The sequence below is a fragment of the Prinia subflava genome, chromosome 18 (assembly GCF_021018805.1).
Source record: "Prinia subflava isolate CZ2003 ecotype Zambia chromosome 18, Cam_Psub_1.2, whole genome shotgun sequence".
Taxonomy (NCBI): domain Eukaryota; kingdom Metazoa; phylum Chordata; class Aves; order Passeriformes; family Cisticolidae; genus Prinia; species Prinia subflava.
The window spans coordinates 3300037-3440543 of record NC_086264.1 but is presented as its reverse complement, the minus strand read 5'-3'; the positions used below and the strand labels follow the sequence as shown (position 1 = coordinate 3440543).

The 140507-nt window shown below is 42.8% G+C and overlaps 8 protein-coding genes across 20 annotated transcripts; 7 read left to right on the top strand and 1 right to left on the bottom strand.

Annotated features, from left to right (window-relative positions):
- Positions 1–1071: 1071 nt before the first annotated feature.
- Positions 1072–16950, bottom strand: RASSF6 (Ras association domain family member 6). Of its 3 annotated transcripts, XM_063415190.1 has the most exons (12): positions 16740–16894; positions 13389–13459; positions 12254–12343; positions 8143–8221; positions 7633–7784; positions 5756–5847; positions 5125–5309; positions 4920–5021; positions 3637–3688; positions 2988–3106; positions 2804–2901; positions 1072–2111 (listed from the first exon to the last, which is right to left on the bottom strand). In XM_063415190.1, exons 3-12 carry the CDS (start codon positions 12322–12324, stop codon positions 2036–2038), a joined length of 1026 nt encoding a protein of 341 aa, XP_063271260.1. In that variant the 5' UTR covers positions 12325–12343; positions 13389–13459; positions 16740–16894; the 3' UTR covers positions 1072–2035. The 3 variants fall into 3 exon arrangements, with proteins under 3 accessions (XP_063271260.1, XP_063271259.1, XP_063271258.1); XM_063415189.1 differs by lacking the exon at positions 13389–13459 and having other exon boundaries at positions 16740–16901; XM_063415188.1 differs by lacking the exons at positions 12254–12343; positions 13389–13459 and having other exon boundaries at positions 16740–16950.
- Positions 16951–34413: 17463 nt separating this feature from the next.
- Positions 34414–42403, top strand: LOC134559942 (interleukin-8-like). 2 transcript variants are annotated; one of them, XM_063415300.1, is made up of 5 exons: positions 34414–34547; positions 39876–40136; positions 40311–40446; positions 41214–41297; positions 41899–42403. In XM_063415300.1, exons 1-5 carry the CDS (start codon positions 34496–34498, stop codon positions 41927–41929), a joined length of 564 nt encoding a protein of 187 aa, XP_063271370.1. In that variant the 5' UTR covers positions 34414–34495; the 3' UTR covers positions 41930–42403. The 2 variants fall into 2 exon arrangements, with proteins under 2 accessions (XP_063271370.1, XP_063271369.1); XM_063415299.1 differs by lacking the exon at positions 34414–34547 and having other exon boundaries at positions 38210–40136.
- A 2726-nt stretch (positions 42404–45129) lies between these two features.
- On the top strand, positions 45130–48434 carry LOC134559944 (interleukin-8-like). Its single transcript, XM_063415301.1, has 4 exons — positions 45130–45235; positions 45870–46008; positions 46982–47065; positions 47785–48434. The coding sequence occupies exons 1-4, from the start codon at positions 45172–45174 to the stop codon at positions 47858–47860; spliced, it is 363 nt and encodes a 120-aa protein (XP_063271371.1). The 5' UTR covers positions 45130–45171; the 3' UTR covers positions 47861–48434.
- A 5339-nt stretch (positions 48435–53773) lies between these two features.
- On the top strand, positions 53774–57102 carry LOC134559831 (interleukin-8). Its single transcript, XM_063415060.1, has 4 exons — positions 53774–53967; positions 54757–54892; positions 55638–55721; positions 56282–57102. The coding sequence occupies exons 1-4, from the start codon at positions 53907–53909 to the stop codon at positions 56310–56312; spliced, it is 312 nt and encodes a 103-aa protein (XP_063271130.1). The 5' UTR covers positions 53774–53906; the 3' UTR covers positions 56313–57102.
- Positions 57103–68054: 10952 nt separating this feature from the next.
- Positions 68055–69952, top strand: LOC134559852 (growth-regulated alpha protein-like). The gene is made up of 4 exons (XM_063415122.1): positions 68055–68192; positions 68316–68442; positions 68514–68597; positions 68959–69952. Exons 1-4 carry the CDS (start codon positions 68138–68140, stop codon positions 68975–68977), a joined length of 285 nt encoding a protein of 94 aa, XP_063271192.1. The 5' UTR covers positions 68055–68137; the 3' UTR covers positions 68978–69952.
- Positions 69953–76363: 6411 nt separating this feature from the next.
- On the top strand, positions 76364–102202 carry MTHFD2L (methylenetetrahydrofolate dehydrogenase (NADP+ dependent) 2 like). 4 transcript variants are annotated; one of them, XM_063415446.1, is made up of 8 exons: positions 76364–76651; positions 78517–78701; positions 79031–79153; positions 84429–84581; positions 85301–85408; positions 89081–89173; positions 93172–93297; positions 97621–100498. In XM_063415446.1, exons 1-8 carry the CDS (start codon positions 76512–76514, stop codon positions 97701–97703), a joined length of 1011 nt encoding a protein of 336 aa, XP_063271516.1. In that variant the 5' UTR covers positions 76364–76511; the 3' UTR covers positions 97704–100498. The 4 variants fall into 4 exon arrangements, 3 of the variants coding, with proteins under 3 accessions (XP_063271516.1, XP_063271515.1, XP_063271517.1); XR_010082660.1 differs by lacking the exon at positions 97621–100498 and adding an exon at positions 100516–100538 and having other exon boundaries at positions 76369–76651; positions 89948–93297; XM_063415445.1 differs by lacking the exon at positions 97621–100498 and adding an exon at positions 100516–102202 and having other exon boundaries at positions 76369–76651.
- Positions 102203–102327: 125 nt separating this feature from the next.
- EPGN (epithelial mitogen) lies at positions 102328–128981 on the top strand. 7 transcript variants are annotated; one of them, XM_063415452.1, is made up of 9 exons: positions 102328–104418; positions 104902–105015; positions 110175–110295; positions 110969–111121; positions 111414–114119; positions 114156–122053; positions 123969–127107; positions 127352–127438; positions 128115–128981. In XM_063415452.1, exons 1-5 carry the CDS (start codon positions 104382–104384, stop codon positions 111466–111468), a joined length of 480 nt encoding a protein of 159 aa, XP_063271522.1. In that variant the 5' UTR covers positions 102328–104381; the 3' UTR covers positions 111469–114119; positions 114156–122053; positions 123969–127107; positions 127352–127438; positions 128115–128981. The 7 variants fall into 7 exon arrangements, with proteins under 7 accessions (XP_063271522.1, XP_063271521.1, XP_063271523.1 ...); XM_063415451.1 differs by having other exon boundaries at positions 114152–122053; XM_063415453.1 differs by having other exon boundaries at positions 110178–110295; positions 111414–122053.
- Positions 128982–131235: 2254 nt separating this feature from the next.
- Positions 131236–139684, top strand: EREG (epiregulin). Its single transcript, XM_063415328.1, has 5 exons — positions 131236–131989; positions 137384–137467; positions 137614–137737; positions 138303–138449; positions 139295–139684. The coding sequence occupies exons 1-5, from the start codon at positions 131341–131343 to the stop codon at positions 139353–139355; spliced, it is 1065 nt and encodes a 354-aa protein (XP_063271398.1). The 5' UTR covers positions 131236–131340; the 3' UTR covers positions 139356–139684.
- Positions 139685–140507: the final 823 nt, after the last annotated feature.

Here is a 140507-nt window from a genome sequence, read left to right as displayed (position 1 = left end):
CTGCCCAGCAAAACCAAATGTGCATCCACAGTGATGAATGTGTCTGTGCTCGGCAGTGTTGCATACACCTTGCCAAGGTCAAAGGTGTAAAGGTCTCAGTGAGGGCAGTGTCGGCGACAAAGTATCTCTATAAGCAAAGCAACTGTAGTAGCACCTGGTTTAATTGTGAGGGCCCTGCTTGTAGCTGCTAGGCACAGCTAAAGCAGGTCAGGAGAGCAGGAAACGAGGGGGGAAAGAGAGGGAAAGGAGAAGAGAGGGAAAAGAGCAGGGAAAGAGAGGGAGGTTCTGAATACTGTACAATAAATATCTTTCCAAGTTGAATAGTCTGTGTTGGACCAACCAATCTAATACAAGATAACAACATTTACATACAGCAAATAGAACTGTCCCATTACCTAAGGCAAGCAGAAGGGAATTGTTTAATCAAGGGAGTTGGCCCTCAGCACATCGTTGTTCACAAGCTGATGGCTCTGTACTCCACACCCTAAATCTCAAAGCATGCTTTCATTTCTATCTCGCTTGTTGAACTCAGACTCCCAGAATCTAAACCACCATATTTGCAAGGTCTTTCTAATTCATCCTTCTCAACAGGAGAACCTGCTTGGAAACACCTCTTCTCCATATGAACTTCAAGAAATTATTTAATATTCCAATATTTCCACTTGGAGGCACACCCTGCTGCTTCAAGGAATTTCATTTGCACCTGGAAGGCAACTGTCATTTAATTCCTACCTCTTAACTGTGAACTACTTTTATTTCTGCCCTCTGTACTCCCTTGTTCCGGACCATTTTCCTAGGCAGGATTATAAACTGTACCTTGAAATAACACACTTGCTCCAACCCGAGGAGCTTCAATCAGCACCTTGAACTTTACTTTCTGAATTCACATCCCAGTAACGTGATTTTGGGCAGTGTAAAGTTTTACAATTTGATTTATTCTGTACAATTTCTAGGCAACATGTTCTGCACATTCCTTTCCTCCCTTTGCCTTGGTACCAGCATAAGGCAAAGGCAGTTGAAGTAAGCCACAAATACCAGGTAAAAACAAGCAACTACTGCAGGAGGACAATCAACTGTGCACAGATTTATTTTATTCACGTCTTTATAATCTGAGCTCTAACATTCAACACAACTCAGCCAGAAAGGATCCGACAGTTGGCTGCTGTGCCCTGTGTGGGGCTGGGTTGGACCCAAACTGCATCCCTGGGAGGCCTTGAGCCCAACCCTCTGCAGCTGTAACTTGCAGCCTCTCACTGAGCACTTCTCAATTCCCTTTCAAACAGAAATACAGGAAGGAACACAATCATTTATTCCAACTACAAAAACCACCAAGATGCTTTTCAGGACCCTAGAGTGTTTAGTCAGTTCTTACTTTGTAGTCCACGAGGTATTTCAGTGACAAATTCCCTGTCATTGCTAAGAGCTGTGCAGTTCCTAAGTGGGAGGGTTCCCAGTTATGTTTTTCTAACAGTAGATCAAAGCTTAAGCAGTTTCAGCATCCACCAGCCTGAAGTCACTGGATTTCAGGTGTCTTGCATGGATATTTTATAACTTACATGAAAATTCTACCTGCAATTTTAAATACACAAATATCTTCTGCCACTTGGCTCTACTGAAAAGCTTTCTGCTAATGTATTAATGCTAATATTTCTCAAAGAGAGGGACAACCATATTCCTAATCTGCATATTTTCTATCAGCACATTGGTTATTGCAGTATTTTTCTATGCCAGCCTCTTGGACCAGGTCATACATCAGCAGGATTTAAAGCCTTGGGCTTTTCAGGGGATATTTGGCTAAGTTCCAAGTCAGATTCAGCATCTGTTGTTTGGGCGATGTAGTGCAGCTCCTTAGGTGGTTCCAGCCTGCATCCCAGTGCTGCAGGAGTGGGGGCAATCACAGTTGTTTAACGGTGAAGAGCACTTTGTGCTCTCCAAGGCTGATGCACTCCTCAGTCCTAGTCCAGCAAGGGCTGCCCTTCAGCAGCCCAGGCGTTCAGGAGGGGCCATTCCTGGGTGTTCCTAAGGGGCCATCCCATCATACTGTAGTCTCTGTTTTTTTAACACTTCGACTGTGAAGGTGTTGCTGTATCAGGCTCTTCTCTCTTACGTACCTGAGAGGGAGAATGCATTTAAATAATCTCTGCGAACTTTCAACCCAAATTCCAATGAGCTGGTCAAATGGCAACAAAAACTTTCCCAATGCAGGCAAGATTGGTATTTTCTAAACATTTTCTGGACACTTCAATTCAACATGATTATCAGCCCACCATGCAGTAAAAGATCTATGGCTGCTGTAGCTTCTTGGTGCTCATGAACTCAGGACTTACAAATATGGGAGCCCCTCTGGTTTGTACCTGTGGGGCATTTTGAGCTACTGCCAGGGGGATTGCTGTCATTCACCTGAAGTTTTAAAGGGACATCTGGCACTGACATGGCTTAAATACTACAGAACAAAAATATTCTGTGTGTACTGCATTTATTCTTTCCAAGGGAAGAATACACAACAGCAAGTACAAACTGAGGAACCAGTCAGAGGCTCAGAAAGCAAACAGCAAACAAAATAAAGAGAAGTTACCCTGAGGTCCAAATTTTCTGAAGACCCACCCTGTGTGTAGTCAGTAATTCTGAAATCTTTAAGAGCAACAGGATAGGGAAAGGATTATAAACCCTCCCACTCCCTTCAGACTTCCCATCACAGTGTTCTGCCTGCACTCTATTACATCTGTATGTTCTCCTCATGAGCCAGGCCACAACTGTACAGATTGCCCTGGACTCTGTGACACCTCATTTTATGTCTGTTTACCTTGCAATTGTCTGTTGAATCTCCTGCTCCTCTTCTTCATTTATTCTGTGCAGAATCGATTTCAAAAAGGGAAGATGAAATGAAATGTACTGAGCCACCTAACAAGGAGAAGACAACAAAGGCACTACTAACTATGGTTATTGAGAAAAATTCCATGAACTATAAGAAGTGAGGATATACGTACATCACTGCTAATCTCTTCCACATCCCTGTCCATGAGAAAGAACTTGGCAATCTTCTCAGAGGGCCCCTGCAGCAGCCTGTGAAGCAAGGGAACATCTCCACTCCTCAACTGCTTCTTTTCTGGAATTTATAAGCAATGTCATAAAACATGGGACATTCCACAGGGGCTCTATCTATCACCTGCAGTCATGTGCCTTTTTTCCTGACAGGATCCTGTACTGACTCAAGTGCAATTACCAGATACCTAACAGCTCCCTAATATTGTGCCTTCTATAGTACCTTCTCCCTCAGTTCTCTCCTATTCTCTCTGGTGTTCCCATTAATACAGATCAAATCTCCCTTTTCCTGAAAAAGTAAGAGTAAACTGCTATGGAAGTAAACCTTTCCCACTGAACAATGAGTATTTTGAACCCAGCATATGCATTCCAAGGCTGACAGCTGAAAGGGCCCACAATACAATTATTCAGCTTTTCCTCTCCAGAGGAGATATCTCTGAAAGGTCCCTCAGAAGGCAAAATACCACAGCACACACACAGTGCACAAACATGGACAGAGGCCTGGAAGGAGTCCCATTACTCCAAAGGACACAATCCGCACACACACAGAGAATGATTAGAGATTAAGTGATCCAGCAGCAGTGGCTGGCTTACCTCCAGACGCATGGATAACATAAAGTGCAAATTCATGGGGGCTGTTTTCTATCTGCGAAAAAAAAAAAGAAAATCCATTCAGACTCACAGATCTTCCCAGCACTTCCCTCTCAGCATATTTTCCCTGTGCATATCAGCTGAGAGATTAGATTTGGATCAAAGTCTGAGACAGGTATCCAGTCTGCAGTAGAGTTAAAAGATACTGGACCTGGATAAGACAGAAAGCTGTGCTGCCATGCTCACTGTCCCTGTGCTAGCCCTAACCCTTGTGCTCTCATGCTGCCCAAGTCAGTAATACACTGGAACCCCAGATCTTTCTTGCCTGGTCTCCTTGCAGCATCCTTAACTACTTCATATCGCTTACCTCTCCCATCACATGTAGATCTGCTATTTGTGTTGCCATCAAGGTAAACCCCTGTGACCTACCCTCGTGCCTGACAGCCACATTAAGAAAACAACAGAGTTTTTGAACCCTTACTTTGCCATTTATTCCCTGCAACTTTCCACCCTGCTCTGTAATTCCCCTCCTTATTACTCCTAGAAGTTAAGTTTTCCTTCCAAGACACTCCCAAGTCTTACTAACTACATGAAGTAATGCTGCAATAGTGAAGTCTCTAGACAAGTTAAATGGGAAGCTTAAGACCATTAAAGTATAAATTAAACACTAAGCAGCCATGCAAAATCAAGATATTTTGAGAAATACACAGCAGTAAGGGCAAAGCTACTTCTGACCACATACAATGTTGTTGGTGGGAGATGGTTCCAAGGAAATTCCAAGGGGAAAAAAAAAAAAAAAAAAAGTCGTTTCAGACAGTATGGCACTGACCTTGAGCAGCACATTTAACTGTAACTTTCCGCATCTTTCCATATGCCTGGCTCTAAGGGACAGCACGTCCCAGGCACTCAAGCTAACTCGCAGTTGTTTCCCGCAAGCCGCAGCTCCCGGGGCTGCCCGCGGGACGGCAGCACCGCCACGGACAACGCGCAGCCCTTGCCTGCCCTGGGAATGGCGGGAGCGCGGAGCTGAGAGAAGCGGTTCTGCAGTTCTCCGATCGCCGCACACCATGCACCCAGTGTAACTTTTCTGGCCTCTGAGGGCCATGATAACACTAATAAAACAAACCCAACCCACGCATTTAAAATTACCCATGTGGGTGTTTTTTTACAGTCTACTCCATGCACTACCCTGCCTGGTTATTCCCATCTTTACTGCAGTGCTGGAGTGCACACTGGAAGGAACATTTCCAGAACACAGCCATGCCTCCTTCTGCCAGCAGACTTACCTTAAACTTACGAAGCAACTGTTCTATCACTTGTCTGGTTCTCATCTGGCTGTTGATTCTTATTTTCGTTTCTGACCCAAAAGCCGGAGTGAAAACTGACGTCTGGCAACAAGAACAGCCGCACCACGGCATGAGCATAAGGCAAAACTCACTGGACAGGGTTTCCTGTCCCTCAGGTGACAAAATCAAGCCCAAAATTTCCTACCTCGTGGTCGTAGAAGTGGCCGTTGATTGAGAACCTGTGAGTTTCTACTTCTGTCCTGGTTATTGTAGGGAGTTTGGTCCTCTTGCGCACGGCCGTGGCATCACTGCTGGTCCGGGGCAGGGTGGCACAGTCGAGCTCCTGCTCCCTCCTGGACTTCAGCGTGTGACTTTCGTAACATGGATAACCTGGACAGAATAAAACCACACATCATGTGCAGCTGCTCACCCCTCCCTGCCAGCACCCACAGTGAAAGGAGGCTCTTGGTGAAGGGCTTTATTTACTATTTATCATTTTGGGGGTCGAGGGGGAGGGTGGAGCAGGAAAGGAACAAGGCATAGGCATACAATGAAGAATAGGCTGATTGCAGTGGTTGTAGTTTGCTGTTTTGCTCCGTTGGGAATGATTTCTTTGATAAATGCACAGCTCATTCCCACTGGCTGTTCACCAAGTCACCTGCACAGCACTGTTGGCCCTAACCCACCCTAGGTCGGTGTTTCCCCAGCATGCAGTACATGTTACACAGAGCAAAGAGACTTCCCTTTGCTGGTAGGGAAGGCCTGATGTGTGAGATTCCTTTTGCACTGTCACAGAACACAGAATTTTCTGTTAACATGAGAGCACCAACACTAACTTTGCTCAAGGTCTGGCTGTTCCTCAGTAGACTTCAGTGTATCCCCACTAATGTGATGGAGGTCATCAAATTCTCCCCAGCGAGTCATTCCCCTGAAAGACCAAACATGTAGTTATCATTGACAGCTCCTCATTAACTCAGTGATTTCAGTTTATCCTGTGGCCAGGGTTGTTCATGTAATACATTCTTATCCCTGCTCAACTTACAGACTTCAGCATGGTAATTTTAGTTCGAGTCATAATAAAATCAGGTATTAAAATATGGTATAACCATATTTTGGTATCACCCAAATGTAACCCATCCACTTCAGAACCTGCTGAACATCAACCAGGACTTAACTTAAACAACTTACAGTAATTCCTGATCTGTTTTATGGCAACACCCTGGATTAATCTCACTCAGACTACCAGGCAGGCACATAAAACACATATATTGTTGTTTAATAGTTATAGAACACAGGTCTGTTACACAGGTTAGATTACACACAGGCCCTTGTGCTGTCCAAACCAGTTGTGTACGAGAGCAGGAAGTTCCATCCAGCCTTTCAGAAAAGCTATATTCATGTCAGTATTTCCATAAATCATTGCCTAAACTCTTCAGCATAAGGTCTTTAGCCAGTTACTGTTCTGACTGAGAATAAACTAATCTGTAGCCCAATATTAAAAATTAATTCTGTGTGTGTGTACATATATATATATATATGTAATTCCCAACAATATTCAGCTATCCCCAATTTACATGCCAATCAAGATCTTGGTTGTATTCCACACATTTACCAAGTTCATTTAAGATCAGACAGCCAAGCTGCTCTGCATACCTTAAAGCATGTCAGGGCAGCCCCATGTTTCTGGGATAATGAGTTAATGTTTACTTTAGGATACAGATTTCCACCAGTCAGAAGTTTTTTAACAACTGCCCTGCAGGCCACGTGCACCCCACACCAGCAGACCTGGTCAATGTAAACCAAGACCCAGATTTGCCTAAAGTTCAGGTTCTTTCCTAGTTACTCCTGTCAAAATTCATTTCAACAGCCAGAGACAGGGAGGAAGACTACTGGAACTCCACAGCTGCAAAGGTGGCAAATTAAATCCCCATTTCCAACATGTTCCACATGCAATCTAAGACAATAAGTAATTAGAAAAAGAAACTCTCCAATACATAATTTATCAGGGAGTCATTAGGGTGAACATTGATTCTGCCTCTGTATTACAAGATTCAGCTCATCAAATTCAACAACCAAGGCAGGGGAAACAGTGCTCAAAACAAAGAAAAAGTACACTGAGTACTTATATCAGCTGAGCACAACACACTGGAATTTAGAATGTCATTGGCAGCAGCTGGAACAGCTGGTCCGTGGGCATTTTAAGGGTTTTTTACACTATATTTTGCACAAAGTCAATATTCATTCCCTAACTTGAACTCCACTTGAGCAGCAATGGTTCTACACCTCACATAACTGGAAATTTAAGCTGGGACAGACAATCCCTCACACAATTAACTAGCAGATTTTGGCTTCATGCTCTAGTGTGTGCACCAACATGAGGCCTTTCAGGGGCTACCAGCATCAGGTGTACATGGAAACATGCAGGGTTTGTTTGGGTCTTTTTACGTACATCAATTTTCCAGTCCTTGTATAGGAATAGCCAGTTCCCATGAAAAAGAGCAGCCTCCTCCAGCTCCTTAGTCTGAGGGTCAAACACAGATACTACAAACACACACCTTTCTGTGCAGCAGAAGGGGCTGAAAGGCTCTGCTGTCCAGCAACCACCAAGGCCTGTGGGGAATCTGGGATATCCAGTGCAGCCAGCCATATCCATTGAAGCTACAACATGAGCTATCTTGAAGTGCTAGCCTCCTTTGGGAAGTTCATACATTACCTTTTACTAGGGAAAAAACCTGCATTCTCCGTTGACTTCAGGGTTACAAAAGAGGGTATCTGCTTCTCATCCTGAATTTTTAATCGGATAGGATGTTGCACTCCCCAGAATATTGAGAGGATTCCTTCAATGAATGGTGTGCTTCCTTCTTGCTGGAGAAAAACCATGAAATAGATTATTATTACTTGATGATTTTTACTCTGTTATTATCTAGCACTAACTATCTCCCCTCAAAGTAACAGGAATACAGTGAAATCACTGAGGCTGACACAGCCGTGGAACAGATTACTTGGAGAATGTGTAACCTCAGTTTTAAGCAATTTCCAAAACAGCCAAAGCTGCAGGCTGATCTGATCAGTTCAAGAAACCAGTTCTGGTTTATTATATTAGATGGAGTATGTCATGCAATAAAAACACCACAGCAAGTGCTGGAGTCCAGAGCTGTGAGGAAAAGAGAGTATTAATTTGTGATGTCCAGATTAGTGGAGTTTCTCACCCCTAAATCCTTACCTGATTATATCTCAGCTGCAGATTCTCTTGATCTGAATAGTAAGAGTTATAATTCTTCAGAAGAGAACTGAGCTGCTCTCTAAAATACAGATCACAATGAAAAAAAATTTTTAACATGTCTGTAAAATGCAAGTGGTATGTGGCAGGGTAACACCCCATAACTGTGCTACCCATATCATCCTTGTATAGGTTTATTTATGATTCATACACCATTTTCTGAGAGTAAAGTTTTGTCAAATTACGGGGTTGCTCATAAGTTGCTTCTTTAAATACCCAGAGGAAATTAATTAGTCAGTCCCACATGACCTTAATAACACTGCCTCAGAATAGCTCGTAGTTTGCACCTCTGTAGCAGTCATGAGGAGGAAGCAAACAGAACAACATCCCCATGCACCAATGTTGCAGATTATTTTAACTAAGCTGCACTTGGTTTTCCCTGCATGATGGCTTCCATTCAGTTTTAATACTGCTGCAGATACCTTTCTTATCTCCAAACACCTACAGGATGTCTAACATTTCTATTTCTCTGTTTGACACAGAACAGACTTGCACTACATCTTTGCTGAGAGGAGGAAGGAAGGAAGATAAAGAGAACCTCTACAAACAAGGAGTCATGGAGACAAAAAGCCAGCTGCAGCTCAGGCTATGGAGGGCTGAACAATGACAGAATTAACTGAAATGTATTTCAAGGCCATTGAGAATGAAACACTCTTCCCCACACCATTTAAAGGTGACTAAGACTGTAATTCAAACAAGCAATTCCCACCAGCAGAGGTGGTTAACCATGGGGAACAACTGCATGGAAGTGTACAAATTCTTCCTTATGGACTAATGACTACAGTGGTTTCATGTCCTGCCTCACAGTGATGTGTGAAGACACCAGGTTTGTTTCCAAATAATGCCTGTTATTTCTACATTTGTGTGAGCTGTTGGAACAGCAGGCCCACAGTTTGAACACACAGCACCTGCAAACTCTGCACCACATGTTCCTCAGAGAGCTGCTGAAGCTATTCAGAACTCATGTACCATCAGAAACACTATTACAACTCCTCCACCAATTTTAAATACAGAAGTGCCCCAGAGGAACTGACAGCCTAACATGGGATACGACCCAGGAATGTGGCCTTCCCCAGAGCCCAGCGGCCCAAACACCAGGGAAGAACCAGGGACAGCCAGGAGGGCAGGTAACACCTCCATGATGTGCTTGGGGCAGAAGGCCATACAAAGCATGAACATGGAAAGCTTTCCTTGGTATACCTATCCCTCCCCTCTCCACCTAATAAACAGGACACTGTGTCCTGTTGCTTTAGAGAGACTTTTCCCATGGTGAGAAGGGAAAAGATCAACAGGGCTTTTACCTAGCAGGTAACAGGAGGACAAGGGCTGCAATACTAAACTCAAGGTTCATTGTATTCCCTGCTAATTCTGTGGATGTAAATTATTTACTTTACATTCCTGCAATTTCACACACGAAAATATTTTTAACTAGCTTTATCAACTGGACTCTAAACAAGGATTTTCAACATTTACATCAACTTACTTTGGTCTTGAATCCTCAGAATACTGAGAATACCCAATGCAAAACCCCTTCTTTGCACTGGGTTGAAATGGATCATTACAGGTTCTTTGTGTCTTGTGAGCTGTGAGGGACCACATTCAGGTCATCCCACCAAAAGGGAATGCAAATAGATTTGGATAAGAATCAGACACAAGCCCAGTTCTGATCATGCTGGCTACAGGTAAGTAAGATTAAGCACATCTTGGCCTTGTACACAGGCAAGCTCCAGATGCAATTCATGATTATCAGGCAAGTAGGAGATAGGCAGTTCTGTCTGACAGATATTGTGACAGACCTGCTGATCCTGCTCAAGAGGTGCTTCAAACTCAAGTCCCTTTTATTTCAGAGCATTTGGCAATCATTTTATTGACAGCTGTTATTTCACAAGTTTTTTTCCAAGCAGGAAGTTGGGAATTTGAGCTCCCTGAAGATGGATTAGAAATACATAAGCGACTTGGGTCACACTCTGAGGCCCACCTATTACTCTTAGTCCATGTTGACTGCAAAGGCAAATAAAATCATAGACTAACAGCAGTAAGTGGTCTGGTAAGGGTCATCTCTGAAGCAGATTCTGTTTTTCAGAGCATGCTCTCAAGATTTTCACAGTTTCTTGCCTTGTCTAGAAAAACTTGCCATTACCTTCCTCAGAAGTTTGTGTAAGTAAATCTTTCAGGTTTCAGCCTTGCATTAGTGCAACCAACAGTGACAAACCACACAAGCAATTAGAAAAGCCCTGAAGGAGAGATTAACAGCAGCTCACTCTGACTTATTTGTCCTTATGTAGTAGAAACATAAGAGCAAAAACCAATTTCCCTTCTTTTTGCCCCAGAGGGAATATGTCCACCAGCCGAGTTTAAGAAGTAGTCTTACTGTAACACATATTCCTACTGCCCTAACCTAGAGAGAGATGCCATCTCTGCTGAGTTTGGTGTCTGGAAAATCAGCAGCTGTTGTATTGCAAGCAGCTTTGTGACAACAGCCAAACACAGCCATTGATAGAAACCAAAGCCAGGTAACTGGCAGAACAACTCACCCCAAAAACGTAATATGCACTGCAGATTCACCACTTTCTTCAGTAGCAAAAGTACAAAGAAGCTGCAAGATCAGGTGCCCCAGTGGTAAACCACAACAGAGCTCAGACTGTTCTCTGGAAACATTAACCCAGGACAGCTCATCTGTGCCCTCTCCTGCCCAGCTCTACACACAGTCTGTGAATATTTATGGCAGTTATGCTGGAGACGCAGCAGTTCAGGCAGCCAAATCATCCCACAAGCTTTGGTCAGCCTTTTGATCCAGCCATTGTGCAACTTCCAAACAGCAAGCTTGCCCCATCAGCAAGATTCGCAGGATAGAACTGGAAAAGAAGTAGTATAACAGCAGATTCAAAGTGTAGATGAGGGATGACAGTATGGAAATTGCATTGGAAGCAAGCCTGAGGGCATATGGAATGTCAGTGGTTCTTGAAACACTTATTTCCCTTTTTGCAAGGCAAAGGAAGTTTAAACCATGGCTGTCATGCAGAAAGGTCTCAACTGGGATACACATTTCATCACATGAACAGGCAAGTATTTAGCAGAATAAAGCCCCAGAGACACTAGTTCAATTGGTACATTTCGAAACACCTTTGCATGCCAAGTTCACACACATAAATTACCTCTGACACAAAAGCAGTGCATCCCAAATTAGCAGCAGTATAAAGGGAACGACTCTGGAAGAGAAAGGGAGTGATGCATCTGCTGCCTGTGTGCTCTGGGCAAAGCCCTGACACCCTTCCTTGAAATGGGAGAAAACAGCATTGCTTAGGCCACATAGGAAAGTATCAGGCTTCAGGAACAAATCCCTACTGCAGCACAATAAATTCCATTGCAGACCCTATCCCAGGCTGAGTCCACAGGTAGTTTCTTTCCCACAGGAAGACCAAGAGCGAAGGGAAGAGAGGCCCTTCTTCCAGCTCCTGTGCTCTTGTCAACAGGAGAAAAACAATCCCGTAAGAAAGGGGGTGAAGCTAAATGCCAGGTGCCTCGGAGTTTGGGGCAGCAGTAGGAAAATTTCCTCCCAGGGGGACCGAACTGTGAAAAAGCATCCCACAAATGACAGACTGCAATTCCAAACTTTTTTTTACAGGTAGGTCACTTCCTCTGACCACAGCAGAGAGCTAGCAGCCCCAAAAGTCTTTCTGCACAGATACCCTGCAATCTGGGGCTGCCAAACTCCAAGCTGCACACAAGCAGAGCTCAACCCTGGAACTCATGGTCAATTCCAGATTTCCAAGACAGGAAGGTTTTCTTCCCTAACTTGTAATTTTATTTCAGAATCCTGTAGAAGGGCTGTTCTCCTTACAGAACAAAACCACAGACCCAAAGGTTTAAATGCTCTGTTCTTTTAATTCCATGTAAAGGCCAACTCTGTTCTGTAGACAGGTTAAACTAAGTGGTATGGATTGCTGTTGCCACAGACTTAGCTCCCTACAGGATCCCCTGTCAATTAATAAATGTGGAATAACTTGAAAGAAATCAGCAAAGTCATTAAATGTTCAGGGTTTTAATAATTTACCTGGTTACAAACTTCTCTTCATTGATGAAAACAGAAGGCAGATGCTGTGCCTTCATAGTCACTTTCTTCATTTACTCAGAAGAGATGAATCTAAGCAAGAGGTCAAAAAAAAGTAAATACATTTACTACTGCTACTACAGAAGATGGAATAGTAATCAAGCACAAAGCTTTAACTGGCCAAGTGAAACAGGCTGGGACGCTCAAGCTGAGGCCTCACCGTACCATATTTTGACTACTTTATACTTTGCCTTAGTACGTAAGTATTTCCCACTCCTAATAAAAAAGCCATAAGCCATTCCCATCAAGTATATAACAGTACTTTAAATCACAAGTACTAAATCTACCAGGACTTTCTCAAGCAGTTTTAAAACCACTTCAACTCCAGGATTACGTTTGAGTTGTTAGCAGTCTGAGACAGCAGCCCTTGTACTGGTCAGAATCCATGTGTCCACTATGGACAGAGGATTACCCAGGGTCACCGAAACACACCATGACTCAGCAAACCACCCTCATCCAGACTCCTAAAACTAGGCAAGGGAAGGAGTGTTGATGATTAGCAGTGTCCTGCAGCACACCAAGAAAGCAAATGAAATAGCAAAGAGAGAACAAGATGGTAATTTCAGGGAGGCAGCAATACAATTTACAGATTTCCCATTGGGATTTGAGCATATTATGCAGGCAATGAGCCAGACCCACGAGACTTCAACAATGCATTCCTCAATAAGCTTAATTATGGAGTCTAGGCCCTTTCCTTTACCCTCAGGTACCAGAATAAAAGGAAGACTGAGGAGTTAACTGAACAAGTGGCATCACACATGGCAGGGAAAAACCCTCAAAGAATCCCATGAAAAGCAGTAACATCTCCAAGGACTGCACTGGAAGTTGATCATTCCACTTCCATTTCTCTCATTTCGGCATGACAGACAAGGGCATTTGGCTCACAGCACTCAATGTCCATTGTCCCTTATGCCAGGAGTTGACTTGAATCTGATTTCAGACTGCATTGGACAGGGCCTAGTCAAAGATATCTGCAAAAATTGTCTATAGTCCCAATGACAAGTAGCCTTTCAAAAACTGATTTAGGGAACATTTAACCTTGAACAGATCATGGCTGGACAAAGAGTAAACATCTCACCTCTGTGTACTTCACTATTGAGTGGCTTTTTTAGATGTGAGCAATTTTCCACAATCATAGATAAATATCTTCTAAAAAACAACATATGTGGACAAATAAGAAGTTTTGCATATCAAAACCATGATCTTCACCCTACCAAATATACAGGAAGTTATTTCATAACCCCTAAAACCAGAGTGCACTACCAAAATGAGCTTTACCTGAACAGCTGGTGTTTTTAGCAGTGCTCTATCAGGAGCTCACTGAAAGGAGCAGAACTCCCTTTGTCCTTTGGGTGACATCCATCAAGACAAAAACATACTTGAAAGTCAAACAAGCCCAGGGACTTCTGCACAGACATGAGTTTGTATGTGAGGAATACACTGCTATATACCACCCCTCTGAAATGACTTCAGTAACCACTGGCCACACCCTGAAATCTGATTTTATGCAATTTACTTAAGACCTCTAAGTGAAGCAGCTGCCTTTGTCAGTGTAATTTCAAGCCATTTTTACAAGATGCAGAGGAGTTTATGTACTTTGGCACCTGAATAACTGAACATACACTTCAGCTTCCTCCCACCTGTCAGGAAACAACTAAGAGCAGTGGATAGCCAAGTTACCTCTATTAATTATAGAGCAGTGACACTGGAAAGCTCCAGCACCGCTTCACTGCTTACAGTTGCACTCTTTTCTACAGTATTTGGCCTTAAAATGATTCATCTGAAAGAAAAAGCTGATCTCTGCACATGGAGAGAAGTGACCTTTGCACACACAAAAAAAGAGATGAACACTGTGTTTCGCTATGCAGTGGATGGCTCCTAGTAAATTATTTGCCTTAAACACCTTGAACAGATTTTAATCAGCCAGGTGCCATTAAAATGCTGAAAAAAACCTAACTGGAAGAGTGGGTGGTGATGGGGATAATTCTTCACCAATGCCTTTCTCTCCCTCACAGCCCAAACATCCAGGACAAAGCCTTCTTTCCTATGACTGGTGGAGAAGCACAACTCCCACTATGTTTCCCTCATTTATGTGACCAGCTGTGCTTATCAGCCTTGTATCAAACACTTCCACACCGCCAGCTCACTCCAGAGATGAACTCTTCTCCCTGGACCCTTCCCATGGGCACATTCTGGCTGCACACCTCTTACAGTGTTTATTTCTAACCAAGCCCTAAACCTGTGGGTTGCCACCACACAGTGGCTTCCCTAACACCAGTACCTGACACAACAGATGTCAGGATATTTGCACTGGCACTCCCTAAATCCACAAAGTTGTTAGATTTTCCATCACCTCCTGCCATCTTGCTGCTTTCCATGTAACTTCCCTGTAGTCCTTTTGAGGAAGAAAACAGAAGTGAAATACCTTTTCCATTGCTCCCTTTGATTTGAACTAACTAAACCATGCTAATTCTCCAGCCACTCCAACCATATCTGCCTGTGTCATTTACTCAAAGCCATCTTCTGACTTACTTGGTGTCTTTACCATTATGTTAAACTGGACTAGAAGGGCAGAATTTCCTCAGATAGGTTACACCTAGAAAGTGGGATCTTGGCTGGACTAAATTGCTGGCCTGAGACTTAACCAAGTAGAAACCTAATGCTTGCAGAAGATTGAGAGAAGCATGAAATATACAGTGAAGGAAAGAAGGGAAAGCAAAGGGAAAGTCAGGAGGAAATGAAAACTGGGGCAGCTGCAAACTGAGCATCTCTAGAGGAGGACTGCAATTATTGGAGGAGTCTAGGAAAAGCAAAGAGAAAAAAGACCAGTGCACATTTCAAAGCTGCAAGAGCATCAACACATCAGGGCATAAGACGGATCTCACAAAGGGAATGAGCTGTACTTGTCTGTAAGATGTGTCACCTGAAATGTAGGGGTTTTTTCCCAAAGAAAAAGTCCAAGTGTCAATGCAGAGGCAAATAAGAGGACTTGCTCCCTTTTATTGAGTATTTTTAAGTCATTTACTTAATGGCACAGACCAGGGACAGTAGAGCGCAGGAATGACAAAGCAAAAGGTTACACAGATTTTTAGACAAGGATAAAAAAAGGCAGTTGCAGAAAAGGACTGGAAGAACAGGGACCCCTGGGATCCAGAACTGAGCCAAGACAGCATCTCAATTTGTGTAACAGCCTGGACATACTTTCTAGTGCATCCATATATTAAGACAGGGCCCACAGAGTGCAGTGTGCTACACAGAGACTCTGCCGGTGCTAGAGAAACTAAAACTCCAAATCTCAGCAAAGATCCCTAAGTATTTTGACCCAGTGCTTCCCAAAGGTCTTCCAAACCCACAGGAAGTCAGGATAGGGTGAACTTCTTCCATTTCTTTTATAGAAACCACAAGGCTCAGCTGTCTGTTAACTCAGCTATCAACATACACATTGAATATTTTGTACAGCACAAAGCTTTGCACCATAGGCACAACATCATATCCAGCTGAGTCATCTTCTAAATTCACAAGTGTCTGGTATTTAGCAAATTTTCAATCATGACTGGTTTCTATAACGATGAATGTAAGATGTGCTCAGCTAGACAAACTCAGTATCAGCAGAATAACTTTAGTAGTCACATACTCTAGTTACGGGACTTCATGTTCCCTTTTTTGTTTTGTTTACATTAGATGTCCCTACCACCAAAAAAAAAGGTGGTAATTAAAACAAAGTACTTAGTCTGAACAATTTTGTTTTCCCCACTAAAAAAAAGGGTTTTGTTTTTTTTCTTGAGCTTTCAGATTTCTTCACACCTTATTTTACTAACTAGCAGTTCAGTACAGAACATTAAGAGCATTCCTTTAGTACAAATCACAGCATAAGCGCTCTGCTCAGGCAGGCTCGGAAGAGGATTTGACAAAAACAGCAGTAAGTTGCTTTATGAGAATATGGCCCCTTAACTTTCCCAGGCACAACGTAGGAGACACACGCTCCCTTCTCTCAGGCATTACTAGAGCAGGGCTCGCACACATCTCTTTCAAACACTATGCGACCCCATTTTCGGAGGAGAAGTTACTATCTGTTTGCAGTCGACCGGCACAGACTGTTTTTAGCCGCAGAAAAGCGCGCACAAGGTCACTGATGTCACTTCTAAATCACCCCCGTACTGAATGAAGGGCACTGCGGGCTGGTGGCCACGGGCACGCCGAGGAGCAGCACTCCCTGTTACCCGCCCGCTTCAATCTCAGCTCACTCTCACGAACCGCTCAGGAACTTTGTGTCAAGCATTTCTGAGCAAGCATTTCACCTTCCCTCCGGCACCCAAATGACCCCAGAGGAGTGTGACTGGAGTTCCGGGTGGCTGCGAAGGACCTTGCTTACCCCGATACCGCAGCTTACACAGCGAGCAGCACAGCTCCAGTCTTCCTTTGCACTTACCTGGGCGTGCGATCCGAGCAGGAGGAGCACAGGAGGAGTTTCACATACCTCTCCCTGAGCCCTGAAAAAGGCATGGCAACGTGGGCCTGGCGGACAGCTACCTCTGCTGCTGCATGGGACCCACGGAGCTGTTAATTACTATTTTGCTTAACTGGGAATGCTGGAAGCCCAGGACACTCCCCGCACCTCGGTGCACGTCGGGAATATTTACCTACCACTTTGCTTTCCCCGAGCGCCCGCCCTTAGTCACGGTTCCACCTCCAGGAGGCTCCGGTTAACACTTTAATCACTAACTTTACAAAGGGTGGCAACCTGCCGACTCCCTGGAATCATCGGGTGACACACCGTGAAACATCTGTGCCCAAAGCACTTGCCAGGCTTTAACTTCCTCTGTTTCCTAATCCACTGGATAACGTATGCTTTCCCTCAGATACATGCCCATCTTCAGTGTTTGGGGGAAAAACTGGTACAGTCCATCAGATTATGCCCCAGTGTAGATATATAGATTTAGAACATTATGACAAATTGTGACGGCTTGATCCCTTAACCCCACACAGTTACTGTTGCTGAACTGTATAATACTCTTATGAATATTATGGGGCAAGAGTTGCAGCTGTAAGAAGGAAAGCATTGCCTCTTACCTTAATTGCTGAGCAGTAAATTGCATACGCAGATGGTTAAGCTAGAAAAAAGAACTGAACCAAGACACACCTTCCCAGTTCCTATTGTTTGCCCATCTGTTTCCAACAAATAATTCATTCATCAGATCAACCCCAAAACAAGAAGTTACTGGGCCACACAGAAGAGTCTGGAAAGCGCCAAACCTGAATTTGCCTTCACAACCATCTCATTGCACTGATTTCTATCAAGTTACTTTTGCTTTATATAATTTGATGTTAGGGAGAGGCAGAACAGACTCAAATACTCAAATATTTGATTCCTGATCACATCCTATCCTGTGGTATACTTCTCTCCAGAGACAGACCCACTGCCAAAGATGCACCACAGTAAGACTGGTATTTGGGATTAAAGTGTGTGTTGCAGTTGCTGTGCGCCTTGGAAATATTGACACAAGGATTGAATTGGTATTTACAACATCGTGAATCTCTCAAAACAGGAGCGAAGGAACATGCAGGGTTTTTTTTCTCAGTTCACAACAGCATAGAAGCTCTGTGCTGGGGCTTGGAGCTTCATGCCAAGCTCAATCTCTGGAGCTGCTCCATCTCAACTGGGACAGTTGAGCACAAATCCACATAGCTTCCCAATTGCTGTAAAACCAGAGGTTTGATTTTTCCTGTCGCAGCTTCAGATACTTGAGCACACTGCCTGATGCTCTGGGATCAGAGAGCTGGAGCAGAGAGCAATAGCAGCCTGACCCCTTCAAATCTCTAACCCAAGATAATATCAAATATCTGTTTTTGACAAGTATGCCACCCTGCTGGACACTCACACTGTAATGCTGTTGGGCACTAGGAGGTACACAGGTATTTTGATGACTGAAGACCACACTATTGGCTTACAACAGCAAAATGTGATGTTACCCCTCCCCCGAATAAATCAGGCTTCATCCTGACCCTAAACTTTTCAACTGAAAAAACAAACAAAACCTCAGGTTTCTAGGGATAGCTTGCTTGTTTATTTTTTTAATAGTTTTATAACCAAGTTTTGAAAACCCAATGCTTAAAGTACTTAGCTTCATGCAAAGATGTCTCAGAGAGAAATTAATACAATAAAGCAATGAAACCTGTAATTGTAATAAAAAACTAAAGCTCTCATTTCTGGTAAAACCAGGTGTGTAGGTCCTTGCCTTGGCCTAGGCAATGTGGCTCTGGTTTGTTTCTAGTTTTCTCTCTCCCCCTTGAACTCTTCCTACCAATGGACAAGTTTTGACCTCATCTGAGTCACACAAAATTACTTGGTGAGTACTTGGGAAGGACTCATCTGTGCAAGCTGGGAACAGGTACGGGGAGGGGAAACAGGGCCACAGAGCAGGAACTACTTTATTGTCAATTCCAAGAAATAGAAGGCTTTGATCCCTTTAATAGAAATTAAATAATCAATGCACAGAGACAATTATTTTTTCGTCTTTCATAATCAGCATAGTTTGCATGCTCTGGAAATCTACGAACAAGTCACAACTTGGTAGTACTACTTCACTTCTTGAGTGAAAGGGTAACAATAATTTCTTTACAACAGGCAGGAAATGTGATGATCCTGGAGTCTTTATAGAATGTATTACACTTCTGCTCCTTGCATGATTAATAACTAAGTAATTTTAAGTTAATAAGTAATTGGAAGTTGGAGTTGAGCTACTTCATAACTTGGCTTCAAATCATTAACAAACACACTGCTAAAGATAGGAGAAAACCTCTAATGTGAAAAACAGAAATTCCTGTTCTATTTCTGCAGTAGATAATCACAATAAGCAGGCTGCCATGGCACCATCACACACACGTACTGCACTTCAGTGGAAGGACTTTGACAAACACAAAAATATTCCTTTGTTTTACAATAAGAAGGAAAATTCCTAACCCTATTTGCAAACACCTATTTTTAGACAATTCGTTACCTTTAAATACAGAAAATTCTTCCAGGATTTTCTGAGCTAGCTACTCCAATGCAAAAGGAGAGCCTCATCTGAAATGACCTGAATTTAACTTAAAAAACAAGTGATCAATTCTTTCGTTCTCATTACAAATGCTACCAGAGGCGTGGCATGATCATAGGAACAAATGAAGACATTAAAACCTGAATTTAGGCTGCAGAGGGCCTCCCACTCCTTAGCAAGATTATTTTCTGTCATCGCACCCAAGCACCAACAGCAATACTTGTGTGCCAGGACGTGGAGCCACAACAGATAAGCACAGAAACTGGGTAACAGACACTAGCTCAGCTTATGATATATGCAGTGCACACAAAGGCTTATGCACTGTCATAAGCGATAATCCCTCTATGCTCGCTTTGCATTGGTTGACATCTAGCGAGCAGAGAAGCTTCTAGCAGCTTCCTCCATGCCTGACAGGGCCAATCAGTGGCTAGTTTGAATATTGACAACCTGTTAAACCAATTGCGAAGCTGAATACACCTCTGCGAATAAACATGTTAAAAGTCAAACAAAGCCCGGGAAAAGCTCTCTTAGCTCCCGGCTTTCGAACAGGTTGGCACAGGTCGGCTCGGGCCGGGCTGCGCCGGGCTCTGCTGCGGTGCTGGCGCCTTTTGCAGCAGAGCCAGCCGGTCTGTGCTGGCCGGGGGGATACACCGGCTCCAGGAGCAATCCTGCAGCCAGGACCAGCGCCGAGAGGAGCAGCCGGGGCCAGGGATGGCCGCCGTCACCCCAGACCGGGAGCAGCCACGTGGCCAGGACTGCGCGGCCGGGATCGGCGCGACTATGACTGCCTTGGCTCGACGGCATGCCTGGGCATGGCTCGCAATGGACTTTGTGTGCTTGCCCATCGTTTAGCCAGCTATGCTGCGGATGGGAGGACAAAAACAGCAGCAGCTGCTGCTTTTCTTGTTTTCGGCACTCCGCATGAAGGCAGGCGCTTAGTAAAGCCAGAGGCTGGCATGGTGCCGGCAGAGACCCCGTGACCAGCGGCGAGATTCACGGCGAGAGATCTCTCTGTTTAGAGCCTGGATGAGATTGATCTTTCGGCATTGCAGAACTCTGTAAAGACTATTTTAATGGATAAAGCTTGAGAACAGGTAGACTTGAGAACACCCGTTCTCTCCCAAATCAGAAAAGGGAAGGCGCGAGCACATGTGGGGAGAACAACATGAGACACTGAGTTCTGTTTAAATAAAGCTTCTTTATACCCTTTAAAGGTTAAAGCCTGCTTTGCTCTCCTATTATGTCTTATCCCACAGCAGAAAAAGGAATAATTCTAGTGGGTACATTGGCATTTAGACAACATTAGACCCACCACGCACCATTTGGTGGATTTGAGGGCCATGAGTTTTTAAGGAACAGAAAAGAAGCAGAGCGGAAGTTGGCAGTAGCACACATACTAAGGGTATGGTTTTAAATATCACATCGAGAATTGGAACTTAGCAAACACTGACCTTTGCCTGCATGGAAAGCAACTTGCAAATCTCACTGTTATTATCCTCATGAGCCACTGCTGGATGGGCAGGTCTGACCTAAGCATCTGAAATACCTTTAATGATGCCTCGTGGCTGTCATTGCATATCCACACCCATGAAGTCATCCATTTAATACTGCAGGACTTCATAGAGGGACACAAGGATTTTTACTGCCTGGAGCTACAAAATATCACAGAGGGCAGAACCAGAGGCAGAACTTTGCCCTGTCCCAAAGAGCTACAGTAATACAGCTTGTCACTCCCATTAGCGCTCAGCCAGGAGTAAAATCACTGCCTCATCACACCCAGCTGCCTTGCATAGCACTTAGAAACTGTGACTTAGCCACAATCAAGGGGTTTTTTTCTGTATGTCATGCTATATATATATGGATTATTCTGTCTTCAGGATACAAAATTCTTGGTCTCCCTTACTGTTATAGATACACATTATAGTATTGGGTTTTCACAAATATTAAGATGATTGTTATTGTTGTAGTTTGGATTTAGGGGGGTCCCTGGAGAGGGTTCCTTGGGAGCCTCCGGGCTCTAGGTTTGTTGGTATTTGCATGCAGGCAGGCAAGGAGACTCTAGACGGCTGGTGAGGTGCTGATGAGACGAGGATTTATTTGGAGTTGGACCAGGGGAAGGCAACATGGTTACAAAGGGAGAGGGGGAAGGAGGGGGAGAGGGGGAAGGCGAGAGTAGGAGAGCCTCCAGAGGCCTCCAGGGCAAAGAGGGCTGGCTTTCTCTGTTTGCATCTTTAACAAGCAGATTCAAAGTGGGCGTGGATAGATCTTCAGGCCAATGAGGTTACAGATAAACGATACTGCAGGGGAGGTTACAGACTTGGGATAAACATACACTTTTCAGGGGTGAGTCAGAGCATACCATTTCAATAAAATGCAATTCCACATGTTATATGTGTGGTGTTGAAATAACTTTGCTGTAAGGATATAGATTTTATATTTTTGCTTAGTCATAGTAGTGGGATAGCTGATATATAGTTATGCTTGCAATTGAACTGTCTATTTGGTTGGGATAACATCCAATGAACATGTGGAGAGGACCCGGCTATTGATATGCTGAACTCTCAGCACCTGCTGCCTGAAGAAAGCATGGACCACAGCCCAAACTGGAGGTGATAATGAAGACACAGCTAAGAAACACACATGCTCTGAAAAGGCAAATCCAAGGAGGGAGCATGCCAAACAGTTCCTGGAATATGGAAACTAGTTTGTGGAAAAGTTTGAATATGCAACAGACAGATGCAATAGAAACGGTATTTAAAGAATGTCTCTGAATTAATAGGTATGCACTTGGCTAAATGCCAAGTCACCCAGCCGTTAATACTTTGCTTGATTTCTGTCTCTTGTCTTATTTTTTTAAATTAAATCTATTTTTAATTTTACCAGGAAAGTGAACCTGGTTTTTCACACTTACTTTTGACAGCTGCCATCAAGATCTTACCAATCCCCCCATGACAAACATCCACCCATGCCTTATAGGATCCTTTTATGCCCAGTCACTCCTCTGAAGTGACCAGTTGAGACCATGTGACTGTAGCCCCCGCCTCCCTTTTCCCATCTACAGTGACTTATCTTCAATTTTTTCTTAAAGCAGGTGAGTCATGTGGACTGTCTCCTATTTTCTATTTCTTTAAAAAAATGTCTATTCAGAACTCCCCTCAATTGACCAGTCACTTCCTAGAGTTCTGGAGAAGATTCAGATCTTAACCTGAACTGAAATTGTTACCATCATTCCTGGAAAGGCAGACTCAGCTGCTACGGCTGGGACATCCTTGCAAAATAACCTGTCATTTTTTTTCTGATACTTCCATTTAGATTAGATATAAATATGTGTTTTCAATTGGGAAAGTGTTACACATCAAAGCTTCTCCTGTACAGACAAGGGGACAGGTTGTCCCTGCAGCAAATCACACTGAAATAAGTGTCAGTGATCTTTACATTTGTAACAATTAGTGCAATAAAAGAATGATAAACAGCTCTCTCTTGTTTTAGCCCTGACTGTGCAGCAGGGGATCAGAGGGTGGCAGGCACTGGGGAATGCCAGCAGTGGCAGTATGCCTGAGCAGCCCACACTCCAGCCCCTGTGCACTGCAGGCATTCTTCACATCTTGTGCCCTGGCTCAGCAGGGCACACAGCTCTGCATTGTGTACTGCTGAGCACAAATCCCTCCACTGATACCTCAGACTGCTGGGAAGCTGTGAAACCAGCCATATCTGAGACCTAAAAAATGTTCCTGTAGTGGATATTGGCAAGAAACAGCCCTGAAGCATTAGAAAAATTGTTACCGGAGAGAACTATGTAATATCTGTGCATTAGAGATCTAAACATACACTAGAGCAGATGATCTAGAAGCATCCATGGCACTTATTTATTAATTTTGTCTTGAAAATAATGAGCCCAGAGGGCACTGGGAAGGAGAAAGTGCAAAGCAGAACAGATCAGGCTGACTCACTGAAGTTCTGCCCTGAGCTGGTTGTGTTGAGGAGACCATTGTGACTCCCCTCTAAGAAAGTTCACACTCTAACACAGACACTCCTCAACTCAGCTCAGTCTTCTCACTGGAAATCACCCTGCAGACACTGCAGTTGCCTGATCTGTGTTGCTCCCGGCCTTCCATAATGCTGCTTTTCCCTTACAGTATCAAATGACCTCTTGGAGCATTGTGCTGTTGAGCACATTTTACCAAGAATAAATTAATTTATGTACTTACTGCATCACATTCATATCCTTCTCCCAAGTGTCTGATTGTGTGGATCATATTTTTCTTCTCATTTAGATATTCAAGGCCCAAATTCTTAGGGTCCTAGAGCTTATGGTGGCATTTATATCTCCCCTCCAGGGCAGAGGCGGTGGCATTTCAGTAGCATTGGAGGAAACAATAGAGTCTCTAATTTGAAGGGCCAAACCCTCTATCATGCTTGGCTCACACATTTACCAAACTATGCTAGGCTTTATGGGAATTAAGGGGGCTAAAATTTGATTTGATTTTCGAGGACAAAACGAATCCAGATGAGAGGTCCATGGAACACAGTGGAATGTCAAACCCCACTATCTGATTTGGACTATGAGCTCTTTCTGTGCCTGTGTAAGGCAACGTAAACAAGTCAGTATCTGTTCAGGAGATGCTGAAATTCTGGAAAGATTCTTCCCTATGCAGTTGTTTGGAGGGTGTGGTTTCTAATTTGTAATTTGATCCGTCTGAAACCGTCATTCTCAGCCCCATGGGCAAAACCTTGATTCTAGCCAGTACAGATGTCCTTACAAGTGAATAATCTGAATGCACCGGGAATGCAGATTCAGCTTCTGAGATGATGTTGTCCTAGCTTTTAAAAAGCACACAGGAACCCACAGGATGCTGGGTGACAGAGCCCATCTCCAACAAGAGGATGGTCAATCAGCTAAAAAGCTGTAGACTGTCTTTAGGATTGTTACCTGGAAGTTGTGCTTGCCCTGGTCTGTGCTGAGAGCACAGGTTCTAACAGATGCAGGAATGGATGCAGTTTCAGGCATGAAATGTTATGCCTGAGTTATTGCAGAAACATGAACTGCATTGAGCAGGAAATGCCAAACGTAGCTCTCAGGTGAGAAGAAAACCTTTTCGTATGTAAGTACGTACATAGCTCGGGTGGAGTGAACTCGATGTGCCTGCCAGGGCCAGCCAGACGGGCAGATTTTGGCTCTGGTGTTGGACTGTCTGTACCACGGTGGGGCTGCGGTACCACACGCTAACACGTGGAGGTGCTGCTCACCCGCCGGACGCGCTGCGGCTCCGGACCGCTCCCGCCGTGCCTCCTACGGGGCGGGCCTCGGTGTTCCCGGGAGAAAGGTGTTCCGAGCGTAGATACCGCTGCCTTACAGGTCTGTCGTACACCTCCTCGCTCACACATACACGGGGGAGAACTTGACTTTCCAAGTTAGTCAGCCCGCCCTAAGAAGCACTGTTGATACATTTTATTGTGCTGCGCTTAATGCAGTGACCCGCGGCAGAACAGAGAAGGATGGACGAATGTCCAGCTGCCCTCCACAACGCTGCATGACACATGGTGAACACCCACACCAGTGTTTCCCTGCCAAAGAGCTGCCCCTCTGGGGTCTGAAGCTGTCGGAGTAGATGTGAAACAGAAAAGGAGTCCGTCCTCAGGGATATTGGTACATCTTCCTGCACAAGAAATAAGAGCAAGAAAAGGGTGTTAAAGATTCAGTTTTGGTTACAGAGTCTGCAATAGTTCAATGGCAGGAAAGATAACTGGTCTTGAACAATACGATACTACAGGCTCCTGCTTGGTTGAAGCTGTTAAAGAAGCACTTGCAAAGAGAAGTATCAGTATTTCTAGAAAAGCCAAATACTATTAAAAGAAAAAAAATGCACCAAAAATGCTGAGTCCTGGACAAAGCAAGAAATGGACATGGCCAGTGTAGCCTGTTCTGTCCTAAGGGCAAGATGCTGCTTCCGGCCTTGTTGTGAACAGGAAAATAGCCTTACTTTTTCTTGCAGATTTATGAGTTCCTAGATGAGAAGCAGTGTCATCTCCCATCAAATACTGCAATCACGTAAATAGGGATCCTATCAACTGGATCTAAAATGTTTGAGATATGGGTATTGGGAGGCATACCAGCATTGGGTCATCTCCAGGAAGTGTAGATAATGTTTTTTATCCCAGCTGCTGTTCTCCCTGTCTGTTGGACACTGTTTGCATTGGCTGCTGAATTAAAAATTGTAAGCTTCTGACAAGTTATGACCCATCAGGATAACCTGGCAATTTCGGAGTTGAGGCTGATGTGTCTGAAACTGACACAGCAAAATGTTACAAGCACAAACACCAAAATAGACTAACACTTGTCTTCAAAGAAAAGGCCCAGTTAGGCAGTTAGCAGCTTGCTATTTCCTGGGTGGTTTGTGTGTGCATGCAGGGACTTGCTGCTGCAGGTTACTTCCAGTGTAACTTCAGAAATTATTCTGTTTCTCATAAAACATGAATACCTCTTTGCCACCATTTCTGAAAGCCACATGGGCATCAATTTGTTCTATTTCTGTAAAAAGCAATCCTCAAGAACAAAATTCAAGTCCATGTTTGGACACTGTTGGGGCAGAATTTGAAAATAAACGGGAAAGCTTTTAAATGTGCAGTTCAAAGTGTCTACAAAATGCAGCCATTTTATTTTAGGTATTTTTATACATGTCTCATGCATTTCACTGACAACACTTCTGGTTGTTATCAGTGTGCCCTGCAATTGTATTGAACCTTGTTCAAAAATAAATACCAGACCAAAACGTGTGGGAAAACATTTAATCTCATTGTGTGTGGTGACAGGAGGAACTACTTCTTCATTTTTTGCTATAGTAGTAAAAGCAATTTCTCAGGCTAAAAATGCCGTAGCTATTAATAGTAAGGAGCTGCCTCTATGTAACACCTCTCACTTGGGAATATGAATAAATTTAGTCTAAAACTTGGCCATTAGTGACTGAAGTATGAATATTGGAAACCTAAGGAATAGTGAAATCCATGGACAAGGATTTTTCCAAATGTTGACATGACTTTAAGTACCCAAGATTCAAATATACCTGGCTTACAAAAAGAAGAGAAGGTTCACTCTGAAAATCACACCACGTTCAGGCTTTCAGGAAAACCAAAAACATTTGCAGCCAACAAATGAACTGAGAAGCACACTAGAAAATTTCTGCCACCACTGCAAAGGGACAGAAAATCAAGCCTAGAGCAAGCACATGTGATTTTAAATTGTTCAGTGTCTCACACTGAGCAAGGAAACTCACACAGGAAAGTAGTAGAGGCCTGTTTACATTAAGGCATATATTGGAGATGATAAAAAGAAAAATCAGGGATATGTTTCTAAAGTTCAGCTATCATTTAAAGATGGAAGGCCAAGAGATTCAGAAAAGGGTTTTCTCCTGTGCTGTAACTTGAAGGAAAAGTTCTGTATTAGATCTTTGCTGTTTAGAAATTATTTAGATTTGAGTTTTATTTCTGTTCAGAAGATTTAGGAAAAAAATCAGACATGCAAAAAAGTCACAGAAGGTATCACAAGCTGAAACTTATTTGCAGTCTGTACCTGAAGGAAGCTGAAGGAGGAAAGTCCATTGAGTCTTTTCCTCCTTCAGTATTTCCAACTAAATCCTTTTATGACCCCTCAAACTCCTCTAGCAATTTACCTTCATACTTCTGGGACCTCTCCATGCATCCCCTCCTGCCCAAGGGTCCAGAAGCCCATTTAAACTTGGGCTTCAGCAATTTTCCTGTTTTTGAACTTTGTTGGAGGACTGCTTGTGTTGAGTTCAGCCTCAGCTTTGAGTTTGCATGGCCATGGATGGCACTGATCCGAGTGCCTGACCTGGCACTTGGATTTCCGGCTTGACCTGGGACTTGCCTCATTGCCCTGAACTTTCCTGGTGATGTAGGCCCTTAGTTGAACCTGGCTGTGTTCTCTGGGCCTGCCAGGATCTCCTTGCTCAGGTTCTGTGGGAAGGAGCCTGGGCAGTGAGGTGCCTGTCCAGCCTGCTGGGTTTGGGTGCTTGGCTCCCAGTCCCTTAGGGAGCAGCTGGTCCTTCCTGGGCCCCGATATTCACCTGCTGGAATTTGCCCACTTGCTACAAACCTGAGCACTGACTCCTGGTAGTATTTCCTGGGTGCTCTCTCACTGAAGATGTAAAATCAATTGAAAATAATTGTGGAAAAAATTAAATATTGTGATTCACGTAAGAGCAGGGGAGACACATAATGATGCGTTCAAGTGCATGCTGTGAATTCAGTTCTGCTGTAAGTAGCAATGTTCTCAGTTGGTACCCTGCAATAGCATCCCCTTCTTACTGGTGTCTAGTCATCTAATGCTTCATTCTGGACATTTTGAAGTGAAATATTCCCATGGACTCTCATGATCATTGAATGATCAGGTACTTATTATATTCACCTCTTTGACACCTTCTGAAACAGAATCAGTAAACCTTTGAAGCCCAAAGAATGGTGAACAATGCCCACAAGAAAGGAATACATCACATGCCAACAGGAAGTCTTGACAGTGTTTTTTACTTCTTGGATCTTGTTAATGCATGTGAGATGGGAGAAAAATTATCAGATTACAGAAGAGGAAAGTGGGACAGGGAAATCACCTCAGTGACTTCAGTGGGATAAATAAGATGAGGGTGCAACTCCCAACTGTAAGTCAAATAATGCAGAAGAGAAGTAAATCATGCAAATCGTTCATTAAAGGATTGATATCTGTGTAGCTTCAAGCAGGAAGTTCAGCTTTCAGGCATTACTATGAAAACAAAATGAGCTGCGTTGAAACCAGTGTGTCATTGGAGGCTGAATTTCCTGGCTGTAAGGTGTGGAGCAAAATGATAATCCACCTCAAATTCTTTTTCCTGTGGTAGTTTATTTGTTTCTGAAATGTGCTGAGGGTGAAATATATTGCTTGAATCCTTTCCAAAGGATTATCAGGCAGACCTGTCCCAGAAATGAAGAAAGCAAGACACTATTTTTCTGAGTCATAGATTTAAACAATTTCTTTTTAAAGGGTTAAAGTGCCTGAAACATCAAAGATAAATTATGTACCCATAATTTGTATTGTTTCACACAAAACATACAGAATAAAGTTGATGTTTCTTTCAAAGGTCTTCTAAATCCATACTTCCAAGTATGCTTGGTAACTCCCAAACTCTACTTTTGAAAGAAGGAAAACGCGGTGTCGCTTATATTGCCCAAGGTCTGTACTACTTGTGTTTGAGAATTGTGCCAATTCCTTATTTAATTCATGTAATCCATGGCATCCATGGCAATCCTCTACTCCTGTTGGTTTTTTTTAATGTGTATATATGTATATAAATATTAAAATATTAATCATGAAGTCCTAAAGGCTGCTAACTTTTCTCCATATCTCAGGGTTGTAGTTTTCCTGAGATTATCCTTGGGGTTGGTGTTCCCCAAGGTAATAAGGGTCTCCCAAGGTTGCTGTTCCCTAGGAGTTTCCCCTGGGTTGCTGTTCCCAGAGGTAATCAGGTTTTCAGTCTTCTCTTTGCCCTAAGTGTTACACACCAGAGGTAGAGACGACAAATTGAGTCCGCCGGTGCACATTTCCAAGGTTGTTTATTCTTCATTATCTCAGTCCTTTTTCAACTCTGCCAGGCACTTCCGTGGCAGGGAACCTTATCTTAGTTCTTTCTCAGCTCTGCAAGGTGTCTCCCAGAGCAGGACACGCGGCAGACTGGGCGGATCAGAGAGCCCCACACCTTATGTACAGTCCCCTTGACCCAACCACTGTCCGAGACGTATTTTTTATTTACAAAATTTTACCAATACCTATTACCTATACTAACATGTCAGTTCTACTCTAAACCAATCTCTAGAACCCAACTCAGCACAAGATGGGGGACGAGAACAAGAACAAGGAGGACAGGGGCCACTCCCCAATTCCTCCATCTTGTCTCTTCAGCCCCATATGCTAAGAATCCTAATTTCTCTATTTATATTCTACAACAAACCATCCACTACTTATTTCAAATTCTTAGGATTTGTGATTCTTCCTGCATGGAAGTGTTCACTCCCATGGACAGGAATCAGAGTCAGTGTCCTCCTGGGACCTGTGTGGGTCTAACTGACCCCCCTGTCTTGATCCCAGACACCCCTGTCCGGTCTCCAAACCCTCCAGGGTGGCCAGAGGGATGTTCTAGACTCCGACACCATATTGTATATTTTAGTGTTTCTTTTTCTGAACCTCTAGAAATTATTTTGAAAGCCTCAGTAATTCAAACCCATCTCCTGGGAGACAGGCCCCTTCAATCTGTGCAGCCATGTAATTGTGTTGAGGAGAAATCAGGCACAAAAAAATAAAACTTCAATCTTCAGCAATTTGCTCTGGCAGGACCTTTGAGGATGACAGTCTCATCTTTGATCCTGGCTTAATCAACTATCCCAGAGTCACAAACCTCTGCTCCGAAGCCAAGAGCTGCACTGAAATCTCTGTGGTTCCAGGTTAACATTTTAGGTATGTGGTTGTCTTTTCTCTGAATCTATCCATCTTCCAAATCACATACATGCAATAAATATAATTTACTTACTGAATTTGTCTTGGGTAGTCCTTATAATTTTCTCTCACAACAGACTTGCCTAAGGCTGAAAATTTCTAATGGGTCCATGCTTTCACAGGCACACTTGGAAAGCAAAATACTGAAGTTCTCTTGATTATTGCTTTCCCAGATACCCAACAACTCCAATTGTAATTAAAAATGTGAAAATCAGGCCATTTATTCAATGGTAGAACTTTATAGGTGAAAGGCCATACTGTTAATTTGCCTGTGGAAAGTTAACATTACATTCCATACCAAGTAACACTAGCTAGAAAATAGGCATATCTCAAAGTGATTTCATATCCTTGGATTTGAGCCTTAGAGAAAATCCCTTCTCCCGGGCAGGATGGTGCCCTGCTCGCCCTGAAAGAGGGACCACCACAGCTCTTTCAAAATGACACTGTCCTTGTGTACGTGCCATCAGTGCAGAGGTGACACTGCACAAAGGGTTCCCAGGATGACACAGCAATACCAGGACATTGCAACATGATGCGGGGAGGATTTGATTGTCTTGCTGGAACTCATTACCAAGTTTCTGCCTCCAAGAAAAGGAATGACTTGAAAATGGCCTTTTGATGTCCCAGCAATTCATGACTTTGAAATGAGTGATGTCTGGTTCACAGGTTTGAGAATGAGGCCCTGAAAAACTGTAAAGGTGCAATGTACTGGGCTTTTGCAATCCCCTGGGCAAAAACAGCTCCTGTGCCTCCAGCCTTCTTGTTCTCCCTCTGTACCATCACAGCCACACGCAGCACCATGGACTAGCTGCAATGCTCCAGCTAGGATAGAAGATGTGTACTGGAAATCATCCCAGTATGGTCTGACTGCTTCCTAAGCAGCACTGAGTGCTTCATACCCTCACTGGCTGCTGCTGAGGTTCCTGGATCCTCATGTTATCAGAGATATCCAGCACTTCTTTAATTTACACCCATTGCTATTAGCAGGAAGAGCAAACGTGACTGAACTTGTCATGAAATGAAGTGACCTATATGTTAGTAAGAATAATTCTGTGATAAAAATGGCATTATGCCTTGCAATTCCATTGTGTTGAGTAATTTAAATTCATGGTGCCTTGGTTTGTAAAGGCTTTAGAGCCAGTGCCACTAATCCTGCAGATATTTTCTGTCAGCTAATAGAGTGTCTCTGATGCTTCATGCAATGTATCACAGTAAATAATTTTCCAGGCTGTTTTGTTACACTAATTGAGACATACAGTTTTGGGTAAGCCACTCAGATGTTTTTATTTCTTTTCCAGTCCTGGCCTCTTCTTCCTACCTTTGCAGTGCAGCTTTTGCAACATTTCCTCAGTTATTTCACCACCAGTATCCTAGAGTCAGACTATAAAATGGACCCCCTCAAAAAAAGATCATCCTACAAGCAAAATGACCAGCACTGAAATGAAGGAAACCTGTCTGTAATGACAAGCACCTCAGAAGTCTCAGCCCATCCTATTCCCAGGTCTCAAAGTCAGTCCCGAAAGTCCTCCACTGAAAATCCACTTTGACTGCATATTAAGGAGAAGCACTGTTCCTTTCTGAGTTAATCTGTCGAAAACATAGTAGAACAGCACAATAGCTGTAGAATGGGAAGTATCTTTGATTCAGAGAAGAAATAAAGACAAGCAAATAAAGGAGAACTCTAAGGAACCCACAATGGTGCAACATAACTTCCCTTAATAGTCTGCTTAAAGAATAAAATGTGATTTTTGGTATCTTCAGAAAGCGAGGCAATTAGCTGTCTGAACTTCTGCCACTTCGCTTTTATTTCTCACTGTCAAAAAATCACGTAAGCAATCAAAAATGTGTTTAAAAACCAAATTGCTTTGCTCTTATGCCTTCTGCTCCAGACACATGTTGTTCATCTGAAATTTCTTTTTGTAAATGATTACCATGTTTTTTGGCATTTCCTTTTGGAATGGACTGTGAAAAGGATAGGACATGCAGTGGCTTATACAGAATTACAAGCATTACTTACAGAGTGCTTAGGATGAGTTCAGACCATGACACACAACTTTGTAAACAGGGATTACAAGACATCCAATCTAGAAAGTACATGATGAAAAATTCTACTGTGACAGAAAGCTTTGGACAGGATCTGACTATCCATCACGGCAAGATTGTTTACACCAGAGTAACAAAGAATACAACAGCCTTTTCATTCTGAGTGTATATTTCAGGGCTTTGAAGGTTGATAAATGGAACCTGTCTTGAAAGTGGTCATAAAAGACAAAGAATTTAAATGAGGTTGCACAAACACACTGCAGAACTAATTTTCTGCTTCCTGTCCAATTCTATACCTTAAAACTAAAGCTTTATTACATAAAGTTTATAATAAGAAAGGCTGCAAGGGTGATCTGTAGCTATTCCCTTTCCCACATCTCTCTGATGTACTTCAGGAACTTGTGTGAAAGGTGAATAGTGACGTTCAAGTCAACAAGTGAACATCCTGCTCATCTTGCAACATTAGCTGGAAGGAAATTGTTTTCAAACTGTAGTTTAGTAACTGTTCTTTGATCAAAACCGCTGTTGCATTGCTCTCACTAAAGTGCAAATCAAATCCTTATGTACTAATAATCATGCACCACCACTGCTACAGGCCTGGTAATTGTTAAGACACTCTTGCCTGAAAACTGTTTGTGTCCCAGCTGTAGGAGCTTCCTAGGCCTGCAGACTTTTGTCACTCATCACACTCCACGTGCAATCAGCACCAAAGGTGCACTCAACCCAAGAGTATTAATAAAGCTCCTGTGCAGTAGGAGAAGAGTTGGAGCTGCTGTGTCAATGTTCTGTGAGAGTCTTACTGGATTTGGTGGAACAGAACTTGGCCAAATGCCTCAAGTAGAACAGTAAAACTGGAATACATGGGGAAAATCTCAGAAGAGAATTTTTAAACCCTCATGTAAGCCAAAATGTAATGAAGCATGAAATCTAACCAAGAACAAATCCTCCTAGGTGTCTTGCATTTTATATTTACTCTCTGACAGTGTATGAGAAACTCTTCTGAAGGATGTCTTACTAGCCAAGGAGTTTCTGTCCTCTAAAACTGCCAAAATCATAGGGATTTTGCAGGAGAAATAGAAATGTCCTCTGAAGAATATGTGTGATTGATGGGATGAACCTTATGAAAGGCTGCCAGGTGGCGTGCAGTCACACATGCCACTTCAGAAATGAAAAAGATAAAACAGTGGCTGGAATCAAGGCTCATAATTACTCTTAGCAGTTTCCAAGCTCTTCCCATTGTTAATTACACTTTAAAGGAATGGGGAAGGGATATGGTTTTCTGTGGGTGATTAAACATTCGGCTCCATGCCCTGTGTTCATAATGGATAGTTTCCTGATTAACTGTACTGGGATTGGACACCTCAACTGGTTGGACCTAACAAACAGGTATTGTCAGACTTTCGGGAAAAAGGTGCTGGGAAAATCAAACTCCCTGCTGTAGGTTTGTATCCATGATCTACATTAAATATTCAGATGTTTGAGTTTGACATCGACTACTGATGTTCTGTGTCAAACAGCAACACAGCTGTATATGCTAAATAAAAGTGGGTCACTTCCTGCATTCTAATCACACTACTTCCTATAAGAGGAAATCAGCTCTGTGCTGAAAGTAGGATAAACAGTGACATACAAGAGTAATTTTCACATTTCATTGAATCTAAATGACAAATACTTTTCCTCAAGTGAAGATGAGACTATGCCTTTAATGCAAAGAGAATCCAAGCCCAGGAATAACAAATCCTGAACCCTAACACTGAAGAGAGGATAGGGTGGGAATGGCAGAAGGAGAGTAGAGTTTTTGAAGCTCAGAACACACCTTAGGAATTGCTAAAGGTATAAACACACTTGCAGTTCTAACTGTGATTTTCCAAGCCAGCTTGGCTCTTGGTTGATGGTGGTTTGGTAAACATCAGGCCCAGAGACATAAGTCAGTCATACAGAGAGAGGATCTACCTCTGATGAAGAAGATTGATCTGGGTAGGAAGTGATTACAAATCACTACTTTAAAATGTCCAGTCACTTTCTTTTGAAGAGTTAAAGATTAGCTTCATGCTTTTCTCCCAAGCACACTAGGAAGTTAGTGTGCAGAGGAGATAGGATTCAGTGTATAAATACCAAGATAGTGAGGCAGAGATTTACTCTGCTGAACAATAGTATTTTAAATTTCAAATTTCTCACAAAATCTGAGATAGTTTATACACATATAGTGTTGCTTTCCACAGTGCTGTAATTCTAAAGCCAGTCTATGGAGGCTTAAAACAGTATGAATTCGGTCTTTGTATCACCGGGCCTTTAAAAGTCTAGAGAGCTACTTGTGAGTGCTTGGAGAAAATCCAACGTGCAAGTTCCCAAACTCTCCCTGTTACAGAAGTATTCTCGTTTGCTGTTGCATACCTGTGAGGAAAGGGAGAAGGCAAACAGGTCATGCCTGAAGCATTTGTTTGTTTTGCTGCTAACTCATGATCAGTGTTACAAAATTCACTGGAGTTAAAGGAAGTTCTCTATGGCAGGAACCACCAACAAATCAATATAATGTAAATTATTCCCTGGGGTTTTCCATTTCATATAGGAATGAAACAACAGGAAATGAAAGAAAGAAGAGGAAAATCCAATGAAAAGAAACGTAAGTTTGATTTCCCTGAAAATCATTACCTTCCAGCACAAGTGTTCCCAGGCAGGGAAAGTAAATGTTGGAATTTGAAGCCAATGCACCCTCTTTGTCTCCTCATAGCTGTTGTGCTTTGCACCATCTCAGTGCCTCTGAGTTCAGAACCTTGTTCTCTTTGGATCTACATCCAGTGCTGAAGTGTGACTCCGCTGATTTTAATTTATTCCCGATTTACACCAGTAAGAGGGTGATTAGAATTACAATGCCCATGGAATGTAGCATAGGGTGGTTAATTCTGCTATGCTTAAATTATTGAAAATACTGTATCTTTAGAAAAGCTGTCATTATTTTATCCTCCTCCCCCAAGCAGGTAAACTCTAGAACACAGGCTTCTACTTTCGGGACAGCTGAGGACATGGAATAGGCTGGCAAAGAGGTGGCTGGGGGGTAAGGGAGGGAGCATAAGCAAGTGCTACTCCTATGTATTTTCTCCAGTCCTTTCCCTATTCTCAACTACTCTTTCTGCTCAGTCCTGGAATTTGTGGCTTTGTCACACTGAATAAAATATTTTTCTGAGTAACTCTTTTATTCATGTATTGTAATAGGCTTTCAGTTACATAGGATGATTAATGAAAAAAGGTATCTATCTAATAGGAAAGACAATACATGGTGATACCAGCTGCAATACTGGAAAGTCCCTGAGTAATCCTGCTGCAATTAGGTTTTTTTCTTAAAAATGCAGCTAATGCAATTAAATTGGTCTCTTTTGTTCTTTGAAAAAGTCCTTGCATGCTGAGTAGCCTGAACACCCTGACAGTGTTTCAGGCCGCATCCTGTTCTTTTTTTTTTTTTCCTTTTTTTTCTTTTTTTTTTTTTTTTTTTTTCTTTTTTTTTTCTTTTTCTTTTTTTCCAATACTACTTCCCTTTCTGGAGATGATTTCATTTCCTATGCAGTTACTACATACATGGGGAAAACCCAGGAATGCACAAAGACAGATATTTTCCATCAAACTTGATCAGTAAATGGCTTTTGTTGTATTGTGAATCTCCCAAAGGGCACAGAAAGGAGGGACTGCAAATCCGGAGTCCTTCAAACTGCTGAAAAATGTGAACCAAGTTCTGAGTCAACCAGAAATATTCTGCTGGAAGGTCAGGGACTGTTGAAGCAAAGCTCAGCATTGCCATTAGTGAATTTTACATGTACAGCTTCAAGCTTGGGGTATTAAATGCACAGAACTAGGACCCAGAAGAGGCAGAAGGAAGAACACTGGGAAATCAAGCTAGCTAACAGAAAATTCAGGAGAGAGGAAAAAAAAGTGCTAGCAATGGGTTTAGGTGTGTGATAAAATTGTGTATTCCTGGAGCAGCTGTTTGTGCAGCAGGGACATCCACATGCCATATGCTCTCGAGACAGAACTCCAAAGCACTTCTCCTGCCTCTGAATTAGGGGTTTCACCAGCAGGGCAGGTGGAAAAAAACAATCATCAACGGAGGTGTTGCAACCATGCTTCTCTGCAGCAAGAATCATGGGCTGCACAGAAAATACAGGAATAGGGATCATCATCTCCTGTGCTGTGAGGAAGTAGTGCTGTGGTACAGCAGAGCTCTGCCTCTCATCCTTGTTCTCAGAAGACTCTGCAATTTTATGACTAATTCATCTCCTTTCTTAAACCACTTGCACGGTGACCTTTGTAACACCTGCCCAGTGCAGGACTGATTTGGAAAAGACCCTCCACTCCACACCCAGCACTTCTAAAAATGAACAGTTGCTGTTTCCCTTTTTAAAATGAGGGTAAATATCAAACACAAGCAGTTTCAGGAGGAGGAGAGGAGGCAGCCACACAAATTTCAGTGAGCATCTCCTGAGACAGAGGGCTCAGCAAAACAAGTTAGACTTGCAGAATTACCTAAACAAAAGAGACATTAACTAAACAAAAGAGAATTAATATTTTTGGACAGGACTGATCAGACATAGCCAAAGCTCACTAGAAGACAGATACTAAAAGTGAATCTCATGGTTACATTTCTAATTACAGCCCTTTGTTCTATATTTTTCCTACAAAAGTCATTCAGTGTGAAAGTTGGCAAACTTAAAATCTTGGGGAGTTTGTTGATATCTAATTAAGGAATAGTAGGGGGAAAAGACATAGAGTTATGGCATTTGTAACTAATTAATTCTCTGTTTGGCCGTCTCAGATCGGCCAACTTGCCTCAGGAAAGGTTCACAGTAGAGACCATCTCACCGCCAAAACACAGATGACACTAAAGACCCCAACTGCCAGGAAAAAAAAAACACAAAGAGGTTGAGGTATTTTCCTATTGCACATCAAAAATATGAAGAGATTTTGCATACAGGGTCACAGAAGCATAAGAAATTAAGAGGAAGAGTTTGCCTAAAGGAAATGTAAAGTGAAACAGGACTACTCTTTCCTGTCGAACCTAATATTCTTTCAAAAAACCCCATCAGGTCACATGGACTGACTCAGCTATTCAGCAATTTTTAAATCATTTTGTACATGTTTGCATGTAAAATTCCAGGCATGACGCAGGATTACTAAAGATAGTGGTGAGCAATCATTCAGGAAAATGAGGGCAGGTCACTGCAAGGAGCCCCTCAGGGGAAAGAAATTCCTTACTGCTCATGTGAGCATAAGGAAATGTTAATTTCCTGGGCACTCAAATCAGAGAAGGCCAGGAGCACACAGACAATTATCTGAGAAACTACAGTGTTTTCACTTGGGTACCTCAGCCTTGCTCCTGCCCTTTGTTTTCTATAGTATAACTGATGTGAAAGCCTTGATTAGTGGAATTACTGAATCTTATGCCTATTGTAGCACCTCCAGATTGATCTGAACTAATCCTGCATATACCAGTTTGCCGTGGGATTGGAACAGGGATTGTTGGACCACACACCAGTGTCAAAAGTTGGACACAGGACAGTCTGCATTCCTGTATGTCATATACTGCTGATAAGCATCAATACTCAGAAATCTTTTTGCTTGATAGCTGTTAAGGCACTCTCATGCCAAGAATATTGAAGCTTCTCAATAACTATATTTATGACCTTTAGGACAAAAAAGTGTTTATACAGCTGAAGGCTACCAGATATCGTTTATGACACTCATAGTTAAGGCTTAGCAATAGCTCTCTTCAGTCAGAGTGTGTGTGAACTAGAATTCCAGCAGCTTGTAATTCACCTGCGTCACGTCTCCAAAACAAGGTCCTTTTAAATCAATTGGAACAGCAGCTGCTCTCTTTGGCCCGAATTACAGTTTACAATCAAACATGTGACCTTTTTATTCAGAGTTTATCTCTTCTGACTTCTCTCTGTAGTCACAAGAGAAATTTTATCCTTGTCTACTCTGAGTTTTTTTGCAGACCACTCCTGAACACTCTGCTCCCTACATCCTAAATTACAAGTCAAAGCACAGCCTCCAGAACACTACTCAGTCAAGAATTGTTATGCTGTAATTATGTTGTCTCTTATAAACATGAAACACCTAAGGCCTTTCTTTATATTTGAGTAGAAACACACAGACCCACAAACATCTGGTCTGTCTGGACTAAGAAAGCAGAAATGACATTTCCTTAAAACCGAACAGGCAGAAAGTTTTGCACAAAGAAGACAAAGGATAAAGGCTTCATTGCATATAGGGCACAGAAAGAATAACTTTTTCTTTGAGATACTGGAAATTATTAGTGAAATTAAAGAATAATACCAGTTTCTTGGATTTATTTGGGAAAAAAATCCACACTCCTTAGGCAATGCAATTTATCCTTCCATTTTCTCCTTTTATGCAGGCCAAAAGACTTTTCCATTGATGCTCTAGCTTGCATTTCTGAAAACAGCTTTGCTGTGCATGGAAATAGTGTGTGAGGGGAAAATAAAAAGTCCAGAGTTAGGAACAAACAACCTAGTCTGTGCTGCTGTCAGACAACAGGACAGCACTTTGTAAAAAGAGATTGACCTGGAGACATGATGAAGGCCACAGAATTATGAAGCCAGGGGAAATCATGGATAAGGGTCAATATCTACTTGTTATTCTGTAAAACAACCAGGAGGCAGCAAATGGAATCAGTTTCGCACTACTAGGGATAAGTCTCAAAGACACTTAATCTTTTCTTACATATTCCTAGACACCTGATTTCCATGGTTGAAGAGGACAATCTCTAGGTAGACCTCAGGTCTGACAAGCAAGGCTGTAATTAGGGGTTTATCTGTTTATGTGTTAGCTAATGCAGCTGTAAAGTGACAGGAAAACCACATGCTTAATTCCATAGCTTCTATAATAGCTACTGTTCAGATCCTATGCTCTAAGGCTATTTATAAACTACAGGGAGTGATAGATATGGTAATAGTAATTGAAATTCAGTCTGGCGTATGTAAATCTCTGAGACCTTCATGATCAGGCAGAGAAAAATAACCTACATTTGTATCCAGCCCCATGCTTTGTTCCTTTGTTCCTTTGACTTTCCCATTATCTGGCAAAGGAACAGTAATTGGAGTCCTTAATATTTAACCCAAATAAGGCCAACCTGTATTATAGTATTTGTCTCTACTGTTAAAAGAAATGGTTGAACACCTCTGACTTTGTCTGAATAATCCTTCTTCATGATTCCATCTTCAGTTTTATTTATTTTCATCATAACCAGAAGAAATCATTCTTTACAGGGTTAAATTTAAATTTGCAAAAGTGCCTCATTTTATTTCAGAAACAGAATCCTACAGTAGCTTTTAGAATTTTCCTTTGCCCAAATTCAAAGCAGCAAATAACTAATAGGTTTTTGCTTCAGAAGAAGCAATCATCCTCAAAAAACAAAATACACCTTAGGTTAGGCAAAGCAACTCATCATATCGTATTTACATATTCTGTGTGTTCTCAATGGTACTACAGAGTCTGAGTGGTACTATTGCTTACTTCAGTGAAGCTAGATTTGAATTCATTAAAAGAATACTGTAAGTAATTCTGCTAAAGTTATTTCAGCATATAAAAAGGTTTGGTTGTTTTTAATATACATAAATATAAGGACAAGGAGAGCTAGTATCTATAATTTCTAGAATTACTGGCTACTACTTCTATCATGTCTTAAAATGGAAAAAATTAAAATTGAAGTCCAAAGACACAGAGATGGAAAATCACAGAGCAAATGCCTTCAATCTGTGGTGAAAAGTCACAAGGAGGACATAAGTAAGACTAAAATTATCCAAAGGAATTACAAACTCTCTACAGCTCAGTGCAGGACAACTCTACATGTCTTTACTTAATAAAGTGCTTTCTATTAATGAGAAGCAATTTTGTGGTCATGAAGGGAAAGGGGCTTACCCACTCACCTGTGATTCAGTGCACAGGAGCATCTCGCAGGTTTGGAGTTTCCGTGGGTATGACCCACCCGTGATGCTGGAGTGCCCCGGGTGGCCTGGACAGGATATAAGCACAGCTGGTCTCAGAGCACAGGCACTTGCCACCCCGGGATCTGCCAGAGCTCACTCCACCACAGAACCAGGCCCAGGCCACACGAGAAAGACACGCTCTTGCATCATGATTGGCAAGACTGTGGCTGTTGTCCTGATCCTGCTCCTGATCTCAGCACTTGGAACGCAAGGTAAAGAAACCCTTCCTAACGCTCTCCTGACTAATGGCTGGAGCAAATGCTGATGGGGAGACACTGTGTTGTCTTACCACTGCAGCAAAAGACTCTCCTAATGCTGTCAGCAAAAAACCCATGTTGTGCTTCTTGTGAAAATAGTGAAACACTCCACCTTTTTTTGTTTTCCAGGTGAGGCAGTGCCACGTTCAGCCATTGAACTCCGGTGCCAGTGCATAAACACCCATTCCAGGTTCATCCATCCCAAGTTCATCCAAAACGTGAACCTCACCCCCAGTGGACCTCACTGCAAGAATGTTGAAGTCATGTAAGTGTTTTGCAAAAGCTTCCTGATTACTTAACAAGAAGGAAGCAGATTTTGCTCTTGAGAGTGTTCTGTGAGCAGTGTGAGCAGCTGGCAGAAGCAGCAAGTCAGAAAGCAGAACAGCAACATTCCCTGCTCCTACAGACGATGTGCTACGTGTTGTGAACTCTGTGTTGTTTTGCCAATCTCTACTTTTTGAAGACATGCAATATTTTGACCTAAAGTCACAGTCATCAGGCAGCAAATAACTTTCTAAAACTCCGAATTCTATTGGCTTCTGAAAATGCATGGAGCCATGCTCAGCAAGAGATCAAAACATAATTTTTAAGGGCTAGGTCAAAAACATTATCACACTTCTACTCAAGTCAGTGAAAAACTACAATTAGCATACAAATCATTCCAGTTGCATTCCAGAACTTTTTCTGTAAATAACCAAATTCCTATGGACTGGGCAGTACAATTTCTGAATCAAGATGGAAAGATTTAACTCTTCAGTGAAAGACCAATATAGAAATACAAAGCCAGTTGGGGGAAAAAAGCAGTTTTGAAAAGAGGGAGAGTCCTGCAGATGGTTTAATGCATCAAACAAACAGATATGAGAAGATACTAAACCAGTGAAAGAGATCCCTTTATGTTAGGCTACAGCCTCAATTTATACAGCTTAAAGTGGAACATACCAGTGTATGATAGAATGATGTTATGGAAGGTGACTTTGCTTTGGATTGCTAACCCTAAATAGCCCTTCTCCCTTCCTTTCTTCCCCGTTGCAGAGCTACCCTGAGAGATGGCAGAGAAGTGTGCCTGGAGCCCACTGCTTCCTGGGTGAATCTGATAATCAAGGCAATTCTGCACAAGTGAGTAATTTCTCCTCAATAAGCACAGCTTATTGAAAACTGGTATTTTAATTCAACTACCAAACACGGGCGGTGTGAAGTGCTCCAAAATTCTGTCTCCCGGGGCAGGTATTACGTTCTGTGTTCACTAATTGTGACAAACACTGTGATTGCTTTGAGCCTTAATTATAGCATTTGCTATTGAAGCCTTACTATGCCACACATCTCTGGGATATGTTGCCTTCCTCTCCCCTAAGGCACAAGCATTTTGACAACCTGCAGCCCAACTGCTCAGAAAATCCAAGCAGTAACTAACTGATTTTCTCATGCTTGCAGTGGTAGAAAGCAGCAATCAGTTTTTCAAATTAAAGGCATGTAGATAAGTGAGGGGAAAAATCAGGCTCCAGTTGTCAAGTAAAGCATCAAACTATGGAAATTCACTGCTGTTGAATCCTTTAGGGAATGACGTAGCAGTGTCTCTTGGGTTCTGTCACAGCTTTTCAGGGGCTTGGGCACGAAAGCACAAAGTGGTGGATTTCAGCTGACACCAGCAAGTCTTACCTATTGTATGGTTGATTTTTTACATCTTCTTTCTTTCCTTTTTCATCTTCTTTCTTTCTAGGGCCAACACCAAACCTTCAACAGTGTCCTAAAACAAAGAAGAAAAATGTCCTAACCCCTCCAGTGAGGCAAAAATAGGAAAGACATTCACCCAGCTTCTGACAGATCACCTCCTCCTGCCTGCTACATTCACAATGTCACAGCATATAGAATATGTATTCTCTGGTTTGTAGTCAGTTTAGTCTTGTAAACAGGTCGCATTATGTAGGAAAGAAACCACTGCCATGTCAACAAGAAGGCAGAAAAAATTGGCATGTGAAGGAATGTGGAGATGATTCTGGACTAATTTTTGCTAAACACAACTGCAATAGTGCAGTGCATGCCCAGTGAAGTTTTCATTAAATGACTCCATCCCTTTTTGCTAATAGTTTAGGAAAAGACCAGCCACTCAAAGTGGGCTACTGGCTGAAGAGTGGAGTTTCCAGAATTAACATGTCAAAATTCTGATACATCACGTTTTGTGTCAAAATTTGCAAGATGTTATTTATTGTGAATGAGTGTTATAAAGGCACAAACATATATTTTGACTATAAAAAAGTACTTTATTTATTTATAGAATTTTATTTATTTATTTATTTATTTATTTATTTGTGATTTTATATATGTATATCTAATAAATACTTGTTGAAATGTTTTCACTTCAATATTGTTTGTTATTAATTTTCTAGTTGGAACAGAGAACTGAAAAAAAAGAGGAAGCATTTTCTCTCAGTTTGTATCACATAATGGGTTCCCAGAAGGGCAATGGCAGGGGGGGTATGAGTTGTAGGGGGCAGCAAATAAAAACAGCAAGTTGCAGCAAGTTGTTGCCTCTGTGAAGTGTACATAATTAACAATTAACAAAGGGATTATGAAAGTTATCTTCTTTCTTCCTCTTGTCAGGTTCAGTGTTTTCAGAAGTCTGCATGATAAAATTCCCAGATAGTAATGAAAAAATACTAGTTAGTCACAGAAATTGCAAGGCCATAACAGTGTGGTGCTCTAACAGCACAGCAGATGAGAACATGGCAATGAACTAGGGTTTTCATTAATTTAAATAAATGGGGAAATCTGATAAACATTAAGGAAGTCACTGAACATCCTCCCTAATTCCATTCAGAAGGGAGGACTATATCAGGGGAAATCCTAAGAAACAAAGCTCCAGTTATATAGCCTCACATTTATCTGTAGCACAGCAATTTACAGAGGAATGTTGATGTTCAAGCAGTGAGCACTTGAGAAATGGGAAAGTTGAGCAAATATTTTGATATTTGCTTAGGTTTGGTCTTTTCCAACAAGGAGCCACTCCATATTCTGCACAATCAGCTCATGTTTGCTCATGGTGTAAGACATAAAGGGAGTTTTTGGGAGTGTTTGAGCAAGTTCTTGTGCAAGAGGCAACTATTCTGACCACACTTTTCTCCCTGTCCCCATATTTGCCCCTGTGCACAGCATTGCACAGCCTGCTAGACCTCAGAATGGGAAGGAGTCAAAGTTTCTCAAGGAGACAGGTTTTGTTCAGACTTGTCTTACAAGTCTAAGTCTTCCTTTTTCCTGAGGGATTTTTTATAAGCTACCTTCTTTCAGAGATGTAATTTGGAGATGAGGATGTCACAAGTATCAGCCAAGAATGGGGAGAGGCTGGGAAGGACCACTCAATCTGCACAGCCATAAAAGTATGGGTGTATCCTGAAGGACTTGGCATCAGTTTTAGTGTAATACAGATACATATAACCTTTGCCACCAGCAAAATCCCAGTCAGGTTATTGGGAGTTGAACCATGGCCGAGAAAGCACTTTTCTCATCAGTTCTTTGTCCAAAATTGTCGTTATGGTTTTCAGATGGCATGGAAATAACATGTCTCTCATTGTTATGCAGAAATGAGAGCAATCTTTATTCTTCTACATTCTCTTTTTATACAGTACTTCGGTACAATTCATATGATTGGTCCTTAGAGCCTACACCCTTTTATAAACATCTTTTCCAGTAAACATGTTGGAAAAACACTACTTGCTGATGGTTTTCACTTCCCAAGGATTGTTTTGTTCTTCTTTGAGATTTTCCCAGGCCAGAATAAGAAAGCTGCTTGCCTATCTTTCACACAGACCCTAACAGTGCCTGAAGCCTAAATTCAGACCATTGTCAGCACCCATACAAAATGTCAGCAGTGGCTGCACTTGTAGGACCCCGGGCATCTGCACCTTCCTCCGCAGGCTCATCAGTGAGATGTGATTCCACGGGCAGAAATGACAACATATCACATCTCTGTTCTGTGTGCACTCACAGAATACCTTCCTTAGAAGCACAACAACCACACTCATGCATCCAAAAATGTGTTTCAGTGCTCTTGGAGACTGCTAAGAGGAGCACTGTGGCTCTTCTGGCTTGGTGTCTACCTTCACCAAGGGCTGCTCTTCCTTGTTGGCAGAAGTCGCTTATGACATGTTTATCTGCTGTCTTAAACACCTCTGTTTATTCTAAATGCATGAGGTTAGAAAGAAAAACAAGCAGTTTCCTAAGGGCTTATTTTAACCAGGTAGCATTACACTCCTTACTGCCAGATACTTTCTCCTTTCATATTCTGAACAGATGAAAGTTTCAGAAGAGTTTAACTTCACTTTGGTGACAATGCCTCAGTCATTTTAAGCTCATCATTTCCTGCTTAATGAATAGAGAGTACAGAATTTCAGTATAGAATACAGTATCTAAATCTAAACTGAAAAAGACAAAATTCTTTCAGAGAACAAGAGAAACTAGTTGTGTCTTGTCTTCATAAAACACTGACTAAATAACTTCATTGGAATCATATCAAAATATAGTGTTTAAGATTGGGTTAAGAAGCTTTTATAATTATGCTGGGTAAATGTTTTTGCACAAGGCACTTAAGCATGATGCAAAGAGCTGAAGAGAAATTCTTCATTCACAGAGGAGGGGAAAAATCCCTTTATTTTGGCTCTGAGGGATATCTGGTAATGTATTGATTTCCAAGTGCAAGCTTAGCATTATTGGCTAAAGCCAATATCCCATGAAGAAGTGCAAATAGAAACTGATGGATAACAATAACAATTTAAAGAATAATTGAAAATATACAGCAGCAAAAGCTAGACTAATTTGGTGTGCCACTGAATAGACTGCACAGAGGTTCTTATGCAACACTCTCATGTATTAGGAAATCTGCATGTGCAGAACCCACCTCTCAGCACTCAGGCTGCTGAGAGTGCACCTTTCAGGTATAAAACCTGATGGGAAACAGCACCATAGTGGCACCTCTGTCAAGAAGAAAACGTGCACAGCTATGGATGGCAAATCTGTTGCTGTTGCTTTGGTTCTCTATTTGGTCTCAATGGCGGGGTCAGAAGGTAAGAAAATTATTTCTTAAAACTCATGTAAGCAATTACTAAGTATGCACATGCAAATGCAACTGGGTTTACACTATGTCCATGATGACTTTTTGCAATAGAAGAGCATCGTCAGTAAACAGTCATTCGGAAGTAACAAAGATCATTTGTACCTGTTAGGATGCTTTGGATGTTTCCAGAAGTAAAATATGTTTCTGTCTGCAAATGAGTTTATTCCTATGCCACAATATATGCTTGTCTCTAGTTTTTAAAAAGTGTTTCTATTAAAACAGGACCTTTTTCCCTAAATCTGTCCATATAGCTCTTCTTTTACAAATGACAATTTTATCCTTTTTGTGATTTTATTCTTGGTAGGCAAGTTGATGATAGAGCAAAAATTATCCTGGTTACAAGAAAGAATAAGAAATATGAGCAGATGATCATGGCAGAAATTTAGCAATCCAAGTTGAAATTCAAATGCACCTGCACACCAACTGCTCTGTTGTGCAGATGTAGTTAATTTTATCTCAGCATTCAGCAAATCAGAGTGTCTGAGGAACAAGAATGAGGCTACAGGAGAGAATACCGTTTGCTTTAGGGGAGCAAATAAAAAGATTGTTCATGTACCTAGACATAAGAGAGTTTTGTTCCACAGGTAAGGCTCTGGAGAAGACAGATGAAAGAGGCTCCCAGTGCCAATGCCTAAGCACTCATTCCAGGTTCATCTCTCCCAAGACTATTCAGGATGTGAGATTAAGCCAAAGAGGACCTCACTGCAAAAATGTGGAAATCATGTAAGCACTTTTCCTAAATAGCATCTTGCTTTCTACAGGAGGAATCAACTCAGCATTTCTCATCCTATTTACTTATGTAAGTAAAGCCACTTTGAGTGGCAGGATGTTTCCCTAGCAAAGTCTCAGAGACATCATGTATCAGGAATGAGGCCTTATAGCCAAAGGAATAAACTAATTCCCAGCCAGTGTTACAAGCAGCTTCCAGACAGTATTTTAAATATCTTTCTGCTGTTATCCTACTTATGAACAACATCAGAAGGGAGAATCAGATTCCCACAACGCAGGGTACAATTAATGACTTAGACAATGAAGAATCAATCAAAGGTACAAACTTGATCCTCTTGACATGAATTAAAACAATTTCCTCTGACTTGGCCTGCATGTGGCAGTTTGAAAGGCCCCAAGTTATTTCCTGAGTCAGAATTGCACATGGAGCATTTCCCTGTTTGAGGGGTGGTGAATTTGGATTATACTCCATGTGGGTACAAAATAAAAGATACAGTAAGGTTCATTTAAAACCACTCCTGGAACTAGTCACAGGAACCAGACCAGTGCAGTCAGTAAACAGAAGGGCTCTGCCAGGCTTTTATGCTTTTGCTATGGTTTCTTAAGCAAATAATGGTTGTACAATCACACCCTCTGTGCAGCACTGCATGGCATCCCATTCTACCTCACTAGGAATTGGTAATTTAAACCAGATGTGGTTAAAAAACATACTTCTCAAGATAATTAAGTTCTTGAGAGATCTGCTAAAGTATGGTCAGATAGAGAACTGAAACCAAATAGAAAATTCATTAGGATCATTATAAGATTACAGCATAAACACCTGTACTGACGTAATTCATAAAAACTGCCAAACACATAAGACAAAACCAAACAAGTCCTTCATCTAGTGGCTAAGAGAAATTTCCAGCCATTAAGAGAAATGTGAGGGACACTCCTGGCCTTAACCTCTCTGCTCCTTTCTCGGCAGAGCTACACTGAAAGATGGCAGGAAAGTGTGCGTGGAACCCACTGCGCCCTGGATCCAGCTCACTATAAAGGCTCTACTGGGCAGGTAAGCTGTTTCCTTTCCTAGAACATCTGCACTTAAAAGCTCATTTTGGAAGGCTACTTAAATTCTTGGCATGCAAATGTTCACTCTCTTCAGGCATTAGTAATTCTTTCCATCAGTTCTCTCTAGCAATATTTCTACATGCCTGAGGAGTGAAATAGTTTCCTTTGATATTGTCCTGTTGTGTTAAACCACCCAAAAGGCCGTGGCTATGATGCCCCTAAACCCTGCTGAGAGACAACACATTTTGTGTGTCTGAAACTTCTAAAAATCAAGATCTCAAAGACTCACTTCCTCTTTCAGGGTATAATTCAGACATGCAACTGGCGTTTCCAAGAGCTTTCACTGCTGTAGACAGGGACAGTCAAATCCCTACTTTGCACACAGGCAGACGGAAGTTCTTTCTGTTGGAGCAGTTCATGCAGGAATAGTTTTGGGGTTTGTGGTTTTTTTGGTTGATTGTTTTTGGGGGGTTTTTTGTTTGGTTGGTTGGTTGGTTTTTGTTTGGTGTTTTTTGTGGTTTTTTGTGGGTTTTTGTGGGTTTTTTGTGGTTTTTTGTTTTTGTTTTTGTTTTTTCCTTTGCACAAATGTCAGTTGGTTGGTACAGTAAAAATAAGTCATTAAAGATTTGTGAGCACATATTGCTCTCCCTTAACTTGTATTAATAGTAATTGTGTCTTAAATTAATTTCTGAATTCACTTTATATTCAATCTAATTACAGGGCCAGGGACAATGTTGAGCCACCAGTCAAAGAAAGGTCAAGGAAAAATAAACCTTGGATTTCTGTGAGCATATGAAATGAAAAAACATTGCTGCTGAGAATGCCATCATTTCTGATGAGAAGGCCCCCTCTGCTACATTACTGAAGTTGATCATTTTTCTTTCCCTGAGATGATTGCTGATTCATCTTATTTTCTTTGCTTTTGCTCTCTCGAAATTTCTCTCTAAATTCTGTGATAGATCAAGGAGTTCAAGGTTAATGGAAGTGTTAAAGTGTTGTAAGGATGAGAATAAACTAGATGAAAAGTGTTAGCCCTAAATGGCCTTACTTAAAACAGAAACAGAATGGATACAATTAGCAAACACGTCAATAAACACATAATAAAGAATCATCTGTGGCTTTGAAGGAAGTAATCTCTCACACACTTGCTGAAGTTGTTTGAAGGTGAAAACAAGACTATGGATGTGGCAGGTCTCACAGGTAGAGTCAAACTGCCTTTCTGAAATACTTTCACAGTCCTCACTAAACACTGGAAATAATGAGGCTAAGAAACATGTCTTGGAAATGGATAAGGGACAAGTGAATACATAGAGATGACGAGCAAAATGAAAAGATCAACTTTCATTGGCACATGGAACATCACCCGTGGATTCTTACACCACCTTGTGTGGGGTCCTGTTTGGTTTGTCTATCCCACACTGGATCTGGCAAGGTCATTTGCCATGAATGAGCTGACATACTCTGGTGATGCTAAATGATGAAGTGAAAACAAGGCTCATCTATAGAGGATTTCAGAAGGACCTTGGGAGATTCACTGATTAGGCAACAAACTACCAGGTGAAATTCCCTGCAGGAAGTAGCCAAAGTGCTTGACATAGGAAAAAATTACAAAGCTCCTATAAAAGTAAAACATTCTAGGCTGACAATCAGCACATAAAAGAGAAATCTCGGGATGATGCTACATGTATGATAGGAATATCAGGGAATGAAGAGTGTTTATAAGTGACTTCAGCTAAATGGTATTTAACTGGGTGTAAGGAACGTGCAAGCAAGTACAGGCTGATACCTAAACTACCTCCTGTCTCATCAACAGTTCCAAGTCACTGTAAGCCTCAGGGTTAAAACTGGGTGCTCACGGCTTTCAGAAGGGAGCAGCTAAAAATAGAGAGCCTACGTCACCTGTGTTGCTTCTATTTGTTGTGCTGCAGTTTCCACTCACAGATAGGAAGATGAAGGCAGAGAGACACATATATACATATACACCAAGGGAAGTTTAGAAGTCATATTTCCAAAGAAAAGAACACATTATTTATTTCAATATAACAAAAAGTATTAGGTCAAATTTTTTCTCTCATGTTAATTCACAGATTAGTTTGAGTTGTAAAGGACCAGAAGGATTATCAATTCCAGCTCTTAAGTGAAAGGCCAATATGGGGATGGAAACTGTGACCTTGGCATTATGAACACCATGTTCTGTCTGACACCCTAATAGACCATGTTTTTTGTTTTACAAAAGGATATTGCAGCTTACATATTTATTCTGTGTTGTTTTTCCAGGGTCCAGGGGAAAGCTTATATAGCTAAACACTAATGTTAATGTGTCAATTCTCATTGATTTATTGTTATTTTCTTTCTACAGTCAAAAAGATGCTTTGTCTTAGTGATTTGCTTTGCACTGTTTATGGCTGGCCATATAAATTTAATTTCTGAAGTAGTTAGTGCTGAAGTTCAGATTCTAGAAGCACTCATCAGACTAGACAAACATGGTGAGAGTGATGGAGGATTCAAAAATGCCATGAGTGCCCTGTGGGGTTCAGTCTTGTCAGCCCCAGGGTGGGAGGCGGGGTTTGAAGTTTGACCCCCAGCAGCCCCCTCACCAAAGCAGATCTGGACTCAAATCTGAATCCATGAGCTGACTGATCACATCCACTGTTCCTTCCTGCTGGTGCACCATCAGTTTTTGATGAACAGCAAGATTTGACCCGCCCATCAACTTGGGATCCATTAGGTCAACAGATTTACATATTACAGCTTTTATGCCAAACAGATCTCACTTATAAGAATCAGAGATGAAGGTGTGATGTGTGTTATGGCCACTGACCACTTCTAATTTGATCAAAAGTTCCTTGCACTTACTTCTTAAAACTTACCACGTGTTTCCTCCTGCCACTTCCAGGTTGTACTTGCACGGTCAGAAAATACTTCTGGCACAGCTGGTGAGATGCAAATGCAAGTATGCAATAAATGCAGCCTTATAGGGCAGCTAAAGCCCAGGTGCTGGTGCCTAACAATTCTCTAAGTGGACTTAGTATCTCTTCCGTTCATATCAGGTAGATAAATTTTATTTGTAGTATGTATATTTGTTGATATTTTCTAGCGTTTTACATTAACACCACAGGTAATATTAATGCATCCTTTTCAAATATTACTTGATACCTTATATTAATATTTTCAATACACTTTCATATTGAATTGGAGCAAATTAAACATTTCATTTAACCTGTAACAATTTTTTAAGTGGAAGCTACAATACAGAATTGAGTCTTTTCAAGCAGAGCTGAAATACCTATCAAAAATTCATATGCAGTAACATACCACTATTTTTATAAATGCATATATTAAAAGGCAAACCAACTTAAAAACTGTACTGCTACTTTGTGATTCCAGAGGGATTCAGGAAAGTCCAGCACTTGCTGTGAACTGACTAAGGCTACATAATCACCTATAAACACTGAAGTTTGAAAAAACCCCACAAGCTGACCTAAGTCTTTGTCCTTTCCTTGCTATCACTTCCTCCTACAGCAGTTCTGATGTCTAGCAGATATTTTGCTTTTACGTATCTGTTCCCTAAGCTTTGCCTCATTGCAGACTTCCACAAGTGTTTGCACAATATTGGGCACAGCTTCTGAGTAGCGGAAGTGATTATTTCCCAGCTCCTGTATTTGTCCTTCAGCTCTCTGCAGCTCAAGTAGAATGGCAGCTGAATGTGAAGGCATTTGTAGGGAAAGGGGTGTGGTTTCAGCAGACAGAGTGAGATTTTCCCTAGGTGCAAGAGTAGCTGGAATAGAGGACGCATAGGAGGCAGGAGCTGACAGACAGGCTAAACCCTCGTTCCAGCAAAAGCTTTGCCTCCTGGGATTCTGGGTCTTGTGTACACAGCTTCTCAAGGGAGAGGATGGAATTTGTCTAAAAAAAGACAGATTCTTAATTTTTCTTAGAGTAACTTTAACAGCCCGGGAGCTGTGACATTCCTCTGGACCTGAAGCGACTCAAACTAGTAATGGACTGAAGCTCAGCCTCAGTACACCTGAATCTCCCTCAGTGTATCCCTTGTGCAGGGGCATCCTTTGCTACATACAAACATTAACGGATCCCAGTCAAGATTCTAAAAGATGCCCTTTTGACTTTTGTGCTCATCAGACAAGGTGATGAGTCATGACAAACCACTAGTTTCCATCCTGTAACATGGAGAACACAAGCTATATCCTGCCTTAGAACATAGGCATGCAAGGTATTTGCTTCCTTTTCAGCAGTCTTTCAGTAATCAGACTGTTGTGTAAGTGTTGTTTCGTTCACTGCCAGCATGGTTGTTACAGGGTTTAGCATGGAAGGTCTCTGCTCGCGGCAGTATCAGCTCTCTCAGTGACTCGATCCTTCAAAAGGAGCAGCAATTCCATTTGCACAAATCATCTCTGATGGCTGGCAGGAAAACAAGCTGTCAGAATCCCATAATGGATTTGCAGTTCCCATGACAAAAGCCTGGATGACATCCTGGGCAGCGTGTTGAATGGATGTAGGGAGAACTTGGGCAAAACATGGCACTCCTAGAAACCCATCTTAGGAGTGCCTGTCCTTTGGGCTTGATCTCATCCCTCGACATTTTCACGCCTCAGTTGTCTCTCTTACTCCCCCTTCACATAGTCCCAATGAAACTGTAACATTTGTGGAAAAGTGCAGGGATTTACATTCCATTACAAACATCCTGCTCTTTTAGACAGATACTCACTCTTAGTTCAGGGGCAGGACTCATTGTAGGTGGAGCAGGCTCTTGGCTTCACTTCTGCCCTGGGGATTTCTGCGGATCTGTTACTGCCACACGCAGGAAATAGCTGAGCCTGGTGGTCAGGAGCACAAGCACTCACTGATTTCACTTGGGGATTTGAAGGGGAATTTTCTTGTATTTCCTGAGATAATAATAACATTTAAGTACAAACCAAAATTATATAATAATGCTGCAAATAGTAACTAAGAAAAGTGGGATCTCTAATAAAATGCTAATTTAACCTCTGTGTATGTGCATATATATGTGGAGACACAGAGAGAAATCAAAAGAAAAAACCAGCAAAACCTTCCAAGTAAACTGGTTAAAACTCCAACATCTACAATCTGGCACCAGTGAAACCACATGGTAATATAACACAACACATACATCACAATAGAACATAAGCAATAAAACATAACCTTAAGTTCCTAGCAAAACCTTCTTCTGGTTTGCACCTTCAGAGAACTGAATTTATTTTTTATTGAAGTTCTCTAAGAGACATAGCTAAGGAGCAGCACCATCAGGAGTCAGAATCAGTACCTTTTGTCAACTTAATTCTCAGTGAGAGGTAGGAAAGACAAAGCCGCTGGATCTTTTCCTGGGACAGCCCACACAGCATTGAGAAACAAATGAATTTTTATCACAAAGTTCCTTTTATCAAGTTAATGACAAGTGGTACACAGGAAACTACAATAAATTATGGGCAAACTATTCCATTCTTACTGTAAATAAATTGAAATGCTTTACATGCTAAAGATGATTGAGTTTTTATGAAGTCCCCAGATTTGGTGAGAAGAACCTCATTCAATCCACAGATCCTAAAACCACAAAGCTTTGAGTTTAAAGACAACAAGCAGGAAAAGTAATCACGTCAAAAGGATGAGGTTTTTACTGCACTGAAATAGAAGGCTTTCTCCTAATCACACACATTCCAGCTGGATTTAAAAATACAGATTTAATTTAAGAGGAAGTTCAGCATTTGAGCCCATCTTCTCTTGGAATTTTCTCCCTTGCAAGGTATTATCCCCAGCATCAGCAAACAAAAGCTGAACATTCATGCAACAAGGTGTTTTAACAGAAGTCTGTATAGTGCCTCAACTCTCACTCTTGTGTCCCTTTGCTAGGACCTACAGTTGCACTGAAAAAGGTTTCAGAAAAGACTTACTAAAAATGTCTGGACTTACAGAGAAAACAAAACCACTTGTGTTCAGCAGGTAATGCTGTTTAGTTTGCATAGAAAGCATCCTCTGTGTCATTATTATCATGCCGTCCTTAAAATAATAATGACACCTGTGTTTATCATTCATTAACATGTGTAACATGAAAAGTACAGGCATGATTTTCACATCCATTCAGAATTCAATATCTACTTCCCACAGAGAGCTTTGAATACTGCAGCCTTGATTCCTTTCTAGAAACAAAGATTTAGTGATGAATTTACTTTGTATCATGCCCCTTGAACAGAGGGAAAAAATAACTAAAATGAAAATCTTTTATGTCAAAAAAATGTTGAGGTAAAATTCTGACCCAGTAAAGAGCTTCTCAGTAATTTCAGCACTGCTTGAGTTCCTCTCTGGTGGCTTATATCAGGTAAGCAGAAGCTATCATTGTAAGTGGGAATAAGAAATTCAGTGTCTCAAATATAGACCTGATACATCTACAAAGAACAGTTATAATCATGAACAAAATAATAATAAGCAAGAACATAAATGTAACTGAAACCATACTAAAGTTATATTATTAAATAAGGATATGCTTTAGAGAAAACACAAAATTTACATGTCTACTGAAATAATTGGAATGTGTGACTATTTTAATAAATTAAACATTGTATCATTATCCGCAGAATAATTCCTTGTCATCTAGGAAGAAGTTTCACAACAGTCATGTGACTCATTTTTACTGCATCTGGGAAATTCCTCTAACGCAATCTCCGTGCCAGCAGAGTACAGAGGCTGGGCACAAAACAGTATATAAGCAGGAATCAACAATCCTCACACACAGCAGGAATCAACAATCCTTTGGGACTCAGGCTCACAGAACTAGACCTAAACAACCCAGCAGAAAACTCTGTCCCACCATGAACGGCAAACTTGTAGCTGTCCTGGCTCTTTTCCTGATCTCAGCAGCTGTATCTCAAGGTAAGTAAACCTTCCCAAAAGTCCCCTTGGTGCAGATTTGCCAAGGCACCAAGTGAGAGGCTTATCCTTGCAGAACAGCTTTCTATTTGTCTCACTAAATTAGTCTCTTTTGAGAGATTTTCAGCACCTCTCTTCAGTCAGAAATCTACCATGTAGACCTCGGACTGAAGAGTTACTGACATCTTGTGGGAAAAATTTCAAGGATGCAAGATGCATTTGCTTTGTTTCTGTTTCAATTGAAGTGTATGTGGCCAGCGACAGGTTCTTCTGTGGCTGGAGACAGATTTTTTTTCTGAAGTGTTTTAATGTTTCTCTCCCTTCCCACACAAATACCAGTTTATCATCTCATATTTGTTGCTTAGTGACCATGTTGCCTCAAGGAAGTAATACACAGTTGGGAAGGGAGACAAACAATATGAACACAGAAATATGGGCAAACCTCCAATTAATGAACAAATCTAGGGCTCTGTCTTCATCAGAGTGGCGAGGTTTTTTGATCCAGATGTTAAAACGATGCAATTAACCATACCCTGTAGTCAGTATGGTTAGTAACCACAAAATGTGTGGGTTCATTTTTAAAAGATTTGTTAATTTGGTTACCAAAGTACTTGGGCATCAGCTCTCCTGAAACCTATGTAACCCTCCCTTATAGCATGAGGATTTAGGCAGCTTGGACAAATGCAATGTTTTAACTGAGAATGCTGTTACAATAGAGCAGCTGTGCTTTATGTCTGATACGTTGACCATAAGACCACCTGTCAAACCCCTATCTGCCTTTTCTGCTCACAGGTAGGACTCTTGCCAGGATGGGAACTGAGCTCCGGTGCCAGTGCATAGCCACTCATTCAAGGTTCATTCCCCCAAAATCCATTCAAGATGTGAAGCTGACACAGAGCGGCCCCCACTGCAAGAATGTTGAAGTCATGTAAGTAGCTCAGCAAGAGGTTCCTTCCTCTGCCCCTGAATTGCTGCCACTGCTGCTGGGCTTTTAGGCTTCACAAGTACCATAGTCAGCATGCTGACCTCATGCAGCCAGACTTGGTTTTTATTTTGAGAGGGATGGTTTTAAGAGAAACACCATGTTTTTCACAGTCTCTATGACCTTACATATTCCTGAACCGACCATTTTTTATCTGTCAGGGGACATATTAAATATTTCTAGTAGTAGAACATGAATTTCATGGACTTGTCAGCTTTTAGTACACAACATAATGATGTACTTTGAATCCTGCATTTATTAGGCAGGGAGTCTCAAGGAGAAAAACTAAGTTACAACAAGCAGTGAACCAACCTAACCTGGTCTGAACAGAACAAAGGTGCTAAAATGTTAAAAGTCCTTATTCTGCTCAAACACCTTTCCACCACAGGAGATTTCAACTGTTGCATAAGAAAGTTTTAGTAATATAAACGATTCCAAAACAAGTATTCACATATAGAGGGAAAGATTTTTGGTAATGTGTGACTGCTTTGAGAGCAGACACAGAGACTCACAATTCTGGATGGCTCTAGTCTCCTCAGTTGTATAACACATAAAGCAAAACAGCCAAGTCTAACCTAGAGTTGTAGGGATGAATTTATACTATCTGAGCTAAAAATGCAAGATTACATTCTGTGAATAAACCAAATCCATGTAGTAGTTTCCTGACTTTTCTTTATTCCTTGTTTTGCAGAGCTACTCTGAAAGACGGCAGAGAGGTGTGCTTGGAGCCCACTGCTCCCTGGGTACAGCTGATTGTAAAGGCAATTTTGGCCAGGTAAGTCCCATTTCCTCTCTATCTGGGCAGTTGAGTGGCAAACCTCCCAGAAAAAGCCACTTTATAGGATTCCATAGCGATGCTTCCCAGTCTTTCTTTATCAGATTAAAAGAACAGGGAAGCTTCCTGTTTAATTATAGAATCAGTCTTCGTTTCTTTTGACTATGCTTCAGGGTCCTTGCTCAAGCTGATAGGTCAGTACTAAACCCCTGAATACCAGCAACTCTGTCTGCAGGGAAGCACAGAAGTGCCTGTCTCCCTTTGAAAAAAAAAAGGCTTTTAAAAAGTAATCTTTCCCTTATTTAGTTGCTAATTTGAGCTAACAAAGTTCTTGCTGTGAGTAACTGCAGAAGCTCCTGCTGCAGAGGTTTCCCAGCTGGATGCTAGACATGCACACACTGGGATTTAAGTAGCTGCTTTTGAAACATCAACTTTATCCTCCCTGTGCTTCAAGATAGAACAAAAAATTGGAAAGAGACCTCACATCCTAAATTGCTTGCGCTAAGCAGTGGTAACTTGAATCTTCTTTTAAATTATCCTCTTCCCTCACCTCTTAACAGGGCTCAACAAAATTCTGACTCTCCTCTCTAAGACACACTGGGACAGAAAAAAATCTGGGAACTGCTTCTACTCGTCTCTCAAGGGAAATGTTTGGGAAAAGCATCATTTAAGCAGTGCACCATCTTCCACATGCTGCATCAGTGTTATGATGTTAATTATGGATGGTTTTATTTATTTATCTATTTATTTAACTGTGTGTATTGAAGGACGTCTTTCACAATGGTCAATGTTGTCAATGGGACATGCTGCCCATGACACTGAAGGAAAAGTGGTTTGCTGAAGGAGATTGAGAACCCTTGGCAGCCACTTTAGCCAAACCTATGCAGTGAGGTGCAATGCACCTGCAGCACAGCTTATTTACACTAAGCCCGATAATTTTGCTATTTCACCAGCAAACTGATGAATCCTCCTGCTCCCCTGGAGTGCACCAGTATGTTGTGTCAACAACAGCTTCCTGAACCACGGTCAGCCTGTGGCAAGACTGTGAACTGTAATGTCTAACTTGAAAATCCTAACCTACAGAATGTGTAAGACTATTTTATATTTATGTATTGTGATTTCTATGGTATTTATAAATGTATTTATTGAGCAGTTTCTATGTAAGAAAGAGAACAATTATAATTTATTTAATTTCTACTGGATTCTTCATTCCTGCTGTTCATTTCTGGAGAAATATATGTAGTCTCATTACTCTGTACTTGATTGTATGTCTCATTAGCCACTCCATCAGCTAATGTAAAAAACTGTATTTTACATACATAGAGTTTGATTGTGACAGTGTAATTATTCCTATAAATGTACTATTAAAAGTTTTATATTAAAAAACCCATTTGTTATCTGTTTGATCTTTTAAATTTTCATTTGCTTTATTTGAAAATTCTGCTTTATTTTTGCCATTCTGGAACTGAAATTAAAAATTTTAAGTCCATGGTACCATAACTTCCCCTGCTATGGTAATCTGGCACTCTTGACTGCACTAACAGATTCTTAGAGGGGGGGAAGTGTCTCACTCTCCTCTCTTCAGGCTGTTCCCAGTCCATGGGGACTGGTGAGGTCTAGGGAAAGGCCCCTTCTTTAGCTCCCTTGCAGATAAAAGGGTTTTACGCCCAGATGCCTTAACATCACTAAGTGTCCACTTCAGGCCCACAGCTGTAAATCTTTACTACAGTAAAAGGGCACTATCTGACCATCGAAGTGGGAATTTGTGACCTTTACTTTGGGTACCCAAAGAGCAAGCACTTGTCATGGTGTAACAACTGCTTCCTATTCTGATCCCTGAAATGCAGTGTACTGAACACATGATGCCTGCCTCTCTTAAAAATCTTCCAGAAGGAAACAGGGAATAAGAGAGAAACACCATAAGTTTCAAAGACTATTGTTTTTAACTAGAGTGTAACTGTTTATTTGAGGGATGCACACTTTTATTTCACTTTTATCTACTATCTAGATAGCAATAAAACAGCAGAAGGATTTTTGCTGGGTAACATTGTGATCATAAAATAAGACAACTCTCTTTGGCTTGCTTCTTCCTGAAGACCTTTCTCAATAAGATTGATGCTGGTCATCTCCTTCAGCATTGTTATTTGGGCATCAGCTAGAAGAGTTCTGCCACTTTAAACAATGTGCCCTGTGACCCTCCAGCTGTCAGGTCATGCAGAAGCCATGGGGGAGAACTGCATACTTTGGAAACATGCAGATCATGCAGTCAGTGTCTCTGTGTGTACGTGTGCATGTCTGTGCAACACAGCAGGCAGCTGGCCAGCAGGTGATTTAAGGGTCGGGACATTTGCACCACAGTGAAAGGATGGACCCTGAGATTTCATTGCAGCTAACTACACGTTCTTGTCCATATTCTCCTTTTCCCAGTCTCACGGAAGTTTCTGCTCCCCTTGGTCACTTCATTTAGCATCTAAACTCTTTCTACAAGACTGTCAGAAGTCCATTCCACTTTACAGCTGCCGTGTGCATTCATCACCTTCCTTTCACTTCAGTGCCCATAATGAAGTGCAGCAGAGGTGTTTACATATCCTTTCTGTCCTCTGTTATTCTCTTGGCCGCTTACTTCACCTTCATTTCAAACCACTTCTGTTTCCTTCTTTCACCAACAGGTTCATTTGGGGGGCCAGAGAAGTAGCAATTATCAACTGACCAAGCAATGACCTCCTGTCATTTCCTATCCTCAAGCTCCCTTTCCCTGGTTACAGGACTTCTGCTCTTGTATGGAGAACTGCAATTTGTCCCCTCGAGTTTCCATGGTTGCCATCCTTGTAATAATGAAAGTATATTTGTCTCTAATGTATAAACACTGCAAACGATGGAGGAAGTCATGGGAAGAAATACTGGAAAGTCCCTGAAAAATACTTCTTAGAAGAATAGAGAATGCAAACATGAGGGTCTCAGCCTCTCAGCTCCTCGGTCTGTGCTGAACATTGGCTAACATAAACATAATATTGGCTAACACAAACATCCTCGTTTTGTGTTAGGTGACAAATGCATGATCCATGCTTTCTTTGCTTTTGATTATGCACTGCTTCCCATTCTAAAATAATTGATTTTCTTATGTTCTTATCACATAGCAATGGAAAATCCAATTTTCCCCAGGAAAATTATGCATAGGATGGACTTTATATTGCAGATTTGTTTCAAGCATTTATTCTTGTTTATAACAAGATATCATGAGCAACTCTAGAGGAAATGGATCCTTTAGAAATTACACAAACTGCCATGGAAACTTTGGGGTCAGGGCATAGGCATTTTGTTTCTGTGTGCACAACTGAAACAAGAATTTTGCCACCTGTAAAAATAAGCCTGAGATCTCTGCTGTTGAAAACTGCCATCAAAATTGACTTTAACATTACCTCAGTTGACTTAGTTCAAAGTAACAACCATTGGTGTCAGTCAGTGCAAAGACTACTTCACAATTCCTGTGGAATTCTGGAGAGGGAGATTCTGTGGAAGAATATGGAAGGTTATAGGTATAACCAGGCTCACTGATACTGCTTCCTCTGCCCTTTCATGAAGCAGGCAGCAGTGTGACATCTCTACAACCTTCTGCAGGCAGATTTCAACATAGCTATGCTGAATAACTTTTCACCGTTAACAAATATCATTTATTTTAACAAGAATCAACCTTTGATAGGTCCAATTACCTTATTTCACGGAAATTCAAATTCATGAAGAATGTGATCAATATTCTTTTGAAAGAAAAGGGTTGCACTAGGTTTCCCAGATGCCATCATCACCGACTCAGCCAAGGACACTAGCAGAAGTGTGAAGGAAGACTGCGCCACCCAAAGTGCACATTGACAACTCCAGTATCAGTCTGTCAATTTCTCCTATTCCTTACTAGAGGACAGGTGAACTGGGGCAAATCTAATCTTTTTATCTTTTGCAGAAAACTTTTTCATACATAGACACCCTATAAAAATCTGTGGAAATAAAGAAGTTGTTAGGCAAGTGGTTTGAGAGCATATTTGGACCCAGTTAATCAACTTACCTCCAAAGGAGCCTTCACTTTTTGCAAAGGAGAGTTAAGCAGCTTTTCTGACTCAGCTAAATACAAAATGTCAGATTTCCAAAAATAATTTTTAAAAACTGAAGTAACATTCACCCTGCACTCCTAAGAGTCACGATTTCTAGCTTTTACTTTGAAACAATTTACCAGAATGATGAAAGCTTCATAGCTCATAAGAGAAGCAAATTAATAATCCCACCCTCTTAGCCTGATTCTTGTATTAAAGACATATTTACATGTTTGCATAGAAATAAGGAGACTTCCAAAATACTGACAATTCTTCTTTTCCTCTTCTGTTTTCACAGTCACACTTTTTATGAGTTTGTAAGCAGATAGGAGAATCAGAATTCAACTGTTGTGCTAAAGCCAAAATGGCAATAAAATTGCAAAAGCTTGAAGTACCATTTCTGTGTGAACGGTGTCTAAAGCATTAGTGGCAGATTTTGTGAACAGTGAGAGAGGACAGGAGAATAAGAGCATGGACCACGTGGGCTTCTTTTTACCAGATGCAGAACTTCTTGAAGGAATAAGAATGTGTGAGAATGAACCGCTATGTGGGGGCAAAGCATAGGCACAGATGAAACATTTACAGTGTAGTCAAAAGGCAAGGTTTCTAACTGAAAGCGAGTAGCTATTCACAAGCACTCAAAAAAGCACAGCCACCTGCCATAGCAGCAGATAATCATAACCGACAGATGACTGACTCGTGTTCTCCCTTTGGTCAGGCTTTTGCAAAAGTAAAAAGTAAAGGAGAAACAAGATATACTAAGCCCAGAAAAAGACCAAAGAGCAGAACTTGAAACACCCCCTGCCATCTATCACTCTTACTGAAAAGTAAGAGTTTGTCCATGAAGGTGTCAGACCTCTGTGTGAAAGGCACACAATACAAACAATGAAGAGCAAGTGACTTGTCAAAAAGCCTGACTCTTTGAAAGCTTTGTGTTTGACTTATCAATAACCAATAAAGGAATGCACAGCCACCCAGATGCTTCATTGCTTAGTCAGACATTGCCAGCAGCAATTGCCAGACCAATAATCAAGCCAGTAAATATACATTTGCTGACTTACTGCATCCCTGTAGTCAAAATTCTATCAGCTCCTCATTTTCTGCTTTCTTCTCTGTTTGATACTTCACCTCTGACAGCAAAGCCTGTCATTCTGTGAAAGAGAAGCAATTTACGTAAGCACTGCTCACTACAATCTCAATTAGAAGAGCCAAAGAAAACAGGCTTTGTTGTAGCTGTTTGTATTGAACACTGCAGCTTTACCCACTCCTTGTTATCACCAAGGAAAACCTAAGTGTTTTTTGCATACACAGACCTTTCACCGAAGTCAGCAGGAGGCTCAGCTGGGAAACATGGGAAAGAGCTGTCAATCTACCTGCACACACCTGACCTATTGGCAGGCCAGGCTAGAGTCATTTCCATGTCAAAAAGTTCTCACAATACTATTCCTGCTTGGAGGAAAGGATGAGGGGGAGCATGAAATGTCTTCTGATAAGAAAATGACTATTAAAAAAAGAAGAAGAAAATACATGAGAAGTACCCTGTACAGTTTGTTTCAAATGGTGTGTACTAGGAACACAAGCCCGGGCGATCCAGATGGAAAGTCTGCTGGTGGAACAATGCTCCCCTAGAAAAATGAGAATTTGAACAAACAAAAAAACCCCTCATTAGAAAGCAATGATTTTATCAAATTCAAGCTTGCATTGAAGCACTAAGGGCAAAGTTCATCTAAATTAAACTAATCTTAGCTCACAGCAAAATAGTATTTGAAGCGAAGCAAAATTATTCTTTTCAGTCAATGTCCTGATCAATTTCATTTTATGAGGACTTTCACTGTTTAGAAGAAAACCAAAGGTAAAAATACCAAATTTCAATTAAATCAAATGTTGGGTGTTTTCCAGTAGCCTATTTTCCATAGAATGTTACTAGCTTGCTTATTCTCCTGCCACCTCAGTTTACTCCTGACAGCATCACTCACTAGCGATTTTAATTTCTTAGTTTTTAAAAAAGAAAATATTCTTTGCTCATGTTTATTGCCATAACTTTTAGCACAATGTGTTGGCATAGTCCTGTACCCTCCATGTATTGAAGCAATTTGGAGTCACACTATCTGGAAATTTCAAAAAAGGAAGAAAAGAAAGAAATACAAGATAATGGGGAAGATAACCATTGACAGTAAACTCAGTGGTGATCACATTTACCAAAAATGTTATCAGTGTGTTTCCTTCAAACATCTCTAAACACCTCCCTACCTACAAGCTGAAAGGATACATGTCCCTATTTAGGGGGACATTTAGCCTTTGTAGGCTATTTTGGATAATTCAGTAACAATTAAGCAAATTCATTGGTATTATTTTTCCTTCCTCTCAACAAATAGAAGCCATTTTTTGTTGCCAGGAACAATCCAATTCATTTTACTACAGAGTCCAAATACACTGGAGACTGAACCTGCACATGGCACTCAAAGGGCTGTATAAAAGTTCCCTGAGATGGCAGGTTTGGTGTCTCCTAGGGTGTAAGTCAAGTATGACTTCTTCATTTTTCCTTCATTGCAACACAACCAATGAAAGTAACAGACAGGATTAAAGTCTGCATGTCATGTGAGAAGATTTCAAAGATTTTGTGATGATTCCAATGAGTGTTCCCATTTTCTTGTGGTCAGATGTCTCGTGTCACTGTTTTCTCAAGTGATGCTATCACTTTAACCAAAAGACCACAACTATCCAAAGCACAGTCCCAAAAATTACTCAGATCCACTGAGTCTGAAAACTGAAATTGCCTTAAACCATGTTGGAGGGATGGTTGATTTCAGGGCCTTGATCTGTTTTCTTTGGGGGGGTGAATAGTTCATTTTTTAAGAGACTCATATTTTCTTTACTTTCAACTAACTGCAGATGGAACAAATTTTTATGTATTTATTTCCAAACAGCTCATTTCCAAATTAACTGAAATCTTTGTTATCAGGCTAAAAGCATAAGGATGGGAGGAATTTGTTTGCACAGCTTCTTTGAGGGGTCCCCATGGGAAACAAAGGCTTCACCATAGGTAACAATGTCCTGATAGGGGACCTGTATTTTACTGCACATGAGCTGTTCTGCATGAACTGAAAACATGGGTTTAAATTTTCAAAGTGAAAAAAACCCATGTTTTTAAAATCAGTCTCTTGATTATACTCTCTGAAGAGACCCAGTATTTCTACCCCTGGCAGCATATCAATGATTCTATTTCACTTCTCTCATGCTTGGATAACACTACAGGAACAGCACTTAGCTGTTAGCGGACATGCTGTATCATGTCTGTGCTAGACACTGGCAAGATTTAAGTCCTGCTTTCAGATGTTACAACCAAAATTCAGTATAGTTGTACCTGAATTCATGTGCAAACCATACAACCAAGATGTGCCCCAGCAAGCACAAAACCTGCCTGCAGGACCTAAGAGCCCACAGCAAGCAATCCACTCCTGCTGAATAAAGGGGGGCTCCTAAAGTTCACACAGATCCAAGGGCAAAAGCCTGCAGGCAATTCATAGGAAGAAGAGCGTTTTCTGCTGCTGCTAAGGTCAAGAGAAGCTCTTTCTGCCTTTGAGAAGCTGTGATGACCTCAAAGGCTTATCAACTGAACAACCATGTGGAGGTGAAAATAGTCACACGGTTGTAATCTTTGTCCAGGATCATGTCTGCTACTAAAAAGCTGGGAGATTCTTCCCCCTCAGCAGAGGTAAGAACAAATTGCTTAAACAATTGGGTCCCAAACTCAAAATAGAATCCCTCCTGTCTATATGTTAGGTGTAAAATGCCAGAACCAGTAAGTCCACCACCAGTCACTTTTTGGGAATTGTTGTATGTCCAGGAATCCCACTAAGTAAGGTGACAGTGAAACTACAGTCCCTGCAGTCCCATCAGTGATCTCAGAAAAGGTAAGTTGGCACCTGAAACTAAAAAAAATGAGAAATGATGGCCAAACACACGGATTTCAGAGCCAACCTATTCTATTTGCCAAGGTAATGCCTGAGTAACATAAACACATTTCTTTTAGCTATCAACAGTGTGTGCGCATGTGTTCACACTCTGATTCCCAGCAGTGGGCATGGGTGAAGAACCTCTAACTCTGTGGAAGGGAAACAAAAAGACCTAAGGGTTCCTGAATATTAAATTCATTTTACTACAAAGTCCAAATGCACTGGAGAGTGAACCTGCACATGGCACTCAAAGGGCTGTAAGAAAGTTCCCTGAGATGGCAGGAGGGCGGGCAGGAAGATACTGAGCGTGATTTGCTATAGATCATTATTTTAAATGTGAATTTTCACATCTCAAAAGGTATTACAGAAATAAGCACACAACAACTTGTGATGTGTGCCATGATGCAGCTGGCAAAAAAGAGTTGGGATTCTCCATGATACAAGTTAAACAACAGGACACTTCTATCTCTTACATCTTCTGGTATAATTTTCAAGGGCATATGGACTGGAAACATTTCAAAACTTGAGAAACACAGGGAAATTGAAGGAAGTAAAACATCTGATAGATATAAAACACACTTTGCACAAATCTGTAGCTTGAACTTTGGTTACTGCCTTCAGCAAGTATGTTTGTACTTCATGACAGAGCTGGATCCACAGGAGGAATCGTAGGTGTTAGGGAACAGCACCTCATCATAGCCAGGGAATACTATGAAACATACTAGTATAGGAAAAAAAGGTAACATAATGAAGATGAGAAGATATCAGCAGCATATACCCTCTGACTTTAGACAGTACTAGGTAGCAGTGACTCGGCATTTTATAGATCAGAACACAAATCGAAACCCTGGAGGAAATAAAATAAGACTGCTCTTTCAGAGACTGGCCACATTGAATGGTTTCTAGGCCATGATAAACAGTTCACCTTACACTTGTATCTGGGACACATCCTCCAAAGTAATTCTCGTGCAGTTAGAAGTCCTCACTTGTTGAAGTGAGACATCTCTTGTTTAATTGTCTTGTAGCTCTCCTGTGTCTGCTCCCAGCGTATGGCTCCCACTACAGGTGCCAAGCCAAATAAATACCTGCTATGGAAAGGCACACAGCCAGTCTGCAACAAAACAGCCAAATCACTTCCTGCATGTATTGAATTAAGGACTGGATAATGTGAAAACCATTGAGCCATGTGGTTTATTCTCTTTATGTACCTACTCAGGGCCTGCCTGAGCTGGGACTGCTTTCTGTGTCGCGGTAACCCCAAGACCCATGCTAAGGAGACTGAGAGATTTCACAGAATCCTGGCGTATCTTCACGCAGCAGCTTCTGCTAAAAAGGTGAGTGACTTGAATGGGAGCTTCAGTGAGGCAAATACAAACACTGTGGTGAGTTCTGTCCCAGCTACACTGACACCACCACTCACAATACCTAATTTAAACCTAATTCAAGATGATCTTCAAGGTCCCCTTCTAGCCCAAACCATTCCATGATTGTATTTATATTGCAGTCAGTGCATGGCAAACTTAGGTATAATGAAGAGATAGGGCAGCAGGAAGGGAAAAACTAGCATTCTAAAGTGATGCTGTCTGTTCCCTATCTTTTCTGTATTTGCTAGTGGCATTTTGCCAAAGGTGGTGAAGGGAAACAGGGCAAAGGGTATAATTCAAGAGAGTTCCTCCCCAGCTCAGCCTTGTTGCTGCTGTCATCTGGACTGAAGAGACCTTACTCACATTCCCAAAAAGGGAGCTAGAAGCAATCTGAAGTCAGGTACAAAGTCTTGCTCAGGCAGATGGTCTTGCATGTTGAAATAGTCCCAGAGACACCCATTTCCCTTGTTCCAGGCCCATTTGTGCAAGTGCTGACTCAGAGGACCAGGCTTTGCACTATCTGCTGCACCGCAGTATGTCCATGACCTGACTGCTGCTCTTCTTGGCACATGGCTCTGATGGAGAGCTGGCCACAGACTTTCACACATTGCTGCTCCATGTCTAAAAACTGTCTCACACTCCAGACCCCAGGAGACTTCTGGAATTTCCTCAGCAGTAACCACTGTGGAATGAGTCTGATGGGTCAGTTCTGTGAGCAGTCATGCAAGCATAAAGCCACTGTCACGTAAAGTGTCCTTACTCATGTGTACCATCCAAGAACAAAGTGTAATCTGACTGTGTGTGAGTGACAGTGAGTGATCTGCTCCACACATCCGTTCAAGGCTGGATCTGCCAATGATAGTTGCAATGACCTGAAGCAGATTATCTGTGCATAATCCTACCTGCTTGTTGCCTCAGTTTACTACAGCTGGGCAAATCCTTCTTCCTGCAAAGAACATGCCACTTCCTTGGGACAAACATATGGGAAACTCACAGTCCAAGGCTTGTGTAGCTATAACCTGGAGGGAATGGTGATTCCACCTCTGTTATCTCAAGGGATCTCAAGAGATCCCAGTGAAAGTTTCTAATTAGTGGCTGGCCCTAAGCTGACTATGTAACTTCCTTTTAAGGGCAAGCTAAAAGCCAACTGCTTCCAAGGATGTCATTATTAAGCTGAATCTGGAAAGGGGTCCAAATTAGTCATGAGATATTTCCTGATAAGGGCTGGTCTCCCGAGGGACTAAGCAGCTGTATGAAGCAGCTAAGCTGTAGATGATGGAGCACAGGAATGGGAGTCTTTGTGTCCTGTGAAAAATATGGGATGTTAATTCATGTTCTTATGGGTTATGGCATGTTAGAAATTATAAAAACCACTGTATATATGTTATATGAGAATATAGTCTTAAGTTTCAGTCTGCCTTGGAATTCACTGAGGGAGGCAGGCACCATCCTGGAATTTCCATTTAGAAAGGAGGCAAAGGATTTACGGGGAAACCCTGGCCTTCTCTTTGGCATCAGAAAGAAGGATACATTAAGATAAGCTATCAGTCCTTCCCCCATGGGCTGCAGAGCCATCAGAGCACTATCATCAGACATCAGAGCACCGTCATCAGAGCACCATCATCATCAAAATCTCCGGAGATGAACTCTTTTCATTCATAAACTTTGGTGTCTATTCACTCATGGGAAACCAAAAACTGACATCTTAAAAAGGAGGAGGAAACTCTTTTCAGCTCAGCCGGAGACAACTATGAATTTGAATAACCAGCCTGAAAAAAAAAGGACTATGAGGGAATTTTTGCCGGAGGCGAATAAAGTGTATAAAATCTAAGCCCCGAACAAGGCCAATTTGTGAACTCAGGGGGGACGGCAGTGTGCCAGATACTGCATCCCAGTTCACCCTTGACGATTCCCCGGGTCAATCGTCAATGTAACTCCGCTGAGGGGGGGGCAAGGTTGCCAAAATTCTGTAATTCGATTTTTTTTTAATAAAACCAAAAATTATATTTCTAATTGGACTACTGTATTGGCATTTATAACATGTCCCATCAACTTGCTATCTACCTAATCCCTTGCTAGGACTGCTTTACATGCTGTATCTTATAATCTAAGGCATTCAGGCAGATGGGGCAAGACACACGGCAGCCTGACCCCAGAACAACTTGATTTGCTGAGCCCTGCTCATGTTCACAAATGTCTGTGTGAAAAGAAAACAGATCAGCTGAAAAAAAAACCCCAAAACCAAGACAAATAAAGTGCAATATTATATTTCTTACTAAAACTTATTACAAAGGGAAGTGTGATCATAACCGATCTAAACCTGTGTGTAAATAAAATTTACAAAACCTGCATCTCATTTTCATTAAAAGCTCATATAAAACTACTATTTTGCTTCTTTATGACTGAATTTAGCAAACTGCCTTGACAGGAATGAAGAAAAAGAGAGTGACCTATGTGTGTAGAGGAGTGGAACAGAAGGCTTTCAGTATTGGAGTGTAGGAATGGCAGCCTGAGGGCCTCCTAGTTGCAGGACAAAAAGATTTCTAGTTTTCAAAAGCTACTTGAAGAAAGGGGTGCTCAGGGAAGCTAAGCCCACAGAATAAGAGTACGTGGTTGCATATGGTTAGGCAGCAAGGCAATCTCCAGAGCCCACATTCCCATTTGGCTCAGCACCCTACACCCTGAAAGATAACGGAGAACCCCCGCAAAAAAGCCTCAGCTCTTTTCAGAGAATGGGGTCCCAGCAGACTCTGGGCGATTCTCGGGACGGTGCCGTGCCACTCTTCCGTCGCTCTCAGACCTGAAGAAGCCGCAGTGCCGGGAGCGGCCGCTCTTCTCTCTCCGCCCTTCTCCATTAGCACCACACACCCACCGGTGGAAAGGGGCCAACGGGGCACTGTCCCTCGACTCCACTCCGGGAAATTCCCCGGCAGCTCCTGGCAGGGAATAAAAGCACGGAAGAGAAAGGGGGCCGCCTTGCCGGCTCTGCACCCTCTCCGCCGCCAGCACCAGCCATGAACCCGCACCTCCGCCTCCTCCTCCTTCTGGCCGCCGCCGCTCTCTGCCAGGGTAAGCGGCCGAGCCGGGATTACCCATCCGTTCGCGTCCCGGCCTCGGCAGGGGTGGGCGGGGGGCCGAGGGGTTTCTGACGACCCCGAAGCCGAGGCTCAGAAGGCTCCTCCCGCCTGCCAGGTGCCCCGCTGGCAGGGGAGCTGCGCTGCCGCTGCGTGCAGACCGTGTCCGAGGTGATCCCGCCGCGGCGCCTGGCCCGCCTGGAGTTCCTCGCCGAGGGGCCGCACTGCGCTGTGCCCGAGGTCATGTAAGTGCCCGGCCCCCGCCCCTGCCCGCCGACCCGGCCTCGGCCTCATCCCCTCCCCGTCTCGCCCGCAGAGCCACGACGAAGCAGGGACAGATGGTCTGCCTGAACCCCATCGCACCCTGGGTCAAACTCCTGATCACCAGGATCCTCCGCAGGTACCTGCCGGGCCAGCTGTAGCCACAGCATGGGGCTAAACTTAGCTTTTGGAGGGGCTTAAACCCGGGAATAATGAGCCGCATTCCACTATTGATTCTTGTAGGGAAATCTGGTTAGTTACACCAAAAATGTGTCCAGAAAGTGGCTTCTTTTTTGGGAAAGAGACAACCCAGCAGGTTGTCAGGGAGAGTATCCACAACAAATGCCTGTTAATTGCAAATCTAGCCACAGTATGTTCCATCATCATCATCATCATCATGCCTCTTTCCCACACCTCCTATGAGATTTATCATCTGGTGTATGCAAGAAAACTTACGGAAAAATTTACTGGCTTTACAATTTGAATTCTGCCTATTGCAGTTCACCCAACAAGCTCTGAGAGAAGGAACATCTCAGAATGAAGTTACCTGTTTGCCACAGGATACCAGAAACAGATGCTGTAAGAACACAATAGCTCAGTTTTCTAGTTTTGATGAGTTTATAGATCAGATGTTCTATGTTTCATTCCCTCTCCTCATACTTGTTATTGCCTAATCCTATGTATGGTTTTATTGACTGAGATAAAGTGACTGAATCCATTTGTTAAGGCAGTGGAAGCTTTGCTGGACACCTCTCAGCAGCATTCTCACAGTTTTCTCCACCTTTGTGCAAGCTCCTTCTTGCCAAATGCTATTTGCCAGTACATTCTTAAAAAACAGCATTGATATCTGAAAAGAAGATGGGCCCATCATGAAGACGATTTTGCAAATGTCTGCAGAGTGTGACAGGAGAGGTTTGAATGGATCCTGCCGATGATTGTGGGTAATCCTTCTGTCAGGAATAACAAGAGTGCTATCTGGCACTTAACATTTCAGTGCCTGTTCAGGATTACATAGGAATAAAACCAGGTTCAAGCAAGAATGTTTTGCTGAATCTCTTTTTCCTACTCCAACTTACCAGCCTTTAATGCAGAATGCCTTGGACCTTTTTTCACAAGATACTGTCTAATGGAATCACGAATTTTGCTCCTGAAGTCTTTTGCCCCTATTCAATACTTAGAAGAGTTTAATAATTTCTGTGAAATTGTGGGGGGTTGTGCCATGACTGGTTTGTTTTTAACCAGTTAATGTAGAGGTTGTTTAGTTGATTTGTTTTTAAATGAGTTTACATTAAAGCATTTGGTATTTATGCACAGGATCTAAAAGAACAGTAAATGTTCTGAAGACACCTAGATATTTTATGTCTACTTGTATGACATACTGTCATAACTCATAAAGAATAACTAATTTTCATTATTTTGCTTTGGAAAATTGTATATCAAGAGGGATTTCTCATGATAATGTAATGAAATATACGATGCAATAAACATGTTTCCCTGTTGAAAAATATCCTGTTTTTGTGAATTCCATGTTAAATGAACACTGTACCTGTGTCAGTTGGGCTAGTGGGATGCAGGGAAACCGTGACCTCTGTGTACCCAGGAATTCCTGGACACATCGGCAGATCGATCAGCTCTCTCTGAAGTGTCAGGCAGACTTTGTTCCAAGCAAATGTGTTTCTATATTCAGAGGCACATTACTCAAACCCTCTGATGTGAAGCTGATCTGAACTGCTGATATGAAGAGAGATTAACCCCAAGATGAATGTATTGAACCCAGGCACATCTCTGCAATCTGCAGGAATTTCTGTTCTGGTTTGCCTTGAAGTGGTCTGTGTTTAAAGTTAAACCCATTTTGCTGGGTGGGAGGGAGTAACAGTGTTTGCTGTGGTAAGAGACAGTAAAACTTTGCAACAGTAAATTTGTTTCCAGAAACAAATTGTTCAGGTCCCAGCTGTAACAAGCTCAAAAAATTGTTCAGGTCCCAGCTCTCTGACACTTCTAAAAGGCAAGAATGCCCCTGTCTGGATTCTTCAGTGCACATTTCTAGGACAAACAATCTCTTCCGTCACTAGATACACGATACTTGTTTAGTGACAGACAAGTCAACTGTTGTTTGTACATGAAATCCAACAAAACCTTATCTGAAGACACAACCACATCCTGGCCTTGCTGACATGGGTGAGTCATAAGTGTTCTCCTGTGACACCTGAGGAAAGCTGGCTCATCCCCAGAACATGGGACAGACAAATGAAGGTATATGGAAATCTGTCTCCTCTACACACCCATGGCTAGAGAGCATGAAATGTTCTTCCGTTTCCTTGTCATAATTTTCTTCCTGTCATTTAAAGGTGACCTGAAACTGTTGCTCCCTCTTCAGAACCTTGAGAAAGTCCTACCTGCACTGGCCACCTCTCAACAAACTCCAGTGTGTCTGCACACATAATAGCTTTCCCCCTCAGAATGGTGTCTGTCTGAAATGCCCTAACCACATTGCCCTGTTACACCATGTCTGTCTCAGGAACAGCGTGGATTCCAGAGACAGCTACATCCAGCTTCACTTCATTAGAGCAGCAGATATCTGCAAAATATAGCAGATTTTTTGCTTTCCCTGCCGAGTACACACCAAAGATGTGACCAAATCACTGACAATAACCAGATTCTTTCAAAAGCTGAAAAGTATCATTTATCTGCAGGAATAGATGTCTATTTCATATGCTGTTTTTGAAAACCATGGCTCAGTAAAAACTTCTACAGTTCTTTCCTTCTGCTCTCAGTCATATGTTTTTCTTCAGATGCAAGTTAATCTACTAAAGAAGCAATGGAACTATCTTGTGCAATTCCGGAATTTGCCTCCCACCTAGTTTTCAGTAGGAAAGTTCCCAAAGTTGCCCAAGAAAAAATGCTAGTAAAACAGGACACATCAAAAGCCTCCCAGGGTTTTAAAGTCCTCATGGGGCTCAGGAATTGTTATCATCTGTTCTTTGAAATTCCCAAGACATTAAGCATGAATAAAGTTAATCTTCACTGCACCCTAAGAGATTCACATAAGTGCCTGTAGATAAGTCAAATGTACAAAGTCACAACAAGCCTATCATTGCAACTTAAAACTACACTTAACACCTGAATTTTTTTGAGGTTTTGTTTGTTTGTTTGCTTTGGGGTTTGTTTTGTCTTGTTTTTTCCCATGGAACGGGAAATAGAGTTTGGTTTCCTTGTAAAGTTTCAGCTTTGAGTAAACAGCATATTTTGTGCTATATTGTAATGAACTTGATGAACTGAAAACATCTATAAAATATCTGGAGAAATGACTAAGAAATTTCTTAGTTCTCCATAGCTGCAGACTATGGAAGCAAAATGCTTTCATGGAGAAAATAAACATGCTTACTCTGCAAGGGTACTCAAAAATTATGACTGTCACCATCTGAATAACATGTTAGTCATTTGTAAAGACCTCTCCAGGAAGGCAGGAAAAGTCCTTGAAAAATATATTCCATTTAACATTAAAAACAGAGGAACACCTACTTCTGCAAAAACCCAAACGCTTTGCTCCATGGATCTGAGCTCACTATCGTCTTCCACACAGAAAGAGAAGCTATCACCCACCAAGACAGCAACAATTATTATAGAGTTTGGGGGTTTTCATCACTACTATTTGATTTAAGTATCTGAACACATTGCAAGTGAACGCGCTACACTTAAAGGGGTTTCCTCAGTCAGGATAAATAAAAAGCAAGTTCTTACGCCCTCTGCAGAAAAGGCTTGGCACAGAAAAGAAATGCGATACAGGATTTCTTAAAGCTTCCCTAGGGACTGCGGAGATTTACCCTAAGGATGAGCTTCTCTCACCCTCAGCTCCCGCCCGTCCCTGAGCACCGCCTGTCCCTCAGCTCCGCCTGCCCTGGCGCGACCTGGATCTCGTTGTTTGTCCCGGCTCCTCCCTTCTGTCCTGGTTTAGGGCAAATTTGGGAGAATACAAACATCATAAAGTCACCCCAGAACACCTTCGTCGCTTGGTTGCGGCGCCGCTTCCACCTGTGGGGTCAGATTGACATGGCTGCGGCCACCACAGGGTTCTTTTCCTTCGGCTCCGCGCTGCCGCTCCCGGGCTGGAGAACCTTCACCTTCCTCCCGGCGCCCCGGGCAGACTGCAGAGCCAGCAGGGCCGCCAGGTACACAGTGCCGATCGCGGAGTTTTTCTCCTGGCTCCCTCCTTGTCCTCCTCGTCCCCTTCACGCTGTGGGGGGAAGCGCGCGGCGAGCAAAAAGGGCGCGAAACGCCTGAGGGGACGGCGGGCTCGGCTCCCCGGCCATCGCCCTTCGGGGCGGACCGCCGCCAGGGATGGCCGGCATGGCTTTCCCCGGGTTGTTCGGCCTTTTACAGCCACTCACCTCCCTCCTCACCATTCCACTGTTCGCTCTGAACGAAATACCTGTGCCAGAGTGAAAACATGGGCAGCAGCCATCAGTCCTTGCCTGACAGAAAAAACACACACGTTCAGCAAGGGAAAGGTAGAGACTTTCACATCTCTCCTGGACACTTTATGCTGCTAAAAAACAAAACAAAACAAAACAAACCCCAAAACCCCAAAAAACCCCAAAAAACACCACCACCACAACAACAAACCCAAACAACGACAGCAACAACAAAAACACCCATCACAAACAAAAAAAAAAAAAAATCCAGATGTGAAGAATCAGGAACTGCAGGTGTGGGACACTACAGCTACAGTGTGTCTAATTCCCCACAAAGAATACGGTAACACTGTGAAGATATACAAGGGAATACAACCTGTAATACGGGCATAATCCTCTTGGAGTCTATACAATTTTCAAGATACTTTGGAAAAATACACACGCTCTTTCAATAAAGAAAATGCCACGATCATAGAGAGGCTTATATAGATAACATCAGCAATACAACATCTTTGCTGAACTTTTAACATGAAAAGTACACTGAAGATTGACCTGACATATAATTTCTAGAGTTTTCTTTTTAGTTATGTGACTTAGTTACTTTCTGGGATTGTCTATAAATGAGTGTTATCCCAAACCTTTAAGTCATCTGGTGAGTAGATCTATGAAAACCAAAGTCAGCTGAAGAACAATTTGGCAAGTGACAAGAGGATGGACGTAACAGGTATGGGGATTCCTGGAACTTCAGTGTGGATTTGATTTGTTTTAAATTCACAAAGACATCTTTTGTTGACTTCAGTAGCAGTGCTAATTTTATCTGCATACCCAAGTAAAAGCAAAATAAAATGCTGAGTTTGTTTTGATGATTTTGTTATCAGAAAAAAGAATTTTAATTTATGATTTTCTTCTTTTTTTTTTTTTCCTTTAATAGAATAAGCTTTATTGTACGATCCACAGGAAGATCCCTTATCACACAGTATTTGTAATGTATGGTTACACTCCACACTAGAATTCTTGGCAACATCTGTAATTTTTAATGATTCTTTTAGAATAACCCAAAAGACAAGTTAAACCAAATTAGGCATGTTAATCAAACTTAAGAGAAGCTTCCTAAGGCTGAAAATCCCTATTCTCTGCTGTTGTACTGCTGGCAGGGAGCTCAATCACCAACTAGACACCTCACTATCACTCCTGCAGAGTCCTATACTGAGTCACAGTCTTCAGAAAAATAAATACTACTCACTATTACAAATTGAGTTGATCTGAACTGCACTGGGAAATGGAAAAGTCTGAGCAGAATCTGCTTAAATTTAGAGCTTATTTTATGTTCCTTGCTATTCAAATGGACTAACTGGTTTGTTTGACTAATGATGAAAACCAGTGAAAAAGTCAAAATAGCACGCACTTCTGCAAATATCTGACAGAATTTAGAGACTGTCACTATGTAGAAGGAGTTGTCACTATTTGTAGCAGGAATAGTTATTATTGCCTATCATTTATTTTGTAGTATAGAAACTACTATTTCAGATCTAAATTATTTTCTTGTTTCTCTATGAAAACATGCACTTAAATGATCCAGTAATATTTGTGAATGGCATTATAAATGTTTATCACTGTTTTTACTGATACTTATTTTATTTCCTTTCCAAAAGTAATACCAGAACCTTTGTTTCATGTTCGATCTCCCACCACATACTGATAAAATGTTCCTTGCCATCCTCTCAGTCATTTTGAGCCCTGTTTGCCCACCGCGTGCTTCCCGCCACAGCATGAAGGAAGGAGCCAGGAGGAAAACTCCGCAATCTGCACCGCGTACCTGGCGGCCCTGCTGGCTCTGCAGCCTGCCCAGAGTGCCGGGCCGAAGGTGAAGGTTCTCCTGCCCGGGAACAGCAGCATGGAGCAGAAGGAGAAGAATCCTGTGGTGATGTTGGGGGTTAGATTTGGTTTTTTTTCTTCTCACAGAATTTCTTCCCATAAGTTTCCAAGAAGCCTTAATGACTACTTAGTCAGAACAAAAAGGGGTACTTGAGGGATATGGCAGCACGAGGCTACACCTATTGTTTCTGAGTCCCTGGGAGTGTCCCTCAGAGGGGAGAGAGGATGAGCTTTGGGAAAGGCAAAAAGACAGATCTGGGGAAGGGGGAGGCACTCTTGCTGTCAGCGCCGAGGAGGACGGTCAGGCTGCCCTCTGCCTCGTCCTGGGAAATCTATCGTCATCTGCTGTGTACCCGGGAATCCTGAACTCGTTTTCTCCAGCCTCTCCCCCCACCGCCGCTGCTTCTTCGGACCTTTGAGGCTCTCCTGCTACTCTATAGCCCTGCACTGCCCAGCCCTGCCGGGACACCCCTGCTGTTCCAGCTACCAGCGCAGAGCTCCTCATCTCATCCACCAGCCCGGGACTTTTCCTTCCTTCCAGTTCGGCCTCTCGGAGTCCTGCAGGGGCGCCGAGATCAAACTGCTCTGGGCTTTTGTAAAAGAAAGCCCTCAAGGTTCTTGATTCTGTTTATTATTGATGCTGTAGTTGTTGTTTGTTTGTCGTTTTGTCCTATATACTAGTAAAGAACTGTTATTCCTACCCCCATACCTCTGCCTGAAAGCTCCTTTAATTTTCCTTTTAATTGGAATAATTTGGAGGGAGGGGATTTGAATTCTCCATCTCTAGGGAGGTCCTGCCCCTTCCTAGCAGATATCTGTCTTTCAAACCAAGACAGATGACCACAGCCATGTCAGTCTGACCCCACAGGTGGAAGCGGTTCTGCAACCAAGCGATGAAGGGAAGAGCTGGGACAAGCAGCAGGACTGGGTGTGCGGTGGACAGGAGATGCTGAGGGATGGCAGGTGCTGAGGGATCGGCAGACAATGGAGTGTTTTTATCTAAGATATCATTTGATAAGAATAGTATTTTTGAAAGGACAAGTCATTAAAACCCACCATGCACACTGTCTGTGGAAGCACCTGAGCCACATTCCCTTTGGAAACACCTAACCCATCAAAAACTTTGCCAGGACCATAGCAGAAAAAGAAGCTTCACTAAGTTGACATCTATTTCCAAAGCTTTTCCCAACTTTATAAAGGAATTTTCCCAGTGTCAGTAGGCTGGTGAGGGTGCTGTTATTTTGGCATGCTTTTAATATGCTATTTCAGATCTTGGTTTGTTGGTTTGTTTTCTTCTTCCACCCTGCACAGACTATTTTTTACTATAAAATCTGTCGCTGAGCGTGACAGAAGGCATCAATATGCAAGTTGCAAACAATCCATGCGACTTCCCCCTCAGAAAACACAATGGTGCAGGGAATAACTATGAGGGGCATGGATGCTTATCCGGGAGCTCTGTGTCTGCCCACTCCAAATTGTGACAGGCACAGCAGCTCACGGGAACCAAAGGCTGCAGCCTAAGCCCGTGTTTGGGGCATCGTTTGCGTGGCTCCACCTGTACCCCGAGGGTCGACGTCCCTGTCACGCCGACCGGTGGCTCCGCCCATGCCCCAGCATCTCCCCTCCCTCAGGTCCGCCCTTCCCTCAGCTCCACCCGTCCATGAGCTCCGCACGCTCCCGCCGCGATCCGGGTGCCGGCAGAGGTCCCGGCTCCTCCCCTCGTCGCTTGGTTGCGGCGGCGCTTCCGCTCGTGGGGACCGACCGAAATGGCGGCGGCCAGCACAGCCTTCTCCTTCTCCTCTGCCTCCTCCTCTTCTGCCGCGCTGCTGCGTCCGGGCTGGACTCCCCTGAGGCGATGGCGAAACCTCACTCGCAGCACTAGCAGCTCCCCTCGCAGCGCCGCCAGGTACCTTGCGCCGATCGGATCTTTTCCCTCTTCATTCTCCTCCCTCCTTCTCATCCTCCTCCTCATCCTCGCGGCGGGCCCAAAGGCGCGAAACGTCTGAAGGATCCGCGGGCTCGAGTCCCCCGCTCTCGCCCTTCGGGGTGGATGCCCTTGGATCCCCGCTGTGTTCTGCGGTTCTTCCCGGGGGAACGGGGAAGAACCAGCGGGAGAGCGCCCGGCGAGCGGGCCGTGGCTCCGGCCCGGTGATCGACCGGGGATTTAAGCAGTGCCCTTGAAATTGAAGTAGCCCTTGCGATGTGAGCTTCCTGCCCTCTCCTAGAGGGGAATCTGTGAGTACGCGTTTGCTTGCTCTTGGTACCTTAAAGAGCCTGTCAGTGGATTTATACAGAATTACTGTATATATATTCATAGTTTGGTGGCAAACGGCATACTTTGGTGCAGTGGGGATCCTGACAATAATCACCCCCCTATTTAATTTATTGTGCTGTCTGCAGAGGGATTCCGGTGTTGGTTTTGCAGCACTGCAGCTCTGAGCACTTGCCAGGGTGTGCATGGGAGGGTCTCTCTGAGCTCCTGCTTGTGACTGTTTTTATTTATATGTCATTGTCGTAAGATCTGGCTGAAAGTTGACTAAAGAGATTCAGCAGATCACAAGTGCCAATGCAGAAAGCACTATCTTTGTGATTTCAAGAATGAAAAGATGAGTAAGCCAAACAGCCATTGAAATACACATCTGACCCCTTGGATGTTCTGTGTATTGACAATTGATTCTGCCAGTTTTGGGAGAAACAGCTGTATTTCTGGACGAACACATATCCTATTTCTGTTCTGCGCTGCTAGTAACTGTTTTTTCCAGTTCTGCATTACATAGATGTTCGTGCACTAATAATTTTCCAGAGGTTTTTATGGGGTGTGGGACATGTCCTGTTGTGATGCTCGATATGATCTCTGGCCTTTAGAGTACAAATTGATCTAAAATAGCAGTGCAGATCTTTGTTTCTGTCATGTCCTGCAAGTCACCACATTAATAAACAAGAGGAATTTTCTGTTGTAAATCCATGCTGGGTTCAGAGTAAGAGCATCCATGGGTGGGTGGGATAACAGTGGGACAGGATGGTGTAGTAACACATATTAAATCTGTCATTTAACTTAGTCATTAAACCTGCCACTGACCAACATCTGGTCAATGTTTCAATGTGTATAAAATTTACAATAATAATAATAATTCACAACTTTCAAGTTTCAATGTCTTGAATAGCCTGCTGCAGTGTAAGCTTCCTGTACAGGTGATGCTTTACTTGTTCATGCAGTTCTTGTATGATGTTTCCACTAAAGGGCTTAAACTATTTAGATTCTAAACCTAAGACCCATGAACATATTTCAGTATTTGCTGTTTTTATATTTTACAGATGTGAGAAATGCTATTTACTGATTCCCTTCCCAGCAGCTATGAAATATAAGAAATATATCATTGAGGCTTGAACAAAATATAGTGTAAAAATCCTATGTCACATTCATTTTTAAGGAAATTTGAGGAGGGAAGCGGGTAACTTTCCTTAAACCAGTAAAACCTAAGGGTGTAAGAATTATGTGGCTGGCTACATGTGTTGGGAAGGTGAGTTGTGGCTGGTGAGCTCCTCTTCCATGTGCACTGATGGCACATCTGCACTCTTCAGACAAGAGAATGGGGAAACACTTATTTTCCCATGTAGATTTGTAGTGTGTTAATGTTTTTCAAATAATATTTGAAATGCTTAGCAAATGAATCAAAACATTTGGCAGTGTTTAAAATGGTAGATCACACACTTAAAGGTGTCTTCTTCCTGAAGAAATTTTAGACCTAAATATTGTGTATCTTTTTATAGTGACAAAGCAACCATTATCTCAGGGACAAAGCTTGCCCACCAGGTTTTGAAAGAAGTTCAAAGGGATGTGGAATCGTGGATATCCGCTGGGAACCAGAGGCCTCACCTCACTGTCATATTAGTAGGAGACAATCCAGCCAGTCACATCTATGTCAGGAACAAGATAAAAGCAGCTGCAGCTGTGGGTATGTCATATAATTATTCTTTTAATAAGTGCAAGATACTCTTATTGAAAAAGAAAAAAATAAAGCAAGAGGAATCTCCTTAGTGTCTTAATTAAATTTTGCACCAATTTCTTCCATGTTTTCTCTGATGGGCGTAAGGAATTGCATGGATGTATGAAAAAGTAGTTTTAATGTGATTTGAATGGAAGCCATAAGTTTAATTTTGCATCTCAAAATGATGTTTGGAAACAGTTGTTACAAATCAGACAGATTTTTGGACTAAATGACTAAGCTGCACATCACTCAATTTCCTTATTCTGACATGTATCCTTTTTTTTTGTTTTTATCAGGCATTTCTAGTGAGATCATACTGAGGCCTAAAGACATTTCACAGGAAGAGCTGTTGGATATGACAGTAAAACTCAACAAGGATCCAAGAGTTAGTGGTTTATTAGTTCAACTACCTCTCCCAGGTATGTGATGTCTTTGTTCCACTCCTCATATACAGTCCATGTAAGAGGAAAGAGTTTAATAGTTCTGGGCTGCAAGTGTACCTTAGGGGCATAAGAAACTCTTGAAAGAGGACATGCATAATGAAAGGTTAGCTGAGATGTTGGGGTTTTTTTGTTGAATGTGCAGTTCATTTTAAAGAAAAAAAACAATTCCTGAGAATAATTTCATATGTAAAACTTGCCTTTTTTAATGATTAGTCAGCGTGGTGTTTCAAGGCATTTCACTTAATTTATCCAGTTTAATTTATCTTTATTTTTTAGCATGTTGCACTGGTTTGCCTTGAGTTGCATTCTTTCATCCCCTATATCATGCAAATTCATGCTATGTAGCAGATGATGCTGTAGCCTTTTTTATAGTGATTCCAGATTTTGCCTTAAACATTTGTTTATATTTTCTTTGTTGGTCCCCCAGTATTTCAGGTGAACTTTGTGTGAAGATCCTAAAAGCCATGACTAAATTTTTGGGTTTTTTATTTACATTCTTCTAATTTGTAATAAAATCTCACTGAAATATCACTGGGGAGTAGCTGTCAAAGTGGTATTTTTGCAGTGATAAAACTTGCAAAGAAAAAAAAAACTAAACTGAAACTCTTTTTTATCTATAAAACAGCAAAACTGTGGCAGGTGCTGAGAGTTATGGAGGAAAAAATACTTTGGTTTTATTTTTAATGAACAGCAGTATTCATGATGAGGAGGGTTTGCACTTGGTGTTACATGAAAGCTGCCTGAAATGGGCCATGTACTGAAATAAATTTGCCACAAGGTGGAAGTATAACACAAGTAAGGAGCCACGTCCTGGCCTTCAAGGTAGGAGCGGATGGAATGTGGTCAGTTTCCTTTGAAGGAACATCTCTCCCACTAACAGAGATTAGCAACTGCAGGTGATTTATTTAGCAAAGTTTCATTGCAGCAATGAGAACTGCAAAAGATGGAGCATTGGCAGCTTAGGGGTGGAAATCATCCTGGCTGAAGCCGGTAGCAAAGGAAGCAGACTTGTACACTGGACTCCCAGTCCAGTGCTGTGTTTCCCAAAAATAGGAGTGTCATGTATCACATGTCTTACTGGCGAGGGTACTCAGGAAAATGGTTAGGTATCACTTGCAGAAATGCATTTGTAGTTTATGAGGAGGATATCACTGTAGTCTGCTCTTGAGCTGTCTGCTTTCATCAGTGCACAGTTCAGAACTTATTTTAATCTTGAAATGTAGTGAATTTAAACCTGGTCAACATGAGAAAAGAAAAAAAGACTGAAGATAATTCTAGCTGTGTCAGTTGAAATGTTTGATGCTTCTACACTGAAATGCTGAAGTCCTTAAATAAGGCTTAGTACTAAAATTGGTTGAAGATTCCTCACAAGAACTGTTACACATTGTCATGGTAACTGCATGAAGACTAATTAGTCTCCATCCAACCTATCAGGCAGGCATAGTTGTTGCTTGTGTTAGGAAAAGCCTTAGAACAATTTAATCAATAGCAGATCTCTGTCAATATTGCAGTATCTGTATAGTATAGTTAAATGTGCAATTTGGCATGAGCTGGAAATGTTCAGTAACTTCTTGCCATAACAGATGACAAGATGGTCAAATATAACTCAGATAACTGAATTATTTTTTTCATTAAAGGAACTTAATAAACGAAAGGGCCAAAAGCTAAGTTAGTTCATTTTCCAAATTTTATTTATTTGCCTTGTAATGGAAGGAGACAAAGCCTAGAAGATGTGAAAACTTTATCAGTGGAGGCAAGTTAGTCCAGGATTGAGGTCGTTGTGTGGGGTTTGGGGCTTTTTTGCAGAAAACCACACAACCATCAGCCTTCCTTTTAATCAACATTGGGTTAAAAATGGAATCAGAAATAGCTTTGTGCTGTTGCACTACTGTGAGCTGGGGCAACTTAACTTTGAGAATTGTCATCTCTGCCTGAGAAGTTATTTTCTGTACACCTTTTGAGTGCATTACTTGTGATAGTTTTCTGGAGACTTTCCTGTATCTTAGTTTGAATTGCCTGGGAGATGGCCATGAAGTGTTAATCTATTTGAGAGAGAAGATGGAAATCCATACAGTATTTTTTTCAAATCCCTTTTGTGCTATATTATTATTTTCATTTGTCTTCCCTTTTGAAAACCAGTCTTTATTTTTCATGTGCCAGCACCAGAGGCAGTGGTTGTGTAAACAGGAGTTTCTCTGTGTGCAAGTGCTTAGCAAGTGATGCCCAGTTTAGTCCTTTAAGTTTAGCTAACAAGGGAGTGCAGAGAGGAACTTGGCCTGGAGCGTGGCTTGTAATGACAGCAAAAAAAATTGTACAGGTATCAGTTGATGTTTTATGAGACTGACAATAAGATAATTAAGAAATTATTTTGTTCCTCTGGAAATAAAGAAGTCATGTGGGAGCAAACCAGGAAAATGCATTTCTTGGGGCAAACAGAATCTGCTCATTAAATAACATAGTGGCTGTCTCTCAGTTTGAGTTGGGTTGATTGGTTTGTTGGTTTGGGGGTGACCTGCCCAGGACACTGTTTTGAAAGCATCTCTGAAGGAGAAGGAAGGTGTCCACATCTTCTTCTCAGGCCCACAGCTCACTTGTCCCCAGCTGTGCAGCTGCATTTCTTCCCAGTACTGTAAACCCTGTTCTGAAATTCTGCAAATCAGTTTTGAGTGTGGAAAATATCCATGTAAAGCATGGTTTCTTTTCCTTTTGCATAATTGTATCTATTATCTGTCTGGTTCTGGGAAGCTAAAGACAGACAGTGTGGAGGAGGTGTTTTTCAGAGCAGTGTCCCACTCATCCCAGGCACAAGGAAAAGTATGGCTGCCAAGTTTGTGTTGGATAAACAACTGATTTGCCTAAGGGTAACAAGTTCTCTTTTGCAAAAGCCATTTAATAGGTTACTCCAAATTTCTTTGGTTTTTTGTTTGTTTGTTTGTTTGTTTTTGGTTTTGTTTTTTTTTTTAATCCCCAAGTTTACATAAAAACAAGGTTATGGTTGCTTTCAGTCTCTATGAGGCAAGTTTCAGTTCTAAGAGACTCTTCCATCAATGTGCTTAATATCTTAATTTCTGCAGTCTTTTTACATTAGGATTCAGAAGGAAACTCTCATCAAAAAATGGAGAATTAAATTGTAAATCATAGCAGCCTGGTTTAACTTTAGGTAGTTTTACATTGGAAATCTCTTAACAGGAGATTACCATGGTCTAAGTTCTATTACATGCTTATCTTTTAATTATCTAGCTCATTTTAATGCAAAACCACAAAAACCTACTAAATTAAAATATCCTGTTTATATCTCTAAAATTTTTTACTGGCAACATCTGAATTTCCTTATTGACACTCCTTTTCCTTTATTTGTTTTTTTAAACCTCCTGTAGTGCTCTCTGTCTTGGACACGGGGGTGTCTTACACACAGTTGCAGGATTCTGTTCAGGTTGTGGCTGGAATGGGTGATGTAAAAGATGCAAAAAGCAATTACTCTGAGTTGAAAATATGGAAGTCCCAGCCCACTTATCAGGTCTAGGGGAAGGTACTTTGATTGACTCTTACTGGTGCTCGGGAGAAAGAATCAAATTCTCAGGAGGTTCAATAACAAACTGGTCATTAACCCATAGAGCATCAGTGGCTTTCTCCCCATTTACCCAGCCTGGGGGTCAGCTTGACTTTCTGCTGGACAAAACCTTTCAACATTTCTGGGTTACCACAGGCCATGGGTCAATCACTGCCATTTTGGGGCTCTTAGCAGGCCGTGGGTCACTCATTAAACACAGTTTGCTTTCTGGGTCACTATGGGATGTTTTGTGAGCTATGCCTCTGGGGTATTACAGGTTTATGTTTGGGTTTGTAACTGCAGAGAGAGGTCTGGCAAACACATTTTTTCATAATCAGTACTAATGTTTATGCAGCATAAGCTTTAAGCAGTTGCAGAGCTGTCCTGTATCATTAGTGCATATGAAAAATATTCACTATGAAGAGATATGAATATGAAATTATGTGCAGGCAATGCCATTTAAGCCATATCCAGTGTTTCGAGATCACCAATATGAAACAGTTTTGTGTATTCTCAGTTTTCTAATGAAGTTGGATATGTTTTGGTCCTACTGATTAACAGTTGACTAAAAAAAATGGTATTGCTGGAAGAGGAAAGCTAGACCTGCAAAGTTATTTCAGCTTGAGATTTCCACGAATTTGTTTAAAAAGTAGCTCATGTATTCTTTGTGGGCTTAGAAACCAGAAAAATGCATATAACTGTTCTCCTGTGGTTTGTTTGGTGTAGGAGATTCAGGGGACGGTCATGAAATATCTCTGGAGTCTAGGCAGCTCTTGAAACATGTGGTTTATTGCATAGGGTCGTGAGTACAAGAGCTCTGCTTAAAGCTGCCAGCCACAGCTAGAAGCGTGCCCAAGAGAGATAGAGCAAGAAGGAGAAAGATGAAGAAGATGGAAATGATGAGAATGATGATTAAGTTCTTGTTACATTATATTATATCTCTTTTTGTCTTGAATATGCTAATTTACAATCATCCAACCAGTAAAAGACACAAATCCTATAGAATCTACATACAGCCTATTAGAAGTACTACATTACCATACTGTGTTACATTTTAAACCCTAAAAGCTAGTTTCTAGACTCCTTTTTTCTTCCCTGCCATGTCAGCAGGATCTCCTCAACCTTTGGACCCTTGGCATCCCTTTATTTGCCAAGGGTATTGTTCAATCAAGAGGGATTCTCCTTCAACCAGCTAAACCATTGTTTTCCATTTGTTCAATAACTAACAGCTTGGCATCTTACATCTCAAAGTTCGCCTTCATTTCTACCTTGATTATAGGTTTCATATTCTTAAAGTCTTTTGCCAAGCAATCATATTTATAAGGCTTTCCTATTTCATCCTTCCCAACAGTTTGGGATTTTGAGCCACTTCATATTTAAAACTTCCAAATTGCAGAAGTGACTCTAACGTGACTTGCTTAAACATTTCTTCTTGTAGTTACTGTCTTCATTCTCTGCTGAGTACTGGGCTCTCATATTTTGTCAGAATCTGTTGTATTAACACTGTGACAAATGACTTTTCAGTAAACTGCTTGAAAAGGTGAAATTGCCTTTAGGGGGAGTGCAGGCTGTTCAATCAAGAGCAGTAATTAATTACCCTGGCTAGATCCAGGCTGTGTGCTTGTCTGTGTAATGACTCTGGTGGTATTGATGGCACCTGACAAGTGAAGGAGCTGTAGCTGAGAGCTGTGTGTCTCCTAGATCACATAGATGAACGGACAGTCTGTAACGCCATCGTCCCTGAAAAGGATGTGGATGGATTCCATATCATGAATATTGGACGCCTGTGTCTTGATCAGCCTTCCATCATCCCTGCCACTGCTGCTGCTGTCTGGGAAATCATAAAACGGACGGGTAAGAGACGCACCTGTCCTGAAACTCTTTTTATCCTGGGAGACGAACAAAGGATTAACTCAGGTGTGAGCTAAAAGGTCTAAGTTATCTAAATGCATTGGGCTGATTGAAGAACAAATGTTCAGAGTAATAATCTGAGTAATAAGGAGTTGCCAAGTAGATGGGCTCTTGTGCCATTAGCACAACTATTAATTAAGCGTAGACAGTAGTACTTGGTGGAACGTTTCAGTAACTTTCTGAATGTTTTGCAGGAAATTTTCTGTGCTGTTGTTGACATGATTATTTGTCAAACAGAAGATTTGAAGTGTAAGTTCTTGTGGAGAAGGGGGAAAAAACAAGAACAAAAAATGGGAGCACTTAATTCAGTACTGGAAGGGGAAAAATGCATATGTGTTCAATAGTTGTAATTTTTTATTTAGAATATACATGTTCTTATTGGTAGACATAAGTGCTTCCCTTTGTGTCTGGAGGAAGGAAATTAAGTCCTTGCTAAGGGTGACTCAGATAACCTGAATGAGTTCTCAGTTTTCTTTCTCTGAGGTGAAAGCTGAAAGTTGTTTTGTGGATTCATCCCTCAAATTCAGCCCTATGGATTTTCAAGTCATGTTGATGTCAACATCCACAACAACAAATAGTTCTGTCATGGGGATTGAGAAGAAGGGTTTAGATGTATCAAAATAGTGGAATATAATTTTTTAATTCTTTTTTTTTCCTACAAGGAATACAAACATTTGGAAAAAATGTTCTTGTCGCTGGAAGATCTAAAAATGTTGGAATGCCTATTTCAATGCTTTTACATACTGATGGAGAGCACGAAAGGCCTGGAGGTAAGTCTAGGAATGTTGTCCTGATGTTTCCATTTGTGAAGTCCTGAAAATAAAGCTAAGTACTCAGATTCAAGAGAAAGCTTTCCACTCTTGTCAATACTTGCAACCAGACCAAGAAATTAAATTTGCTAACACATTTCCTGATTTATTCTCCGGAGAGCAGTTTCTGGACTTGACTTTTTCTGGTATTAAGTCATCACTTCCTCCTCCATTTGAAACAGCTACTATTTCAACTGATTCTTGAGGGTAATGCTGGCAGTGAGGCCTTGAAGAGCTGCAGAGGCTCCTGTGGTGTTCATACAATGTAGCTATTTATATGCCTTATCCTCATGCTTGTTCAATATTGATTTCATTTGTCATATGCACATGAGCACACACATGCACATATGTATACATATACACACAATATATATTTTTGTATGAATAAAACAAAGGTGTGGCATGACCCTTGTGTTGTGCCATGTCAGTAGAGTGTTGCTTATGCAAATACACAAATGACAACCAAGGAACTTTTCAGCATGAGCTCTATGTTTACTTTCTGCAGTGCAGTTTATATCCCACTGGAAATTGGTTGTTGTGGTGGAAATATTTTTAATTCCAATTACAGAAGCCTACATGCGCTGCTATAATTGTGCTGTAGAAATTAAAACAAATATAATTTAGAGAGAATGCTGCCCTTTTGCAACTTCATTTTGATGTCAGAATCTGCCATGGTGGTGTGCACAAATGTGGTAAACAAGGACATTTAATCTCAGGCCTGTTTAATTGGACCAGAGTGAAATCTGTTATTAATATAATAAAACACTAAAAGCTTTATACTAATCATAGAGTTGGTTTTTCAGCCTCTGTGGGAAAGTTGCTATTTGGAACTTCTCTCAGTGCTTGAATTGTAATTACCATTGGTGCGTAGTTCTGGTCTCATCCTCATTCCCACGAAAATTAGCAGCATTTTTGCCATTTGCCGCAAATACTGGGTTGCATTTGTTACTGGCAGTGCACCTGATGTGTTTGAAGTAGGCTTGGTACAGTACAAAGTCAGGTTACAAACTACGTACACATGGAAATAAGGAGACCTAGTGACCGTGGTGTTTTCAGCAGCTTTTTGCAAAACTCTCAGGAGCTGTTTCATGCCCATAAAAACATGGGCAGTTTTTAGCTGTAACTCAATACTGTTTGCCACTTCCAGCTTTTGAGTTGATTGGATCTATGGCTCAGTTTTGTTGTCTTGTATCCTGGGTTTCTAGTTCCTGTTTGACTGTCTGGTAGTGCAGCTTGTTTTGGGGGGCCTGTCCATGACATTCTTGTGGTGCTTCATGGTCCTCTTGTGAGTGTTCTGGTTCCTGATGTGTCAGTTGGCTTCCCTGGCAACCCTGCTTGCTGGCATTGCCAGTGGTTCTAAGCATGTCATATATTTGGTGTAGGGACAGAAGAATGTTCAGATAGACCCTTACTGACACTGGAGCCTAGATACAGAAAGAGTTAACTCATCTTAAAGTTATCTTTGTCTCATCTGGAGAAATTTTCTAGTTTTCCAGTCTGCTAAGTGTTGGCACACAGTATAAAGCAGTTGGCAATGAGAAAACAATAATGAGCTGGCATTAAGTGTGTATGTATGTGTTGTGTACTGCCCAAGTACAAATACTTCTGTATTTGGGGTGATGTGGTGGAGTTTTCCTCCCTCACAGATGGGACTTTCTTTCTGGTTCATATTCTGTGCTTGGGTTTAATTTCTGCTTCTGCTGTGCGCAGCAAGAGACCAGCCTGGATGGTGTGTGGAAAGGAAGGCAGGCCAGGCCATGGTTTCAGCTTTTTTTTTTTTTTAACTCAGGAGGATAGGGACCAGAGAAGACCTACAATGAAATGCTGACAAAGAACTTTCTCAGGTTATCAGTCAAGAAAAAGTTTTTTCAGCAATTGGGCTGATTTGATTAAATATTTTTCATTCAGAAATGATGCTGGTGTGTGTGTATATGGTACTATTTTTTATTTCTTTTTTATTGTAGGTTTTGGTTGGTTTTCTTTATAGATTATGAACAAAAATTAAAAGTTGGGGATTATCTTAATTTGTGATGTTTCATATGTAGATACACTCGTGTCCTGCAGGTGGCAATATCTGATCAGATGGAAAAGCTGTGTGAACCCCTTCCAAAATAAATAAAACTGTTCAGTGTAGGCCGGTCAAGAGACTATCTCTGTTTTATAAGCTAGGGGAATTGACTTGGGAGTATGATGTGGAATCTTAATTGTTAAATATTCCTCTTCTTTCAGCAGAAGTAGCAGTGTAAAAATAGTTGTTTATTTTCTGTTTGGGCATGGTCACAAATAAATGGAAAACCTCCCCTTTCTGAGGTGTCTGTAAGCTTCTGGACTGCTATTCTCAAGGTAGGGGCTTTTTTTTTTTTTTTTCCCTTTTTTCTCCTTTCCTTTTTGGTAGTGAAAACAATTACTTGGTTTCAGGAGCTGACTACAGACACATTCCTCACTAAAATTTTAGAGGCAAATTAGCACCAGTTTTATTCCGCAGAGATGATCTTGTAGATTTGGATTTTAACCACTGGTTTTTTTCAACCTTTCTGCTGAGTAATGATTGGGATTTTGGGCAAGACACACTTCTTTTGCGTAAAGCAGGTATAAGAAGACTCCTCTATTTTTTTCAAACCTGTACTTTTCTGTTTTCATTATCTGCAAATGTCTTGATCTGCTTGTCTTTGGGGAGATCATGTGCACTGTAGAGCCTGAAGAAGTGGGATAAAAGGTGAAGGGGAAAAGCAGAGGAGCCAGAGCACAGTAAGGTTGAAAATGAGATGCCTGAGAGAGTTAATAAATAAGATGAGAGGCACAGATTAGATCAGTCAGACACATTCCAGAGGAAGCAGATGTGATGGTAATGTCTGAGAAGGCAAAAGGTTTTAGTTTAGTTGCAGATTGTGTCTGTGATGATTGGAAGGCAGAGATGGGGGTATGTAACACCTGAACACGGTGCAGTACAAATAGTTGCAGAGAGAGTTGTGAGGAGTCTTCTTTTGAGAGCTGTTCTCTTTGCTGCTTGTTTGGACAGTCCTCAAGGGAGTACCATACCTGTTGTTGGAGGCAGTAGGAGATTTCAGCCCCTCTGTGACTGTTCATGTTGTGGTCTCTCCTCAGTATCTCCATCAAACAGCACAAGGGTTTTTCCTGTCTTACTGGGAGGGTTTATTCATAGCTTTTGCCAAGAAATGTGGGTGTCCACAGGAGCAGAAGGGTGTGTGCTTCTTGTACTTCTACTGGTGGTCTTGTATTGAAGCTTTCGTGTGTGGCAAACAACTGAGTCTTTTGATATCCTGTTGATAAAGCAGACACTGGATTCTGTGCTGTGTTTGCTTTGTGGAGTTCCACTGAACATAATGAAGCCATGGAAGGGCTTCCCTTCCTGTGGAAGGGAATTCAGTCCACAGTATATAAATGGATTCATCCTGAGAGTATTTTTAAGAAAAGATGTTTGCTTGTATTTGTGAGCAGCAAGTGTTGTGAATGTGCTGCCTATGCTGATTTAAAAGTCACATCCCAAGATAAATCTGATCATCTGTACTGTTGTTAATATACCAAAGTAAGTAATTTGCACCTGAAAGTAAATGCTGTACTTTTTATAGCATTTTATATTAGACAATTAATTGTTTTTCTCTTCCATTTCAGGTGATGCTACAGTGACCATTACTCACAGATATACCCCAAAAGAGCAGCTCAAGATTCATACGCAGCTCGCTGACATAGTAATAGTTGCTGCAGGTAATACTGGTTGTTGTTAATACTCCAATTGCAGCATTTCAAACCTAAAAAGAGGACTTTGCAGTCTGTGTCTGTGGCACTGGCTATTTCATGTTTCATTGAATAATCAGTGCTTGTGCTCGCTGAAGGTGTTGCAGTGGGTAGAATTTCTCATCGTAGGAAGGGCAAATGATTTGGCTCTTTGTTCTTGCCCTTCACATTTGCAGATTCATAAACTGTTTCTCATCACATGTGACACCGTTCCCTTAGGGAGACTTCAGAGTGAACTCAGGATTGGGAACCAGTCAGTGCATAGTTTATACAGGTGTAATTATGTAAATTGAAACATTCTCTGTGCCATGCAAAAATCATGAGTAATTTAAATTTTGACAGGAGTGTTTCTTTAAATCAGCTGGAGGCTGCATTCGTAAAACCACGGTATCATTCTCCCGCTGTTAGAATTAAGGCCAATCTTGCCAAAATAACTAGAGGTTTGGGTAACCTATGTTATTAGTGGCTGGGGTTTTTTCTCTTTTACAATCATCATGCCAAGGGAAAGAGAATGGTAACTGCCTAGAGGAAGGGGGCTGAAAGTTCAGTGTCTATACTCTTAAAGCAATGTAAACTGAAATACTTAGTTTACCTAGTCTGTCCCAAAGAAACAAGCAGAACTCTGCTTCTAAGCAGCCTTTGTTATTTGTTTACAGGTATTACAAGTAGAAATACGAACTAATTTTTAAAAATTGAACAACCCAACTAACTATAACTTTGGTAAAATTCTGGGTCCTTTTGCAGCTCAGAGATATCATCCTTCTCTTGTACCATTTTGTGGGACTACAAGAGGATAGTGTCTGTCCTCTTTTCTGGTCCCTTTCCCATTCTTTCTCATCCTCAAGATCCAGGACTTCCTTATGTATTTTCTAGATGAAGACAGACAGGTACCTGTCCAAAGCTTGTCACTTCCTGATGAAGTGAGATGCCCTTTCCTTCAGGGTTTAACTTCACTGCCTCTTTCCTAAGGCAGACCAGGACCAAGAAACAACTTATTTGTCCCACATGTAATTGTTCAACTGTGGATCTGACCAGAATTCACTGCTGTGAATAAAAGAACAATGGTGTGCCGACTGGAAATAAACCAGTAACTTTTCATGCAAATTCACTGCTTCCAATTTAATCATCGCTTCTGATTTTTGTGCTGAACATGGTTTGTCATTGTTTATGCTTGGAGTTAAACGGTCCAGTAGCAATTCAAGCATGTTTACCTTTCACATTACTTTCCTTGTGTCATTTGTAACAGCAGCGTGATACAGGACGCATTACACAACTTAAGATATACTTGGAATGATGAAAAAATCTAGGGTTAGGTTGTGCAAACAGCACACAGCCCTGCCCCAGTGGGTGCTCTGGGGAAGGTTGCACTTTAGAAAGGTGGAATCACTCCAAGCTTCCTTTTGTTACATGAGAACTGTGCACATTGTACTTCTGGGATCACACACTCCCCGGAAATGGATGACCTGCTCAGTGAGTGTTGCAAAAAAGGTAGCTTGTACCCTGCCAGGTTGGAACAGCTGCTTTTACAGGCCACTGCAGAAGATGTGCAAATGGGAAAGAGTTTTTTTGCATGTGCCTGCATGGAAGACCAAGATTCCTTTTCCTATGTGATACTTTTACTAGAGCCATCTGCATCCTGGCTGCTGATTGGTGACTTGTTGCAGTGAGTCTGTTCTGATCTGATGCTCCACCTCTGAGTGCTTTTCTGTTCACCTGCATTCATGGTTTTGGTAATACCTCAAATCACGTGCTTCTTTTCTCTGTTACTCCTGAGTGTGAGAAGATCCATCTCTGTGTGCTGTCTCTCATTTGCCCCCAGGCTTGAGGCAGCTGTTTTCCTGCTTACTTGGATTGTAACTATCCATGCAGTTTATTCCTTCCTTCTTGTTCCCAACTCCTTGCACCTTGAGTTTGAACAATGCCCTCCCTAAAATCTCTTTCAATACTACTCAGCTTTTGTATTCCTGTCCAAAGCATCGTGTTTCCTGTTAAGCACACCTGACACTTTGTATCCCACCACAGCATTTCCCATCTTGGCCTGCTATCCCTGCCTGTGCAGACATCCCATGGAGTCTGTTCTTTTTGCCATTGGTTCAGCCCCATGGCAGACGTGTAAGTGCAGCTTTACCCAGCAGTGCCCCTAGAGCCACCACAGGACAGGCAAGACGGTGATGGAAGCAGCAGGACTCTTGAACTAGTCAGCTTGCTGCTCCTGCTCTCCAGGCCTTCCAGTCTGCTGAGAGAAACAGGACTCATCTGGCTGCTACATTTGGAGAGCGGGTAAAGTGAAAAAGTAATGACTGTGCCAAATGCCAGATGAACTTCTGCTTGGACTACTTGCACTGTTCCTCAGGACATGATCTGTGGTCCTCTTGTGTAGGAAGTGCTGGTTAATCAGACTCTTTATTCTGATTAGCTTTCTTAGAAATTGGCTGTTTCACAGTCCTTGCACCTAAAGTCAGATTAGGTAGGGCCTTGTTTTTTCCTAGTTTAAAATGTGATTTATCATTTTCTACAAAAATTACCAATGAAAGGTTTTCCCATATTCTTCAGTCAGTGCACTTTAGGAAAAGCTGCTCTAATGTTTATCCCTTTGTACTTGGTATGTAAAGTAGGCTTAAGTAAATAGATACGCTCATTTGGTTTGGGGGTTAGTTCATTTGTTGCTATTAAGTATTTGGCTTATTATCAAACCATTTTACAAAGGGTGTAACTGTGCAGCTTCCGTTAATATGCTTCCAGCCCTATCACACACAGATCATTTACCCCCATAAGGCTGAGACATTATCCAATTACCAGCCATGTTGCCATGGATTACATCAGAGGAGGATGAAGGAGATGCAGTCAGATATTATCAAATGGGCTTGGAAAGTGTTTGCGATCTTGGCTTGCTCAACATGAGAAGCGTAGTTTCAAGCGGGTGTCTTATGGGGGAGTGAGAAATGGAGAGCAAAGAGTGTTCTGGTATTGCCTGTATCCAAATGTCTAAATGGCTGTGCTCCAGCACTGCACATGGAGCCAGAGCCTTGTACACCAGCGCTTCTTCCCAATAAAACTGCAGTTTCAAACCATATGCATTTGGTTTCTCTTCCTTTTTGCCTTCTCCCTAACCTGAGAGAAAGATGCTTTGATGAGGAGGGGGGAGTTCAGGCTCCCTTTTTGGAGATACTCTAATCTTCCTCTCAGAACAAAAAACTGATGGAATTGCTTGTGAAGCAAGGCAAATTGTAATTTTTAGTTTGAAAATTCCCATTAGTGAAAGTTGAAGGTTGCATGGCAGGGAAGAAATTCCTGACAGGAGTCATACAGCCATGGATACATTTCATTATCTAGATTTTGAAGTGACCTTTTGGGTTTTCTGGGTTCTGACTGAAGCACATATTCATGATGAATATCAAGATGCTTCACATTTAAGTGTACTGAAAAAATACAGTGCATATGAAAAAGCTGAGGTTGCTTGTTGTGGCTGTTTTGCTGGAGTTTCTTAATAGCAAAAAACTCATACCCCAGGACACCACAGAGATGCAGCCCACAAGGTGTGCAGTGCCCAGGCTGGGCCTCTTGGGTCAAGTGCAGAGGTCTCCCAGTTTGCTGTAAGTAGCAAGAAATGGTGTTTTGTCCTCTCTGGAAGGTCAGCATTATGTGCTGAGATTACCATAACAGTTAAAATTGCTTATTGGTTGAGTGTGCTTCTTGAACCAAAACCAATCCCATGACACAAATTTTGGTGGGATTTTTTTGTGGTTTTGTTTGTTTATTTGTTTTCCTCTTTTCTGTAGTAGTAGTTGTTACAAACTATGCAATTGAGGAGTAGTTGTTTTCAGTGTGGGGTGTATCAAAAAATATTCAACTGAAAGAATTCTCTTTTGTGCATTTATATCTGTGCATGCGCACCCCTTGATATCATTCAAAACTGATAATCTCAGACTACCTGGCCAGGGTAATAAAATATGTGTTGATGATTCCAGGTATCCCAAAGTTGATTACAACTGATATGGTCAAAGAAGGTGCAGCTGTGATTGATGTAGGAATCAACCATATCCATGATCCTCTTACAGGAAAAACCAAATTAGTTGGGGATGTGGACTTTGAAGGTCAGTGAAACACTTTTTACACAAATCTGTTGGATAAATATATTGAAGTTTGTAGGATTCACTCATGGTAAATTTTTGGACTAGGCAGTGGCTCAAGACAATGTTTTCAGGGATTTTTCATTGTTTATCTACTTAAATAAGAACACATCTCTATCTGCTTTAAGAAATGGTATGTTAATTAGGAGACAAAGTGTTACTTTTAATTACTGGTACCAGCAACCTGTAAGAGATACAGACGAACTCTCCTGGCAGTGGTGCAGGATGTGCTTGTGTCCAGTTTCTTTGGTCCTTTGAGTTTGTGAAATGTTTGAAAAGTAATCAATGAAAACAGTTTTGGCTCTTCCTCAAGCATAGGGTCTCCCACTGTTAATAGCAATTATTATTAAACCACAGCTTCTCAAAGCCTCCTTTTGCACTCTTCCTCTACACTTGTCTGTAAAAATGTTAACTTGGCTTTATAAGAAATATTCTTTATGCTAATATTTAATGTGGTTTCACCTAGAAGTACTTGACGTCTTGGTCCAGGCTAGCCTAAGAGATAAAAATTGTTGTTACATATTGATCTTTTTATGTTTAACTTGTTGCAGAGCAAGTTCACAATGTAACTTGAGTAAATATCTCTTCTCTGGAGGAGCTCCAGACTGGAATAGCAGCATTGTTGCACTTATTGGCAGGGTTGAGTGTGGGAAGCTTAGACAGCATTTACCCACATTATTAATGGTTCTCAAGAGTTCCTTATTTTGATAAGTATGAAAATCACCCACAGGTTTTTTTCACAGTTATTAGCATCTTGGCTGGCATAATGTCTCAAAGCTTAATTATATTCAGAATGGTTTTGGCCAGCTGTGTGTATTTGTAATTACATCACTCCTTTAGTTCCCTGCTGCTTTTACTCATCATGCATGTTACCTATCTGTTAAAGTCTGTGAAATTACCTGCATGAGTGTAGCTGAGCTACTGTCTTGGAATGTGTTTGGAAATGTGTAACTGGATGTGTGCAACACAGGTCCAGGAAAATAAATTTTTTGGAGGACAATTTGAATTTTTCTTTTCTTATCCTGCATATGGTATCACAAATAAAGGGTTCTATTTTCTGTTTTCAGAGCTGAAGTAAAGTACAGAGAATTTTCAGATGTTTGGTTTGCTTTAGCAGTTATGGGAGTACAAAAGCTTTGAGAAACGTGAGCCTGCATCCTTCTTGTTTGTTTCTCTTGAAACACGGGACCTTGTGCCTGCAATAAAGGTGTAGATTCAGTGGCAAGGCCGTGATTCAGAGTTTCAGCAATGCGCTGTATCTGTCTCATCATGTCTGCTGTGGGTTCTCGAGATTTACCTGGGGGGAGGGAAGATACAAAAAAGAGGGAGGAACTTCAGCTTGGATTATGCCACTGCAGTTACAAGTAGCATTTCACTGTGCATTGCCAAAGGGAAGTTGTTGTTGGTTCATTGGTATCGGTGAAAGTTTCACTAAATCTTTAACAACAAAAAAAACCATCCCAGTGTATACAGTTCTGAACACTAGCAAGTAAACCACCCTTGGCAAGTATTTGTCTGACAGTTAGGAAATGGAACAAGCCAGCATGTTTGTGTAGTCAATAATTTTATCCTTTTCCCCTGTTTGATCATTCGGCTGAATATATATTTAAGCCTAAGTGAAAATGTTTTTTGCAGGTTGGCACCAGGCCCATAAATGGCTGGCATGACATCTGGCCAGCCATGTGTTACACACATGATGTGTGTAACATCATGTAGCCCACCAGTATCTGTTGTCTCTTCATCCACTTTAGGAGAAAAATGTGGCTGTGGAGAGAGCAGAGCTTTAAGTGGGCAATCCAAACTTCATTTACAAAAATAGATGGAAATGGCTTCCTTCTCCAGGTCATCTGGCTGAAAAATTCCTGTAGTGGAAATTAATGTTATTAGATGGGTGGAAGGTTTTTTGATTCAGTTGCTTATCTTGGCAGTACTTGGATCCCATCTTCTAATCTCTGCAGGGTAGGTGAGAGAGTAAAATTTATTTTTATCTCCTTAGCAGCAAAAGGATGCATTTCAATTCTTTTTCATGTCTTTCATTATTAAATTCAGGGTACACATTTGCAAAAATAATAGAATGCCTTTAAACAGTATTTGCAATTTCCCACATCCTCACATGTCCTCTTTATTTTGGTGCTCCAAACTGTGTCTACATCACAAAACAGTTGTTTTTTGGTCCAGAATAGTTTAAATAGTTCACCGTGCAATTCCAAGGTATCTAAAAGAACAAGACAGGAGAACACTTTGCATGTGGAGGTCAGCTGCAAAGCACTGAGATACCCACCCTGATACTGCAGGGATATATTAAACTGCACATGCAGCTCTCCATGTAAAACCACCACAGCACATGGAGGATGCCTGTTTATGTTAAGAATTTGCCAAAGTCTGTGGTCCTGGGAGTGGCTGTCCTGGCTTCTGGGAGCCTCAGGAAGAATAGTGAAGTGCCAGGGGGGAGAAGAGTGGAGGCATCTCTATGTGATCCCCAGCGCCATTTTAGCTGCATTTGGGCAGCAAGTTTCAGTGACAGAGAGGGAGATCTGTTTCTTTGAACAGTGTAGTGCATGTGTGGGTGTACTTGGCCCTGTTTTATAGGCTTTTGTTGCCACAGCTATAATGCCAAGGGAGGAGGAGGGCTACAAGGACCAGGAACATGAAATAAAGCAACAACTTACCCAGAACATTTAGCTGAAACAGCTCTTTTGGGTGGAGCATCATTTCCAGGAGTAACTGGTAGAGCAGGATAGTAGCACGCCACTGTAGTAGCTCACCTTTGCAAGTGGAACTGGAAATACCAATGAAAACAAAGTTGCTTGTATTTCTTCACAATTCCTCCCATATTTTTGTCAAACAGCAGTGCTGATTGTTGAATCTTCATTAAATGCTGATATAGAAAAGAAATCCTTTGTGTAAGATCTCTGTTAGGTGATATAGTTGTGATATCAATGGAGGGCTTCACACATGAGAACTGTACTTTCTGACTTGGCAGTGTGAAAGAGATTCTGGAAAACTCGTGCCACTATGAGCAGGGAGGGATTCCCAGTACTGAACAGCAGAAGAGAGAGCCCCAACAAGTAATTGATGTGGTACAAGGTGAAGGGCCTATATTCGGCATTTTCTCTGAATGAGATTGACCACCACAATCTTCAAATCCAATTAATTAATGGAAGTGGTGGTCCTTCAGCTGTACCTTTGCAGCAGTGTGCAGGAAGCCTGGACTCTGTGACAGCAGCTGCATCTGACGGTGTTTGCTGCCTCTCCGCGTTCATTGTGATACCTGCCCGGCTATAGGCTGCTCCTCACTTATTGAATCCTTTCCAAATTAGCTCCCTGTGCAGCTTTCCCAAACAGTGGTCACAAAAATAGAATGTGGATATTCCAGGTAGTTATGCTACAGCTTTCGTTAGTTAGTTTCTCTGTTGATTTCGAAGATCTGGCAGTCATTTTGCCGTGAAGAAGAGCCCAGTCTGTGTAATCACGTTACCATATTGCTGCCCTGCAGACATTAGGGGAACCATTGCCTGTTGTTGTGCTCCATGAGTGTAAGGAATGAATCAGAAGGTTGGCATTAGGCTGTGACAAAAGCCAGAAGGCCAGGCTGGCTGCTGGCTAACTGAGGTCAGTGAGCTGCTGACCAATCAGTCAAGGTTCTCTGGCACAGAAGAGGGTATTGTTCAGGGGCCTTACTGATACACACTGTTTGAATTACAGCAGTGAGCCATAAATTCCTTGGTTTTCCTTTATATTGCAGTTAAAATAGCTGCAATAAGAGAAACAAAGAAAGAAGAAATAAGAGAATATAAGGGACTCTGAGAAATGGGTAGATGCTTGCTGGTTTGTATCCCACAGTGCGTAGTCAGAAGAATCCCAGAACATGGGGAGCAGAACATGGGATATCTAGTGTGACTGCTGAACACATGTTTCCACACTTGGGCAGTGCTGCAGGGATGCAGGGATCTGGTGTAGTTTTACAGGGACTCATAAAGCCGTGTGGAAACAGTGCTTAGGCAGGAATTAACTCTGCATCACTTAATGCAGATGCACAAGACCCAGAACAGCCTTCAGGTTGAGACTTGCCATTGGTTTGTGTGATTAACCCTATTAGGTGTCTGATGTCCTCAGCTTTAAAGGAACCTAAGAATGAAGGGCTGTTTCCAAAGCAGTGGATCCTGTTTTTCAAGGAAACAATCTACATTTCATTTCTTCTGAAGAATCAAAGGAAGATTTCAAGGTTCTACAGAAGCTGCAAAATAGCAGCTCCTCCCCCATAGGCGTCCAATTTGCATTTTCCAGATTGTCACGGGAAGGCCTGGGAGACCAGCACCCATCTGGAGAAAGTAGGAGCAAAGCTGTGGACAAAGTTACTTTATTCCTGAGAGGCAGAAGCAGGACCTGGTGGAACTGACAACACAACATTTCACCTGCCTACCTGAGACCAGTTACACATTTATGTGCTGTGTGAGAACTGTGCTTTGGTGTATTTCACTTGACCAGAAAAGGAAAGTCTATTGATGTTTTTGAGGCCAGGCTATCTTCCCCCTTTGGTCACTGGCATTCATCTTGGAAAATTGCACTCACCATATCTGTATTTATTCTTACCAATGGAAACTTATCAGATGGTAGTTTCCCCAGCACAGACATCTATTGTGTGTTCCAAAACCTGGAGCAGTTTTTGGGCATAAGCTATCTGGGTGGTTTTATGCTAACTGACACAAAATTTGGCTTCTGCCACACCTACCCACAGGGATTTCCATAATGGTAGAATATGGGCTGAAGAATTTCCCAACAACTTGGGAAAACAGTGCACTGTGTGTTTCCTGCTGTGTAGGGTTACTAACACCACAGGCAATGCATGTTGTACCTGACAGTCACTGGAAGGCTTTCTTGAGGAAAGGCACGGTCTGGTTGTGGGTTGTCGTCTTTGTAGGTAAGGTAGGGATAGTTTGAATAACACCACAAAAAGAGACAGGTAACATTGCCATGGAAGCAAACATATTTCAGTTTAAAGTGCCTACAGTATTTTCTGTGTTAATGGTTGTGTTTTCTTCAGATGTGGATACATTTTAATAATTATGATGTTAATCTGAGAATTCATAGTAACTGTATTAACCGTAAGTACCAATCTAAAATGGTAGGTACTTCAAAGTAGTATGACTATTAAAAAGGTTAATTATTTGCATTTGAGAATATTAAGAGTAACTGTGATATGACATCTTAATTAATTTGTTACATTTTACATTTGAAAAAACCCCACATTGTAACTTGGTTTCCTTTCCATATATTTTAACAGTGTATGTGGTGGTGCCAGTCAGCAGAGTAATTAAAACCCTCCTGGTTGTATTTACTATCTCTCCTCCATGAGTGTTGCTCTTCTGTTCTTCAGTTCAGTGAGATATTCACTATTAACTTTGTGAATGCTCTCATGAAGTCCCTGCCATGGAGGGGGAGGAGGGGGGGCGGTGTTCAGATAGCATTTTATTAATTTCTCTTTTGATTTGATTGCTCTTCAAATCTAAATATCATCTCCCCAAACCCCCAATATCCAATTTTTCAAATTCTTTCATAATATTTCTGGGTTTGAAACCTTCTTATTCTTGGGAGTTAAGTACCATGTGGATTCAAGAGATTCAACATAAATACACTTAAAGCAGTGGCAAGTGATCATCTTTGTTCCAAAGTCAGCTGCTTAGTTTTCCATCTCTTAATCTCTTCTCATAGACAGGCAGAGTCTGCTCTGTAGTGGCTTCAGTGGAATTGAATGTGTTTGTGTCAGTTATGCTTGCTCAGTTGTCTCCTGTGCGTGTACCTTTGAAAAAGCAATGCTTCTGAAAGTGGGTTATGATTTACCAAGAAGTTATTACTAAGCAAGCCAAAAAAAACCCCCCAAACTAACAAACAAAAACACCTCATGGTGGCACCCTAAAAAAAATCCCAACTCTCAGAATTAACAAGGTTAGTAAAATGCCAATTGGTGAGACCATTATTAGCAAATAACTTGCTACAGTTTGTCCTGCGGTGAGTTCCTACAAAGTTGAACAGAATTCGTTTGCAAACCACTTGCAATTCCAATTGATGGCATTTTGCACAGTAGATAAGAATATCAAGTCAGGATTTATTGCTACATTATATGGATTCCTCATACAAACAGGTTAACTTAAATGCACTCAAGGTGTACACTGAATTTGAATAGTCCAACATGGCTTATGGTTGGAGCTAATTCATTAGTAAGATTTTTCTTTGTGATACTTTGGAAAGACCTGCCCCTTTGCATCCTGATTTAATCTAAGCACCCTAGTAACACTGATAAAAAAAAAAAGAAGTCATCTCTGGAGGAACTAAGTGTTTATGGCTGAAAATGCAATGGGGATTTTGCCACTAGAACGATGTTTTCCTTGAAGACAGCTCTTGTCTTTGTCATCTGTATTCTGAAGTAGAAAAACAAATCAAACAGAAGATTGTACTCTCTCCCTCTCCAGTTTTAAGTTTCCTTTTGTGATCCCAGGGCGTCTTTTTAGGATGTGGCAGAGTAGGGGACAGAGGCTGACTAGATGACTTTGCTGCTGCTGATGCTTTGGTGTTGATGGCAGTTGTACCAGCAGCCTCCTGCTCTCCATGCTGCTCCTCAGGAACATGGAGTTGGAGGGTCACCTCCTTACCTACAGAATGGCATCCCCAGCTTCCATAGGTCTCCTGGATATTTGCAGGTGCAGTGTCCCAGCTGGCAGATGGGGGTGATGCACATCCATGCTGTTCTCCTGGGCTCATCCTGACCTGATGTCACCTAGATGTTCCTGGGACAGCTGGTCAGCTAGGTCACATGGGCAAAAATTGCCCCTTACCAAAAGAATTTGTTGGGATTAACCTTCCATCTGTCTGAGCACAGGCTGCATGAGTGCCTGTGCTGCTGTGGGGAAATGGCAACATGCTGCAGGTAGATCAGCTGGAACAGGTTGTGAAACCCTGGCCCAGAACTAGCCCTAGGTAATACATTCAGATTGGGAGAAGTACCTTGCAGCCCCAGTCCTGGCCATATTCCATCCCTGTCGTGGCTGCAGTAACGCTTCTGTCTTAGCTTGTCCCTTCCCCACAGTACCTGCCAGTCACTGCCCTTTGTGTATATGTGGGCTGTGGAAGGGAAAAAGGGTTTGGAAACATTCTTGGTCAATGCCTTTTTCTCTTTTCTCTTAGAAGTGAAGAAGAAGGCTGCCTTTATCACTCCAGTGCCGGGAGGCGTAGGACCTATGACCGTTGCAATGCTTCTGAAGAACACACTCCTGGTCACTAAAAAGCTCATTTACTAGAGCAAACGGGTTACCTTGGAAGAAGAATCTGAGTTGTTCTATTTATTGATACACAAAATATTTATTTTTTACTACAAATATATTTATTTCTACATTGTATTTATTTTTTCATGTCAAATATGTTAAATCTGATGGTTTATAAAATGTTCAAATACTTTGTGTTACCTCCTACTGACTTACTGTGAGCAAAAACGACTTGGAGAATGCAGCCTACACAGGTATGTTGGTGGTGATGGTCAATTATGTTTCTTCATTTCTTCATTTGAGAATGAAGAATGAACCATAAATTACAACTGTACCTATGTATGAGGGCAATTATCAAGATCTTGTAAACACTTGGGACCTGTTCAAACGATATAAAAGTTAAGACATACTAGATATCTTCTGAATACATGGTTTGGGTTCTGAGGTCATTAAGCACTCTGGATGTAGTTCAGAGTCCTTAAATATGTTTTTTGACTACGTAGAGCCAGCAGTGGCCAGGCAGTAATGTTGACATGAATGCAAATGTTCAGTAAATGTGTTAAAATAATCAAATAAACTTGAACGCTGGTGAAATTCTGACTTCAAACATCTGCAAGAGGTAAGCATGAATAAGTAGCTAGAATTGAGGCTGGAATTATTTTTTTCCATGTCTGTACAAATTGTTTTGGTGCATAATACCCCTATCTCACAAAAACCTCTCAAACTGAACAGTTGATTGGGCTGAAGTTGATTGAAATTGAATGGAATAGAATTGAGTGGAATTGAGTGCATTGTAGTTAAAATTAGTATATAGGTACAACATACATAGTGCGGCAGAAGACAAAGAGGAGGAGAAAACCAAAGTTTTATCCCTGATGAAATATTTGTGTTGGAACTTTAAGCCATTTAATTATTCTCTACTTTTTTGAAACTGCATGAAGAGGGCTTTTTTTAATGCATTTTGTAAGCCTTGGCTTCAATGGCCACAAAATTTTGCTGGTTAGAGAAGAGCATATGGGATAAGATCAGTATGTTTCTATTCCCAAAAGTTGGTTTCTGGGCAGATTTAGAACAGTCCTATGCAGTGTAAAAGTTGTAGTGGAGTTACTAGCTGAGATGCTAGTTCAGCTGAGTGTATGCACTGGTGACATTCCCACTGAAGGCAATGGTAGACAGTTTGGAATTCTACGTGTTTTTATCTCAGCTGAGATTATTGATTTATTTTCATTGAGAGCCTTAAGTGTTTGTTAGTTGGCTACAGATAACTTGAAAGGGGAAGGAAAAAGACTATGGTTAAGTTCTATTGCCATTAAAGGGAAAAATGCACTTACTGTGATAAAGAAGTCAAGGTGGAGCATCATTTCTGTGCTGGCTGTTCTTGTGATGGACTTTGAGAGTTTGCTTTAGTGCAGTGTTTGCAGAAGTTTAACAGGATTATTACTAAATATTTAATGCCAATGGTGCAGACACTTGATTGTCTTTTTAAATCTAAGTGGTAATATAAATTTATGTGGCAATAGAAGTGGTAGGAGGATCAAGGCACCTATGGAGACTGTACTTGGACTGATCAACCCATGACTGAAAGATGGAATAAAACTTGTTCACTGTTACCTTGGTCTTGCTGGAGGGTGTTGATGTGGTTTGGTCCATGGTTGTGTTCTTCCTTTGTTTATTGTATGTTCGAAGCACAGCACATGGGAAGACCCTGCAGGTTCAGTCATTGCAGTGTCCATCTGTTTGCACTGCTGTTTACTTTGATTTAACTCTGATCATCTCTGTGCTTTTTGGAAGAATAACCATTTATGGCACTGTGCTTATGTCCCTTGAGCGAGCCTGCCTGTGTCATGCCCTACAAGCAGGTCATTGTATATCACAAGCCTTTTCCCTTTATCCTGTGGTAGCTGGCTTAGCATTACAGCACAGCCAGTGGGGCCCGGGCTTGGCTCCACAGCATGCTGTCTGCAAAGCTGCTAGAGGCATCTGTGAGAGTGCTCTCCACTGGAAGAATAACGAGAAGGAGCATCCAGACGGAAGGGCCCGTTGGACAACCCAAAAAGCACGCCTGTGTGCCCGACCTGGTCAAGGTTTGTCTAAGGACAAACGCCCCGCGGCAAACAGAGCATGGCCTTGCCCACTGCAGCCTTGTCCCAGGCCTACCGCACCCATTGTGTTGCCTCATTACAAAGCCTCCCCTCGGATTCAGGCCAGATTAAACTGCCATTGTGCAGCTGAGTGTTGAAAGCAAGGCTCATGAGCCTCATCCCTGCTTGGGACTGAGAGCAGAGGTTATCCAGGTAGGCATAAATACTCCTGTCTGTCCAGAAAGTGTGCAAGCTTCACTCAATCAGTGTGCAGGCATGCAGTAATTCAGGACAGCAAAGGAAGGGAAAAGCCTTCTGGAATGCAGTCCATGAGCAGGAAAATGTGTAATTAAAATATGCATAAGTAGCTTGTGTTTTTCCCTTAACACGTGAAGTAGTTAGATGTAATCCTACAGAATACTGATGAGAATGCAGTGGAGAGGGAGAACTTGAGCCAACTAGAGTTACTAGGGCACTTATTAGAAGACTTGGTTTTAAAATATAAAAATTGTGAAATGTTTTTGTTGCTTGGAGCTCACAGTTGAGGAAGTGAGAGTTGGTGCTGAGGTGAGGTATGTAGCTCTCCTTTGGTCAGTTAATGTCTCTGTGTTACTGAACCGCGCTTTTCCAATTACCTGCTCTAGTCTGGGCACATCAGTACCTTTCAGAGAGACCAGTCCTACTTGTTCCAAGCTGCCTGTGACCAAAGAAGCTGGACAGTGTTTGGAGCTGTGGAGAGTACAAGAAGCTGTTTGACAGGTCTGTTCTAGAGACCCTGCAAACACACTATGTAAAAGGTATGATTGTTCTCATTAAGCATAGTCACTTGGAGAGGCAGAGATGGGCTTTTCTGACAGAAATGAAGGTATCTGCTGCTATAGGAGGAAACGGTTTACCTGTCCTTTCAGTGTGTGTTTCCTCAGTGCTTGTGCCTGGGCAGCTCTGGACTTGTGCCCCGCAGCTCCAGCCAGCAATCCCAGGCCTCACACCGGGCAGTGGGCTGCCTTGCTTCCAGGGCTGTTCGAAGCCAGGCTGAATGGAAAGTGATTAGCACAGCCCTCAGGCTTGCAGGGCCTGGGATCAAAGGCCTCCCGCTGGCAGTCACTGATGAAGAACATCATCCATTATCTTTGTGTTCAATCGCTTCCTAATCTCGGCACTAGCTGTTCCCGAAGTTCCTCTTCTGGATGGCAGGGACTGAGGGACAGGGAGGACCAGAGGCGGGACGTTAGCAGTGCAGGGACTGGTCTCTGCACTGTGAACTCCAGTGTAGCATACTGAGGGTGAATATCGTCCTGCAAGTAATATAAGACCTACTTTGCGAAGGGGAGGAAACACCACATTTTCACATCCTGTTTTGTTTTGCTCACCTTTGTTTTGCTGGTTTTTTGTTCTTCTGCTCTGTCAGATTCCAGGTCTTGCTCTAAAACTGTACCTTTGCCTGCACAATTATGCCCACAGGTAATAGGAAACCAGGGTTTCAAAAGAAAACCTGATGCCATTGCTAGATAATAGCAGTTTCCTAAATGAATGTGTGGTTGCCCTGGGGGTTAGGTTGTTACCAGATGCACCTTTTCTTGATTGGTGAGAACAGGAGATGACGCTTCCTGGCATATAAGTGCAAGAGAAAACACGGGAGCACAGATAAGCAGAGCAAGCAAGCCACCTGGAAAGAAGACCTGAGAAGGTGTTAAAGCAGTTGCCTGCCATGGCATTTGGAATGCTAATCTATATTTTGCTGAAAGGTAGGTTTGGAAGAGGCTTTTCTGTGTTGTGAGGTCCAGGGCTTTGTTAAACAGTATTTCTCTCCTTCCAAAATAGGCAGTGGGGTGGGAGGCATGGAAAGACATTTCGAAGCAAAGCTACTTCAGCCATTTGAAACCTGGATTAAATTTTAACTGATAGGATATAATCTAGACTCTTAAAATAAGCTACTTAAACGGGCAAATAGGTGTAAGGTTGTAGTATGTTACATGTATCTGTGTTGTAAATTGTGCAAGATAATAGAATGGAAAACAGGATTTGTATTTGGGAAATTTGCAAGCCATCGTTTGGTGTCCCACAATCATAATTACCCTGTGTCAAAAGGAAGTTTGAGGCAAGAGTGTTTTAAATGAATTGTTATTATACTGCTGTTTTCTCTGGGGTTTGTTTGAAGTGCGTCTTGTATGAAGTGCTTTCTAGGTGAAATGAACCTTGAATAGATATACTGAGCTTTTCTGTTCCAGTAAGCATCTATTTGCATTACACAGCAATGGGGACACTGAGTGAAGAGTCAGCTATTACTGCTTCATCCCTCAGCACTGACTTATGGAATAATTGGACAAAAAACAACACTGAAGGTATTGCTTTTTTTGTTCTGTTTGTTAATCTGTCAATTAGGAAAAAAACCCAACCAACAAACCAAAACCTCCACTAAACTCTGTGATGTTAGCTGCTGTGATGCTCCATCCCTTGGACACTGTTGGATTTGTGAGTTTTATTGGTGAGATGAGCTGATTTCTTCATGGAGCCTTTGAAGCCTCTCTGGAGTAAGAGCTGACACCCAACTGGGGTAGGCTCAGCAATGAGTAGTTGAAGGATCATTTAACTCAAGTTCAGTCATAATTTGAAGAAGACATTTTAAGGCTGATGATCTGGGTTTCTGATGGCAATTTCTGTTACTTTTACCTGGTGTTTGGTTTCTGTCTGTCCTCAGTGCGCACCTTAATGCACAAAAGTGAGAATGAACAGGCACAACTTTGGGCAATGCCTCTCCTGAGTTCTTACTCAGTAGTTTCTGTCTTTGTTGTAGTTTTGCTTTTGACTGTCTGGGCTTTCACAGCCCTCCTCAGAGTGGTGGCTCTCTCCTTTATTCCTTTCTCTTTTCTGACTGAAATGTGAACTCAGGCTCTTTTACCTGCCAACATCTGAGAGCAGAGCTGTGCTTATCCTGCCAGCTGCATTCTTGATGTTTCCTGAGATGCTGGTGATGTCATTGCTTTCGGAGAGCTGTGAGATCTGGGAAGGAGGTTTTGGCAGGTCAGTAAAGGAGGAGAGGAATCTAACTGCTATACTTTTTAATGTGTCTGTACTTTTAAAGGCATATAAACATGCATACAAGTCATCTTCTGTTAATTCTAAGTCATCACAGGCTGTCTTCCAAGCTTTTTTAGTAGATCCATAAGCTTTTTATTATTTTTTCATAACAAGTCCAGCTTGTTTTATTGTTTTATTTTCATTTCTAATTTCTCATAGTGGTACAGTGTTATATATACATTCATCCATACACATACACATACTGTATGTGTGGATTCCTTATATATATGTGTGTATATATATACATACACACACTCACACATAAAATATGTTTACACACTCGTATGCATGTGAAGTCAGTAAGGTGTTGATTTTTGACCGCAGTATTTTGGTTTGTCGTTGCAGCACTGTGGTCTGGTTTAGTCTGTCTGTGAAAGGAATCTTGCATACAGCCAACAGAAGGATAATGAAGTGGGAATACATTGTGGCTCGTTAAGTGCCCTGTTGTGTTGTTTCTAGAAAGCAGGAGCAATGGGTCATGTTTCAACAAAAAGGAGGCTTATTTACAGGGTCACGGCCATGTCTGCAGTAGTCTGTGAGCCTTTGTGGCAGCTGGAGCTATGGTAGTCAACTGGACCACCAGCATTTTCCTTTGAGAGAATTCCACTCAGTGTTAGAATCAAATTCACAAACATTCAAGCACACATTTACACAGGGAGTTAAAATATATATATATATATATATATTTATATATATGTATATATCTCTTACAAAGCCAGTGAAAATTTAATAAACAGCCTTTCCAGAAAGAATGTTGAAAAGAAATGCTTAAAAAGACATCAGAGAAACTCACTGAATCTCTCCAGTTTCCTGGTAGCTTCTATTCCTGTGCACTGTAAGTTCATAGTAAGATGTACTGCCAGGGCTCAGTAATACTGGGTTCTAAGAATATGAATTCCTGGTTCATTATCACTGGAGGAACTGGCAGTGTCTTGTGGTATGCAAGTCATTTGGGGACTGAGGTGCTGTTTGTGGAAAAACATTAATTTCTGCTCCATGTCTTTGCCTGCTACTTAGAAGATCTGGTCCTGTTTCCTTCTTTTATGTCGCATAGTCTTTACTTCTCACCAGTGATGGGCCTGGGGAATTTTAGGCTCAGTGATTAGCTGGGAGGGGGAAAGGTCATGGAAGGAGCTGGGAGCTGGCATGGCATGGACAAAGAACTTTTGGTGGTATTTGGGCTGACAGACAGCCTTGGTAGCAAAATGGGCAGCCAGGAGTAGGGAAGGGCTTTGTTGCACTGCGAAAAAAATGGAATCTCTTGATTGCCATCAGCGGGGTCCATGCAGCCTATAAAGGAGGCTCTGGACTTGCAGCTGAGCCTTTCCTTGCCTCCCCTTTCCCACTGCCTTTCCTCCCCAATGCACCATACTTGAGGACTAAGCTGTCATGGTCTTGCTGGCTGACTCCTTTTGTTGCTAGTCTGTTAGTTTTGGCAAGCCCAGGCTTCCAAGTACCTGTAGTCTTGATTTCATGTCAGATCTTGCCAGGTGTATCTATTTGAATGACTCAGTTGCAGGCAACTGTCAGGTGCTTACACGGCATGTTTCTCTCTCCTCACGTGACATGAAAGAGCACATGGGCCTGTTTATTCAACAGCTTGTTTAGTATCTAGGCGGACAGTATGATAGGAATTAACATAATGCTCTGGGGCAGACTAGGAAATCATCCTTTTTGTTTTCAAGACTCATTCTTTCAGAGGTAATTTGTACTTTTGCAATGTCAAAATAATTAGCACTTGGAATTTTTGTGTGTAGACTAAATAGCTGATTTTACCCACAATGGACCAAGCTGCTTCTCCTGACAGCGACGAAGGAATGTGTTGGTTTGTCTCAAGTGCTTTCTAGGCAGGCTGCTGCTCCAGGCTGACCTGGGTTTCTAATGACAGCAGCACTCAGGGAAGAGGTTCCTGTACCTGCACAAAGCCAGGTTTCCTGCAGACGGGGGTAGGTGGAAGTCTGCCACTTCTCGGCAGCGCTGGCGTGTGCAAAACAGATTTTGGGATATGGAAATCCATCTGGTGAAAGTTGGGGTAGAGGTGGCTGGGGATTTTGTGCCTCTGGGATGTGAATTTGTACCTTCCTCATGTTTATTTTCTTTCTTCCCCTTGTGGAAGAGATGGAAATGAAAAACTAAACCTGTGCAATAGGGCCCAGCAGAAAAGTGGTACTTTGGGCAGTGGGAAATGCTGGATAAAGATAAAGGCTCCCACTGAATGTTTATTTATAGTGATTTTCTAGTGCACTTTGTGCTGAAATGGTGATTCAAAACGGTTGGTGCCCGTGTTTGAGGGCAGTGTTTGAGGAGGCTCCTGGGAAAAGTGTGAATGTGCCATTGTCTATTTTCTGAAACTCTTCCCTGGAGAGTTTAGGTAGCTGTTCTGCAGGTACTTTAGACCTAACCAGAATAGGCTTTTGCAAGTCCCCAGCATCCTGGATCTCCTTGGCATGCTGAGCTCTGCAGCGCTGCTGACCACATGCTTTCTATTGTGCATTCCTCATCAGAGAACAGTGTACAGTGTCCCTGTGCAACCAGCAGGGTCATCCATATCTTGTCCCAAAAATCTGTCTTTTCGTCATGAAAACTGCCCTTTCTTAACTTCTTCCTGAAGTCTGTCCCTCTAAGGCCTAGTCCTTTGCTGAGTGCTCTTAGCCAACAAGCCTGTTTCCAGAGGTTGTCAACAGCATTCCTAGAGCTGGCCAGAAAAGAACTAGAGCAGGATACTAGAGCTCCTATTTAGCCAGCACCAACTTCCGGCCTTGCACTGTGTTTCTAGGCCCCACAATGTGAAGAGAAACTTGTGGATAAATTTTTCTCTGTAGAAGGAGGGATAAGATGCCCTTTTCTCAGCTATTTGAAGTTCATTCTAAAACAAGACATGCTTCTCCCACCTCTCCAGCTTTTCCTGAGGAAGTGCAGTAAGCCAACATGTAATTTTTCAAGCAGGTCTGAATTGTCACTTGTTCTCCCTAAGTCTCTTGCTAAGCTGGAAGTCTGATTGCTCTGTCAGGTTTGAGAGGCACTGTTCTCAAAGGAAGCATGTTTGATCTGAGTGTCAGTGATAGCATCATGCCTTTTGGGTGTCCAAACCACATCATTCACAGCTGCAGTTGAGAGCTGCTCTAGCAAGAGCAGCTTTTGCCATTGCTTCTCATCTCTGATAAAGCTGCAGAGAGGAGGAAGAAAAAAAAAAACCCAAAACCACTTAGAAGAGCACACAAAGGAGGTTCCTGCCATTAAATGGCTCAGACTGGAACTTGACTGGGAATTTAGGGGGTTGGTACTGTTAATCCTGAAAAGTGTGTGGTGGGATTACAAGCTGCCCTCAAGGGGGCCTGGGGCTTCTGTCCATACCAATGGTTCCATGAGTGTACTATATCCAGACCTTGATTCAGCACTTAGTCAGAAAGGAAGGGTTCTGCTTGCTGTACCTTTGTTGAGTCACCTTTGTTGAGCAGACCTTGTCACCTTGCTGCAAGATGTTATTTTTCTTGTGGTCATAACTGAAAGCTAGTGTTGACATGCACTCAGTTAGGAAATCACCTTCAGGTGTCACTGAGGCAGTCCCCTGAAATAGTAAGTCATTGCTTGGACACCCCACCCCACCAGTGATTCCTGTAACTGGGTAGAGAAACCAGTTGGAACAGATGCTTGCAGTGATGGTGAAGCTTTGGAGCTTTCTCCTCACCTGCTGCACCCCTGTTCCCATGACTTCTTTATTCCCATTTGAGCCACTGTGAATAAGGGAATAAGGTAGCATTTTCTGTTCAAAAAGTGTGCTCGCTGACCGGGTGCGTAGAATTTAGCACAAGTTCAGAACCTTGGTAGCCATGGACTGTGCTTTTGCACAGCAAAACCATCCAGGCAGTCTAGGCAGCTTACAATTGTCATGGGACATTCATCTAACATTAAACCATGGAGAAGGAAGGGGAGGGAGGATTCCCAGCATTCATCCTCACTCATGGCTGCAGAGCTGGCAGGCAGGAGCACTAGAAATGCAATAGTTTGTCTTGAGATAAGGAAAATATTAATTAACTATTAATTGAATTCAGACTGGGAAGGATACTGAGAATAATGCAGTGCTTTTCTTGTGTCCTAAACCCTTGCTATTCCTGGGATAGTTTTTCTGATTGGATTGCAGGTTGGATAGTGCTGATGTTACCCTTTGTGAATCTCCCATAGTAATTTCTGTACATGTTCCTCAAGAGCAAGAGATTTATTTGCAGTTTGTGCTTTCTCAAAGCTGTACTGGACTGTCTCAAAAGCTTGCTCTCTTCAGTCCTGACTGAATCAGCTTACGAGACACCGCACAGTAAATTGATGCTCTGAGTGTTTGCTGCAGTGTCTGTTCTACACAAGGTGTGAAAATATGTTCAAACTATGTTTTGTCCTAAACATAACATGCCTTTGTTCTGTTTCACAGTAGATTATACAGAGCAGCCAAAGCTCTTGAAGCTGATGCAAACCTGCCTTGAGGAACACGACAGCTATTGTATCAATGGGCTCTGCACCTTCCACAGCGAACTGAGGAAGCCCATATGCAAGTAAGGAACACTGTCTATTATATCCTTCTTCAAAAATGACACTGGCATTGATTCTTTCTGTGCTGCAGCCTCACAGTGTCAGTCAGGTATTTGCAGGAATCAAGTTTTGCAGAGACCTGAATGCTGTGGTGCCTCAGGACTGCTAACAAGGCTGTAGTGCTGTGCTAGTGTAAAACTAAGGAAGGGAGAGGGAATTCACAGCTTTGTAGGTCACTGCCATGGTGGTATCTCAAATCACAGCTGATGCTGGAGTAAATACCAGAGGAATCAATAGATGTTTGCAGTGAGTACTAATAAGGGAACAGGATCTTCCAATGTATCAGCTACAACTCCCTTATTCCACAGCCACATACCAATCAGGACCATGGTGTCCTTAGAATTCTCTAGAATGCATAGTGGGCAGCCTTGGCCTTTGGAGACATTACAGCAGCTAAGGATCAGCAGAGCTCAGTTGCTACTGTGACTGCAGTACTTGAGCTAGCTCTAAACTAGATGAACTGGGACAACTGGTAGTCTTGGTGGAGGGAAAAGGTTCTGAGTGTGACCAGATTCAGCCCCTCCTTGTTTAGACTTCTTGTGATTTGTTTAAAACTGATGAAAACTAACGCATGTTTGAAACAGAAATCAAAACAAGTTCTGAATAATTTTTGCATCATGTGTATTTATTTTGTAGATGCCTTGCAGGTTATAATGGAGAGAGGTGTGAACATTTAACACTAAATTCATATGCACATAATTCTTATGAGCGCTACATTGCTGTGGGAATTGGTGTAGGAATACTGACCAGTGGAATACTTGCCATCATCTACTGCTATGTAAGAAAGAGGTATGGGAAATTTGGAACCTTCTGACTACATTGAACTGAATTTCAGTGGGCAGAGTTTGGAGAGCACTGGAATTGTTGTTTTGCCTGATACTAATCTGTGGTGTGATCTTAAAGGAGCTAACACTCTATCCCTCTGATTTCTGATCTACCAGTGGGCCAGTGGTGTAGTTGTCTGAAACGTGGGGTTCCTCTGGGCTGCCTGACTGAGTTAGGGAATTAGATTTTGGTTCTGTGCAGGCTGCTGCAGTGTCAGGTTTGGCTGACATAAATCATGTGATGGTGTCCGCTTTAGATGCAGGAAACTGAAATCACCCTACAAAGTGTGCACGGGCGAGACAGCATTGTGAAGCCCTGGCGCTGGAACACTCACCGGTTTGCCTGCTAAGGAGGAAGGCCCTGTGCCATCGGACAGGTACCCCAGCCTCGCTGAGGAGATGAACTCGAGGGAACGGCAGAGAAGTGCACGAAGGGAACTCCCGCAGGACTGACAGGCTCTGTGTGTTGTTGAAGAAAGACTTCCTCTCTTGGGTGAGGGTGGCTCATGCTCAGGTCCAAGCAGCTGAGGACACTGGTAGGCCTCTTGGCCCCAGTGTTTGCCGTGGGGAGGACTGGTTGGTTTTAGCTGTTTTCAGTCATTTCAAGCACTCGTACAGTGTTCTCCTTTGGTCTTTTGTGTGTTTTGTTTGGTTTTGTTTTCTTCTTTTTTCTCCTCTGGAGGATAAGCACCACCTCTCTCACAGTGGAGCTGTATTCTGGACATCATGCACTGACCACAAACCATTTGGGTTCTGATTTTGGTGTCTGCTGGCTGTGTGTGTGGATAAGCAGCCTTCTCCCAACCCAACAGTTACATTTGGTGTGCTGGGCCAAGTATGGGCTTCTGGTGCCATAAAGGACAAAAAATGGCTTTGGACTGAGGAAAATGTCTGGTTCTCGAAACCTTCCTTGAATTAGATATAGAGAGTAGGCAATTCCTGGAAAATTAGACCATGACACCTCTGAGCATGGCATGTTCTTATTGTTTCCATAAGCAAAGCAACCAGATGCCTTTCTCAAAATGGATTATGGAGTGCACTTGTGACAAAGAACTCTCCTCTTCCCAAACATCCTGTAGCAGCTCCTCAGTTCCATGGAATTTCAGGTAGAACATTGCCTTGCTGCACCCTGATTTCTGCACAAGACTTGAATTGCTAGAGAAGCTGGAATTTCATTATGAAACTTCAATACAGCTTTTCCCAGGAAACAAACTTTCTCTATTCCATTTGCAAATTATGGGCAAAATGTGACCACTCAAATAAGAAAGAAATTATTTTAGGGATTCAGTTCCACCCTGGACTAATAGATTACATATTGGATGCTTGGTTCTATTCATTTTATCTACAAAGAATTGGGAAGTTACAAAGATTTGATTCAAGGAAAAGGGAAGAAAATTGGTTCTGAAGATGATGGCACTAACTAGGACTTCTCACTGACAGCTGGAGTGTTTGCCAGTTGTGATGTGACTAGAGGTGGCTCTCAGAGATTTTCATTTGCACATTGTAGACTCATCTGCTGTGCTCAGCCATCTACCAGAGAAAGGCAGTTGTACTTTGAGATCTTGTGGGGTAATATTGGCTCCTAAATTCAGGTGCCCTGCTGTGAAAGCTCAGTTTCTTTGTTATGTGATTTAATTTTCACAACAAGGATGCATGTTGTTTGTTGAAAAAAAAAAGTGTATTTGTGAGATTATGGTGACAATGCTGAAATGTGTATGAATGGTGGGCTTTGAAAGGTTAAAGGTGCCTGTGGCACTTGAATGATCTGAAGTTCAGGGGGCTCCTCATGTGGAACTCCTGATCAGTAGCTGGGCCATCTTGGCTCTGTGATACCAGTAAATAAAGCAGCACATCACACACTGCTTGGAATCCCGTGTAACAGAGGGAGCAAGCAGCATATGCACACAAAAAAGGATCGCTGGTGAGGAGTGGATGGACACCAGTCCTCCCCTCTGCACATTGACACCAGCATTTTCCAACTCTCAGCTTTTTTGTCACCTTCATCTCCAGTCAAATCTTCAAATCTTTGCACTGTTTTGCTCCTTTCCATTCTTCTGACCTTTTCTTAGGTTCCACTGCCAGATAACTTGTGCTCTTCACAGTCTTCAAGTCAGCTATCAGTAGTGGCCCTACATTTTCTGTCACACATTTGTGTTGAGAGGGCAATTAGGTATAAAGTCTGCACATCCTCACAAACAAAAAACACCCTTCACCCATCTCACGTGGAAATTGAAAATGTGCGTGTTATTAGGGAAACACAGTGAGACATCTTTCTCATTGGTCCCTGGAGAAAATTGTAGAGCTGAATATCCAAAGGATGAAAAGCCTTAGAGTTTTTGTCACGTGAGTAAATCTCCCTCTCCCCAGTGAGTTGTCTCTTCCTGTGCTCGCACTGCTGGTGTTGGATTCACTTCCCAAGGACCAGCCCTTCTCCATTGCAGAGGCTGAGTCTTGGAGCAGACGCACACCCTACACTCTGCACAACCCAGGGGGCACGTGCACTTGTCACAGAAGTTCTAAGGGCATGACTTGGAACACCTGGACTTCACCTTGCCCAAAGAAAACTGTTGGAGAGAGATGCATTTTGTTTGCATGTCCTCTTACTGATGTTTGTTACATCCTTTGTGTACCAGAGGCCAAGCAGGTGCCCTGCAGGATATGCAAGTGAGCCATTTTGTACCTACAGCAACATACACTGACTTGATTTTTTAATGTTTGGTTACACGTAAGTGAAAAGGAAGGTGTACTTAAGGGCCACAATTTAGCAGGAGACTACACGGTGAAATATGTTTTTCTAGTTTGCTTTCAGGCCCAAGGTGGCTTTGGAAGTGAGAGTTTGCTGATATTTTTCTGCTAGTGGAAGAAAAACTGGAGACTGAAATACCAGATAGGCCTGTGCCATGCAAAATGAGACTTTGTGTCAAGGCAGAATGAAAATAAAATGGAAAGATGAAGATGAGAATGTATGAAGGCAGGAAGGCAGGAAGGAAGGAAGGAAGGAAGGAAGGAAGGAAGGAAGGAAGGAAGGAAGGAAAAGAAGATGCTTGCTTGCTTTATTTTAGTTTTCTTTTTCCAAGTAGTGTCACAGCTTCCAGCACTGGTTTCCTCGCCACCTGGGTGCTGTGTGCCCAGCCTGCAGAAGCACAGACTCAGAGCAGGCCCCAGCTGTCTGTGAGGCATCGCTGCATGACTGACTCACAGTGCAGTTTGGCCAAGGGAATCTGCATGGCTTCATATCGTTTCGTGGATTCAGCCCTGCTGAGCTATGCCTTGATAAGTGACAGATGCTGCCAGCCTGGAATGGTATGTTGCTGCTTACTGTGCTGAATTTCCTGCAGAACTGGCCTGTCAGAGGATCAGGATCATCTTTCCTAGCTCATTTATCAGGCTCAGACTCTTTCTGTAGTGGCATAATTAAGAGAGTTGTAAGCTTCTCCTTCCCATTCCAGCTGCACGTGCCAAAACCTGTCATTTCAAGAGGAGACCCTGCATTCGTATGACTTTCAGGCAGGGCTGCCTCAGCTGTGAGGGGCAGCAGCTCAGCAGGGCCAAGCCAGAGACATCAGAGATGGAGATCTTCCTTTCTGAAGGACAGAGCACTTGCTCTGTGAATGATCCAGGTTGGTGGAACTACACTGGCTTTTCCTGCAGCACACCTCTCAAGCTGAGTTGCCCTTAAGTCACTCAGTCCTGAACTTGCTTCACTGGCATCTACAGCCACTGTGCAGGTGTGCTGGGCTGCCACTGGAACATCTTCCCTAAATTCAATTCCCATTTTCTTCTCAGGTGTGTGAGTGGCCTGCTGTTTCCCTGATCCTAGCAAGGTCTGTTTTAAACAGTGAGATGTAAGCCTGGGAAAAAGGTGGCTTTAAAGACACTACCTTTGGTTTTGGAGAGAAATGTAAGGAGCAAGATTGATGCTCCAAGTGCACAGTGTCCCTGTTCTGCCTGCCTGCCACTGGTGGCTGGCAGGCAGGTAGGAGACAGCTTTTCCTTGGAGATTTTCTTATTCATAGTAACCCACAGTATATCTGGATAATGACACACCAGGGTTTCTTCTCCATCCCAGTTACAGTAAAAGTACAAATCTGATTTGTGCTGCTGCAGCAGTGCAGTCCTGCCTTGTGTTTGTGTTTTGTTTGTGTACTAAGAACTAGCTGTGAAACTGATTACTTCCTAGTGACTCTCAGCTTCATGCAAAAAAAGAAACCAAAACAAAACCACCTCAAATAAAAGACCCCAATTCTCGCACTCCCTCCAAAAAAAAACCCAAACCAAAAATCAAACCCAAAAAATCATACTCCTCTCGGCAAAATTTTAGAGCTTTGTAATTCTTTACACCTGTTATCGGTTTTGTTTCATTTCTGGTCCATGAAATACACTGTAGGTGGCAAAGCATCTCACAAGGAGAAGGCTAATTTGGCAAGGTAATTGATTTCATAATTAAGTTCAGAATATCTTCTGTCACCCCTGAAGGTTGCAGTTCTTAATGGATTGCCTTTAAACTATCCCTAGAAAGCAAGGCTTTAAGAATGATGTTCTGTGGAAAACTAAAACAAGGAGGGATTAAAGTCACATGATGGAGAGACATCAAACTTCCAACTTTTAAAAAAGTAGATAATCTGTGAGTTCTTTTATGAAATGGTGCTTAGCTAGATCAGTAACACAAATAAGTGTTGAGAGAGGGGAAAGGTGGGTCAGATTTGGTAAAATGAAAATTCGGTGACAAACAGCAAGAGTTTCTTTTAGAATATTCATTTCGGTTCTCTCTCATGTGATATGAGTGCAGATTTTCTGTTTGTGTTTTAACTTTTAGAGCTATTCTGAAAAGTATCATGGCAAAGTGTAAGTATTTGAAACCAGACAATTTGCATGATGCAGATAATAATCTGAAGGCTGGATTCAGTCAGCTCCAGCCTTGTCATAGTCAGGGTCTTCATAGCCCTGCTTATTTCAGTGAATGCTGGCAAGGAACCCAGTGCTGGCTGCCCCACGGTCTGTGTGTTACCGAGCTCTGGTGTGGCTGCTCTTACCTGTCCTGAGCCTTGCTCAGAACAGGGAAACGCCTGTAGAGGTCCCTATTGTACTGCAAATCCAGGAAACCACTTGGGACTCCTCCTTTATGACCCAGTTCAGAGACAAACAAACAAAAAAAAAAGTGCAGGTACTCATTAAAATCTCAGTGTAAGTAGTTATTAATTATCCTGACAGCAATAAAATCTTGTACTATGACTAGACTTGGGGCTGTTCCTACTCTCGCTGAACTGAATGGAAGTGAGAGCAGGTTCTGTGAGCAGCAGACCTTGGTGAGCTGGAGGAGGTATGCACGAGAGGGAACTGCTCACTGGGCTGGTTTGGGAGCACTGATACTCTGGGCCCTTTTGGCTCTTGGCTGCACAGGTGGGAAGAACTCACTCTGTATGGCCGCTGGGGTTGGGAGCTGGGGCACAGGCTGCTTTTGGTTGAGAGCAGCATTTGACTTGGTATGAAGCCCATGGCCTGCGGGCAAGCAAACCTCTAAATAAGAGGTTTCTCAAATCAAATGAAAATTCTAATTCCATTTTTCATAAGTATAAACAAAAATAGCCTATGAGACATAGTTTCACAGACAAATTAGGGTTAAAAATGCTTTAAATGCTTATTCTCTGGAGCAGTTTTGGATGAGCTGAACTTGGTAGTGGAGGCATGTCTTGCATAGCCATTCTGGGGGAGTTTTCCATTTGACGGTTTGGGGGTTTTGCCCTATTGTGGAATTAGGGCCATCTGTGAATGTCACCTGCCTTAGCTCTGGGCTCAGTTTTCTAATTCATAAAAAGATTAAAGGTATCCAAAGGTGAGGTTTTGATTCCATGTCTGAGTCACTTAAATGCTAATTTTTAATCAAAACTTCCTGTTGAATTTATCTGGTGAATATTGACAAGGAAGTTTCCTTGTATAGATTCCCCAGTGGCATTTCTTTCTGAAGGTATTTTGTCCTTTAATAAGCAAAACTGCATTTTGAATACCTTATATTCAAATGCTAGGTGTGTTTCCTGGCCGGAACTGACCAAAATGTGGCATGGCAGCTTTGCCCCTGGCTGATGGGAGCCAGGCTGCTGGAGAGCCAGCCTGAGGTGCCCAGTGTGGGACAGCTTCCTAGGCAAGGTATGTCTGTGAGCCCAGAGCTAAGTGTCCACACCTACTGCCTCAGGCCTGAATTGCTCCTGGAAGCCCAGTTTTTGGAACACTTATTGCTGTGTGCCAATTCATCTGCCATCACCTTCAGCTTCAAAGCCAAGGGTAACATTACAATCCAGTTATAGGAATGCAAGAGCATGGGCCCTGTCACTCCAAATGTGTTATGCTGTTTGCCTTTTTTAAAAATTGTTATTCAGGTTATTTTGTTTGGGGGGCACAGGGAATGCAAGAACCCTTCCTTCCTCCTCCTTGTCCAAGGGTGTTGTGCAGAGAGGCCTCTCCACAGCTCCCTCTGGCAAACAGCACAGCCAGGGTTGAGACACAAGAGGACAGGGCTGAGCTTTGCAAGGATGTCTGAGTAACTCAGGCAAAGCTAATTTGTTTGACATCATTTCAGTACGTAAGGCTAAGTCTGTTTGTGTCCCATTGTTATGGCAAATCCCACGATCAACAGCATTTTATTGACTTCTGCCAGTCATTTGAGTGCAGCAGAGGATTTGGCCGTGAGCACTGTTCCAGGAAGCTGCCTTAATAGATGTCAACGCCAAATTCAAGGGCTGTGGGGCAACAGCTGGGCATCGCAGGAAGCTGTGGTAGCTTCACCACAGGGAAGGCCCAAGTGCTTCCCCTGAGTGCATCCCTGATCTCTGAGCAGGGGAAGGCAGGGCAGGATGAGTCAGTGACACGGGTGGGAAGGGGACCTTGAGTTACAGGCCATGCCAGAACATGCAAGATTTGGCTGAGAATTTTCCCCTTCTTTTCCCCTTCTTTTCAAGGTTATGGCATTGCGAGTTCATGGGCATTGCTTGGAGGGATGCTCTTCAGGATGGGAAACTTGAGGAGGGCCTCCAAGTGTCTGTGTTTGTGATTTTTGGAAACTCATCATCTCAGATGCTGGGGTTTTGGGTATAAGTCTTTGTAGTTCTGACAGTACTTTGGTAGCTTAATCTGCCTTGTGTCTCAGGATGGACTCCTGCAGCGACAGCTGCTGCTGTCAAAGCAGTGCCCTTTCAGGCTGTTTGGGTTTGCCAGAGCAAACCGATAACCTGAAACACAGGCAGGACTCACAAGAATCTGAAAGTGAGGAAATTCTCTTGCCCTTTCCCCTTGCCTTGTTAATGCTTCTCTTGACTTCTTTGGTGGCATGTTCATGATGTCTCTTGTGCAAACAGATATGAAAGTTCTCCCTCAGGCTCTTCTCAGTCGTCTCCTGAATTCCTTTCTCCATCACTAACGACGTTTTCCATCAAGATTACAGCAGGAAAAAATGTTCTCTGTGGGCTAGGTGCTCCCCTGTGCGTAAAAAGTGTGTGCAGGAGCCAAGAATCACTAGGAGTTTCTTCCTAATTGTTCCCAAGAAGAATGGAGGGTGACGCAGGGAAAGGGCACGACCTTACACCAACACACACACACTCCAAGACCTGCACAGAAATGTCCGTGACCTCAGCATGACAATGAGGAATTTGGGGGTGGCCTGACCCAGTTGGATGTCCCCTTGCATTCCTCCCTGACCTTCTCCTTCTGGCCCAGCAGAGTTCCTTTCAGCCTCATCCTTCCTGGCCTATGCAAAAGAGGTGTCTCCCCGTTAGAAGCAGATGCCCTTGTGTAATTCAGATGCCACATTCAAAATGCAGCCTGAAAGGACTTTAAATGGATACTTAAGATGATTCCAAGTAAGGGTTAGTTTGATTGCTTTTTAAACCATTAAGGATTTGTGGACTGTACTGGTGGAATGCCTCCACTGAAGGCTTTTCAAGACAATTAATCATAAAGTAGGGCTCTGTGATGTTCCCAATCAGCTCTGGCCTAATTCCAAGCCCTGCTGCAGGCTGTAATAAAGCATTTGTTGTCTTCAGTGAGAGCAGACTCAGGCTACCTGCCTTCAGTTTGTGGGTATTTAAGTGTTTAAGGCTTTTGAGTGCTGTGGGATTCTTAAAAATTCCTATTTGTTTGTGGTGGTTTCTTGAGCGAGAAGTACCATGATACATAAGAAGAGCAAGGTGAGAGATACAAGCCAACATGATACTCAGTGACAGCAACTCAGAGATGTAAGTGTGCTTTGAATGGTACTTGACGGTTAAAAACCCTGGGTGGAGGAGGAAACTCAGGGACACTTGGCCCAGTGCTTGTGTTTGTGTATATAGGCACAATTTGGGTAAAGCCTGTTGAAGTACTGGGCTGCCACAGGGTTCCTGAGGACTGTGCATTGTCCATAATTTTGGTGAATTGAAGTGAGACTGCTTCTCTCCCTCAGGACAAATAGTTCTGTGTATGTGCATTGAAAGAAGACATGACACAGATGGAAGACAAATTCCCTTTGTCTTCCAAACACTGGAATACATTTGTTTAAGACTGTGCATTGCTTCATTATTTGCACATCCTTCCTTCAGCACTTAAGCTGTGTGCTGAATTCCTATTATGCCAAATGATATTTTTTGTGATCAGTGTCCAGGTGACATGGAAAAACATGGTCAAATATTGACAGAGGTGCCCTGTATGTGTCTGATAAAAAAACCTCTGACTTTAATGTGCATACCATACCTTATGCTGATGAAGAGCTGAGGCTCTGCCCTAGTTACCAGGTGGTTTGGTAATGCTGAACAGCAAGTTTGTCTTTATTTCTCATAAACATAATCTTTGTTGACCCAGAGCTTGGGTTCATGCAAATCAGTACATGTACAGAAAGCCCTGCAGAAAACATTCCATTATCCTTCAAAGAACTCAGGGAAATCCAAACCCCACCAGTGTGGGGGAGAGTTGGACCCCCTGTGCCCCCTGCCATGTCCCTCCTGTGGCCTGTGGAGGGTTTGGAGCAGGGGGCTCTGTCACCCTGGTTTTGAAGACTTTTCTAAGCCTTCTGTAATGTTCTTCATATTGGAGTCAGAAATTTTACTTTATCACACTTTCTACTATAAACAATGGCCATGTTTTGCTGACTGTCTTTCATTGTGTACATATTTCTAGGTGGGAAGAGAAAGTTGATTGACAGTTGGCTTGACCAATGTGGATTGAGAGGTGGAATTCCATCCTCCAATCCACAGGCCCCATAGGAAATGTATAAAATTGAGTTTTGTAAATAAACTCGCCCCTTTTTCCTGCTTTGCTCACCAGCGTGTCCTCGTGTGGTTCTTTTTGTGTCATCTGTGACAGGGCTCTGCCCTGGCACAGGGGCAGCTCTGTATGCAAAAGGTGCAGATCAGGGCCTGCACCATCTTCTTATTCTGCACCAGAGATTTAGTCCAGTCCTTTCCACATGCAAATTCCCCCAGGGTCTGTGATCCTGTGCGGAATGCAAAAATTGGTAGAAATTACAATTAATGTAAATAAGACAAAATTAAAGTTCCATATGTTTAATGCAAATCACTGCCAAAGAAGTCCAAGCAGAGGTTTCCACATATCACAAAGAGTGAGATGGTAAAAAGGCAGCTCGATCTGCTTCAGGTGGTCTGTTAGTTCAGAAGCTTGAGATTGAACGTTGCTCCTGTCTCTTATGTAAAGCAAGAAGCTACCTGGGTGCCAGGCAGGAGCTAAATGTTTATTTAGCTTGTGCTAAGGGTGAGCAAGCAGCAAAGGGAATAACACGGATTGTTGGTCTGAGCCCACCATGCACAGGGTCTGACATGTCCCAGGGGAAGCAGGCCTAAGGGACAGAGTGGTCATAGCATGGGAATATAATGACCTGACAATTTTCCACTCTTAAAGCTCTCTCCGTGGTCACATTTAAATTTCCCTTCTCCTGCGGTATGGATCAGGGCTGCAGCATCAGGAACAGGAGCTTGGGAGGCAGCAGTGCTGCTCTGGCTCAGTGTCCACAGAGGAAGTGATCCATGAGAAAAGCAGGAGTGGAGAACAGGGACAAAGGTACGAGTCCCTGCCTCTGCACATTTGGTAAGTGGCAGACCCTGTGCTTGCCTTCCTGCTGCTATCAGACAAATATGCAAATAGCTGCAAGGATGCCACGGGGATGAAAGTGTTATAGACTTTGAAGGTAGTTCAGAGGTGCTGGGTTATGGTAAACCAACACTTAGTCCATACGTAACACTTTGGATCTGTAGATGGAAAACCAGTCTTACTCCCAGTGTGAACTCTGAGGGAAGTGGGCAACATTTCAGCAGCCAGCTGAAATTTTCCAGCTGAAATTATCCGAAGACTCCCTTGGCCTGTCGTGCTGCTGCATTTGCCTCTGCATTTGCTCTTTGCTTCCTTCAGCCCTGCTATCCATAAACAACTTGGGGGAGTTTCAGGTGCTGCTAATTTTAAGGAAGCAGTTTTAAGAATTTTTGCCTTTCCAGAGCTTTCATAACGTATAGTAATAGAGGCTTTTGGCAGGAGCAGTAAAGCAAATTGCTCCCACCCTCCCTTAGCATGCAGTAAGCTGTGTGCATCCCAGCAGCCATGTGACTGAAAATCTGAACATAGTGCAGCACCTGGGAAGTCTGGTAATGTCCGTGTGAAACATGCAGGCTCTGTGTCCTGCACAGAAGCACCAGCCTCTGCTCTCCCACGCTCACTGGGCCCATGATCTCTGGCAACTCGTGCAGTTCTTTGGAACTGCTTATTTTGGAGATGATGGGGAATGTTCTGTCACTGGGGATGCACATACTTGCACCATGGTTTATTCTAAGCCTTAATTTTCTTTGCTTTTGAGGACTTGCATCAGAGTTTCATGCACTATTGAACAGAGACATTTGTGTTTATCTGCCTACCTGATAAGGGAAAGGTAAGCAATTTTTATGTTTCAAATACCTCTCATATCTCCCCAAGGGCATTTACTTATCTTGTTCCTTGGCTGTAGGTACAGTTGTAGTGAGTATAAGTTACAGCTTCCTCCTGCTCTATCTGCAAAGCAATCTGGATCCCAGCTGAGTTCATAGTGCAGTGTGCAGTGATCTGCCTTAGAACAAGTAGAGTCAGGACTTCACACTGCTGCCTTTTCCCCCTGTTTCAAATTAAACAAGTACCCGACGATTTCCTTTACAGCGAACATCTGTTTCAGGTGTGGCTGTCGCTGTTCCGGTGGTGCTAATTGTTACTGCATGTGCACCGTAACAGCAAGCACTGTGTCCCTGAGCCTGCAGCACACTGCTGTAATGTCGCTGACAATAAAGCAAAGGGACAGGTTCTCATTTGGATATCCACTGTTTATTCAGGAACACAGACAGGGAACATAAGAGGGGTCCAGGGATGAGAGTAGCTTTGAACAGGTTCAGGGGCGAGAACAGGATTGGGTTGAGGGCACAGGGTTATAAAGGAGACAAAAGGGGCAGATCTGAGGGTCAAGGGCCAATAGGGATAAAGGGAAGTGGCACAGGGGGGTGGCTAGGAACCGGGGGAACTAGTAAGATAACAGGGGCAGTGCACTCTGGCAAAACTAGGCCAATGGGGGTTAAGGGAGGGAAGAACATTCTGGAAGGGGTACATAAATGATAGATGAGGGATCAACAGGGGTGACATCAACTAACTAACAAATAATGTAACAGAACTTAAAAGATATTATGTGGCTGCAAAGGCCCACAGAAGGGAGGCTTTCCTTGCCATAACTTAGAGGGTTATTTCTGCCCATTTGCATTGGTCCCTCCAGGATTGAGGCATAACTATCCTGGTGGCAGGCTCCTGGGCCCCCACAGCTAATGATGGGTTAGAGGGGTGTAACACAGGCCTGACATTTCCAGGTGACAGTAGGGATGACACCAGAGCAGTCTGTGCCACTCACAGGAGCAGAGGAGAAGAAAATGGTGTCCCATCTATGAAGGTTTTGGGAACACCACTGAGATTATGCTGGGAATTGGACTGAAATGAGACTTGTTTTAGTTTTTTCTTGTTTGTGATATAGCATATGAGTCTTGCCCTTTTAGCCAAAGTCAGGGCGAAGTAGCTGAATGCTTTGCTGGCATCTGACATGATGCTACCATAATTGTAGCCTGGAGTTACAGTTCTTCAAGGCACTTCTTTTTGGAGCTAAGGATATCCTGTCAGACTACTTGGCATCAGCACACTGCCAGTAGTGGGTTGTTCACATGTGAATGAGCAGTGACTCAACTCGGTGCTTCTACATCAACAGTTCTTAGTGTTGCTCTTCTGTTTGCTTCCAAGCTGAAGCTTCCCTCTGCATAAAAGTAATTCCTCCATCCTTCAGATCTGGCTACCCAATTAGTCAAATATGAGCCAACCAGGATAGGTGTGCCTTGCTTTTAATAAAGTATGTAGCTGACAGGGAACTTTGAGCTTCTCTCTAGCTCTGTTAGGAGGTTCTGTCCTGAGGTGCACTGCAAAAAAATAAGAGTTTAGTGTTATGACTTCTTTTTGAAAGGTGTTTTTATATTTACTGCAGAAAATTTGCAGATTACAGACAGGTATCTAATTATTGACAATCGAAAAACCCTATTTTTGCAACACTGAAGAAAATCACAAGAAAATTTAGATTTTTCTCTGTGTGTCACTCTCTTCATTCAGCTGGAATAGATTGTTTATATGAAAGAGAAAAAAGGCCCTGCCTTTAGGTAAGATGTAGCAACAAGCATTTGTATCAGTGTAACTCCCTTGCCTTCTCTACGTGAGTGAGAACTACACAACACAAGCCTCTGGGAAATAATGCCAACAGTAATATATTATTCCTTTGATTTAAAATTCCCCAGGAAATGTTCTCCAAATGCACCAACTCTACACACAATTTGTAGAGGCCACGAAGTAGAAGTCTTGGTACTTACCATAAGAGGCAATGTATGGTCAGTAAGGGTTGTGCAACATTACCAGTGAAGCCGCAGGAGAGACAGACTTGCTGTAGATGGGTATGTATCAAAATGGTTAAGTGCAGCTGAGGGGCTTCTGACAGGATATTTACAAATTGGTGATATCCTGTTTATGGGACCCATGTAAACAATCAAAGGCCATTGCCCAAAGGCTCCACTGTTACTCAGATCTGCGTAAAAGACAGTTCTGACACGAGCAATGCAGTCGGCAGCTCTGATGATGTGACATGGCAATCAAAGCTGCTCCGCTGTAATTAAATGTGCGCAGTGATGCACAGCGCGTTGCATAAGGTACAGCGTGAGACACTGGGAAAATGCTTGCAGAGAGACCTCTGGTTTAGTTTAGTTAACCTGTGCGCCCTTTAAAGTGGCTGGTTTGGAAAGATGGGTAATGAGCTTTGTATCCTGTCACTCTTCCTGGAAATCTCTCTGCTGGTTCACAAAGGGGATTTTTACGGGAACAGAACAGGGGGAAAGTGGGGGAGGCAGGATGGAGACAGAAGAGCAGAGCTGTGTTCTGCACAGGCTCTCAGGTCTGGCATGTTTCACCTGAGACAGGTCGTCTCCTGTGCTGGCTTAATGGGCTTCAGGCTGATGTCAGGCTGCTTGTGTTCTGGCTTTGGGCAGGGTAGCTTAATCCGGGTGTGGAGCTGCAAAGTGAGTGTGTGATGCTTGAGGGGGTGACCTCGGCTGTAGGCATGCTGCAAGTCAATCTCATCCTGAGCATCTGATGTGCAGCCTCACAAAAAAGGGGTTCTCAGGGATATCTGTTGAAAATCCTATAGAGGAACTATTGTTGTTCAAAAGTTTAATGAAGTTCAGAGACCGAATTTGTGGTTGGCAGCCTTGGCTGATTCATCCTTGTTCCCTAGCCCTTAATTTCCTATATGAAGGACAAAGACCCTGGCTACAGGAGGATTGATCAAGAACTACCAGCCATAGCTTAGCGCTGTTGTTAATTTAATAGCATCACTGATCTAATTGAACCCAGCCCTGGCCTTTGTCCTGTCCCACTTGATTTACACGCATGCGCTCCCAGTGTCATAAAGGAAATCTTCTGCCTCTCTTAAATAACACTAAGCTGCAGGAATGAGGACAAGGGGGTGGATGTGTAGATCCCACATGGAGGATTTATCTGGGAAGTGTCACAGTCAGCCAACTGGTTGCTGCCACCTCCCCCCCAGGACATCCAGTTGCAGATTCCTGGCTTGTCCCATCTCCTACTTGTACCTCAAATGACCAGCATCCTCTGTACCCAGGGATGGAGAGACAGGACAAGTTCCGTGTGCCTGGGCCTTTGCCTCCCCTTGGCAAAACCACAGCTCCTTGCTGAGAGAGCAGAGAAATATGCAGGCACTGAACACCTTTTCTTTTGCTTTTTGAGTGTGGGAGGAACCTAGGCTGCATTCTTGAGATAGGTTGGGGAACAGCCAGCTCTGACCAGAGAATTGGGGTCTGTCTCCTGGTGGCTGACAGCAGCCCTCCTGCATAAATGGGAGGAAAAATCAGCAGTGTAGGCAGATAGTTTCCACCTGTGCAGGAGCTCTCCCTGCCCTTCTCAGCCCCACAGAGGCCTACAGTTGTTCCCTGTGACTTCCAGTCAGTACCCAGTCTGTGGTGATGTTGGCTAATCGATTTCTTCTGTGTGTGACTTAGGAACGGTGTCCAGGGAGATTTGGATACCTGAGATGATGTTCAGACCATTGATGGGAGGAGAAGGTGACTAGATGATTTCACATAGTCTTGGTCAAACCCCAGAAGTTTCCACATATCATGTGACTCATGGGCTCTCAAGAGTTGGTGGTACTAAATTCACTGGAGAACAAAGAATATGGAATTTTATAGCAGGTTGGGCCCAGTCAGGGAAAACACCGAATGGAGATGTGTTGTTGGGTATTACAACATCAAAGTATTCTCGATCAACTTCTTTTCCTTCCACCTGCAGCTACCTGCAGGCAGAGAGCAAGATATCTAGCCAGGCTCCCAGCTGATGTGAGCTGGAGGGAGTGCCAAGGATTATTTTTCCTGGAATTGTAGGAGAGCTTCATTGGGGACCACAGTGTCCTAGTTTGAAATATGACTGCAGCAATGAATTGGGCACCTGTGTTTATAGGCTCCCTGGGGCAGACTGTCTCATCACCTCTGCATGACAACAGCCAGAACAATAAAGGCCTGATCCTCACAGCCTTTCTTTTTTTTTTTGGTCACTTCAGTAATAGTAATGATTAACAGTAATTATCAGAACAGTTGTGGGAGTGTCCCATAATGCTAGTGGATGGGGGAATTCCACTAAGCACATCTGCTACAATGCTTAGCACTGGTTACCAGGCCAAACAAATACATTGGAGACTTGCGGCTCTTTCCTAGATTTGGTTTCTGGAACATGTGCTGGCTAGGCTGGTTTCAGGTGGATTTACTATTACTCCATCATCCCTAATGACACATTCCTCCTGTCCACGGTGCCTCAGGTCCCCATGTGTATGGCTGGTGTGAAGGTGACAGTCACTGCTGTGTTTCACCCAAAACATGGAGTCTGCAGACAGCTGAAGTCCTGATGATGGAACAGGGCCTGGAGCACAGGGCAAGTCACAGCTCAGCGCTGCTTTGGATTCAGTAGGCCAAGAACAGGCAGCGAAACAGCCCGCTAAACAGCCCTTCCTCTGCTCATATATGCTTGAGATATAAGAGTGAAATATTTATTAAGGGCCAAAATAAACTTGCCAAAGGGATTGAAGCCAATGCAGCTGAGGCCTGTGATGGCCAAGATTCCCAGATGGAGCAGTGAAGAGTCAGGGGCTCTACTGATGATGTGTGTGCAGCACATATTGCTCAGGCTTTAGTGCAGACCTTACAGGCTAGTGCCATGCTTCAGCAGCTCTATGATTCTCTCTGATGGTGTCTTCCTCTTGTCTTCCTCATGCTGGCACTAGCTGTCCCCATGGGAGGTACAGGAGAGGCATGGAAGGTTGAGACAGAGAGCACACTGCCAAGAGGGACTGTTGTGCAGAAAAGCTGAGAGCAGCTGGTGAGTACACCGGTCCCCATCGCAGTGGGTTTGCTATCATTTCACTGTCCTGAGGGGGATGTCACACTCTGGGCAGAGCCATCGAGTGGGTGGGCCATACTGTCATCCACCAGGAACATGCTGCCATGTGGAAATTTCAGTTCTATTGGCCACTGATCAGGGGCATAAATGATGCACCCATGTGTGCACATGGTGACTTGTCAGAGAAGGCAATCTTCATCTTTGCATATGTTCTGTCTCTCAGCGGTTGTCCCTGGAGAATAAGAAATTCTGTGGAAGACATGACTATATAAACTCAAAAGAGGTGCTGATGGACAGAACAGCACACAGGGTAAGGGGCCGGTGTTCTCCCAACTTGCTTGCAACCTACTACATGCTGTGGGGAAATCCCCTTTGCTTCAAGCTTTGTCCTATTATTCTATGTAATTGTTCTGAACAGTTCACCCAAAGCAAGGAGGAACTATTAATAGATATAGAGACAGTGATATGGGGACGACTTGGCTTGATAGCACTCTCAACAAGGGCACAGGTTGGTTTAGCACCAAGTAAAGGCAGAAGCCATGGAAAGACTCTACAAATGAGAAAGGCTTCAACCCCTTGGAGGCTAAGAAATCACTCAGCATGGAGCACTGGGCTGTAATTAGGAAAGGAAAATCACCAGCTGAGCATTAAGTTCTTGCTGCCTGTGAGATATGTTGAGCCATTCAGGATTTGCCCTGGGGAGAGTAATGGCAAAGTCATACAAGACAGGAGAATGAAGTTTTAAAAATTGCTCTTTAGTGAGGAATGCAGCATGAACTGGGAGACCTGTCTCCCTTTCCAGTGCCATCTTCTGAGATGGATGAGAATTAGCTGCTTGGGATTTTTTTCTTTCTTTTTTAAATTGTTGGTTAATGCTGACCCAAGAAGTTGGTAAAGAAATCAGTGAGTTTGGGGAATTGTTCTTTATTTTTAATAGCAAAACATCTATGTTGTCTAGTAACTTTGACCTCATGCTCTGTTTACAGGAAGAGGCACTGGCCACTTTCAGCCGTGGGTGCAGAATTTGAGCTCTCATAGTTTATAGAAGAGACTGGTTGTTTAATTCATCCCTCACATTCATAGCAAATTTGAAACTGACCTTTAAATGGAGTTATTTGGCTCAAGGCTTTTCTTTACTCCATTTCCTCCAGAGAGTTGCATCTACGTATTCCAGTTAAAAATACATTCCCTTCTTAGGGCATTTGTGTTCCCATGAGTCCTCAGACTTTTACCATTTATGATTTTCACAAAATCATGGAATCATTTAGGTTGGAAAGGATCATTGAGTTCAACTATTCCCCCCAGCACTGCAAAGCCCACCATGAACTGCGACTCCAATGCCACATCTACATGCCTTTTATATCCCTTCAGGAACTCAGTACTAATCTTGTGTAGTTGAAATGAAAATACTGTCAAGAGTGAGGTGCATTCCAATTGACATCTGACCTTCTGAGAGTATTTCTTGAGCATCTCTCATTTTGTACAATGAAAGCTTGCTGTATGTAAGTCTGCTTACAGACATACTGACATGTGCACTCACGCTCTTTGAAAAATTCTGGATGATTTTCCCAAGAATTTATGAAATTACTGCTTTTTGTTACTTTGTGTGTGTGTGTGTGTAACAATGGTGAGTGCATCAGTGCAAGACTAGGAATGATTTTCTTTCCATTTCAAAAATACTTTCTAGCAAGAAAAGATGTTGATTTTGCAAATTTGTCTTGTTTTCAAGACATGGAACCAATTGCAGATCCATATCCACAGCAGCAATAAAACCAGGTGCAAATCCTACAGAAGTCAGCTAAAGTGAGTGGTACAGACATTTGCCATGTATGATTTTAGTTAAAAAATCTGTGTTTTATGTTAATCTATGTTTTAGTTAAAAAATCTTTAAAAACACACAGATAAAGAGGCAGTTCATTGCTGTGAACACATGTATTCTTCTACAGCAATTCCCCATGAGGAAAATAGACACCACAGAAAAATATATGCTTAAGCTGTGTTTTTTCCTCTTTAAATCAAAAAGGGTGTGTTGTTCATAGAAAGAGCTGTGCATCATCAGTGATGGATACACTGACAGACAAGGCTCAGTACGTACCCTTGCAATAATCACTGCTGTGAATCTGCTGCTCTGTCACAGAAGCGGATACAAATGCTTGAGACATTTCAAGGACTGAACCAAGGACTTCACCTGAGCCTCTGTACTTTGTAAGGAGATATTTTATTTAAAGGTGGTTATTAAGGCGGTGCAAGGTAATAAAAGCAAGCAAGTCTTTTGCAGAAGTTCTTAAGGAATTTCCTCACATTCTCATTACACTTAGTAAAGAAAAAAATTCTCAATTGTCAAAGCACTCAGGGGGCTACTCACTGGTCGGGTGCCAAGGGGCACAAATCCATGGTGCCTTGCCCTGGGTGTGCCGGTTCACCGTGGCTGAATTGAGGCCAGCAGCGGAGATGCACCCGTGATGCTCTGTTGCCCAACCAGTGCTGGCTCTCAGCATTGCACAGACTTGTCACTCCTACCAGGACCTGTGGGATGCAATGAGCCTGCCTTACAATGACCCCATTGATGCTGCAAGGCCTCTTGGAAAACTGGCTCTTAAGGTATGTGCCATTATCCCAAGAGGCATCCTCCACGTGGAGGAGGGAATGGCGAAAGCCGCACGCGGGGATGCCGGATGCGAAATCAGGTACTGTGAAACAAAGCACATTACAGAAAGATGAAACAAAGATGTGTCCATGATACTTGTTTTCCATATATTCAGATCTGAAAGAGGAAATTCCAATGAATTGCTCCAATTGTGTCAGCGTTACTTGGTATCTGGGTACCGGTACAAGGCTGTAATTAAATGTTGCCTTTCAGAGGATAAATCATTAAGGAATTTAAGGGTAAAATTAATTATAAAGTGGAAGTTCTTTGGTGATGCTGCTTTTTAATGCATCTGTAAGCCCACACACAGAAACACGTTGCTAATAATTGCAATTCCTTCCTTTACTCATTATGATCCCTGAAAGAGCAGACAATAAAATTCTTAATAAGAGGGATCAGCACAAATTAAAGAAGCAACAAAAACAGTCATGTGGCATCAAAAAAGACACCATCTGCCTGGCATGACTAATTAGAGGGGAAAAAAGGGGGACTTAGAAAAAGATTCCAGCTATATCATGTCCCACTTCCTGTGGAGGGCATCCTTCTAAATGCTACTTTCACACTGAGCTTTATTACATTTATCTTGCCAACTCTCATACCATTTAGGTAATTAATAAGTGATGCTGACACACAATTCTGTAGCAACATGCTGCGTTTTTCCACTTCAGCATCTCCTGTAGACCTAAGAAAATGCTCCAAAAATAAGGAGTATGATTTGTAAGTACCAGATCTACTGCAGCCCCCTGAACGAATGTCTTTATTACTCAGAACTGCATTCTGAACATGGAGCTGCGGTGTATGGTATTCTGCAGTATCTTCTACAGTTACCTCTCTTGTATCAATAACTGCTTATAAAACATAAAAATTAGGGACACTTCAGTCATGTTACAATGCAGCTCAGTGTCAATACTCAAGTTCCTTTCACAGTGAGACAGGCTTATCAGTAAACTGGGTAAACTGGGTATCTATGTGCCTTTATGGAGAGCACGAAGGCAGGGGAAGATGATTTTTCCTTCAAAAGGAAAAGAAGTAAACCATCATTGCTGAGCAGCTTGTTGAGATGAAACACACTTCATATTTTAGGCAAACGTGTGCAGTAGGGATTTGGTGAGTGGGATCCCTGTTACCCAATGGTGGGATGTAAATGCTGAATGAGGTCTTACCTAATATAGACAGAGTGCATGGCTTCAGTGGGATGCTTGAAATGAATTTTTTAAAAACAGCTGTAACTGATTGGCTACTCTTTCAAGGATCTTATAACTGAAAGAGATGTTGCTTCCAGGAGCTGTCTGTGCTGCTGGGCCATGATGAGGCCAAGGGCTGGAGAGGGAACGTGGCATACACATCCCCTGAGCTCAAGACCATTGCGGCCAGCCTAGGTGCTGGGTGAACTGAGCCTGGTGCCTGGGCTGTAACTTCATAAACCATTTCTGGCCCTAGCTCCGGGGCTCCATGGCAGCTGCACATGTGTGCTGAGGGTCACTTCAGAAATGCCAGGAGATGGGAGATTAGGACAGCAAGTTTCTTGCTGCCCACCCTGTGGTGTTTCCTAAACCTTGGTGTTCATGACAGCGCAATGGCCCGATGGTCCCTTGTGTGCCAACAGGGCCTACCTGGGCAGCTGGCTCCTGGTCCACAGGGCCTCGAGCCATTGCACATCGCATGGATGCTTTGAGGGCAAGCAGAGACGGTGGCCTCGAGGCTGTGCCGTACGCATCCACAGCCCCGGGAAGTCGCGGGCATCAGCACCTGGGCTAGACTGCTCCGAGGGCTCGGGTAATTTTACGGCTCCAGGTACTATTTGCAGTGCAACTTGCTGGAACGAGGGACACCTAATGTACCCGGGCACCAGCCGACGGCCCGGAGGGGGCAGAGCTGCCCCCCGCTCCCGGCGAGCTGCCGGGACAGCCGGGCCGGGGCGCTGGCCCTGGCCGCCCTCAGGGCATCGCCCGCAGGCAACGCCGGGGGCTGCCCGGCCCGGCCCGAACGCCGGGGGCGGCCAGGCAGGAAGCGCGGAGGCTGCCGCGGGCCGAGTGTCACCGCGGCGGGCCCCGCCTCTCCGCGGGCACATAAAGGTGCGGACGGCCGGCAAGCTCCTTCCACACAGCCGCGCCGCTGCTGCCTGCGCCGCCTCCCTTTCTGCCTCTGCTCGCTGGGGATCGAGGGCGATGGACGCCCGCTGCCTGTGGCCCCGCAGCCTGCTGCTCTTCCTTGGTAAGCGGCGAGGTCCCCATTCCCGTGGCCAAGGGCTGGGAGGGCATCGGGTTCTGTCCCCGTCCTGGGGCACGGGCATTCTTTGGCTGTTGGGAAATCTGCGTCAAAGCATAAAGTTCAGGTTGCCTTCAGATAAAGCTGATGGGTCTTTCTCCAGAATGAAGTCGCAGGCGCTGACAGGTGTATCTGGGTGTATTGTATAACTGAGGAGTGGAGCACACACCACACTCTGTGATTTTGCTGCTTGTGCGATGCCCAGGTGTGTCCTGTGACTGAGTGAAGGTGAACATTTCCCTTCTTCCCAGCTCTGCTCCCAGTGTATTGTGTTCTCTTTCACCTTGACCTGTCCTGTTTGTATCTCGGTCCTGCTGCCTTCGCCCGGGCCAAGCTCTGGGCAAGCTCAGTGGGTGAAACCTTACAGCAGCAGAGACTTTGTTATGATAACAAAACAGGTTGTGGACTCCTTGTGCTTGACACTTCTCCACCTCCTTGCTGGGAGTGTGTTACTCTATTGTATGACATAAGCTACCTGAAAGTCTCAAGTGAACACGTGTGTCCTTAGAGCATCAAGAGTCCTGGGGCCTGGGTGTGCTGTGATGCAAGAGCTGATTCTTGTCACACTCCTCCACGGGGCGCTGGCAGTGACAGGTGGCGACAGCTGAGAGCTGACCCTGTTGGGCAACTTGAGCTGTGTGGGCAGCAAAGTTCTGAGACCTGGCACACTCACACCTTGCTTTAATGACAAAGCATATTCTCACACTCATGATGTTGGGCTCGAGGTTGTAGTTGATGGACAAACTCTGTTCCCAAGACTTTTCTTTTGGGACAGATGTTTTTCTCACCTTCTAAGCCCACTGCAGTATGAGTTTGTGTCTTTCATCTTAGCCGGGTGTTTCCATAACAGTTCGTGGATCAGCGCTGCACAGCATCTCTCTTGCCAGGACAGCAGGCTAAACATCTTGCAGTCTGTGAGTCAGCCATGCTTTGCACAAAACTGACACTGGTAGGAACTGGTATGTCTTCATGGATCTGTGTATGAATTTCTTTGTTTCCGGGGCAGGCACAGCATCTAATAGTAAGGGATGGATTAGTCATAGCTAGGTGGCATCATAACAAGTGCTATGAGCACTTTACCACCTTCCCCTCCCAGGGCAGGAGTGTAAGCAGAGCTTGGTGCTTCTGGGAAGACTGTCACTGGTGTTATGCCAGACTGGAAAAGGTTCCCTGCTGAATGGCTGAAGCCTTACTGAAGTGAAAGTCCTTGCCAGGTTCATATCCTGGCTACTGTGGGCTTGGAGACTGTGCAGCAGAAAGGCACTCGTGGGAGAGAGATCTCACTCACTCCTGAGGAGACACGGTGCTGTGCCAGCCACATGCAGATGTGGTGGTGATGGGGACGAGCCCAGGCCCTGCCTTTTCCTGGGAGTTGCTGCAGGAGCCTTGGCACCAATATCCTTGTGCTCACTGTAATGCCTGTAAAGGGGAAGATAAGCGTTGGACCTCCAGACTCACAGGACAGTTCCAGGAACTGCGGACGTTCAAATTCTGTGTCAGATTCTCCTGGCTGTCAGCAAAATGGCTCAACATAAAGATCGCTGCATCTAATGATGGGGAAAGTGTTACTGGCTGATGTGTCTGGCTGGAAATAATAATGGATTTCTGCTTTTGTGGCATAGGGACCTCAGCTCCCATGCAGGTGGTGGAAAGCAGTGTGGCCAAGGCACAGGGGAAGCATGTGAGTAAGATCACTGGTGCATAGGTCTCCAGAGGGGTGGGTGCACATAACTGCATTATCTCTGCTTAAGGGTAAGTCCTGGTACAATGCTGAAGATGATTGTGTGGGCCTGTAGCAATTTTGGAGGACCAGTCTTCCCATGACAGACTGGTTTTTCCAGAGTGGCATTATAGCTGCTGTGACCTGATCCTGGACATCCACAACTATGAATCTGCAGTTCTTAAATGAAACAGTGGTAGTAGGGATGCTCACAAGGCCAGTGGGACAAACTGGCTAGCTTCCATGTTCCCTATTTGGTTTACTCAAAGTAGGCCTTAGACAGTTGTGTCCTGGATGTCCAAAATCAGATGATAGGGATGCACCTTGATCTGTCTTTGCAGTTAAAATGGGCTGAGATGCTTTAGGTGTGTACCTAGGCATCTCTGCTTTGGAATGGCAACCCATGCAGAGGGTGTAGGTGCTGCTGCTGTAGCAGAGAGACCACAGAGATGCCAAATGGGAGGTAGCATCATTCAGGTGAATTAATACAAGACTGGCAATCTCAAGACTGGTGACAGACAAAGCCAACACAAATAATGATTGAGCTCTCAGAAACTTGACAGTTACCCTAGTGTAAATCTTCCACAGAGTAGTCCTCAGTTTAGCATATTTCGCATGTGCATCCTTCATCCTTAGCAGTCATCCTGCCATTGGAAACTACACCTGGCTCACAGTGGGCAAACTGATGATTAACCCTTGCAGGTCATCTCTGATGGAGGCTGCAGGAAGCAAAGGCAGTTGGTCACTGGCCCTCATTTTCCTTTCATCCCTCATGGAAGGACAAGTAAGCAGCAGCGTTATTCCTGTTCCAGTAAGTGCTCTCAGTGTTAACCTTGCAGGAATACCCATGAAGCCACATGGGATTATGTGTTCATGAAGTAATATAGGATATACAACGTGTAACACTCTCATTCCTGCAAGACACTCATGAAAATCCACCACCTCATTACTGTTATCTTGTACCCTGTGTTTGCTTAATGAACAGTGAAGGAATAAAAATATAACCTCTCCCAGGTGCTGTGTTTAGTATGCATCATCTGATAAATATCCTGGGAAAGGCTTTACTTTGCCAATGCTGTGTGCGGATCCCTTATCCTCCCAGTGATGTCAGAGGGGAAATATGTGCATGGGGGAAAGGGCAAAACAAAGCAGTGCAGAGCAGGAAGAACTTTGTCCAAAAGTAGAAAATACTGCTGGGTGTCAGCAAATATCCACGCCTGCAGTCCAGCCTTTCTGGCCCTGAGTGGCTGCAATCAGGTGGTGGAGGCACCTGCACATGGCTGGGATTGGGAAAGCCCTTGGGCAGTTTTGGAGGAGGAGATTAGTTTTAGTTTGTCCCTCATAGATGTCTGAATTGTGGCCTTTAACTGGAAAGCCATGCCTCCTTCTGGAGGAGAAGGCATGGCTCTACTCTCTCTCCTCCTTCATGGAGCCAAGAGGAGAGCTGACCTGTCTCTTCCATGGACCTGCATTGGAGTTTTCTCAAATGTGAAAGCCGGGTTCTGCTAAGTTTCAAACTGGGAACTTCAGCTTAAAAAGCAGCTGATTGGGTTATGCCCAGGTCAAGGAACTGTGCAAACTGTGACAGAAATGTATAGGCTGCATGAGATAGTCAGCTGGCTTAATCCATCTGCTTCACAAGTGGGTATTTGGGATACCTCTGGCATATTTAGCCTTGACTTTTGTTAATTTCTGTCCTCTTTCTTTCTGTGACATGAGGTATCCTTAATGGGACACTGCTGTCATATGCCACAGCTCCTCCCTGTCAAGGGAGCAGCTTAGTCCATGGAGCACTCCTGAAATGTCCCCCTAGTTCCTGCGAAGAAGAACTGACTCGGTAAATCTTCTTCCAGCATCTTTTGGGACCCCAGATCCCTAGGCTGCCACTGTCTGACAGCTGATGGCCTCTTCTTTCACACACTTGAACTTTCTGTTTTAGCAATTCAGACTGGCCTCACAGAAGTGTTAAACTGCTGCTGCTGAGGAAATCTACAGTGAGCACACTGCTGCTTAAAAAAAATCCCACCCTGAAAGTAAACTTGCATGTCCTGCCCCATTGGAGGGTAAGGCAGGCCCTGCTGAGTCATGCCGGCAGGCACAGGTGTCTCCAGCTGGTACAGGGGCTGGCATCATGGATCTGTTACCGTTGCTCTGGCCCTGGAGGACCTGGGCTTTGTTCATTCTTCTATAGCTTGGTGGAAATCTGGCTTATTAGCTTTGCAAAGAATGTATTGTGGAGGGAGGTAAGAAGGAGGAATGATGTTTTTAAAAATGCAAAGACAGGAAGAAGCCCTGTCCCCCTTAGATATTCCTGCTGGTTTTGTGTGTAGCTGGAATGAAGGCTAAAGGAAACCTCCTAATCACCCAGAAATAGATGAGCTGCCGGAAATCCATAAATTACCACTACTAGATTTAACCCTGAGATGTAATGAAACTTTCTAATAACTGGAGTTGAATTAGAACAATCAGGAAATTATGGAGGCACACTCCCTCCATTAGACATGCATGACCTGACAAGTTAATAGAGGCAAACAGCCCAAAGACACAAATTACAGACTTCCATGGAATGGGGCTGGTGACTAAGCAGTTCATGAGCAGGTTAATTTGTGACCATAGCAGGAGTGTTAGCCAGGTGGATTTCATGGCCAGCCAGGGCAGACATTCACTATCCCTCATGGACTAGCCATGAAGCCACAGGTACCTGTGCTGGCTTTCAAATCGTGTTTGGAAATGTTCATTTAATGAATGGAATACCTGAAAGCTGTGCCTGTTTCTTTGGGTATTCTGCTAAGTAACAGTGGCCCAGGGTCCATAAATTGGCCAGTAACCTCTCCAAACTCGTGGGCAAATGAGGAGTGTTCAGTATCTCATGTTAGTGACTTTGCAAGCAGACTTTTAACCAAAGAACTGCCAAAAGAGTGGGTGTCAGTGCAGGAACTGTCCAGCCCTTCAGCTGTCTTAAGCAAGTAGAGGGCTGAGGAAGTTCTTTGCTGGTAAAGAGCAGCTTTTGTGTTAAGCCTACCTCAAGCAGTTAGTGGTCTCTGAAGCTACTGGTGCTGAGCCTGGCCCAGCACTGACCTGGTGTGCTGAGTCACCAGCTGCACTGACTTGCAGATTCCTAGGAAATTCTCTTCCTGTGGGCTGTAGTGAGTCAAGGATATCTTGATTTTGATCAGCAAAAGGACTCCTCCTGTGATGAATGCTGGATTGTCATGCCTAATTGTGGAAGCTTGGCTATTTCATTTGCACAGGTGCCGTGCCTGACCAGTCAGAAACCTAACATAATCACCAAATGGCCTAATTCCTGCCTCTCCCCATAATCTCTCCAAGCCTGTTCCTGCCCAGTTTCACTCAGAATGTTGGCAAGAGGTTTCTGTTGAATCTTTGTTCTGCATTATAAGTTTGTATTTCAGAAATGTTTCTTTGGCTGCCATGTATAATGTAGGCACTCAGACCTATATTTTTTCAGCTTTCAACTTTGGGTCTTTCTTACCATGATGAGAAGCTTCTATTCTTCTTGTATTAATTACTACTGCAGCTTAAATACTGAACTCAAAATAGTTTTGACTAGTTTTGACCAGTTTTGACTAGTTTTGACTATTGTTTTTATTCTCTTATAGGTTACCTATTGCAAACAATCCTGGGCACAACAGTGATCCCATTATGTGGGCCTGGTGAAATGGAGAACTGCACAACAGCACTCAGTAAGTACTGCACACCTCTTTTTAAATAACAGATCTTTGGTTCCCATCTTCCTTGGGCTGGCAGACTCACTGAGGTGCCCATGAGAATCATTTTTCTGTGAGCAACATTGCCCACATCTGGAGGTGCTAATGAAATATCCTTGCAGTCCAGACAGAGAACAGCCCACGTGTGGCCCAAGTTGGGATAACAAGATGCAAGCCTGAAATGAAGGACTACTGCTTCCATGGACAGTGTGTGTACATTGTGGACTTGGATGAGCACTATTGCAGGTATAGACAGGCCCCACTCATCCTGCAGATCTCCCTGAGGTGGGCTTTGAGGTGAACATTGATCTGGCTGCCATTGATACTTAGCTGAAACACCAATCCAGCCAAGTATGAAATGCTCACAAGAAAGTGAAGAGGAGCACCATGTCTATAGTGCTCAGCTGTGTTTAAGGGAGTGTTAAGCACATGTGCTGCCTCCAGTTATCTCTGTGAGAGTCTCAGACACCTGAAATTAGTGATCAACCCATTTTAGACTTTGGACATTCATTCTGATGTGCTTCCCTGTCCCTCTGTATTTATAGTAGTATGAGATCCAGAACTCAGGCACAGCACCAAGGTCTCTCCTTTGATCCAACCTATGAAATAAAGACCCTTTAGGCATTTTTAAGGGTATTGCTTGTTTACCTGAACAATTTGCAACCGTCTCTAGGACCACGTGGGCTTGACTTACATCAGTTCAAGTGTCTTGTCCCTGAGGAAGCAGCAGGCCAGCAGCATGGGATACTCTGTGAGCTGCTGAGGTGTAACCCTGTTGCCATGTCTCTGACTGTGCCTTTCTCACCCTCAGGTGTGACGTGGGCTTCTCCGGAGTGCGGTGTGTGCACTCGGAGCTCGTCCGGCAGCCCCTCAGCAAGGAGTACGTGGCACTGACTGTCATCGTGGTCCTGCTCTTCCTCGCTGCCCTCTCTCTTGCCAGCTACTACATCTGCAGAAGGTGAGACTTGTGTTCCTGGTGGCTCGGGTGTCAGGCATCCTCTGAGCACTCCCAGGTAGCCTGGAACACCTCACTCATCCAACAGTTCGAAACACAGACCCGCTCAGCTGCCCTTGAGGTGTTCAGGACAGGCAGCCTGCTGGCAGTGTGGCATGGCCCAGACTGCAGGCCAGGCAGCAGCACTCCCAGGTGCCTGTTCACCGTGGTACTGGGGCTCTATAGGTTGGTTGATGTCTGTTTTAGAGGATGTGTTGAGATCAAGGAGAGAGCAGACAGAGAAAACTCTAGTTCTTTCATTGGTAATGCCGTTCCCTCAGGGATCAGGGATTGGAGAGCAGCTGGATTTCTACTAGCTGATTTGTTGTTCTGTTATGTTATTGTGGTGAGTGCGATATCATGAGCACTGCCTTATCAGCTTTACATGGGGACAGTACTCTTCACCATGGACAGATCCAAAGCAGGAGGAATCATTCTCCAGCCTAAAAACTAATGATAAGCATTTGTCAGAGAGCTGAGGAGGTGGAACAACTCCAGAGGGAGAGCTCAGCTTCCCAGACCTGGTAGGCAGCTAGATGGTAACCAGCAGGATTTCTCAAGGACAAACCTAGTACCAGCAGAAAGACTAATGCAGATGTGGAATTTTCAGTGAAGAGTCAAGAAAGGAGGCTGCATTCAAGTGATGTCAGACCTGGAAATGAGCACAGAGAGAGAGTAGCTGCTAGAGATTTAAAACGTGTGAAGAGCTCATACAGCTTCATTTTCCTTCCTTCCTTTACCCCCCACTCCCCATCACTCCCCAAAAGCAACTGGCTTTCCAGAACTCACATTTCTCTCTTCTACTCCAGGTACCGAAACAAGAGGAGACAAACAAATGCCAGTGAATACAAGGAAGTTGGTGCCCTATAGGAGAAACTGTGGCTTCCTGCAGTGTTCTGTTCATCTGGATGGACTCGGTGGCTACCCATCTATTTAAATGTTATTTTTATTAATAATATTTATAACCTTTCAAAAATTTCAATGGTTTGGTAATTCAATAAGCATAGGTCAAGCATTTTATTTTCAGTGTTTTATTTTTTTATTAAATAATATTTCCTAAAGGGAATCCCACCTAAGTGGTTCTTTGGGATAGAGATATATTTTTATAAAAACTCATCTTCTTGCTCTGGAGAGAAGAATTTTATATTTATTCTTGTGAATATACTCAAAGCAATTGTACTCCTTGAAATAAAAGTTCTAGACAGAGTCAAAATGTCTGCTGATTCCAGAGAGTGGTGGTGAATGGGGTTACCACCTGTCACTGGGGATGTTCCCCAGGGCTCAGTATTGGGACCAGTCCTGTTTCATATCTTTATTGACAAATCCTCATGAAGGGAAAGACATTGAGAGCCTGGAGCATATCCAGAGAAGGGAGGTGGGAAAGGGTCTGGAGCACACAGATGATGAAGAGCAGCTGAGGGAGCTCTGGGAGCTCAGCAGGGAGAAAAGGAGGCTCCAGAGGGGACCTTCTGTCTCTCCACAACTCCTGACGGGAGTGGGCAGCCAGGGTGGGTCGGGGGGATCTGCTTCCAGGGAGCAGCGACAGGACAAAAAAAATGGCCTCAAGATGTGCCAGGGGAGATTTAGATTGGATTTGGGGAAAATGTCTTCACTCTAAGAGTTGTCCAGCCATGGCAGAGGCTGCCCAGGGCAGTGGTGGAGGCCCCATCCCTGGAGAGGTTTATCAGACATATAGATGTGGCACTTGGGGAGATGGGTTATTGGTGGGTTTGGCAGTGCTGGATTAATGCTTGGACTCTATGATCTTAGAGTGAAACACAGTGTGGCTTGACTGAGCAATGTCTTTGAAGCCTCAGCAGTTATTCTTGGAGAGAGAAACCACAGTATTAATAAAGTGTATCAATGCACCTTAGTTCCAATGGATAGTTTTAACTGGCACAACTGAAGGAAGTCTCAGGGGACAGCTCCTAGTGCAGCCTGTCCAACATCTACTGCATGACAGCAGCACGGATCTTTGTTCATCCATACCCTCAGGAAGGTTGCCTGCCTATATTTTGGATT

Bases quoted from the DNA above. Each gene is read 5' to 3' on its own strand.
- RASSF6 (XM_063415188.1), bottom strand. From the start codon at position 16,813: ATGCCTTTTTCAGGGCTCAGGGAGAGGTATGTGAAACTCCTCCTGTGC. The intron at 3,689-4,919 runs GTAAGTCTGCTG...TTTTTTTCGCAG, and splicing joins AGTTGCTTCGTAAGTTTAAG to ATAGAAAACAGCCCCCATGA. The intron at 2,112-2,803 runs GTAAACAGACAT...TCTCCCTCTCAG, and splicing joins ATTCAACAGACAATTGCAAG to GTACGTAAGAGAGAAGAGCC.
- MTHFD2L (XM_063415445.1), top strand. From the start codon at position 76,512: ATGGCGGCGGCCAGCACAGCCTTCTCCTTCTCCTCTGCCTCCTCCTCT. The intron at 85,409-89,080 runs GTAAGTCTAGGA...CTTCCATTTCAG, and splicing joins AGAGCACGAAAGGCCTGGAG to GTGATGCTACAGTGACCATT. The intron at 89,174-93,171 runs GTAATACTGGTT...TGATGATTCCAG, and splicing joins CATAGTAATAGTTGCTGCAG to GTATCCCAAAGTTGATTACA.
- EREG (XM_063415328.1), top strand. From the start codon at position 131,341: ATGACAGCGCAATGGCCCGATGGTCCCTTGTGTGCCAACAGGGCCTAC. The intron at 137,468-137,613 runs GTAAGTACTGCA...ATATCCTTGCAG, and splicing joins GAACTGCACAACAGCACTCA to TCCAGACAGAGAACAGCCCA. The intron at 137,738-138,302 runs GTATAGACAGGC...TCTCACCCTCAG, and splicing joins TTGGATGAGCACTATTGCAG to GTGTGACGTGGGCTTCTCCG.
- LOC134559944 (XM_063415301.1), top strand. From the start codon at position 45,172: ATGGATGGCAAATCTGTTGCTGTTGCTTTGGTTCTCTATTTGGTCTCA. The intron at 45,236-45,869 runs GTAAGAAAATTA...TTTGTTCCACAG, and splicing joins CTCAATGGCGGGGTCAGAAG to GTAAGGCTCTGGAGAAGACA. The intron at 46,009-46,981 runs GTAAGCACTTTT...CTTTCTCGGCAG, and splicing joins TGCAAAAATGTGGAAATCAT to AGCTACACTGAAAGATGGCA.
- EPGN (XM_063415452.1), top strand. From the start codon at position 104,382: ATGGCATTTGGAATGCTAATCTATATTTTGCTGAAAG. The intron at 110,296-110,968 runs GTAAGGAACACT...TTTATTTTGTAG, and splicing joins CTGAGGAAGCCCATATGCAA to ATGCCTTGCAGGTTATAATG. The intron at 111,122-111,413 runs GTATGGGAAATT...TGTCCGCTTTAG, and splicing joins TACTGCTATGTAAGAAAGAG to ATGCAGGAAACTGAAATCAC.
- LOC134559852 (XM_063415122.1), top strand. From the start codon at position 68,138: ATGAACCCGCACCTCCGCCTCCTCCTCCTTCTGGCCGCCGCCGCTCTC. The intron at 68,193-68,315 runs GTAAGCGGCCGA...CCCGCCTGCCAG, and splicing joins CGCCGCCGCTCTCTGCCAGG to GTGCCCCGCTGGCAGGGGAG. The intron at 68,443-68,513 runs GTAAGTGCCCGG...TCTCGCCCGCAG, and splicing joins TGCGCTGTGCCCGAGGTCAT to AGCCACGACGAAGCAGGGAC.
- LOC134559942 (XM_063415299.1), top strand. From the start codon at position 39,785: ATGTCTTTACTTAATAAAGTGCTTTCTATTAATGAGAAGCAATTTTGT. The intron at 40,447-41,213 runs GTAAGTGTTTTG...TCCCCGTTGCAG, and splicing joins TGCAAGAATGTTGAAGTCAT to AGCTACCCTGAGAGATGGCA. The intron at 41,298-41,898 runs GTGAGTAATTTC...CTTTCTTTCTAG, and splicing joins ATCAAGGCAATTCTGCACAA to GGCCAACACCAAACCTTCAA.
- LOC134559831 (XM_063415060.1), top strand. From the start codon at position 53,907: ATGAACGGCAAACTTGTAGCTGTCCTGGCTCTTTTCCTGATCTCAGCA. The intron at 53,968-54,756 runs GTAAGTAAACCT...TTCTGCTCACAG, and splicing joins CTCAGCAGCTGTATCTCAAG to GTAGGACTCTTGCCAGGATG. The intron at 54,893-55,637 runs GTAAGTAGCTCA...CTTGTTTTGCAG, and splicing joins TGCAAGAATGTTGAAGTCAT to AGCTACTCTGAAAGACGGCA.